The following is a 142,205-nucleotide window of genomic DNA, read 5'->3' on the forward strand; positions in this document are numbered from 1 at the left end:
TACAGCAGTGGAACTAATGAAGGCATGTTAATTCTGCCCCGGGGAGGTCTAAGCAGGCTTCACAGAGCAGATGACACTTAAACAAGGTCTGGAAGAAGTAGGAGCTTTTCAGGCCTCCATGTGGAAGTACATCCTAACAATGATAATTATTTATTATCAAACCAGTCAATCCTAAAGGAAATCAACCCTGAATATTTATTGGAAGGACTGATGCTGAAGCTGACTTTAGTTCAGTTCAGTCGCTCAGTCGTGTCCGACTCTTTGCGATCCCACGGACTGCAGCACGCCAGGCCTCCCTGTCCATCATTAACTCGTGGAGCTTATTCAAATTCATGTCCATCGAGTCAGTGATGCCATTCAACCATCTCATCCTCTGTCTTCCCCTTCTCCTCCCACCTTCAATCTTTCCCAGCATCAGGGTCTTTTCTAACGAGTCAGTTCTTTGCATTAGGTGGCCAAAGTATTGGAGTTTCAGCTTCAGCATCAGTCCTGCCAATGAAGAGCAGACTCACTGGAAGAGACCCTGAAGCTGGGAAAGAGTGAGAGCAGGAGAAGAAGGGGGCAGCAGAGGATGAGATGGTTGGATGGCATCATCGACTCAGTGGACATGGGGTTGAGCAAACTCCAGGAGATAGTGAAGAACAGGGAAGCCTGGCATGTTGCAGTTCATGGGGTCAAAAAAAGGTGGACATGACTGAGTGACAGAACAACAATTTATTTATTTGGCTGTGCTGGGTCTTTGCTGCTGCACGTGGGCCTTTTCTAGTTTCGACGAACAGGCTTCTCATTGCAGTGACTTTTTCCTGTTGCAGAGAGTGCAGGCTCAGTAGATGCAGCACACAGGCACATGGGGATATCCACTCAGGCCAGAGATGGAACTGGTGTCCCCTGCATTGCAAGGCGGACTACCAACTACTGAGCCACCAGGGAAACCCCAAAAAATATCATTTACTAAGTGTCAGGTAGTATTCTGGGGCTTCCCTGGTGCCTCAGATGGTAAAGAATCTGTCTGCAATGCGGGAGACCTGAGTTTGATCCCTGGGTTGGGAAGATCCCCTGGAGAGGGGCATGGCAACACATTCCAGTATTCTTGCCTGGACAGAGGAGCCTGGTGGGTTACAGTCCATCAGGTCGCAAAGAGTCAGACACTTTGAGAGACCAACACTTTCACTGTCTTGGTGATTCACATTCTTAGCTCACTTGACCTTGTTTTTGGGTTGTGCTGGGTCTTTGTTGTTGTGCTTGGACTCTCTCTGGTTGTGTCGAGCAGTCTTTTTACTGCAGCGGCTTCCCCTGTTGCAAAGCACAGGCTCTAGGTGCGTGGGCTCAATCATGACAACCTCATAGCCTTAGTTGCCCCGATGCATGTGAAATCTTTATCTTCATAAAAAAAAGAAACAAACAAACCTTGATACCACAATCCCTGTTTACAGATAAGGAAACTGAGGCACAAAGAAGCTAAAATAATTTGCCTATAGTCACGTAGTTTGTAAAAGGTACAGCAGTTTGGTCTGGAACTCACTTCATTAACCGCTCTATGACATCCTGGGGCAGCAAGTGCTCTCATAAACCTTGACTGTAGGGTAAAGGATTGGCAAGGAATCAGAGATCAGGGAGGCAGTGGCCAAAGCATACTGAGTGTCATCACTCACAGTAGCCTTTAGGTTAATGTTTTTTAATGCTTGAGTGCATGTAGGAATGATTGCTAATGATCATTTCTTTGCATGTGGTTACATTAAGCGAACATTATATTCAAATCCAAATCTACACAAACCACATTTCCAGTGGTGATTCACTGCCTCAACAGATTCCCACAGGATCCCTAAGCTACCAAGAGGAGCTAACCCCTGTCATTAGCTACAACATGCAAAAGCTCTAGAGATAATTCATCAGTGACAGAGTGGGTGGAAGCCCCAGTTACGGGGAGGCGCTATGGTTGGCTGGCCCCCCTACTCTCCTCGCTTCACACACAGGATCTCCACGTTCACAACGTGGCAGGACTTCCTTGGTGGTCCAGTGGCTGAGACTCCATGCTGCCGACACAGGGGGCCTGGCTTTGATCCCTAGTCAGGGAACTGGATCCCACATGCTGCAACTAAGAGTTCACATGTCGCAAGTAAAGATTGAAGGTCCTGCATGCCACAACTAAGACCGGTTGCAGCCAAATGAATAAATATTTTAAATGTGTGTGTATATGTATATGTATATATATGCGTGCTAAGTTACTTCAGTCATGTCTGACTCTGTGACTCTATGAACTGCAGCCCGCCAAGCTCCTCTGTCTGTGGGATTTCTCAGGCAAGATACTAGGGCAGGTTGCCATGCCCTCCTCCAGGGGATCTTCCCAACTCAGGGATCGAACCCAAATCTCTTATGTCTACTTCGCTGGCACATGGGTTCTTTACCACTAGCACCACCTGGGAAGCACATTTATATATATAATAAAAAATTAAAACAAAACAAACAACAAAAAACCCATGGCTTTCTCCTCTCTAAGAACTAAAAAGCAAACAGCAAGGCCCCTTTCTCGTTTTAGTCAAAGCACAATGGCCAAACAGGAAATTGATGCCCCCCACCCCCCACCACTTGCACACACATACCAATCCGGAAAGCCGAGCTTCCTTCTCCCAGCTGCCCCTGCAGCTGTCCAGGACTTTTTAGAGAGAGCTCTCTGAAACTCACCCAGGGAGACTTGAGTGACCTTAGTAATACTCTCTACACAGAAGACACCTTTGATTTGGGAGAGTGATACTTCTTCCTGATGCCTCATGTTATACAGAGCCACTTCATTCCTATTTTTTTTAAATAGTTACAATTACTTTATTATTATTAATTGTTTATTTCTTTGGCTGCACTGGGTCTTAAATGCAGCATGGGGGATTTAGCTCCCTGACCAGGGATCGAACCCCAGGGCTCCTGCATTGGAAGCGGGGAGTCTTAGCCATTGGACCACAGGGGGAGTCCCAGCGACACTTTGAAACCATAGTTTCTGATGTCTGTAGCCACTGAGTTGGTGGGCAGAAAGTCCCATTTCTTTAGCCCCTGACCTGATCTTGGGGAGGTGGGGTGGATGGGTCCCCCCTCAGCAAACCCAGATAGATCCTTTTGGGAGGTGGCACTGGGGAAGAGCTAGACATCCAGTGTGACCTGGGCACTAGCCTACCCAATATGCCCAGGGCCACTTCCTTTCCTGTCAGGGTCACAGGGAGACCTTCTCCTTCTACCCACCACTTCCTTCATTGGGGGATGGTCAAGGAGAGGAAAACTGGGTGAGATCATAGCTTTTGTTTTTCCTTGAATAGAGTTTTCCAAAATGGTGTCACCTTTGCTTCTGCTGGTAAACACTCTTGATTTGTACAGAAGTGACTTACTGAGGTTCAATTATATAATGACAGGCTTTCTTAGGACTGAGCATTTGGGTATCAGCTGAATCCACTTCCTGTTTTTACTAATTATTAGCATTTATTGCCCACTTACCATTTGTCATCCATTGTGCAAACAGCATTATCAACATGTACGATCTTGTATAATCTTTGAATGATGAAATGATTTTTATTCCCCATTTTACATGCCAGAAAAGTGAGGATAAAAATAGCTAACTAACTGGCCCAAGATCACACAGCCAGTGAGTGGATTAATTTGTGATTCAAAGTTGAGTGGATCTTGGACTTTCCTGGTGGTCCAGTGGCTAAGACTCTGTGCTCCCAATGCAGGGGGCCTGGGTTGGATCTCTGGTCAGGGAACTAAACATCACTTGCCAAAACTAAGAGTTTGAATGATCCTGCATGCCTCAACTAAGATCCAGTACAGCCAAATAAACAAACAAAACCCCTCAAAACCAAGCAAACAAAAAGTTAAATGGGCCTGACTTATACTCTATAAGATGTTTCCTTCAGGCAGGCCAGCAGGATATATGTAAAGAAAAATACCAGACATGCCATTGTGATTGATGGGGTCCAGAAGACTTATGTGTTGGAAAGATTGGCAGTCTGGTGAGCAGAGAAAATAGCAAGTCAGAGACCCGCATTTGGAAAAGTTCATTCCTGAGGCTTTACATCTTTATGTAGTGTGGTATCACCTGTCCTAAATATCTGAATTATTTTCATAAGAGGTACTGTTTCTGTCCCAACTCTGCAGGGAAGCCTCGTTAAGCCTTTCCAGATCCACCCAGTTTCTATTAATCTCTCCAGGTCCTCCTCCTTCCTAATGGATTCTTTTCATCCCAATTATTTCTTACTGAGCTTCCTTTTTATTCAAAATTGTAAACTCCCAAGGAATGAAAACTGGGAGTTACCCATCTCCCCACACCTAACCCTGTTTCTAACCTGTGCTGGACATTATGCTTCCTTTATTACAATACAAAGCTGACCTAGCTGTGGTCCAGCTTCCCTCAAGAATTTCCTTTGACTAAGGCCGTGCCTGAAAGAGTCTTTCTTCTATGAGTTTCAATAGCATGTATAGGCTAGCAGTTATATCTAGCTTGTTTCCTTTCATAATAGATACCTTTTTCTTTTTCTTCTTCTGCTGCAAAGGATACTGAAAACCCTTCAAGAACGAGGGCTATATCTTCTGGGTTTTTTTTGGCCATGCCATGTGACATGTGGGATCTAGCTCCCTGATCAGGGATGGAATCTGTGCCCCATGAAATGGAAGTTCAAGAGTATTTGGCATTTTTTTTAGCTTTTTTATTTTTTTAACTTTTTATTTTGTATTGGGATGTAGCTGATTAACAATGTTGTGATAGTTTCAGGTACACAGTGAAGGGATTCAGCCACACATATACAGAAGCATGGAGTCTTAACCACTGCACCACCAGGGAAGTTCCCTATATCTTCTGCTTTTTATTTCAATAAATCCACTTTCAGCCTTGAGCACACACTGTGAATCTGAGTGAGGGTAATCCTATTCTTAAAGTCATCCTTGATCCGTCTGTCTCTGGAAGGACTGGGCCTCCATTCATTCATTTGACAACCTTTCTTGTGTGTTTGTTTCACCTAAGAAGTTGGGAGTAAAAACATAAGTTTTAGAGCTCTTGCCCCCAGGAAACTCAGAGTCTGGTGAGAGCAACAGATACACAATGTGCAACTACACAATACAGAAATGATGGTAAGAATGCAAGTAGAAGTGCAGTGAAGGCTTCCCAGAGAAGGTGGTGAATGAGCTGAATCTGAAAGTCAAGGAGGAATAAAAAGTGCTGGGGTGGGCTTCCCTGGTGGTCTAGTGGTTAAAGAATCTGCTTGCCTAATGCAGGGGACACAGGTTTGATCCCTGTTCTGGGAAGATCCCACATGTCCCCAGAGCAACTAAATCCATGTGCCACAACCACTGAACCCCGGCTCTAGAGCCCATGCTCCTCAACAAGAGAAGGCACCACAATGAGAAGCCCTCTTACGGCAACTAGAGAGTAACCGCAAATCGATGCAACTAGAGAAGACCCAGCACAGCCAAAAAAAAAAAAAACTTAAAAAAGAAGTGCTGGGGTGAGATGGAGGAGGCCTCTCTTTTTAGGCAGAGGAGGCAACTTACGTGAAAGTGAGAGCATGTGGCATTCAGGGAACTACAGTCTCAAATGCAAGGGGAGGAAGAGGGAGGCAGGGGCCAGATCACAAAGCGTCTTTTGTAGCATGCTAAGGAATCTGACATATCCTGCGAGTCAGGAGGATCTACTGAAAGATTTTATGTAAGAAAGTAACATCACCAAGTTAATGGCTTGGACAAATCACTCTGGCTGCAGTGTGGAGGGTAGATTGGAGTAAGGTAAGACCTGGAGCAAGACTGCAGGTCGGAAGACAGATTAGGGCTTCACTGCAATAATCATCAGGATAAGTGAAAGTACCATGAACCAAGGTAGTCACAGTGGGAATGAAGAAAGTGGTCAAAGAGAGATATTAAGAATGTAGGGGACTTCTCTGGTGGTCCACGGGCTAAGACTCCAAGCTCCCATTGTAGGGGGCCCTGGTTCTAACCTCAGTCAGGGAACTAGATCTCACATGCCACAACTAAGACCCAGCACAGCCAAATAAATGAATTTCAGTGCAAAACCCAGGAAAATCAGGATAAGTTGGTTATCCTAGTCTAGATTCATTCTTTTCTCTCTTGGATCATTCACTCTGATAGAAGTTAGCTGCCATGTTGCAAGCTGCCCTAAAGAGAGGTCCACATGGCAAGAAACTGAAGGAGACCTATGGAAAATAGCCAAGTAAGAACTGAGGCTTCAATCCAACGGCCCAGGAATAACCAAGACCTACCAACAATTACATGAGTGAGCATGGAGCAGACCCTCCCTCATTTAAGCCTTCAGATGAGACAGCAGCCCCTCTGGATAGTTTGACTGTAACTTTTGGAGGGACTTTGAACCTAAACCACTGGTAGGTGAGGGTGGTCCCAAATTTCTGACCCACAAAAACAGAGATAATGTTTCTTGTTTTAAGTTGCTACGTTTGGGGGTGATTTGTTATACAGAAATAGATAACTAATTCATCAGATCAATGAAAATGAGGGGGAAAGGGTGTGATAGGTTTCCAGGACCTACCATGGTAGGATAACTTTCTCTAGCAGCCCTAGGCAACTCCAGACAATGTGTTTGTCTACTTTATATGCCATGGATATTATGCAATGTCCAACAGTATCTGTTTCTTTCAACAATATCTTTTGATAAAGGAATTTTGCCAAAATCTTATTTAGTTTTCTTACTGAGCTATTAATCATTAACACTGTGACTGACTTTAAAAGCTTTTTGGCAAAAATGTGACCTGTCACTGTTTTGGCTATAAAAGCACAGCTTCAAAGTATAGCTTTATAGTTTTGATCTTTAGCTAGAGATTTTATCAAAGTTATATTAGACAGTATTATTTTGTGGGTTTTTCTTCCTCTAGAAAAAATTTTTTTGGTTATCAAATTGGCCATTTAAAAAAAAAAGGACTAAAATCTCATAGACTTAGTTGAAACTGTTTTGATCAAATCCCATAAGCTATGGAATGAAACACACGTGATGCACTGGGAACCAGGGGCAAATAGACAACCAGTTTATCTAATTTATTTTTTAAACATTTTCATTAGAGTATTAAAAAAAATGTAAAAATTAGAGTATAGTTAATTTGCAATATTATGTTTGTTTTAGGTGTAAAGTGAACCCGTTATACATATATAACATACCTATATCTACTCTTTCTTAGATTCTTTTCTCATATAGTCATTAGAATATTAAGCAGAGTTCCCTGTGCTCTACAGTAGGTCCTTATTAGTTATCTATTTTATATATAGTGGTGTATAGATGGCAATCCACATCTCCAAATTTATCTCTCCTACTTTCTTTTCCCTGCTTGTAACCATACATTTGTTTTCTACTGCCAGTTTAATAAAACATACTTCTTAGAGGCTTATCATATGTCTACTGGCATCATTCTTTTTTAGCTGCTCATCATAATTCACTACACTTGTGGGTTACCCAGCTCCAGTGCAGTCAGACTCACCTAGTATATATATTTGCACTGGATTCCTGGGCAATGTTTCATTAACAACTTTTTTTCTGAGTTTGAACATATTCAGCATCCTGATTTAATTAACTTTCAACTAACTGATTTGAATTAATGATCCATTTTTGTTAGTTGAAAATAAAATGTAATACAGTGAAATTTCAAATTTAACACATAAATTAAATACTTATCATGAAACAATACATTAGAGTAACTGCATCCCACCAACTGAACATTAGCTGAGACAAACTATAGAGCAAACACAACCTAAAGAGTGAAATGACTATAGAGATGTAACATGATTTCTGAGAAAACCATAATTAGTCTGACATTTAAAGTTTATGAAGTAGAGTACTTTCCCAGTGGTCCAGTGGCCAAGACTCCATGCTCCCCATGCAGGGGGCCCAGGTGTGATCCCTGGTCAGGGAATTAGATCCCACATGCCATGGGACAAATAATCCCCTATATTACAACTACTGAGCCCTGGTACCCTTGAGCCCATGCTCCAAACCTACAGTAGCCCCTGCTGGCTGCAACTACACAAAGCCTGTGCCCAGCGACAAAGACACAGTGCAACCAAAAATACATTAAGTAAATAAATTTTTTTAAAAATCTATGGAGAAAGACAGGTACTGTTAAGAAGGCTGCGGAGAGATGAATGGATAAGAAAAGGTCCTTGCCTTCACAGAGCTTATGTCTATTTTCCTCCACAGGCCTTCCTAATTTTGAGAAATCAGGGATTCATATTTTGACTCAATAAGTGTGGTTTATCTGTGCACAATAGTTGGAGATACCCAACACACACACATTTTAAATTCAACAAATATTTGTTGGGTGCCCAATGTTTGTCAGGTTGGGCATTCGCCACTGGAAATTTAACAACAAACAAGAAGTCAATGATTCTTTTTTCTTTTTTGTAACAGCTTTATTGTGATATAATTCACATACAATGCAGCTCACCAATTTAAATTATACAATTCAGTGAGGACCTACTCCACATTCAAGGTCAGGAGGGGTGGCTGTGAGGAGATACCCCTCGTCCAAGGTAAGGGACAGTGGCTGCGCTTTGCTGGAGCAGCCGTGAAGAGATACCCCATGTCCAAGGTAAGAGAAACCCAAGTAAGATGGTACATGTTGCAAGAGGGCATCAGATGGCAGAGACTGAAACCATACTCACAGAAAACTAGCCAATCTGACCACATGGACCACAGCCTTGTCTAACTCAGTGAAACGAAGCCATGCCGTGTGGGGCCCCCCAAGACGGGCGGGTCATGGTGGAGAGGTCTGACAGAATGTGGTCCACTGGAGAAGGGAATGGCAAACCACTTCAGTATTCTTGCCTTGAGAACCCCATGAACAGTATGAAAAGGCAAAATGATAGGATACTGAAAGAGGAACTCCCCAGGTCAGTAGGCATCCAATATGCTACTGGAGATCAGTGGAGAAATAACTCTAGAAAGAATGAAGGGATGGAGCCAAAGCAAAAACAATACCCAGTTGTGGATGTGACTGGTGATAGAAGCAAGGTCTGATGCTGTAAAGAGCAATATTGCATAGGAACCTGGAATGTCAGGTCCATGAATCAGGGCAAATTGGAAGAGGTCAAACAGGAGATGGCAAGAGTGAACGTCGACATTCTAGGAATCAGTGAACTAAAATGGACTGAAATGGATGAATTTAACTTAGATGACCATTATATATACTACTGTGGGCAGGAATCCCTTAGAAGAAATGGAGTAGCCATCATGGTCAACAAAAAAGTCTGAAATGCAGTACCTGGATGCTATCTCAAAGACGACAAAAATGATCTCTGTTCGTTTCCAAGGCAAACCATTCAATATCACGGTAATCCAAGCCTATGCCCCAACTAGTAACTTCTTCAGCTAAAGAAGCTGAAGTTGAATGGTGCTATGAAGACCTAGAAGATCTTTTAGAACTAACACAAAAAAGCTGTTCTTTTGATTATAGGGAACTGGAATGCAAAAGTAGGAACAGGTGTAACAGGCAAATTTGGCCTTGGAGCACAGAATGAAGCAGGGCAAAGGCTAATAGAGTTTTGCCAAGAGAACGCACTGGTCATAGCAAACACCCTCTTCCATTAACACAAGAGAAGACTACACATGGACATCACCAGATGGTCAACACCGAAATCAGACTGATTATATTCTATGCAGCCAAAGATGGAGAAGCACTATATGGTCAGCAAAAACAAGACAGGAAGCTGACTGTGGCTCAGGTCATGAACTCCTTATTGCCAAATTCAGACTTAAATTGAAGAAAGTAGGGAAAACCACTAGACCATTCAGGTATGACCTAAATCAAATCCCTTATGATTATACAGTGGAAGTGAGAAATAGATTTAAGGGCCTAGATCTCATAGACAGAGTGCCTGATGAACTATGATGGAGGTTTGTGACATTGTACAGGAGACAGGGATCAAGACCATCCCCATGGAAAAGAAATGCAAAAAAATGGCTGTCTGAGGAGGCTTTAGAAATAGCTGTGAAAAGAAGAGAAGCAAAAAGCAAAGGAGAAAAAGAAAGATATAAGCATCTGAATGCAGAGTTCCAAAGAATAGCAAGAAGAGATAAGAAAGCCTTCTTCAGCAATCAATGCAAAGAAATAGTGGAAAACAACAGAATGGGAAAGAGTAGAGATCTCTTCAAGAAAATTAGAGATACCAAGGGAACCTTTCATGCAGCGATGGGCTCGATAAAGGACAGAAATGGAATGGACCTAACAGAAGCAGAAGATATTAAGAAGAGGTGGCAAGAATACACAGAACAACTGTACAAAACAGAGCTTCACAACCCAGATAATCATGATGGTGTGATCACTCACCTAGAGCCAGACATCCTGGAATGTGAAGTCAAGTGGGCCTTAGAAAGCATCACTATGAACAAAGCTAGTGGAGGTGATGGAATTCCAGTTGAGCTATTTCAAATCCTCAGAGATGATGCTGTGAAAGTGCTACACTCCATATGCCAGCACATTTGGAAAACTCAGCAGTGGCCACAGGACTGGAAAAGGTTAGTTTTCATTCCAATCCCAAAGAAAGGTAATGCCAAAGAACGATCAAACTACTGCACAATTGCACTCATCTCACACGCTAGTAATGTTTAAAATTCTCCGAGCCAGGCTTCAGCAATACGTGAACCGTGAACTTCCAGATGTTCAAGCTGGTTTTAAAAAAGGCAAAGGAACCAGAGATCAAATTGCCAACATCCGCTGGATCATCGAAAAAGCAAGAGAGTTCCAGAAAAACATCTATTTCTGCTTTATTGACTATGCCAAAGCCTTTGACTGTGGATCACAGCAAACTGTGGAAAATTCTGAAAGAGGTGGGAATACCAGACCACCTAACCTGCCTCTTGAGAAACCTATATGCAGGTCAGGAAGCAACAGTTAGAATCGGACATGGAACAACAGACTGGTTCCAAATAGGAAAAGGAGTATGTAAAGGCTGTATATTGTCACCCTGTTTATTTAACTTATATGGAAAGCACATCATGAGAAATGCTGGGCTTGAAGAAGCATAAGCTGGAATCAAGATTGCCAGGAGAAATATCAATAACCTCACATATGCAGATGACACCACCCTTATGGCAGAAAGTGAAGAGGAACTAAAAAGCCTCTTGATGAAAGTGAAAGTGGAGAGTGGAAAAGTTGGCTTAAAGCTCAACATTCAGAAAACGAAGATCATGGCATCTGGTCCCATCACTTCATGGGAAATAGATGGGGAAAAAGTAGAAAAAGTGTCAGACTTTATTTTGGGGGGGGTTCCAAAATCACTGCAGATGGTGACTGCAGCCATGGAATGAAAAGACGCTTATTCCTTGGAAGGAGTTATGACCAACCTAGATAGCATATTCAAAAGCAGAGACATTACTTTGTCAACAAAGGTCCATCTAGTCAAGGCTATGGTTTCTCCAGTAGTCATATATGGATGTGAGAGTTGGACTGTGAAGAAAGCTGAGCACCGAAGAATTGATGCTTTTGAACTGTGGTGTTGGAGAAGACTCTTGAAAGTCCCTTGGACTGCAAGGAGATCCAACCAGTCTATTCCTAAACAGATTAGTCCTGGGTGTTCATTGGAAGGTCTGATGCTAAAACTGAAACTCCAATACTTTGGCCACCTCATGCAAAGAGTTGACTCATTGGAAAAGACGGATGCTGGGAGAGATTGGGGGCAGGAGAAGGGGACGACAGAGGATGAGATGGCTGGATGGCATCACCGACTTGATGGACACGAGTTTGAGTGAACTCTAGGAGTTGGTGATGGACAGGGAGGCCTGGCTCCTGTGATTCATGGGGTCGCAAAGAGTCAGACACGACTGAGCAACTGAAGTGAACTGAACTCAACTGAGAGTTGTATAAGTATCACCACAATCAATTTTAGAACATTTTCAACACCACGCCCTAAAAAGAAACCCCATATCCACTAGCATCACCTCCCACTTGACCTAACCCTCCCAGCCCTCTGCAGCCACTGCTTTCTCTCTTTATGGATTTGGCTATTCTGGACGTTTTACATAAAATTCATGGTCTTTTGTGATTGGCTTCTTTCATTAAGAAGCAATGTTTTAAGAATCTAATTTTTTAAGGGTTCATGTGTGTCACAATATTTCTGTTTCTAAATAATATTCAATTGTATGGGTATACCACATTTGTTCATCCCTTCATCAGTTGATGAATCCATCCGTAATCCATCAGGTGCTCAGTAGTGTCTGACTCTTTGGGACCCCGTAGACTGTAGCTCGCCAGGGTCCTCTGTCCATGGGATTCTCTACGCAACACTGGAGTGGGTAGCCATTCCTTTCTCCAGGGGATCTTCCTGACCCAGGCATCAAACCCAGGTTTCCTGCATTGCAGGCAGATTCTTTACCATCTGAGCTACCAGGGAAGCCCCAGGGTTTGGCAGTTTTCTCCTCGTCTCCCTCTCACCTCTGAGTTTGGTAGTTTTCTAATCCTATCAGATTTTCTCTACAACTAAGAGCTTCTTAAACTCCTGAAAGCTTCAGGCAGTGCTCTGAAAGTCACAGCCTCCGCCCTAACCCAGCAGCACTTATGGAAATACCTCAGTCGTCAGTTTCCCGGAGCTCAGGACAAGTCCAGCGCCACACCCAGACTCGCGGCCCGGGCTTGAACTGAGGCGGGCCACTCAGGGACTGTTTCTGCCCGCAGAGACACGGTTCCCTATTGGCCAGCCGTGCGCTAGGTCCCGCCTTCCGGAGGTTGCAGGGCGGTCTCCTGTCTAACCCTGAGCGGCCGCCTCAGTGTGGTGCCACGAGGATGAGCGCGGGAAGTGGGCTTCAGTCCGCTCTCAGCAGACGAGCTCCAGGAGGTGCGATAGCATCCTTCAGCGAGGCCAGGCCAGGAGGCTGGACTAGGATGGTCGGGAGTCCCTTTGTCCCCTCATCGCGCCTAGGGGGCGGGGCCGCTCCGGTTCCACCCCGGAAGCGGAAGTGCGGGGACCGCGGGGTCCTGTCCAGTGTGCGCTTGGCTCGTGCGCCAGCCGTTCCTCCCGCCGGTCACATCGTGCCCTCTCTTCTTCCCGTGTCCCCTCGCCGGCCCCGCCATGCTGTCTCTAGATTTTTTGGACGATGTGCGGCGGATGAACAAGCGGCAGGTGAGCTTGGCCGCCCACCGTTCCCCTTGTACCTTCCACTGTTGCCCCGCGGACCTCTGGGCCCCAGTGTGAGGGCCTGAGCGGGTCTGACGCCTGGACTCTTCCATCTCTTTGTGGATTCTGTGTCCAGAGGTAGATTTATCCACTCGCTGTTTTAGCCCTTAGCTGAGACTGGGCCTTCTCAGGCGGAGCGGGAAGCCTGATCGTCACGTTCCATTGCCCACAATGAGGCAGGGAAGCAAGTCCAAACCGTAGGGCTCTTTGTAAGTTGGGGTTGCTTTGGAGTTGGGGTTGCTTATTGTGTTAGACTGGGTAAGGCGGCAAACTTCAATCGCAGTGACTTCCGTTGGATTCCGGCAACTGGGTTTAGCAGTTCACTGCTTCTCTGGCTTCTGGGATGCTCGGGGAGACGATTATAGGCCCCACAAAAGCCATTCTACTTTGAGCCCGTTGTACAGCTGGGCCCCAGCGGTCTGTACTGACTTCCTGGAACCACCTTCGAGTTCAGAGTTGAAGCAGTTACTCTGCTTGTCCTCGAGTCCACTTTAGCGTTAAGGTGTACCTCAGAATATCAGTGGTACAGGGAGCTTGAATCTTACATTTCCTGATTTTTGTCCTTAAACCTTACTCCATTCTGAACTTAGAGATCATATTCCGGATAGTACTGTTGCAATTATTTGTTGTTGTTGTTTAGTCGTTTCTGTCGTGTCCGACTCTTTTGCGACCCCATGGACAGTAGCCTGCCACTCACCTCTGTCCGTGGGGTTTCCCAGGCAAGAACACTGGAGTGGGTTGCCATTTCCTTCTCCAGGATATCTTCCTAGATCAGAGATGGAACCCGTGTCTCCCGCATTGGCAGGCAGATTCTTTACCACTGAGACACCTGGGAAGCCCTATAATTATTTAGTCACTGGAAAAAGTTGCTTCTTTTTGTCTTGGAGGTCAGGAGTGTCTGAAGAGCCTAGTTTTGCTTGCCTCGGACCTTTTTACAGTATTTTGCTGTTAAGAAGGATCCTGATGTCACTATTAAAGGTTTTCTCTTGGATGTCTATTTTGCAGTTTATAATTACCATTTAGGGAAGAAAATATGCACCCTTCCCTTACTCCCCTTCAGACCTCAGCTAGCTCATTGTTACCTCCTCTCAGACATGTTTCCTACTTCCTCCAGTCATAACTGATCTTTCCTTTTCAAATTGCACGACATTTATGTCTTTATAACATTTAAAATTCTCACTTGTATAGTGTTTTTTCATCCATATCTGAATTTCTAGGTGCCACAGACATTTCTCTGGAGAAATTCTTATTTGGGGCCTCTATTTTTCCCTGTGCTAGGTTCAGTGAGAAAAATGCAAAGATAAACTCTGACCTTCAAGGAGCATCAATATGTAGAAAATGACTAAGGCAGAACAGTAACTATTTTGAGCTCTTGCTATATGTGGAGTGCATTAGATACCTGTGAGGTAGGTCATTTTATGCCCATTATACAGGTGAAGAAAATGAGCAGCCTACCAGAGACTGTTAGGAGGAGATGGGAAGGATTGGATTGCATGGGGGTGGGGTGAGGAAAAGTTTGAAATGAGGTTTTATCTGCACATAGTATCTGAGGAAAAAATTGATGGTGATTGTAGGTACTGAGGGGTTTCCCTGGTGGCTCAGTAAAGAATCTGCCTGCAATACAGGAGACTAGGGTTCAATCCCTGGGTTGGGAAGATCCCCTGGAGGAGGGCATGCCTACCCACTCTAGTATACTTGCTTGGAGAATCCCATGGGCAGAGAAGCCTGATGGGCTACACAGTCCATAGGGTTGCAAAGAGTTGAACTCCACTCAAGTGACTGAGTAATGCATACGTTCCGAGAGCTTACTAGATGGAAAGAGGGAAACTAGAAGTTTCATCAAATGTTTGATTAATTTGAGTTGTAATTATTTTTTAATAGAGGAATACTTTAATATAGTAAACTCCATCCATTTAAAGTGTTTCAGTTGAGGGAATCCCCTGACAGTCCAGTGTTAGGACTCGGCATTATCACTGCTGATGGTCCAGGATCCATCCCTGGTCTGGAACTAAGATTTCAGATGCCGCCTGGCAAGGCCAAAAAAAAAAAAAAAAATGTATCAGTTGATAAGTTTCTACAGTTATATACATACATTACAGTCAAGATACAGAACATTTCTATCACCCACGAGATCCTTTGTAGTTCATCTCTCTAACACTTGGAAACCACTGATTTGCTTCTTGTCAGTATCAATGTGTTTTATAGAAGTGGAACCAGAGTATGTATTCTTTTGAGCTTTGAGTTTTAATTGATTTTTAACTTGTGTGTGCTAAATCGCTTCAGTCATGTCCAACTCTCTTCATCTCTATGAACTATAGCCCTCCAGGCCCCCCTGTTTGTTTACTGTATGTAATTTTTTTTTCTGTCTGCTTCACAATTTTCAGAATTAAAGTGTTTCACTACCTTCATGGCATCCAATAAGCTGTTGCCAGATTAATGTCTTCTCTCCTGTTCTCAAACTTCAGTAGATCCTATCGTAAGTTAAAGTCCCAAGCCCCTTAGAATGGCATTTGCAATAAGTCCTAGTCATTTTACAGTATGCTCTTTCTCTCTCTCTCTTGTAAACTGGGGTTTAATTTTCCTGCCTATTTCATTTCACTGTGTGTATGAACATGGTTCTATTCAAACTTTGGTACTTAACTGTCTTGAGAACTCCCCTTGTATTATTTCTGAGTCTTTGTATACTGCCCTAGACTATTCAGTTAGTTCAGTCACTCAGTCGTGTCCGACTCTTTGCAACCCCATGAATCACAGCACGCCAGGCCTCCCTGTCCATCACCAACTCCTGGAGTCTACCCAAACCCATGTCCATCGAGTTGGTGATGCCATCCAGCCATCTCATCCTCTGTCATCCCCTTCTCCTCCTGCCCCAAATCCTTCCCAGCAGTAGGGTCTTTTCCAATGAGTCAACTCTTTGCATGAGGTGGCCAGTGTTGGAGTTTCAGCTTCAACATCAGTCCTTCCAGTGAACACCCAGGACTGATCTCCTTTAGAATGGACTGGTTGGATCTTCTTGCAGTCCAGGGGACTCACAAGAGTCTTCTCCAGCACCACAGTTCAAAAGCATCAATTCTTCGGTGCTCAGCTTTCTTTATACTCCAACTCTCACATCCATACATGACTACTGGAAAAACCATAGCCTTGACTAGACGGACCTTTGTTGGCAAAGTAATGTCTTTGCTTTTAAATATGCTATCCAGGTTGGTCATAACTTTCCTTCCAAGGAGTAAGGATCACCTAGAATATTAGGTGATCTCTAGAGCCCTTTTAACTGTTATATACTGTTTTATTTGTCTTCTCCCCTTTACGTTGTGACTCTTTTACTGTAATATCAGAGCACAGCTTTTCTGAGGCTTTCCTTAATCCACAAAGCCCTGATTTGTAGTTTGTCCATTTCTGTGGTGTAAATACTTCCAACATGGCCAATTTCAAGCTGCTGACATGACATCACTGAATGTTGAATTAGGAAGAAATGTAGTAGGATGCAACTATAATTTCTACCTTACAAATAATATTTAAAAAATAATCGCAAGAACATAGATAATAGTAAAATGTAATAAAATAATTAGAAACTGATGAATTTAGATTATTTGTTAACTTTGTTTTTAAAGTCATTATACTAATTTTTGTAACACTATGTTTAACAATCAGCTTGCAAGATTCCTCAGAATTTAGCAAGTTGGTTCCATCACTCCTCTGGTTGTAGGTTAATTTCTCGATGCCCACTGAGATAGCCTTTGTGCACAGAAAAGCCTGTTTAGAATTCTTGTATTTAAAAGAAAAACACCTCAATTTATAACGGCTAAAATTTAAAAACTAAATCTTAGCCCATTGAAAGTCTAGCAGCTTTTTTTTTTGGCACACCATGAGGCCCGTGGGATCTTAGTTTCCCAACCAGGTATTGAACCTGGGCACTTGGCAGTGAAATCACAGGGCCCTGACCACTGGGGTTCCAGGGACTTCCCAGGTCTAGCAAATTTTAAGAATCACTTTTAAGGGCCTTTGAATATTTAGGCTAATTTGTAAACAGACATCTTAAAAACATTAAATTTGTTTATAAATTTAAAGAATTTCCTTTTTAAGAAGGTTGATTACTCAACAAACATCAGTGCATACTTATGTAATTTTTATAAATACGAAGCTTAAGTTCTCTCACATGTTTCAGCATTTGAATATAATATATAAATAGTAAGCTTTCTGATTAAAAATAAATCTATAACAATTGTACATTTTGAATTAAAATTGCAAACCTGACCTACTTTAATAGGTCAGATTCTCTTTAAATGTTACAAAAACTTAAGATTTCAAATAGGGTATTAACACAACATAATTTCCTTTAAGCATTTCTGTTCTTAATTGTAACTTTTCCTGGAGTGAAGAGATGATTATGTGCTAAATAAGTATGTTATGCCGAATAATTTTTATATTACTTTTATCTGTAATTATCTATTTGCTGAGAATTTTTTGTTTTTGTTTTTTGCTGAGAATTCTTAATGACCAGAAGACTTCGGCCAGCCTGATTGGATCCGTGTTTGAGCCCTGATGGACTAGTCTGACTGTCACAGAATTTCCTCTTTGTGTCTCCTTAGGTCTTTTCCTTTACTTGATTGAACTTGGCATTTCTTTGGATTTTAATTATCTGTATGCTTTCCTACCAAAATCTGAAGACTTTAAGACTTGGCACAGTCTTTTCTTTTGTTGTCTTTCTTTTTTAAAAAACAATATTTTGGCTGTGCCCATGAAGCATGTGGGATCTTTGACCAGGAGTCGAACCCCTGCCCCCTGCAGTGGGAGGCAGAGTCTTAACCACAGGACCACCAGCGAAGTCCCTCTTTCTATATCTGTCTTTTAGGATCACTTAACTCTTAATGGCTACTGTAGTGATTTCTGATTGAATTCCAGATATTTTTGGTAACTTTTTCTTTTTAATAAATTGGCCCTCTAGTGAAGCACACAGAAGCCTAGATTTTTCTTAGACTTGGACCTAATATGAGCAAGTGTACTGCAAATAGGACGTATATACAACACCGAGGACAGATCCATTAATTTTTTTGATTATTGAAAGCTAATCTGGTCTTGTTTAGGATCGGGAAAATCTTTATCACTGGCAGGGTGTTAAATACAGAGAGTTGTCAACTGGTAAAAGATGCTCATCCACTAAAATGGGTAAAAGAGGACTCTTAAGGGGTTCAGAAATGGTGTGTGCAGAGACCAGTAATTATGCCTTTTAGGATAAGGGCGTCAACAAAGAACTACCAGAACACCTTCCTCCAAGACTTCTTTGGAGAGGGTGTGGCTGCCACAGGGGCATGCAGTGACATTTGCCGGAGCAGTGAGCTGGGACTGGTCCATAGAAGCAGCCCACTGAGAGGCTGAGAAATCTGCCAGTGTGTGTGGGCAGGAGCCAGTCTGTGATGGTCTCTGAGGTGAGCACTTGCAGACCTCCTGTACTCAGATCTACTGGCTACCTGGTGAAATACAAACACCCCCTGGGAAGAGAAGCCCCTCCCACTTTCTGTCATCTTGCAGCGGCCCTACAGTGCCTTTGTTAAGAAAAACGTACATCCTTAAGGCTGTGGGAAGAGGTGCCCTTGTTTACAGAGCTCAGCCTAGTAACACAGAAGGATGGATTTGGCACCGAAAGACAATAAATTTATAATGCCTACTCTTCCACTGTTCTCTTAGGCCAGCCACTTAAGATGATGGAGGACACAGGACCAGTGAAATTCATGACTGTGTGCCCATGTGACTGTTGTGCTATAGTTACCTGTAAAATAAGTTTCCTGATCAGAAGCAGTGTTGTATGGAATATCACGATGAGTCATAAGGCATTCTGTAAGTTCATGGGTGGTGGTTTTGATGGAAATACTGAAGACAAGGAAGACAGATCTGTGGCTGTGGTGGTTTAATTGCTAAGTTGTGTTCAACTCTTTGTGACCTCATGAACTGTAGCCCATGAAGCTCTTCTGTCCATGGGGTTTCCCAAGCAAGAATACTGGAGTGGGTTGCCATTTCCTTCCTCAGGGGTTCTTCCTGACCCAGAGATCAAACCCAGGTCTCCTGCACTGCAGGGAGATTCTTTACTGCTGAGCCACTAGGGAAGCCCTCTGTATCCAGAGTCTATTCTAGAAAGAAAAAAGTACTGCCCCTTCCATGATGGAAGTGATCCAGTATCAGGAATGGTGGCATTGTTGGTCTTTGCAGTTGGCAGTCTAGGCACTCATCATTGGCTAGAACCAAGTTGGTCTTGGTGAGTGAAAGTCCACGTTGCTAACCTTCATCTTGGCTGCTATAGCCACTTGACCATGAGTCCATTGGTTAAGAGACATGGGTGGCTAGGGAAAGAGGCTGACTGACACTGTGATATACTGCATTACAAGTTAAATTATGGTTTGAATCTAGAGAATCACTTCAGTAAGACGAAAGGAGAGGACAGCAAGAGCCAAGCCAGATCGTGGAAGGCCCTCTGTACTTAGGGGTTCGGAATTTATCCTATAGTTGGTAAGAGAAGATTTTGAGAGGTGGTAAGAGAAGATTTTGAGCAGACAGCTCAGTAATTTTATTTTCACTTTATGAACAATAATTATATATTGATGGATGAATTAGAAAGATGTACTAGAGATAGAACTGTCGGATTGCTTCAGTAGTCTGGATAAGTGGAGATGAGATGTGAAGTAAGGCAGTAGTCATAGAAATAAAGCCAGTGGGTTGGATGTGAGAGATGCTGGGAAGGTAAAATTTAGAGGACTTACATGGATGGTGGGACTAACCACTAAGCTAGAGTATATGGAGGGAGGTAGAGGAAAAGGTGGAGAAGGCAATGGCACCCCACTCTAGTACTCTTGCCTGGAAAGTCCCATGGACGGAGGAGCCTGGTAGGCTGCAGTCCATGGGGTCGCTTGGAGTCGGACACAACTGAGCCACTTCACTTTCACTTTTCACTTTCATGCATTGGAGAAGGAAATGGCAACCCACTCCAGTGTTCTTGCCTGGAGAATCACAGGGACGGGGGAGCCTGGTGGGCTGCCGTCTCTGAGGTCGCACAGAGTTGGACACTACTGAAGCGACTTAGCAGCAGCAGCAGAGGAAAAGGATTGAAGTCAGCTCTGTATGTGTTGAATTTAAAATCTCTATGTAACACCTAGGTGATTTTCAGTAAATAACTGGATATACTTACCAATTGGATAGAATTGGTCTGGTCTGGAGAAGAGATTTGGGTGATATATGGTGATATGTGATGATTGAATCTATGAATAGATAAGACTGCAGAGTGGAAAAGAGAAAAGGGCAAAGGTTGGACTCTTAGAACACTTGTATTTAATGGGATGTCAGAGAAGAGCTCAGGTTCTGAGGTTGGTGACACAGAAACCAAGGGATCAGGGAGTGAGAAAAAGTTAATCAAGTGCCAAGTGTCTCAGAAAAACAAGGTAGTTAAAATAAGATCATGGACTCCCTCCTCCTGGTTTTTAATGAATAGTTTAAATAGTTAATGTATTTACATTGTTCTCCCGCACCCCCACAAAAAGTGAAAGTCACTTTTTCCTATAGTCTTGCCAGCATTGTGTTTTCAGACTTTTAGATTTTTTCCATTCTAATAAATGAAAAGTGGTATATCAGGACAGCTTACTTGTATTTTGCTCATTATGAGTTTGGTTGAGCATATTTTCATGTGATTTTGGAGTTTATATTTCATTTTCCACGAGCTAGCAGTTCATAACACTTGCCTATTTTCCTTTTGGATCATTGTTATTGATTCCTAGGATCTCTTTATAGGATGATTAGTCTTTTGTTTTATATATATATCGTAAATATTTTCTCCCAGTTTGTCATTTGTCTTTTGATTTAGCTTATAGTATAATTTGCCATGCATAGTTGTTGGATTTTTTTTTTTTTTTGGTTATTTGCTCTTTATATTGTTTTGGGTAGTCAAATTTACCATTTTTTCTTCATGGCTCCTGGATTTCAGGTCAATTTTAAAAATTTCCCTTACTCCAAGGCTTTTGTACTTTTTTTTTGGTGTGGACCATTTTTTAAATCTTTATTGAATTTTTTGCAGTATTGCTCTGTTTTATTTTTTGGCCACAAGTCATATGGGATCTTAGCTCCCCAAACAGGGATCGAACCCGTACCTACTGTGTTGAAAGGTGGTTAACCACTGTGTTAACCCCTTGTATTATTAACCACTGGACCTTCAGGGAAGTCCTGGCCTTTCCTACTTTGTTTTCTTCTGTTACTTTTGTAAATATGTGCCTTAAAAAAACCACTTTATTGGCATATAATGTATAAAATTCACCCATTTTAAGTGTATAGTTCATGGGTTTTAGTAAATTTATAGGGTTGTGCACCTGTCACCACAATCCATTTTTAGGATATTTTCATCATCCCAAAAGATCCTTTGTGTCCTTTTAGTCGATGCCTTTTCCCACTCCCAGCCGCAGACATCCACTAATCTACTTTGAATCTCTGTGATTTACCTTTACTAGATATTTTATTATTTTACTTAATTTTTTATCAACAATTGGGTTTTAGTAAATCAAAGCAGACATTTTATATAAGTGGAATCCTGTAAAATTCAACAAAATCCTTTTGTAGCTGGTTGTTTTCATTTCACATAATTTTGTAAAATTGTGGTGAAATACACTTAACAAAATTTTCTATCCTAACCATTTTTACTTTATTTTTTTTTAATTGAAATGTAGTCGATTAACAATGTTGTATTCGTTGCAGGTGTATAAGCAAAGAGATTCAGTTACACATATGTATATGTCTTCTTTTTCAGAGTCAAATTGGTTTGTTTTTCTTTACTGTTTTTCTGTTTTCTATTTCACTTATTTCTACTCCTAATTTTAGTATTTCTTTTCTGTGAGTTACTTTGGATTTCATTTGAGTTTTCCTAGTGTTTTAAGTTGGAAGCTTAATTTGGGAAATCTACAAATATTTGAAAATTAAACAGTGTATTTCCAAATAACTCACAGGTCAAAGGAGAATCACAGGGAAATTGCAAAATATTTTAAACTGAATATAAACCAAAACACAACTTATAATTTGAGACCTTTCTGTTTTTCTTAACATAGGATTTACTGCTATAAAATTCCCTCTACATACTATCAGTGCATCCCACAGATTTTGAAATGTTGCATTTTTATTCTCTTTTGATTTCTTCTACCATGGGTGATTTTAGAAGTATCTTATTTGATTTCTAAACATTTGGGGCAGTTTTTCAGGTATCTTTCTGTTACTGATTTCTATTTTCATGCCGTTGTGATTGGAGAATATTCTTTGCATAATTCAAATTCCTTTCTATTTATTGAGACTTGTTTTGTGGTTTTGAATATGGTCTGTCTTTCTGAACGGTCTGTGTGTATTTGAAAGGAATGTGTATCTGCTCTTGTTGGACAGAAGGTTCTGTAAATATCAGTTAGGTCAAATTGGTTGGTAGTGTTGTTCAAATCTTTTCTATGCTTATTGATTTTTTTTTATCTTCTTGCTGTATCAGTTATTGAGAGGGGATATTGACATTTTGGACTATAGTTTGTCTATTTCTTCTCCATTATGTTTTATCACAAGATATTGAATATAGTTCCCTGTGCTATACATTAGGACCTGGTTGTTTATCTATTCTGAACATAATGGTTTGCATCTACCAAACCCCAAACTTCCAGTCCATCCCTCTCTCTCCCTCTGCTTCTTGGGGGAGAGTGTGTTCTTTCTGTCTGTGAGTCAGTTTGTGTTTTAAATAGGTTCATTTGTGCCACATTTTAGATTCCACATATAAGTGATATCATTTGATATTTGTCTTTTTGACTTACTTGGTATGATAATCTCTAGCTGCATCTTGAAATAGTTTTTTATTACTATGACTTTAGCTTCACTAAACTTTCCTTTTGTGATGTCTAATCTGCTATTATTCCATTTTGTGTGATTATCAGGCAAGATTGGGCACACGCAAGGCGGTATGGCCATAGCCAGCCTGTGTGGTTTTAATTTCATACGTTTTCTATTTCATCTCTAGAGGTTTGAGTTGGGTCTTGGATATATTTTCTATCGTCCAAGTTTCTAATGTGCTTTCCCCTACCATCTTCTTTGTTTTTAATTCTGGCTGAGCCACACAGCTTGTGGGATCTTAGTTCCCCAACCGGGGATTGAACCTGGGCTGCGGCAGTGAAAGTGCTGAGTCCTAACCACTGGGCCACCAGGGAATTCCCGATTCAGGGCTTTTTAAAAAGGCTTTGTTAGGCAAGTCCATAGCAGCCTTTAGTCCAAGGTTAATTTTTCACCACAACTAAACAGTAACTTTCGAGTATGCTATCCAAAGCCCACGTGTTACGACCATTTCTACTCTGGCCAGTGGAAACAAATTATTCCTGCCCCATATGAACTTTCAGAATTGTTCTGTTGCTCCTTTTAGACGGTTCTTTAGATGATTCGCTTCCCTCGGATGCATGTGCTAACCCTTGCTGATCATCACTCAGCTGAAGACTTGAGAAGAGAGGCTGCATAGGTCTTTGTACAGTTCTCGTTTCTGTAACGCCTCACAGTCGAAGCTGCCTTCATCTCCCCAGACTCCCGTTCCTTGTCATCGAGTCAGGAGACTTACAGGTTCTGGCTGCATTTCCATTTTGCCCCGTGGCCTGGAAACCATCCAGTCTGTAAGTTGGGGCAATTATAGGGCTCACCTTGTTTCTCCTTTCATAGTCCTATGCTACCTGGACACAGTCACATGTCCAGTGTCTGAAAACCTTTGTTCCTATATTTTATCTAGTGTTTTAATTATTTTAGGCAGCAAGGTAAATTTGATCCCTTTTTCTCCAACTTGGCCTGAGTAACATGTTTGTTTGTTTGTTTTTTAACTTCTTAATTTTGTATTGGGGTATAGGTGATTAACAAACAATGTCGTGATAGTTTCAAGTGGATGGCAAAGGGACTCAACCATAAATATACATGTATCCATTCTCCCCTAAGCTCCCTTCCTATCCAGGCTGCCCCATAACATTAAGTAGAGTAAATAGCATATTTTTGAGATTTATCTATGTTGTGTGTTTCAATAGTTTATTCATTTCTATTCCTGAGTAGTTTTCCATCATTTGGAAATAATGTTGTAATTTTATTTATTCACCTGTCGATGGACATTTGGGTTTGTTTGTGTTTTTTTTTTTTTCCAATTTGAGCTATTATGAATGAAACTACTATACAACTGTTGTGTGGATAAGTTTATGTTTGTCAGGTTTTAAAGAAATTTAATGGATTTTTTAAAATGAAAGTCGTCTTTGTCGTTTAGACAAATCAGGAATTTTTGTTATTGTTGTTATCATTTAAGACCCTCACTGGGACTATCAGTGACTTTATATATTGGACCATAATAAGTGTCCATTCTGCATACGCTTCAGTTTTTCAGTGCCATAAGTTTTACTTGTAGCTGCTCTCAGTGTATCTGCTTCTAACACCTAGTTTCTAACTGCTACTTCTATGAATTAGAAACCAGGGGAATTGTGATTATGAATTAATAGGTCTCTTAAGTTTGAGGTCTCACAATAAGCGGCCTCTAAAAGCCAGCTGCTGTTCTGGGGCTCTCAGACACACTTTTGCTCCTATGGTTATGTTTGTCTCCCCTTGAGAGTACTAGAAGCCTGACTCCTATGAAAATACTCTATCTGTTGAACTTCAAGTATCTCTTCTGAGAACAGGAAATATAATGCTGTGTACCTAATAAGTGCAAGTGTCTAACTTCCAAATTTGTTGTTGTTTAGTCACTAAGTCATTTCTGAGTCTTTTGCAACCCCATGGACTGTACCCCCTAGGCCCCTTTGTCCGTGAGATTTCCCAGGCAAGAGTCCTAGAGGGGCTGCTCTTTCTCTCTCCAGGGATCTTCCTGACTCAGGACTTGAGCCTGCATATCCTGCACTGGCAGGTGGATTCTTTACCACTGAGCCTCCAGGGAAGCCCCGACTTCCATATTAGAACTTGCTAAATGATAAAATTTAAACTTACTGTCAGCTTTATTTTGCTGAATTTTCTGTTGTAGGTTTTTCTCAAATTCTTGTTATTTATTACTTACTGTGTATTTTAAATTATGTAGATTATTCTAGTCATGGAACTTTGGGGGGAAGTCTGTACACACTACTTCCTAAAAGTGCAAAAGAAAAATGGCACACATAAATAAATCCTTGTGCCCTGGCTACCAGGAGATGTCGCATAGAGCTTTGGCTGGCTCTTAATAACATTCTTTACCTTTGAACACTGAGGAACATAATGTTCCAGCCATTTCTTAGAAAAAATAATGGGGCTATTCAGTTCTGTGATTGTAACCCTACATATGTCACAATACCCTATTAATAGCCTGCTGTGGCCAAATGGTATGAGAGGTTAGGTAGCTGCCACCTTACTTCTGTCAGTTCCCAAAATACTGCTTTCTCTACATTCATTCTGTACATTCATTAGCATTCAGATACAGTGGTGAAGGAAGCAGGGGCTTTTGAGTAAAGATTTTTGTCATGAAAAAGGGGCGAAGAGAGTGAAAAATATGGTCCTTTCAAACTTTTGCTCAGGTAGAATATTTGTTTTCGCAGATGGTTTGCTTCTGTCTAGGCTTTGACAGTCAGTCACACACTGACTCAGAGGTGTACAAGCAGGCATCTTTTAAGGACCATTTATAGCTGTACATAGTGAGAGACTCAGCCTCTTTCTCTACTGTTGAGGTTGCTCTCGATGATTGGATACATGTCACAACAATGATTGTGTAGTGAAAATAGGATTACATGTCTGAGGAAAAAGAGAAGAGTAATTATAGTGACCTCCTTGCAGGGACAGAGAAAATCAAGATTTTTTAAATCTTTCATTTTTCTTTTAAAGAACAGCTACTTTAGGGACTTCTGTCATAGCCTAGTGGTTAAGAATCTGCCCTCAGTGGCAGGGAGCACAGGGTCCATCCCTGGGTGGGGAACTAAGATTCCACACGCTACAGGGTGCAGCCAAAAAAAAAACCCCAACCAGTTATTTTATTAGCTATCCCACACCTGTTCTGACAATGCTACATCTGTGCCCTTCTGAAAACGAAAAGCTTTTCCTCAGCAAAACAGATTTGAACTGACTGACATATAGCTATTTTTAGCTTTATTTATTTCAGTATGTTTTTTATGTTTTGCTGCAGAAATATTAATAGGCTTGATTATAGGATATTGCCTGCTCAGGGTGTTATGCACTATATAGTATGTTCGGGTATTAACTTTTCAAAATCTGGCCAATTCTGAATTATGAAGCCTTTCTGACCCCCAAGGGTTTTAAATAAGGAATCATGAAACTATGTTTTGTAGTTTTTATAGAATCCCACAGCCCTTCCTTCAGTGACTCTGGATTGGGGCCCTTAATCTTTTGCCCTAACCAATAGTGTATATAGGTGACTTTCTTAGCATGGGAGGTTTGGAAAATAGAGCTTCTAGCTGAATTCCTGACTACTGATCCACAAGCTGACCACAGTCACTTCTTAAAAGCTAGTTTGTCTATCCTTAGCCTCTTTGACTCTACTTCCTTAAATCTGTCTTTGGAATAAAAAGACTATTTTTTGTCTTTTCAAAAAATAATATAAAACAAGAGGTTTGGCTTTGACAAAGTCATTTCCTCTCTCTGAGACTAAGTTTCCTCCCCTATAAAATGAGGGTTCAGGTTAAATGTCATTGGATAGCCTGTAATTATCAAGGGCTATGTATTGTAGAAAAGTAAGTCCTAGAGGAGTTTAGAAGCACAGGTACATTGCTGTTGGCTGGTATGTGCCGTGAATGTGATGGAATTTAAGCTGAATGGTTGTGAAGCCCAAATGAAATAATTTATGTGAAAAGTTCTGAAAATGATGTTATCATATGAATGTAATGTGTTTTAGCAAACAAAGCAGAGCAGGAGGATTCTTTGGGTGGGTTGAGGGGCTGTACTAGGATGTGCTAATGGGGTAATTATTACACGGTTTGAAAGGCAGTCTCTGGGACTTCCCTGGGGTTCAGTGGCTAAGTCTCTGCGCTGCCAGTGTAGGGGACCTGGGTTCGATCCCTGGTAAAGGAACTAGATCACACATGCCACAACTAAGACCCAGTGCAGCCAAAAAAATAAATAAAATTTTAAAAGAACTCTCTGAACTTCAGGTGCCCTAATAGTACTACTTGACACTTTAGGATTGATACTACTCTCGGTTGCTTTCTCAGTCGGGCTAACTGTGGATCTGATGTCTTCTCTTGTTCTTACAGCTCTATTATCAAGTCCTAAATTTTGGAATGATTGTCTCCTCGGCACTAATGATCTGGAAGGGGTTAATGGTCATAACTGGAAGCGAAAGTCCAATTGTAGTGGTGCTCAGGTAACAATTTTTCTTTTCAAGGCATGGAGTTGCATGGCATAACTTAGGAGAGAAACTGAGATGTTGAATAACAGATATATCATTCCTTTAGACATTACTGTTTCCCAGAAGAGGGCCTGGAAGAAATTTTGTTTTTCTTTCTCAGTTGTGAGGAATTCTCAACTTTGTCAGGAGCTTTCCATTCAGATCCCAAAGGGCTCGTGACTTTTCCATGAAATGTTTACCATATGAGCTTTATTTTTGGCACATTTGTTAAGAAAGTGTTTCAGTATAGTTTATTTTCCCAAAATCCTTCTGTCTTCTCATGTTTTTTTACTTTAGTCTATCAGGGCTGATGGTGGTTTAGTCGCTCATTCGTGTCCGACTCTTTGTGACTCCATGGACTGTAGCCTGCCAGGCTCCTCTGTCCATGGGATTTTCCAGGCAGGAATACTGGAGTGAGTTGCCATTTTCTTCTCTAATCAAGGCTGATACTTAGTTGTTAATTTACAATATCATATATCATCTTCATAAATTAAGACTTCTTCTGCAGCATGTTCTCAGTGTCAGTACAGAAGCCTCACTAATTATTTCCATGTTTCATGCTGACCTTTAAATATCACTTCTAAATAGACTTCAGGAATTTTGAATATATTAATGCCATCTCTTAAAGTGACAAATAGTACTGATTTTTCCTTCCCTATCCTTGTACTCATATTCTTAATGATTTTAAAAACTTAATTTAGTAACTCATTTTTGGAGAATTAACACTTGGTTATTTAATTGAATCATTATAATTTGGTCTTACTTGAATCTTAATTATGTATACTGTCTCAGGTATTTTCTGGGGATAATAGAGTATAAATATAAAATAGATTGAATCATTAACATTACCTAGAGTCTAGATAATAGTACATTAGTCTTAACAAGAAAAATTTGACTCTGACTGTCTTACTAGGCTATACTTCCAGCAGTAAATGGTTGGAAGCACTGGGTCTCCAGTGTCTTCCTCCTCCCTTACTAACACTCATATGCACACCCTTGGTCTGTCTTTATTACTAATCAAATGCAATTGTGATTTTAAAGATCCAGTGAAATGTCTGGATTTTATTATCTGGGAAAGAAATTAATGTATTGTTCTAGGAGTATGGAGACTTGGGTCTTTAGCTCTTTCATTGTCTTTCGTACAACCTTGGGCAAGTCTCTTACAGACTGAATCATAGCTTCCTCATCTATAAAATGAAGGCTAGACCGAGATGTTCCAGGTCTAAACTTGTGTGGCCCTAAGTTCCTGGACAGTTTTGAATTCAGTGAGTGTTCAAACACTAATGGAAGGAGAAGCCACACTAATTGTCGCTGTGGGGAAAAGCTGTAGAGAGAAGGCCCAGGGAGGCTTCTTTTGGAGATTCTTCTGGGATTATTTCAGATTGAGTTTCATTCAGTGGAGATGCTTAAGGACAGTCTAATTACCTTTAAACTGGAATGATGGAGTGAATAGGGGATTGTACTAAACACCTGCTCCACCCTTTGGTGGTCCTGAAAATAGCAGCTGGGATTTTAAAGGGATGTTTGGATAAGTTTTTGGTAGCTAGGTTATTCATATATTAAACTTTTCTGATTGTCAACATGGAATAAAAAAAAAATAAAAAGAGACCAGGTCAAGAGAGCATCTGGTCAAGACTGGTGGGAGTAGTCATTAGAGAATAGGTAACCTACATGGTTTTATGAAACTTCAAGGAATAGAATTTTTACCTAGATCCAAATGTACCTCCAAGGACTCAGGCCATCTGAAAATCCACTTTAGGACTTCACTGAAACTATTGGGAATAAAGACAAATATTTATTATTTACTGAAGTTTCAGGGAACATTCAAAACTGATTTTTTTCCCCCCCTTTGTGACACTGAAGTCAGTTTTATTTTTATTTATACATAATTATGTTTATGCTGCATGGCCTTCAAGATCTTAGTTCCCTGACAGAGGATTGAACCTAGGCCCCCTACAGTGGAAGAGTCCTAACCATGGACCTCCAGGAAATTCCCCAGTTTAATTTATATAAATTATATATGACCTCTTACAAAATTGATTGATGATGTATTATATGTAAACGTATAGTTTGATCAGATAATAAATAGTAAGTCTACTAATTATTTAATTTTTTAAAAGTTTCTTTAATAATCCTTTTTACCACATGCTTTTTATCTGTTTTGAATTGCCATCTATATCTGGATTCTTAAATCTTTTTTTTTTCCTCATCCAACTTTATCCCCTGAATCTCCACTCTTGTTTTCATCCTACGCTAACATCTCTACCTAGATGTTGACCAGGCACTTGAAGCTCCACCAATAAAAGTGAAATTCATCTTCTTTTCCCCCAAACCTGTTCTTCTTCCTCCTAGTTCTGTGACTGTCACGACCCACCATCTGCTCAGCTGCCAGTGTTAAAAGCCTAGGAGTCGTTCTTGTTCCCCTTTCTGTTGTAATCCAATTGACCATCACATTTGTTGTTTTCCCTCCCTCTATTCTGCCCTTTTAGAGCTGTCCTCCCTGCTGTTGTTCTATTTCAGGCCCTCATCGTTTCCTGCTTGGGCTATTATAGTGACCTTTAAAAAAAATGCCTTTATAATAAAAATTTAAAAACACTTAATATATTTTCATTATAAGAAATTTTGAAAACACAAAAAATCTAGATGAAACTAAGTCACCTATAGTTCTGGGATATAATCACTATTAACATTTTAGTCTCTTTTTCATGTATATTATTTCTTACATAATTGAGGTAACTCTACATGTATTCTTTTTTCAGTCTTTTCCCCTTATCTTTTTCCAGTGTGCATGTTTTAATAACACTTAATAATTGCCAAGTATTCAGTTGTAGATAATACCCTAGACAAGTGGTCTCCCAATTTACCTTCTCATCTTTTGCATCTATTCATGAATCCGATAGATATTTGAATGTTTTCTGTAAACTCTGTAGCTTCTGAAGTGATTTTTTTTTTAAGTGCAAATGTGATCATGATAACTCCCCGCTTAAAGTTCTAGAGTATCTCAGAGGCAATTTAGCACAGTGAGAGTAGACTCCCTTGGTTTAATTCCCTCTTTTATAATTTCTTTTTTTTACTAATAACTCTAGGCCAGTCTAAGCCTCAGTCTCCTTATCTATAAAGTTAGGATAATTATAGTACCTACATCGTAGTTTGAAATAAAGAAACACCACTTAGAATTAGCACTTTACATATAAGTGCTCAATAAAGCTGAGTCATTGAACCAGAACAACTCAACTTTTATCTGTTTTATTTATATAATTTTCAAGCAAGATTTTATTTGAACCAAGGATGTCACTGATTTTTTAAAAAAAATCAACCAAAATAAAAACTTGAAAATTTCATGTCTAGAATACCTTCTATAATGTTTTCACCAAACACGTGTTTCATCTTTTGTCTGAACACCTTCTGAGAAAGGGAATTGATTGCCCCATGAGGAAGCTTAACAGAAGCTTTAAGAATAAACATTGTGCTGAAAAATCCATATTTCTAGTGAGCCCCCAAATTTGCTCATGTTTGAATCACCTGGGATCTTTACAGAATATTGGTTTGATGCCTACTTCTCATCCCCAGACATTCTGATTTAAGTGGTTTGAGACATGACCTGGGCATGGGGATTTTTGAGTTTCTCAGATGATTCTTATGTGCAACAGAGTTTGGGAGCCACTGCTATACTCCCTTAATATATACAGAGGACCAGAGTCTTCAAACAGAAGTGTTTGAATCTTGTCATTGTTCTTGTGTTGAATTTTATTCCTTGTCTATCCATTTTTTCCTTATTAAACTTATAGTTATTGAAAACTAGAGCTTGAGTTTCTGAAATACTGATGCACTATTTCATTATAGAAAGAAAAGTTTCATCAAGTAGTGCAAATATCTTAGGACTGTTGAAGGACTTGGTATAAGGTAGAACAGGTGAAAGGTAAGAAGACACTCTAGAAGTTTGTAACCACTAAGTACCATGAAATTGAATTTCTTTCCTCGTTTTTTAAATTCTTAGGCAAAAATCTCTGCTTTTGTCCTTGGTTTTCTTGTTTCTCTTTTAAATAAATCAGTTGATAGCACAAGCATTATCTCTGTAGCTGACTGTCCTTGACTTGATGAGCTGTTTTTCCTTCTTGTTGGATTGAAACCATAAGGTCATCTTGCTCTGTATCTTTATAAATGGCAGAAGAAGATGATCTGGTTCTCATTTGAATATTTGAATATCTTTAGTATTTTCAGATGGAGAATAAGGGCAGGGATTATAAAGTTCATTCTTTTATATTCTGTTTTGAAATTTTAAAAGGTTAAGGAATTAGTAACATTGCCCTTTTCAAAATTTAAGCTCTTTTGAATAGTAATGGTTGAAATGGAACTAGTTAACTAAAGGAAACCTTTAGTATAACTAATTAGAATAAAGAAACCTTTTTTGGAGGACAGTACACATGTATGTTGATACATTTGTTAAGGTATTAAGTATATTACAAAGGTGATAACTTTTGTTGAATATCTAACTTTGAAAATAAATTTAATCTCAGACACTCTTTTGTTGTTATATTCTTTTTTCCCTCCCAGTGGCAGCATGGAACCTGCATTTCATAGAGGAGATCTTCTCTTTCTAACAAATCGAGTTGAAGATCCCATACGAGTGGGAGAAATTGTTGTTTTTAGGATAGAAGGAAGAGAGATTCCTATAGTTCACCGAGTCTTGAAGATTCATGAAAAGTATGTGCAAACTATATCTTCTCTATTTTGAAATATGTTTATGTTTTAGTTTTTGCAGTATTTCATTTTGATAGCCCAAAGATTTAAGAAAGGGTGGGGAACCCTTAGGTCCTTCTTCCAGTCCGTTTTTATGAGATTCTTTTGGTGACATTTGGAAAACTAAATACTTATTAATTCATCTATTTCCCTGAGGGCTTTTCTGGAGATTTTCTTGGATCTCTTCTCCTTCCCAACCAGATCAGTGACCCTATATATCATCCCAGAAAAAAACATCACAAAAAGATTGATCCCAAACAAGGATCTTTTTATATAATGGATGAAGTGGCCCTGATCTTTCAAAAGTAAACCTTTAAGGCAATCTCACAGACATTTTAAGAATAAATTTATCAACTTTTTCAAAATTCCAAAGAAAACTTTTGAAATCTGAAATTATTTATTCTTATAAATATAGACTTGGATTTTAGAATTGAAAAGAACATGTGTAAGACCTTTAGAATTCACAGGAGGTGGAGGAGGGGTGTAACACTGAGCAAAAGCTGTCATGTCCCAGGTCTCAGTTTCCCTGTCTGTGATAGAAGTTCAAGAAGATGAGCTCTGGGTTCTTAGCCTATGCTGCCCGTGCAACTACGTATTCTCACCCCGTCCCTTCCAGATTTATAACATTCCTAGTTAGAAGGGAAGGAAGGGAAGAAATGGAGGAAAAGGGAGTGTCCTGGAGAACATATTAGAGGGAGGTAAAGTGGTGGGAGTGATGTAGGTTCTTGAGTATGAGGAAGCCCTAAATAAATCCTGCCTCATTCTTAAACCCTCTCAAGTAGTTTATATTCTCCACTTATAATAGAGGGAACCGTTGTCCCTTGTTGCTTTTTGAAGATCATTGTAAACATTCTAGCTTAGAAGAGTTCTTTCTTCATTGATGAAATAAAGATCTGACCGTTCTTCTTTTTCTATACCTCAGTATATTGAGAGATTATAATTTTTTGAAGATATTTTTATTTATTTGGCTACACTGGGCTTTAGTTGCAGCACGTGGGATCTAGTTCCCTAACCAGGGATGGAACCCAGATCCCCTGCATTGGGAACACGGAGTCTTAGCCCCTGGACCACCAGGGAAGTCCCAAGATTATAATTTTTAAATGGCATTCTATTAGTGACTTGGAAGGAATAACTTAGTTTTTTTTAAAGAATCATGAAGGTTTATTCAGTACAGGTAGTGTTTTCCAAATTCTCAGTGTATTTGTGTTTTTTGTTCTCAGCACTGCCTTTTGTGAACAGATCAGGACCAACTTTCCCCCAGATTTATCAGAGAAAATCAGACCCTGCTTTGGGTGGAGCAGAAGTTGTACATTTTTTATGTGATCCTTTGAAATGGAGTTTTTTATTTTAAAAAAGTTATCTTGGGTGGGAGGTTCAAGAGGGAGGGGGTATAGTATACCTACGGCTGATTCATGTTGATATATGGCAGAAACCAACACAAGGTTATAAAGCAGTTATCCTCCAATTAAACATAAATAAAAATTTTTAAAAAAGAACTAAGGGCATAAAGCATGTGGAAACCCTTCTTGATTAAGCAACTGAAGACATCCTGAGGAAACAAAGAGCTTAGAAATGCAAAAGTCATACGAAGATTAGGGATTACCATGGGATCTATAAAGGCTGTGTTAAACATTGTGGAAATTATGTTTCAGAATTAAAGTTGAGCATTAAAAAAAAAAACACACCAGAGATGTGCATGCAGGTAAGGTTGTATGTACTGTCATTTCAATTCAATCCAGTCGCTCAGCCCTGTTTAACTCTTTGTGACCCAATGGACTGCAGTACGCCAGGCTTCCTTGTCTATCTCCAACTCCTGGAGTTTGCTCAAACTCATGTCCATCCAGTCAGTGATGCCATCCAAACATCTCTGTCGACCCCTTCTCCTCCTGCCTTCAATCTTTCCCAGCATCAGGGTCTTTTCTAATGAGTCAGTTCTTTGCATCAGGTGGCCAAAGTATTGGAGTTTCAGCTTCAACATCAGTCCTTCCAATGAATATTCAGGACTGATTTCCTTTAGGATTGGCTGGTTGGATCTCCTTGCAGTCCCGGGGACTCTCAAGAGTCTTCTTCAACACTATAGTTCAAAAGCATCATTCTTCAGCATTCAGGTTTCTTTGTAGTCCAACTCACATCCATACATGACTACTAGGAAAACCATCGCTTTGACTAGTCAGACCTTTGTTGGCAAAGTAATGTCTCTGCGTTTTAATATGCTGGTAGGTTGGTCATAGCTTTTCTTCCAAGGAGCAAGCGTCTTTTAATTTCATGGCTCCAGTCACCATCTGCAGTGATTTTGAAGCCCCCCAAAATAAAGTCTCTCATTGTTTCTACTGTTTCCCATCTGTTTGCCATGAAGTGATGGGATGGGATGCCATGATCTTAGTTTTTTGAATGTTGAGTTTTAAGGCAACTTTTTCACTCTTCTTTTTCATTTTCATTAAGAGGCTCTTTAGTTCTTTTTCACTTTCTGCCATAAGGGTGGTAACATCAGTGTATCTGAGGTTATTGCTATTTCTCCTAGCAATCTTGATTTCCAGCTTGTGCCTCATCTAGCCCGGCATTTCACATGATGTACCCTGCATATAAGTTAAATAAGCAGGGTGACAATATACAGTCTTAACATACTTCTTTCCCAATTTGGAACCAGTCTGTTGTTCCATGTCCAGTTCTAACTGTTGCTTCTTGACCTGCATACAGATTTCTCAGAAGGCAGGTCAGGTGGTCTGGTATTCTCATCTCTTTCAGAATTTTCCACAATTTGTGACCCACACAGTCAAAGGCTTTGGTGGTGTTGATAAAGCAGAAGTAGATGTTTTTCTGAACTCTTGCTTTTTCGATGATCCAATGGATGTTGGCAATTTGATCTTTGCTTCCTCTGCCTTTTTTAAATCCATCTTGAACATCTGGAAATTCATGGTTCACGTACTGTCGAAGCCTGGCTTGGAGAATTTTGAGCATTACTTTGCTAGCGTTTGAGATGAGTGCAATTGTGCGATAGTTTGAACATTCTTTGGCCTTGCTTTTTTTTTGGGATTGGAATGAAAGCTGTGGCAATATGTACTGTGGCAAACAGCAAAAAACATCTTCCTTAAATCCTTCTCTTTCCCTCAGCTGTTTCTTGTTTTCTATTTTCTTCCAAAATGGATGCATTAGGAAAGAGGAGTGAATGGAGTTGGTTTTTTAATTTAAAAGGTGAAAGTGAAAGTGAAGTCGCTCAGTTGTGTCTGACTCTTTGCAACCCCATGGACTGTAGCACTAGGCTTCTCCGTCCATAGGATTCTCCAGGCAGGAATACTGGAGTGGGTTACCATTTCCTTCTCCAGGGGATCTTCTCGACCCAGGAATCTTCTCAACCTGAGTCTCCCGCATTGGAGGCAGATGCTTTAACCTCTGAGCCACCAGGGAAGCCTGGTGAAAGGTAGCTATTAAATGTTATCAGTTGACTGAATTCTCTTGGATAGCTCTTTTATTAGCCTGTGAGCAATTCTTAATACATTTTCCCCACTTATAAACTCTTTATCTTATTTTATAGCCTCTTGTAATATGTATTTAGTAAGTTCAGCCTGTAGGTAGTATTATAATTTGATGATATTGAATACTGGCACGTGATAAAGAGTTTAGAAGAATTTGCCATGGGGGTGACTTAGTCCTTACTCTGCATTTTCATGATGGTCTCTTGCAACTCACTATCCCTACCCCCCAACACACCTGTTTTCTTTTACCCTCCAGGATTTTTCAAACATTCTTTCACTTACTGAGTTGTCAGATACAGGTTATTTTTCTCTGTATATATTTGCATTTTTTCTAATTGGAATCTCATTTTTAATGATACTGTTTGCACTTGAATGTTTTTAGTGTCTGCAACACCTCCAATTTAGTTCTATCTGCTGATGATTTAGTGTCTAGTGAGCCAGTTTCTCCCTTAGAATCTAAGTAGGTATTAGTCTGTAGGAGCTGAAGCTATTTTTCTTCTTTCTAGTCAAATTGTTAACTCAAACTCATTTGAGTTAGTTTTAAGATAGTCTTTGTCAACTGTAAATTTCAGTTAATTTTGAGATTACTAGAAGCCACATGGTTCTTTAGTATCATTATTATTTAATTTATTTCATTTGTATGTATATGTGCTTAGTTGCTCAGTCATGTCCGACTCTGCGACACCATGGACTGCAGCCTGCCAAGCTCCTCTGTCCTTGGGGATCCTCCAGGCAAGGATACTAGAGTGGATTGCCATGCCCTCCTCCAGGGGATCTTCCCAACCAAGGAATCGAACCAAAGTCTCCCGCATTGCAGGCGGATTCTTTACCATCTGAGCCACCAGGGAAGCCTGGTTCTTATAGTATTTTTAAACTAATAATTGTCTAATCAAGTAAGGTGATGTTTATATAGACCCTGGCTTGTAAAAGTAGTATATATTTGTTGGAGAAAAAACTTAAAATCCCATAGATAGCTGCTGTTCACACCTTAGTCTATCATTTTAGACCTTGCTTAGTATTTTTCAATTTTTCTTTTAATATGAAGATTTCTAGCATTCACAAAAGTAGACAAAACAGTATAATGAACTTCCATGTACCAATCACCTAGTTCCAATAAGCTACAATTAGCAGCAGTTCAGGCAGTTCTGTTGCTCAGTCATGTCCGACTCTTTGCGACCTGATGGACTGCAGCACACCAGGCCTCCCTGTCTATCACCAACTCCTGGAGCCTACTCAGAACTCAAGTGCATCGCGTCAGTGATGCCATCCAAACATCTCATCCTCTGTCATCCCCTTTTCCTGCCTTCAATCTTTCCCAGCATCAGGGTCTTTTCCAGTGAGTTGGTTCTCTGTATCAGGTGGCCAAAGTATTGGAGTTTCAGCCTCAGCATCAGTCCTTCCAATGAATAGTCAAGACTGATTTCCTTTAGGATGGACTGGTTGGATCTTCTTGCAGTCCAGGGGACTCTCAGGAGTCTTCTCCAACACCACAGTTCTAAAGCTTCAATTCTTCAGTGCTCAGCTTTCTTTATAGTCCAACTCTCACATCCATACATGACTACTGGGAAAACCATAGCCTTGACTAGATGGACCTTTGTCGGCAAAGTAATGTCTCTGCTTTTGAATATGCTGTGTAGATTGGTCATAGCTTTTCTTCCAAGGAGCAAGTGTCCTTTAATTTCATGGCTGTAGTCACCATCTTCAGTGGATTTTGGAGCCCAAAGAAATAAAGTCTCTCACTGTTTCCGTTGTTTTCCCATCTATTTGCCATGAAGTATGGGATGGGATGCCATGATCTTAGTTTTCTGATTGTTGAGTTTTAAGCCAACTTTTTCACTCTCCTCTTTTACTTCCATCAAGAGGCTCCTTAGTTCTTCGCTTTCTGCCATAAGGGTGGTGTCATCTGCGTATCTGAAGTTATTGATATTTCTCCCGACAAGCTTGATTCCAGATAATTAACATGCTTACACCTAAAAAAATTAACAAATGTTTCTTTGTATTATTAAGTTTCCAATCTTTGTTCACATTTCCAATTGTGTCTTAACTGTTTTCAGCAGCTTGTTTGAAACCAGATTTAAAGGACGTCCTCAGTTGCATTTGGTTAATATAGCTTTATGTCTTTTATTTAATCTGTAAATTTCTTCTCCAACTTTCTTTGTTTCTTGCGATTTATCGGTTAAAGAAACTGGGTCATTCTGCATTTTCCCATTGTCTTCATTTTGCAGATTATATCCTGTAGGATAGTTTAATGTTTTCCTTTGCTGTTGGTATTTCCAGAAAGTTGGTGGTTTGTGTTTATTTTATTATAAAAATAAAAATATAAAAAATTATTCTGTACATGCTATTTTGTAATATTTTTTCACTTAATAAAATTTGTATGCTCTTCTAATGTCATTAAATGTTCTTCTATATCATTATCCTTAATGCTTGTATGGATTTCAACTCCTGTTAGCCTTTTAGCTTGTTTTCAGTTTTTTCCTGTTATGAACAACACAGCTGTGAACATCTTTTGGCTAAATAATTATTTTGATATTGGGAATGAAGATAAAATACCACAGTTCCATAGGAATTTTCAGTTATCATGAGCAAATTTTGTACTTTCAAATGGCATGAAGGTATTTGATGGCTTGGGTTTCCCTTACTCTTTTAAGGCAAAATGGACATATCAAGTTTTTAACCAAAGGAGATAATAATGCAGTTGATGACCGAGGCCTCTATAAACAAGGACAACATTGGTTAGAGAAAAAAGATGTCGTGGGAAGAGCAAGGGGGTAAGTAGAGAGGGGAGATTTTTGACACATTGGCTGTCTCGTTTGTATTGGCTGATCATACACAATTGAATATAATGGTTTGGTCCTGTTTTGGTCAAATCATCTTGTGTCTTTTGAAAACGTATGCTTCTTAAAACACATTTGTAACTTCTACTGCTCCAGAGGGGAGAATGTGGACTGCTGAAAAAGAACAGAATATTAGTGGTGAGGATGAATTAGAGTGATGGTTTAAAAAATTCATTTGTTTAATTCATTTATGAAATGTTTTTGTGCACCTCCCATGTACTCTGATGTCTATTCTGTGCTAGGCTCTAGGGATCCAGGGTGATATTAATCCTCCTTCTTAAAACTCATGTTTTGTAAGTATTTACTGAGTCAGCAACTCTAAGTGTTCATCTAGATTAATTTCATCACAATAATGTATTCCACACTGTTTTATTTCTAGTTGTGAAATTACTGAGGTCAAATGAAATTTTAAAGTTTTATTAAGCCTGTTTATTTCAGATTTTATCAGGAGAACAGATGAGTGGAGGACAGGAATTGTAAGTTATTGGTATGAGGAAGTATGGGATTATTACTACCTTCATGTTATTAATAGTATTAACAATAACTCACATTTACTAGGGCTTACTATGTGCCAGAGACTCATCCTAAGTGCTTTCTTGACACGAATTACCTCATTTTAACCTCAGAACAACCCTAATATTTCCATTCTACAGATGAGGAAACAGACGTGTGAGGTTGCTTATCTAAGATCACACTGGTACTAAAAGTGGCTAGCTGACTCCAGAACCCACTGTTTTAACCATCACCCCCAGATTACTGGTATGACTCTTGAGACGGGCCGCCCTTGTCCTCACTATTTAGATGCCTGTGGTACTCTGCTCCACTGTCTGGACATCGGCTCCTTCTAACCTAGAACAGACGCGGTGGATTCAGTGGTCACATGAGCCAACAGTGGAACTGATGAACCGTGTTCCTGTAAAGAAATAATTTCAAGTTGTTAAGTAGAAGTAACAGTGTAAGAGATGTTCTGTTTGGGGCTAAAGACAATGGGTCAGAAAACGCACCGATATGTTTTGTCTTCAGCAGAGCTGGATTTTGTGTACGCCTCAAGTTAAGGGAACTTGATTTCCTAGAATGGAGCCAAACATACTTTTGTGATTCAAATTAGATACATCAGGGCTTCGGAAAAGGCATAGTCCCCATTTCTTTCTATTCTCAAAGTGCTGGTAATATCAACTTCTTTGAGTCTTTTTGCTTTTCCTTTAATTGCAAATGTACAGATTCTTATAGAAACACAAAGAAATAACAGACATCAAAAAGCAAAGTCCCTTCTCTCCTTTTCACTCCCTCCATAAATATGTAAGTTTTTGGTTCATGTTCTTTTAATCTTTATGTATAAAGATGCAGATCTTAATATGTAAGTGTGTATACAGACATAAACACAGTTTGTGTATGGGGAAAGAATGGTCACACTGCTTATAACCTCTTTTTTTATCCCCCAATATTGCTAGTATCTACAAATCAAAAGACTTATTTCCATATCATCATTTTCATATCATCAAAGTCAAATGCTACTCCACTATGTGGAAAGACCACATTTTTATTTAGCCAACCTCCTATTTGTCGGATGCCTTCAATTGTTTTCTGTTTTAAAATTGTGAGCAATGTTAATGAGGAATATCCCTCTTACGTGTCTCAGTGGCTCTGCCCTTGCTTTTTTCACAGTAAATTTTTAGAAGTGGAGTAACCTGCTGAAACATGAGCATATTTTAAAGCTCTGGCTGTTGTGCTCTAGTTGTATTTATCCTCTTACCGGTATGGCAGAGTGTCCCTTATCTAGATCTTGAGTCTCAGGTGTTCATGCTGCTCTGTCTGCTCACTCTCACGTTTTTCACTTTGGGGTGAAAAAATGCATCATCCCATGAAAAGGTGGAGAAACCAGGCTTTCTTTTTCTCAAGTAGCTTGTCATTCTGAAGAATTTTTCTTTTTTTAATCCCTAACTGTATACAGTGTCATATCTAAAATCCCAACATTGAAAGTTACAGACCTTTTTCTTGCTTTTAATTTAAAAAATGTTACAGTGTGGAACTCTCTGGATTAAGTAACCTTCCCTGAAGGGTAAGCACCTGGCGCGTGAGCAGCAGGAGCACAGCCTCAAGTGTACAGATTCACTTTCTATTGATCCTGTCACCACTTAACCCTGACACATAGTGGGGCACATGGCCTCCTTTTGTGGAAACCGTGTTTATAAAACGCTAAACTACATTTCAGAGTCAGACCATACCCAACCTTGGAACTATTTTTTTTTTTTTCTCAAAGCAGCTGCACACTGAAGCCTAAGGCACTAAATAAAAACAAGTTTAAAACATTTTTTATTGAGCTATAATTCACATATATTGGGATATAAAATTTATCATTTTAAAGTGTACAGTACAGTGGGTCTTATTATATTCAGAAAGTTGTAAAACCATCACCACTATTTAATTCCAGAACATTTCCACACCCCAAAAAGAAAACTGGGTATTCATTTGCAGTCACTCCTTGTCCCCTTTTCCTCGCAGCCCCTGGCAGCCACTCATTTACTTTCTGTCTCTATGGAGTGCCTGTTCTGGACATGCTGTATAAACAGAATCTTACAATATATGTTTGTTTGTTTTTAAATATGTGGTCTTTTATGTCTGGCTTCTTTCACCTAGTGTAACGTTTTCAAGGTTCATTCATGTTGTAGCATGTAATAAAACAATTTTAGAAAGTGAAACTAATACTGAACCTACTAAGAATAGGGGTGATTCTTTCTAACTTCAGGTAGTTGGAAAACACAAGAGAAGCTGTTAGTTTCAGAAGGGTAGAAAGCAACAGAAAAGGAGAAAGCCCGGCAGAAGATCAGGAAATAGAAAAATACTGACAATGATAAAGAGAATAAAAATAAAGGAAGGAACAGAGTAAGTGAGCTCTCTTGACCGAAATCAGGTTTATAGAGGAGGCTTTCAAAATGTACTTTTTACTTAACTTGAAACAGATCATTCCGGGATGGAAACAGTGATCCTTCTTAAATCAGCTACTAGGGTCCAGACTTCCCAGGCATAGACCTCTCTTGACATTTGACAGATTATTTTCACCCAAAACATCAGCACATAGTTCTTTTTCCTTCTGAGGCTCCTTTCATAGCAGCACCTTTGATACCAAGAACTCCTGGGACTATGTATTTACCTATACTCTGCCTTCTAGATGTTAACTTGCCACACTGGCCGGTGTTGAAGTTGGCTTTGTGAGTGGCATTTTTTTTTTTAACTTATTTTAAACGTCCGCTTATTATCAACTCTGCTTCAGCAGAGTTTATCTGAGTTCAGTAGGAAAAAAGTGCAAATGATTTGAATTTAAGATGACTGATGATAGCAGCTCTTGTCTGTCCATGGAGGGAATCAGTGGTACAGATAACGAAATTTTCATTTGACTTTGGACTGCCTGTCATATTCTGGCAACCTTATATTTTGCTTCTGTTACTTTTAAAGATCAGGTTGCTTCTATTTCACTTATGATAAGCAAGGTAAAACCACCTTTAGGGGAAAAAAATATTTCCACCGGTAACCTATAAGTAGACTGTGTAATCACTGGTTCTTTGAGCATAGATATCATTGTATGGAGGTGACAGTGAAAGTCTCTACCCATGAGAATGGCTGCTGATTGCTCATCAGGCCAGAATTAGCAGCCTGATAATTGTTTTCATGGAAGTCATAGATGCTTTTATTACTTTTAATATTCATTTTATTGAAAGGCATTTGCCTTTATATTCTTAAATTAGATGATTTTTCTTCTGAAAGACTGGAAACTGTTCCTTATATGAAATATTATAAATGAGACAAAAGAAATAGAGTTGTTGCATTAAAAAGAAAAAATGTGTATTAAAAATATAAAAAACCTTTATCTACCCTCCTAGAGCTTTAGCAAGTCAATTCTGTAGTGACTGTTCAGTTCTTAGAGGTGCCAGGGGTCAAAACTAAAGCACGGGCCCTAAAAGAGGAAGTTATTGTCACTACACACCTGTTCCATACATCTCACTGGCTAAAGCTGTGCTTCTTGTACTTAAATGTGCAGAAGTGTCATTTGGGCCTGATCTTCCGGAGGTACACTGACTCAGTAAACCTGGGAAGACAGAGCATCATAACAAGCTGTCCAAGTGATTCTCACACAGAAGTGTAGGTTTTAAGAAGCATCAGCTTACAGGAATGGGCGTTTGGGGAGGAGGAGAGATGGGTCTAGATAGTGCTGCCAGGAGGGAGAGGGGTAGGATGGGGTGGGGACAGGAAACAGAAAGTAAGAGGAGCTCTCAGAAGGAAGCAAAATGCAGCCCAGACAAAGCTGCTGTTTCCCAAGACTGCCTGAGCCTTTGATGGTGGAGGTGTTACATAGGAGGTCATTTCTGTTTGTGCACCTTTGGTGTGTGCAACAGTTGTGAGTGCCCTGAATAAAAATACCTGAGATACTTTGAAGTGGGCAAAGATCAGCCTCCCTTCTCTAGGACAAGCTCTAGGGTGGTATCCCCAGTCCACTCTGGAATCCAACAGGAGCAGAAGAAGAAAAAGAAAGTTGTACATTTCTAACAGCTGTTTCCTCCCACATCTCTCTCGCCCCTAAATTTTTATGTTGAAGAGTCTTTTGTTTTGAGGGGAGAATTGAAGTCCTGGGAGGAGATGAGATTCCCCAGGGAAAGAGAAAAGACGAGGCCAGGACATCCCAACCTTCATTCTGGCAGTCTTTGCTGGAAGCCTACTGTGTGCCGTGTATATCATGTTTGGCCTTGAAGATACAGTGGGGAGCAGATTGGCACTGTTTTTGCCCCTGGAGAGCTTAGTGTCTAGTAGGGAAGACAGATAACTGCCCAGCTAGTTAGGCAACTAATTCTGTAATTAAACTCATGATGAAGATTTCTGAGAAAATATATGAGGTGCTATGAGATTATTTAATATGCGGTTTTTACCTAGTTTGAGGGCATAAACTTTAGGGATGACAGGAAAGCAAGAACTAGTGAAAAATTAAAAAACAGGTGTTGCAGCCGAGAGAGGTGGAGGTGGAGGAGGAGACTGGTGTGTTAACAGAAGCCAAGGAGAAAGGTTTCATGGGCAGGATTCTGGTCATCAAAAGTCAAACGCTGCAGAGATGAAAAGGAAGACAGGTGCTGAGACGGGTCTTGTGCAGACAGTGAAAGTGAAAGTTACTCAGTCATGTCCTGCTCTTTGCGACCCCATGGACTGTAGTCCATGGAATTCTCCAGGCCAGAATACCGGAGTGAGTAGTCGTATAGTTTCCCTTCTTCAGCGGATCTTCCCAACCCAGGGATCAAACCCAGGTCTCCCGCATTGCAGGCAGATTCTTTTCCAACTGAGCTACCGGGGATTTAGACCATTCCAAATGAAGTTTCAGGATTAAGAGAGCCCAGGCCAGATTACACATGGTTATAAAAGGAGAGAGTGGTGAAATCTTAAGTTCTATAATAGAGCTGTCACACTCACTTTGGGGACACTTACCATGAAGTGCCTTGTAAAGTTCTGGCTGTGTTTGCCTGGTCTCCCCAGCTAGACTGACAGCTTTCCCAAGGTTATAACAACAAGCCCAGCCCATGACACTGAATAAGCATGTGGCATTAGGGTCACCACCTAGAGGTCAGAAACCTCAGATCTGGTACTGGTTCTACCATGTACCTTGGGCACGAGCAACTGTTTCCTCATCTATAAAATGGTGATATCGCTAACTTCCCTATCACATGGGCTGTTGAAAGAGTCTAATAGAACAGTGTATACAAGTGGACTTTGTCAGCTGAAAGTCAGTATTCAATGGAAGATAGAACTGAGAATGTTCCATAAATGATAATAGCTACTTAGAAAGTTCTGTGATGCTCAATCTCTTGTGTGTTTGTTTGTTTAGATTTGTTCCTTATATTGGGATTGTGACGATCCTCATGAATGACTATCCTAAATTTAAGGTAAGATCTGATACTTTGCGTTTCATGAGTTTTGGAAACTACTAAATGGATTACAGTTAAAAGATGAAAGGCCAGTTGGATGATTTAGTGACTTATCATGGTCCCAAACTCCAGTTGGTTAACTGAGGCTTTGTGAGCTTTTCCAAGCTTCTCTGACTTGTGCTTCTGTGTTTGTTTTCTAGTATGCTGTGCTCTTTTTGCTGGGTTTATTTGTGCTGGTCCATCGTGAGTAAGAAGTCTGCCTTGCTGTCCTGGAAGATGCTGTACTCTCTGTTCCTGAATGTTGGGAGTAGCTGCCGATCTGCGGTTGGTGGAGTGGAGAGCACGTCGGCGCTTCCTGGCTGCGCTGGTTTGCATTCCTTTATGTTTCCACGCGAGTGCGTGTGGGCGGGTGTGCGCACCGCTGCGTGCACTCGAGGGGACTTTCCGTCACAGATTTTCACATGTTGTCACTGTCACACTTCGCATTTTTGTACATCAGTGAATTTTTTATATTAAAAGGTTGAGCCAAAGCCCCCAGTGTTTGTATTTTGAAGCCAAGCTTCACTTCTAAAGTGCCTACAGAATTCTGTAAATGAAAATACAGCTCTGCCCGAGTTTGAAACTGCCATCCCTCTTTCTAATGGGAATGGCATATACTGAGGTGGTCGTAGTCTTTAACTTTTCAAAATTTTAAATAAAAGACTTTGCATATCGAAACCCCTTATCCCTGACTTGTGTTTGTCGGGAAAGCGTTTGAAATTTGCTTTCCTTTGCTGGTTCTTAGCGCCCCTTGGGGAGGTAAAGGCTTTGCTGGGAACAGTTCTTCAGCCAAGAAGGTTGTCCTGATGCTGACAATTGGTTTTTGTATGCTTGTTTTTGTTTTTGTGAAGCAGAAGTAGGATCTCTTAGTCATAAAATTGACTCTTCACGAGGGTGTGGCTCAGATGTGTATTAGCCCAGCTGGTTGCTGAGAGGTTCAGTGACTCTCACTTTCCTGTAGACTTATAACCTGTTCTGTACTTGAGACGTTCTCAGCCCTTTCTACAGGGTGGCAGTGAGTTTTAGCATCTGGGGGAGGCATGAAGAAGGTGCTGGAGGGCAAGCGTGCTACTTGTTTTCTTTAGACTCTTAATTTGCCTGAATCTGTTCTCCTAAGTGCCTGGCTTTGCTTTTCTCTAATGCAGACTTAACAGAAGGCAAGGTTTAAAGTGATAAAGGCAAAACCCAGTTTTTTGTTTTTTGTTTTTTAATACTGAGACAGTAAAGGAAATAGGGAGTATGTGGTAACTGATGTGTTTTAAGCACAAAAGATTTAATCCTTTCTGTTCTCTCTGTATTAGTGTGAAATCTCAATACTTTGCAAAATAGTGGGCTAAATGAATGGTTTTTGTGATTTGTTCAACTGAGGTGGAAATCAGCCCATACTTTAATTCTAATGGAATGAGAACAGGGACATTAATCTTCTAATGTCATCCTAAATCAGCCATCTTAAATCCATTCTCTAGGCTTTAGCCTTCAAACTTTGCATACAGACGCTTAAAGATATCAACAGAGCATGAAACTTGGCAAATTACTGCTAACAGAGCTTCTTTGAACCTGTCTTTGAGGATTACATAGTATTTCTATTTTCTCATGAGCCAAGGAGAGTGCTGAAATGTCCCCCCACCTCCACGTGTGGTAGAAAATTGCTGCTTACTCCATTCTTCCTAAAGATGGTGGGGTTAACTGGTGAGCCAGTAGTAATTGGCTGTTTTTGTACCAGCCTTTCTGAGACTTCTCTGGGGAGAAGTGGTGTGTTCTGCTGGCAAAGGTTGGGATCTCAAAGTTCTTTGTGATCCTAGCTTGCCAGAGTGTAAACATGCTTGTACTTGTATCCTCCGTGATCCAGGTTCCTCCTCCTTTTACACTTACTGGGAGGGAAGTGTTTATATTTTCCTCACTTGCTTATTTTCATACCCAGTCTTATAAAATTACTGTTTCTCCTCTTTTACTGGATGCCATAGTTTGAAGCAACAGCTAAATTTCTCTGAAAAGTAATCAGATCATTTAAAAATATTGAACTCACTCTAGTAGCCAAAAATTAAAAAAAAAAAAAAAAAACATTATTTGTGGAATGAGGGACCATGTTCCCAGGTTTTATATTTTAGTGGTAAAACATAAGACTTAAAACTGGGAGATTTTATTAGTAAATATAATGTGGTTTTTTGGTCACACCACAAGGAATGTGGGATCCTGGTTCCTTGAACAGGGATCACACCCATGCCCCACGCATTGGAAGTGCAGTCTTAACCACTGGTCCACCAGGGAAATCTCAGTAGATGTATTTTTAAAAGCTCTTTGGAGATGTAAGAACTGCCAGAGGTGCTTGATTCATTATTTTCAGGGAAGTATAAGCTCTTTGAGATTTTACAGGGCTAGTGGGAAGGAAGGTGGATTTAACCATTGTGAGTGAAGAGAGTCGAAGAGGAGCTGAGAAAGCCCCAGCTGGGAGTGTGATGCTGGGCTTGTCTGCTGGCCACGCTCACCCACTCTCAGCAGTCTCCACGCGCGGGCTCCAGGCGCCTGGCCTCAGCTCCAGTCCTGTTCTTTCTGCTCCCACAGACTCTTCCAGCTGATTGTCCTGTCTAAACCGAAGCTCATGGTAATTCGTCCAAGCTTCCCCTTCACATTTCAACTTCTCTTCGAAGGCATATGTGCCTGGATTTGTCATTTTCTCATCATATTTAGTCATCTAAAAGCCGACATTTACCCGTGCCATCCCATTCTCATTGCCATGCCTTGACTCTAGAAACATAACTCATGACTTGCTTGCGTGACTTTACATCCAGTTTTCCTATAACGTGCTGGTCTGTGCCTGTTTTAGATAATTTCCACCTGTGAGTTCATTTTTGTACCCCTTTACCTTCAGGAAGCATCTCTTTTTAGACTGCAGATTTTGTGTTTACCCTCGTATTCCCTGCGTGTGAAGTTCAGACTTTGAATTGTGCTGACACGAAGCAACCTTGTGCTGTCCCACCGTGTTTTCACTTATTTCATACTCTCATTTCTGCTTATCCGAGTCTCACTTTTTTCACAGCGTAATTATCCTTCTCTGTCATTCAGTGTTTGCAGCCTTATACTATTTGTGTATCCTGGTAGCTGTGGACTCAAGTTTCCCTGTCAGATTGTAAGTTCCTCCAGTGCCAGAGCCCCGTTTTACAGACACTGCGCTCTGTCTTCCCAGTAGCATCCGGCAGCATATACCAAGTGTTCCGTATAATCACGCACTGGAACCAGAAGCAGTAACTAAAGGTAGCATCACTGTTGTGCTGTTATTCTGGATCGGAGCATATGAATCATGAAAGTGACTTGTATTTGCCTGATATTTAGTGAGTACATTGTCTTGATCTTGCCAAATTTAAATCTAAAAACTTTATCTCCCAACGGTTCTATTAAAAATGACATGTTCCCTTTCTAGAATATTTTATGTTAATCCTGTTTTCTTCATTTTGTTTGCGTGTTCTTGGTCTCTTCCTGTGTTCTCTTTCTCAGTGGGAGAAGTATTGGCTTTTGTCAGTTTTCTTAGGGAGTCACACGCTTCTCAAAGCACCTAGGCTTGGAATAAAGGCTCTGTTATCCCTGACTGTATTTCTTGGTCATTTGCATAAGGATGTTGCCAAATGCTAATAACCCCTCAGGTGTGGGAGCTCCCCCTGGTTCTGAAGGTACCTTTCTTATGACATTTTTCACTCTGTTGAGCTTCAGAAATTCTAGCTGGCTGAATGGATTGTCCACCTTCCTCGGGATGCTCCTCAGGTTGTTGTTCAGTTGCTCAGTCATATCCTACTTTTTACAACCCCATGGACTGCAGCACGCCAGGCTTCCCTGTCCTTCACAATCTCCCAGAGTTTGCTCAAACTCAAGTCCATTGAGTCAGTGATGCCATCCAACCATCTCATTATCTCTTATCCCCTTCTCCTCCTGCCTTCAATCTTTCCCAGCATCAGGATCTTTTCCAGTGAGTTGGCCCTTCACATCAGTTGGCCAGAGTATTGGAGCTTCAGCTTCAGCATCAGTCCTTCCAGTGAATATTCAAGACTAATTTCCTTTAGGATTGACTGGTTTGATCTCCTTGCAGTCCAAGGGACTCTCAGCAGTCTTCTCCAGCACCACAGTTAGAAAGCATCAATTCTTTAGCGCTTAGCCTTCTTTATGGTCCTGCTCTCATATCCATACGTGACTGCTGGAAAAACCATATCTTTGACTATATGGACCTTTGTCAGCTCCTCAGGCTGTTTCCTGGCCAGGCATATCTGTCCCTATTCTCCCTTATAACCTCAAGTAATACCAGAGAAGTTTCAGAAATAAAACAAATTTAATCCTTCACTCATAATTATGGTGAATCTGGATATAGAAAGAATTCTGTGTAACCAAAAAGTGTTAGGAACTAGAATATGCTGAGGTTATCAGAAACAGCAAGGATATTGCCTTCTAGGTCCTGTAGCATCCCAGGCCCGCAGGGTTTTTCTGACCTCAGCTCTTACCAGACCCCAGGTTCTCATAGCCTTGACATTGGTCTCACTGTATAGACATCCAGTCTTTGTTTATGCTGGGTCGCCCTGCCTGGAGTGCCTGCTCACTTCTCTACTTACTAAAAGCTTTCTTATTCAGGAGACATTTATTGAGCCAGCTTTGGGGCCAGGCTCTGGGGAGACAGAGATGAGTGAGGCAAGGTCCCTCCTCTGCCAGGAACTCAGTGCCTTAATTGGGGCAATGTGTAAACAGATCTTCCCACATAGGATCGTAAGTGCAACCTTAAGAGATGCACAGGCCGCTCACAGAGGGGTGTGTCTAGTTCGCCAAGCTCTCGGGTACACAGTGCTTCCTTCTCGGTGCTGTCTCCTCAGTACGTTGTGCGCTGTCCTCAGAGTGGTTTGTCCTGTGTATGTCCAGCTCTCCAGCTAGCTCTTTGAAGGCATGAAAACAACGCCAGCCTGTAATTCATTCTTGGATATCCCCTAGTCCCTGTCACAGCGTTTTTCACATTTTAGATTTATTTATACCCTCTTGTGTTCCAGAAAGGATCTGGAGCATAGTGGCTCATAAAGATACTTCCCTGTGTGATATGATACAAAACAGTTGAAGAATTTGGTATTGAAATAAGCATGAGAGGAGAAAAGGATAAAATGGGAGGTGAGGTTAGTACCTACAAGACATGTCAGAAGAGCCTGCTGTCTGCTGGAGGAGATCCATCGCTTTGGTTCTCAGCTTCTTAGCCGCTGATGTGAAGCGGGAAAGAATCATTTCTATGGTTCATGGAATGGATATAAAGTGGGAATTTTTTTTAAAACTTGTAATGACACTCAGAGATCTAGAAACTTCTCTTCTGAGACCTCACTGCAAGGACACTGTGTAGCATTATGCAATAATCTCAATATTAATTAGCCCAATAATTTTCATAGAGCTGTTCTGAGAATGTTCAGATATAGTTCGGCCCCTTCTGCAGAAAGCCACCTCGCAAAAAATCAGCTACCCATCTAATCAGCCAGAATCTTCCTTCAGTTAGTTTTCCTGTAAAGCAGTTTTCCTTAATCTTTAAAAACTCACAGTCTTTTTTTTTTTTTAATCACATCATGTGGCGTGCAGGATCTTCCTGATCAGGGATTGAACTCGTACCCCCTGCACTGGAAGGAAGTGCAGAGTTTTAAACACTAGACTGCCAGGGAAGTCTTTATAAACTCATGGTCTTTTTTAAGAAACAAAAATTTCATACCTCTTCTCCATTCTGATAAACCTCTTTCCAGGCCTGTTATATCCAGCCTCTTAATCCTTACCAGTCAAAAACATGTTATCTTGCTTCTTCTTAAGTTTGTATTATGAAAACAGTAGTTACTCATCTCTCATATACAGTTACATTCAATGCAACTTTCAAATTATAGATCCTTGTTCTGTTAATTTTAGGAGTTTCTGGAATGCCACCTATTCTCCATCAGGAATCATTTCTGTAAAACCCTTATTTTAACTGGCCAGTTTAACCCAGGTCTTCTGCACTGCAGGCAGATTCTTTACCAGTTGAGCCAAATTTGGAACCCTTTCAAGCTGGTTTCCAGCTTTAATTCAAGGAATCGAGTTAAAATAATTTGTACTCGGGACTTTGGGTAGGCAAGTAAGGAAATTTGCTCGCATGATGCTTTGATGAGTTGTCAACTTGACAACTTATTTAAGCAAGAAGAGAGAATGCCATATAGAACATGTTTCCTGGAATTGGTCAAAAGTTGAGGTAGGTACGCTAGCATTTGTTTATCAAACAAGTCACGATGTAATAGGCATTTTGCGGACTGTTGTGTCAATACCATGGTCTCACCCGCTACCCAGGGAGACTTTTTCCCCTGTAATGGGCTTCAAATGTAAGGCAGGCTTTGCTTTTCCTAGGATCCAGCTAATAATAGTGAGTATTTCGAATTCTCCAGTGCTCGGCCAAGTGCTTTTGAATTTATAACAGATTTGTTTTTTTTCTCCTTTAGTCCTCAAAATATACTCCATTTTACAAAAGAGAGAAACTGGAGGTGAAGAGATTTGCCCAGGATCTCCAAACCTGTGGGTAGCAGAGCCAGAACTTGAATTCTGGTTATGTTAACCAGGCCACAGTGTCATAACCCAGTTATTCTACCTTTATAAGCTCTTATGAGATTCATTTATCTGGAATAAACCCCACAATCACAAAGCCTTGGGTGTTCTTTCATAGAAGCCCCAGGTTGTTCTTCCATGGATTTCCTCAGTAAATCTCCTAGAAATAGTGAGAGTTTCAGGTAAACTTTCAAGTATTCAAACCTCTTTGGAGTTAAAAGAGTGTTTATTTCTGTTACTGAAATGCCCTCTGAAGTACCTATTACACCCAAATCATCTTACGAACGTGGGGCCTGGGGCTTCTCACTTGGTTAGGGTTGTTGTAACTTTCCTGAGCATCTGTGCCATTTAGCTGGGCAGCAGCTGCTTAGCTTTCTCAGCCATTCTTGGCATCCTCATCACTTTCTCATTAGATGTATCTTCTCTATTTTGTTTTTGAATATTGTCTTGAAAAATTTTTGTATTTTGGCAATTTCAGTTCCTGAAATAGTTCCTTATTAATGGTTAATATTTTGATGTTCTAGCTAGTTCCTATGTGTTTCCTCTGACTTTGTGAAATTGTATCAAATATCCCTGAAACCTTTTCTTCCTTTCTGAAAGATTATGCATTTCTCCTGACTCTACAGCCCCTTGCCCATTCTGAACCTAAAGAGCAGGGCCTGAGATGTCCCAAGGTGTTTGTCTTTCTCTCCACAACCCACGCATATGGGACCTGTGCTCAGAGGTTTGCCAGGAGAATGATTTTATACCATCTTATTCTGAGCATCTCTGCTTGTCACCCTTCCTTTTTCTCTAGGCTCATTTATGTCTCATTTAAATTTCTGCTTTTTATTTTCTCTTTTGTCCTCTACCTTTCATGTGTTTGAAGTCCACACTCAGGTTTTTTCCATTTGTTTAGCTTCTCTGCACCTAACTTGTGTTTACTTGAGTTAACTCATCTATAAAATGGACATAGTACTAGCCTTTACTGCATCAAAGTAGTGTTGGTGATCAAAGGAGTGTGCATGTAAGTGCTTTGGAAAACAATAACAAAAAAAGATTTGGCTGTGAAAAGAGGTTATTCGTAATTGATTCTAATTTAATGAAATGTAGCAATCAATAATAGATATGTTCTTTATTTTAAGCAATCTTTATTAAAAGCATGATGCAGTTTAAATATTTGGTTGGTGTTGGTTATCAGAGGATTTGCCATATATCTTTCACCCCTTACTCACCTTTTGGGTGTCCTTTGAATCTACTCTGCATTGTCTGAAATCTCGGAGGGTCAGAGTGAGCTCTGAAGAGCTTCCCCTGGCATTTCCATGAGTCATTGTCCATGTGATTCCCTGTCTGTCTTCCCCCAGTGAGAGGGGGCTTAGGATCACGCAGCGTGCAGGTGAGGGCCTCACTTTAAACTCAGCCCAGCACTGCTCCCCGAGGGATCTGACGTGGAAGTGCTGTCTTGGGCAAGTCCCCTCTCTGCTGTGCCTAACACTGCACATTCCTGGGACAGTGGTTTATAGCTGGCTGTGGAGCTGCTGCCCTGCTTCTTTCTCCAGGGTCCTTGGAGGCCCCTCTTCCTGTGCTCACCTGACAGATGAAATATTTCCCAGGGGCATCTGGGATCATTCTCGCAGGTGTGGTTGGAGCTGTGAACACAGGCTGTGTCAGAGGAGGTTTGCCTAACTATAAGTGAACCTGTCAGAGGAGAACCAAGGTGCCAGGGTCACCTGCAGAAGAGAGGTCAAACTCTCAGTCAGTCAGTGCCCGCTTCCTCGCCCCCTTGAGAAATACACACCAACCTGCTCTTTAACAGGATGGTACAGCGGGAGTGGGCATGGCTCAAAGAAGGCACCATCAGTTCCTGATGACTCTGGGGGCCTGAAGGAGTGCTCTGAACAGACCTGAAGTCTGATTCCAATGTGACATCTGGGCAAGTTTCCAGTCCAAGCCTGCTTGCAGCTATAAAATGAGGAGAGAGAAGCCTGCCAAATAAGATTCCTTCAAGCCTCTGAGTGAGGCAGCGCTCAGTGCCGCCTCCTAACTTCTGTGACCGAGGACTAGAGAAGACAGGAGGGGTGTGTGATGCAAGCGGCGAGGAGGGGTTTGAAAAGGGACAATTATAATGGGAGGGTGATGAGAGCTATATCTGTACACTATGGCTTAAGCAGTGACAAGAATACAGAGAGGTGTAAATGTCAGGGTGGGAGATGAGAAGCAGGGAGAGTGGGAAGAAAGCCTGGGCCCGAAACGGAGTGTCCTTGTCCTGCCTGTCATGCTTTCTGGGAGCTCAGCATGACAATCAGCTTCTTGTACACACTTTTCCTTCTAAGATGGTGATCCACAGAGCCTTGCTGAGCTAGATATGGCAAGAGTAATAATAGCAGGTACCGTTATTGAGCCAGTCTGGGGAGCAGGTTCTCTCACAGCCACACTGTGCAGTGTTTCTGAGAAGAGTCCAGAGCCCAGGGGTTGGTTGGTAACCTGTGCCTCCGTCATTAACTGCTTTTATACTCTGTCTCTCCAATGAGATGGTCAGCTATGGTGGAAGCAGATTGTTGTCTTTTGTCTCCCCTCCTGTCCTTAGCATGGTGCTCTGAATGTTAGTGTTTGGTAAACATTTAAGCAAAAATAAATGTATTATTCTGGAGCACAGCCTCTTCTGTTCATTAAGTGTTGCCACTGACCTAAATGTTCTTTCCAAGACAAGCATGGACGTCTCCTTGAGAGTGCTGACTTTGAGAGTCCTGTAGGACTGCTGCTTCCCGCCACAAAATAATTGGGCTAAAAAGATGTAAAATTATTAAAAATAGGGCAGTGGGGTTATTCCCATTTAACAGTTAAAGAAGGTGAGGGTCAAAGAGATCACACAGCTTGTATATGGACTCCGGGTCCAGTGCTCCTTTCACTCCCCTGACTCAAAGATCTGCCTCCTGGCCGACTGAGAAGCCAGGCTCTCACCGTCTGAGGTGGGTTGAGGAGGGCTCCCCTTCCATCCTGCGCTCCCATCCGGAGCATGTTCTGTGATTTCTGCTTGACCTGGTGAGTGCTGGCTGGGTGAGCAGGTCAGATGCTCCAAGAGGGAGGGGCCGACGGGCAAGCTCCTCTGGTGCCCGGCACTTTGCTGGGCACAGTAACGCCTGTGTTACCCAGGAAGGAGGCATCCTCGCCCCCTCTTCTACCCTGAAGCCATCCTTAAGCCGAAAGCTGTTGGGAGTGGCGAGGAGGGCCAGGGGAGCCGGCTTTTCCCCCATCCTCAGCTTGAAGTTGGTGGGCCTGGGCCCGGACACCCCGAGGAAGCCATGCCCACGTCGGGGCAGGAGGGCGGGCGTGGGGGCGGTCGAGGGGGTCTCCGACCCTGGCCCCAGCCGACTTGGGAGTCCGAGAAGGCGGGGCCGGGGCGGCAGCGATCGCGCCGGGGGCGGGCTCCTCGGGGCGGGCTCCGCCCCCAGCGGCGCGGGTTTAAAAGGAGGGAAGGCACGCGCCGGGGACTGGAGCCGGCGCCAAGTGCACCTGAACCGAGGCGTCGCCCGTGCCCAGCCATGACCCTGCGGGCGGGGGGTGCTCGGCTGCTCGGCGGCCTCCTGCTCTTCGCTCTGCTCGCGGCCGGCGCCGCCCCGCTCGGCTGGGATCTCCCGGAGCCCCGCAGCCGGGCCAGCAAGATCCGAGTGCACCCGCGGGGCAACCTCTGGGCCACCGGTGAGTCTTCGGGGTTCTGACGAGCGCTCCCCGCCCCTCCCACCTTCCTTCTCTGGCCTCTCCTCAACATGGACCCTAGTGTCCAGGCTAGTGGGGACCCTGGAACTCATCTAGTAAGATGGGGGAACTTGAGACCCAGACCCAGTGACTTGGTTTAAATCTTTCACTCAGCCGGTTTAAAGCAGAGCTGAGGCTGGACCCTAGAGCTACCTGCCAGCCTGTTCCTCTTCCCTTAGACAAGACTGCACTGAATCTTCCGACCTCTAGTGTGTCTTCTCTCTGCACCTCCACCTTACAGACACCTCTTGTCCTCACTTCCTTCTCTGCTGTTTCCCATCTCTCTTCTAAGCAGACAGCACAACTGGCAGAGTTTCTTCCTGGCCCTTGGGGCCTCCCACCGCCCCTTCCAGCTGTGCCATCCCTTCCACCCATCTCTACCTGCTCCGGAAAAGCTGAGGTGCAGGTTTTGCCACCACTGGGGGTTCTTTGTTGTTTCTGGTGACCAGGAGGAGAAAGGCTGTGTGTGTATCTTCCTGCAAGGAGAACTGAGAAGCGGGAGAGATGGGGACTTGCCCACTGGGATAGCATTCTTGCTCCCTGACTTCCCTGTGCCTTGGCACTTCCTTTCTAGGTCACTTCATGGGCAAGAAGAGCCTGGAGCCCCCCAGCCCATCCCTACTGGGGACAGCTCCCCACACCTCCCTGAGGGACCAGACACCACAGCTGAGTCATCATCTGCTCAGGGTCCTCCTGCAAAAGCAAGCTCTGGGCATTAGCCTCAGTGTCCCAGCACCTCACACCCAGGTGAGCCAGGAGAACTCTGCCAGGGCTCCCCCTGGATCCCGCATTGGGCTTAGGGTGTGAGTGCCCAGCCAGGGCAGGAGAGGCCCAGGAAAGCCAGGGATTCTAGGCTCTCCCTGTGATCCAGAGCTCAAAGTGGGAGGATTGCAAAGAAAGGGAGCTGACCTTCTCAGCAAACCCGAAGGGACAAAAAAAGTAGGGGAAGACGTTCCTCCTCACCCACTGCCCAGTCTAAAGGCGCAGCCCAGGCTTATCCAGCTTCTTCCAGCAGGACCTTCCCACCCCACCCTCACCCTCTGGTCTGTGCAGATTTGCCCCTCCCCTGCTGTCCACCTTTGCTGTGCCCTGTATGTGCTTATTGGGACCCTGGTGCCCACAGAAAGGATGAAGAGAGTGAGTCAGCAGCCAGGGCCAAGTCTGGACCTTGCTCGCTTTGACCAGTGCTCTTCCCAGTTTCTCGCCTGCCTCGGTGACCACTGGCAGGGTTTCTCAGCCCCAGCCCTCCTGCTCTTCTGGGAGGGACAGTCCTACACTGTGGGGGCTGTTCTGTGCATTGGAGGAAGCTTAGCAGCCTCCCTCTCCGCCCACAGTTATGACAACCAACAGTGCTCCCAGACACTGCCCGAGGTCCCCTGCTGAGGGGTTATGGGAGGGAGCCAAAATTACCCTTGGTTGTAAACCACTGACCTATGGGGTTTGGGCTAGGGGGCTTCCAGGTGGTGCCAGTGGTAAAGAACCTGCCTGCCAGTGCTGGAGATGTAAGAGATGTAGGTTCGAAGGTCCCGGAGGAGGGCATGGCAACCCACTCCAGTGTTCTTGCCTGGAGAATCCCATGGACAGAGGAGCCTGGCGGGGTCCATGGGGTCCCAGAGAGTCAGATACAACCGACGTGATTGAGCACGCACACACAGAGGGTTCAAGGCCCCAGAGCTGGAGCCAAGCCAGCCTTTGTCTCCAGCCTGGCGGAGGGGCAGCTCATCCATTCTCTGCTCCTGGCACCTCCCCATCCCACAGACCTTCCCTGGTACTTTGTTGCTCTGTGAAGAAGCTATAATAAGGTATAGTAGAATGTGGACTCTGGTGACAGCATGCTGGGCTCATAATCCAGCTACTTGGTAGCTGTGGGACCTTAGAAATGTCATGTAGCCTCTCTAAGCCTCATCTTCCTCAACCCTAAAATGGGAATAATAGTGTCCCACTTCCCTTAAATGAGACCATTTATGTCACATGCTGAGCGTGACGCCTAATGCATAGAAAACATTTAGTAAACAGAAGCTGTTACCAGTCTGTGAGCTCCCTGGCTGTGCTGGTGGCTGACTTAACCGTGTGTCTCCCACTGTGCCTAGCATATACTGTGTACATTTTGAAAGAAGGGAGGGACATTCCCTAAAGAAAGTTCATCCCCAGTCCCAGTCAACCTTGACCCTCCTGATGCACAGAACCACCAGCCTGGTACTCCTATGGCAGTCCAGTGGTTGAGACTCTTTGCTTCCCCTGCATGGGACATGAGTTTGATCCCTGGCTGGGAAGCTAAGACCTCACAGGCTGCGCAGCCCCTAAAGACCTCAGGTGTAAGGGCTACGTACTCAGGCTGGCTGGGTCTGAAGGAAGATGATGGCCCCTTGGTCCACTGATCTTGAAGGCCTGAAACATGAAGACCAACTCGAGAATCTCAGAGGCAGCAGTACCTAGCCCTGGGGGTTGGGACTTCAGAAGTGAGGTCTAGGGCAGAGCTGGAGGTTGGGGAGTCAGAACACTGTCTGGCCCAGGGTCAGGCCTGGTGCTTGGACTTTATTTCTAGGATCTCCATTGACGGTCATGACCACTCTGTGAGGTTGAGAAAACCACTGCCCTGACCCCTCCCAGGCCCTTCAGGGAGAAAGGTACTGGGTGGGGTGGGGAGGCTGCCCCTGCCGACCTCTGTGGGTGCCCTGCACTTAGGAATGGCAGGATGCCCCTATCATTTGTCCCACCCCCGCCCGGGGCCAATTCCTCTGTGTGTTCCCCTTCAGCACAGGAGGCTGCTGGTGCAAACGCTGCAGAAGTGATGCTATTAATCAGGAAGACACGACGACGACATGGCTGAAATTGTGCCTATCCAGGGAAGGTGCTGTATGGGACCCATCTGGATGTAAATCATGGGCTCACATTTCTGTCACTCCATTACCGTGATTTCTGGTTGGGCTGTCAGGAATATTGCCAGTGCAGATGCAAATGATGTCCTTGCCGTATTTCTTGCTTCCCTGTTGAAGTTGTGAATAAAACCCTGCTCTTTACGTAGACTGTCTGGTCCTCTCCTTCTACCTGTGCTGGAGGGGATGGGAGGGAAAGGAGACTGGAAGACCCAGTGTTCACTGAGATGCGGCTGGCCCCAAAGAGCCCAGAACACTCCGTGGCACCAGCCTGGAACTGATTCTGGGCTTCTGCTCATCCACTCATTCGCAAGCAGGTACTCATTCAGTGCCTGCTGGGATGCCAGGTCCCCTGCAGGCCGCTTTTCTACTCTCGCCGCTGCCACCTACTGGCAGAGGCAAGTCTCTCCTGTTTCCCACCTGTAAAAGGGAACTGCGTACACTAGGGGAGGGCTTTGCTTACCTGATTTTATCTACTCGCCATGGTTTGAGGGGAGTGCCCAGCGCTTACAAAGGAGAGAGCTGAGCTGGGATCCAGACCCCAGTGTCCCCTTACTCTCTTCTCTGGCCTTGTGGGACTGACTGTTAGCAAATAAACATACAGGACACTCTGTTATAGTCGAATTTCAGATAAACAATGAATAATATTTTCGTATAAAAAGATATCCTAAATATTGCGTGGACATAAATTTTTTTTTTTTTGGCTGCGCTATGGCACGCGGGATCTTAGATCCCAGACCAGGGATCAAACCCTTGCCCCTGCATTGGGAGCACGAAGTCAACCATTGCACTGCCAAGAAGTCCTTGCATGGACATACTTAAGTGAAAAAACTACTCGCTGTTTTACATACTATTCGAATTTAACAGGGAGGATTTTATTGGGCCTTTTCCTCTGATCTGCAAATACACGTTCATAAAACCAGCGTGTATTTGATCCCTCAGGCCCCGTCTGAAATTGACATCCTGGGAATCCCTGACTTGACGTCATTTTTCCAGGAGAGTTTATCCGGAGAATCTCAGGCCGAGCCTGGCAAAGGAACGGAAGGTCTGCGCCTGCGCTAGGGCATCTCTGGGCCCCGCCCCCATGTCAAAGCAGGCCGCGCCCACTCCTCGCGAGAAGGCCGCTCCTGCCCAGGAAGAGTCAGAGGCGGAAATAGGATACCGGAAGCGACTGTTGCCATGGAGCCCGCGGAGGACTGGCTGGTGGAGTCCTTGCGCTTGTAAATCGCGTGGGCTTGGGACGTGGAATTTGGGCGAGCGAACTGGCCTGGGGGCCGACGGGCGCGGGGTGGAGCATGCGGGGAACCCTGGTGTGGGGCGGGACCTATACGGAGGACTCCACCTGGACTTCGGCTCCCGCTTCTGGGAAATGGCACCTTTCTGTGTGTGCAGTTTGTGTGAAGTACTGGTAGGAGCCGTGCTTGTGGGGGATAAGGATAGCATAGTTTTTGTTTCATAGTGTTAGTTGCTCAGTTGTGTCCAACTCTGTACGACCCCATGGACTGTAGCCGGCCAGCCGCCTCTGTCCATGGGCTTAGCCAGGCAAGAATACTGGAGTGAGTTGCCATTTCCTTCTCCAGGGGATCTTCCCAACCCAGGGATCCAACCCAGGTCTCCTGCATTGTAGTCAGATTCTTTACCACCTGAGCCACCCGGGAAGCAAGTGACCATTTATTTTGCACCAGCCTCTGAGTTAAATCTTAAACAAAGATTGTCTCAATTCCGCACACCAAGCTTGTGAAGTCAGGGTACTCTGGGAGTTCCATTTTACACATGAGAACGAGGCTCAGGGAAATTGTGACTGGTCTGGTTACAGTCACACAGAGGGTAAAATATGTAACAAGATTTGATCCCACTTCTGCTTGATTCCAAAACTTGGGCCCCCAACCACCGAACCATGCTAACATCTCATCTTGAGCAGTCGTAAAAGTGCCATGCATCAATATGTGACATCGTCTCTGTCATTCAGGTACCAAGATTTCCATGCATTCGACCTTTCGGGAGCCACTCGAGTACTTGAATGGATTGGTGACAAAGGTGAGATGCCCTTCGTGATCCTGAAGGAGATGGAATCCCACTCCTGAAGCTGGGACTCAAGGAGCTCAGCCTAAAGGGACCCAACCATTTCTGAGAGCTTGAGGACCTCTTGGTCACTTACAGCAATTTCTTGTTCTGTCAGCATTATATTTCTATCTAGCTCTCTTCCAATCCCCCAGTGGCATACCAGTGGCAAAGGGGTTTATTTTTGCTTTGGGAGATATGGCAGAGTGTCTAGACCCAGCCACGGTTCACAATCTTTCTAGCAGTTTGTCCCAGCATATTCTGCTTCTTTTCCCAGGAATCTTGGTTGCTGGCTATGAAAGCCTGAAAAAGAATGAGATTCTTCATCTCATACTGCCTCTCAGACTTTCTGTAAAAGAAAACCAGGTAACTTGAAATATATGTGCTGAATGTATGTGTCTGTTTCTACTCATTTATTAAACCTTTGTGGAGCTCCTCTTGTCTACTAAATATTTTCCCGGGTACTAGAGAGAGAGAAACTGTAAGCACTGGGCCTGCCCTATAGTCTAATAAAGACAGACAGATATGCAGAGAGGTAAGTGCTACAGAAAGTCCTGTGATTTACAGAGGGCTCCTAGAGCAAGAAGTCAATTATACTTTATCAAAAATAGATTTAGGGGGAATTCCCTGGTGGTCCAGTTACAACTCTGTGCTTCCACTGCAGGGGGCCTGGGTTCAAACCCTTGTAGGGATAAGTAAGATCCTGTAGGTGTGAAAAAAAAGAAACAGATTTAGGGAGGTATTAAGAGTATGGAGGGTGGTTAAAACCTTAGAATGATTAATATCAGCTCAGATGAATGTGTAGTGTGTAAAGAGTAAGAAGAGATGATGGCTAAAGACAGAACCTCAGGGAGCACATTTGAAGAATGGGAAGAGGAAGCTGGACCCACAAAGAATACTGAGAATGAATAGTGTTCAGAGTAGAAGGCATCTCAGAAACGGCCAGCAATCCAGAAGCCAGGAGAAAAGAATGTGTGATGAAAAAAGCTGATAGTTGCCTAATGTCACTATGAAATCATTCAGACTCATCGGCTAGATCAGCTCAGCCTTTGCTGCCCTCGAGTAGATGTCTTCCTAGGGCTCTTGTTCTCCCTCGTCTCCACCCCTCAGGAGCCAGGACCACACCAAAATCAAGCCTTGATAAGAGACCTGATTTACCTCTCACCTCACCCCTGGCTTTTCCTCTTTTCTCTCTCTTTTTTAAAAAAATATTTGTTTATTTGGCCACATTGGGTCTTCGTTGTGGCACTTGGGATCTTTGTTGCGTTATGTGGAAATCCTGTAGCATGGGGGATCTTAGTTCCCCGACCAGGGATCAAACCCACATCCCCTGCATTTCAAGTCAGATTCTTAACCACTGGACCACCAGGCAAGTCCCTCCTCTTTTCTCTAGTGGCCACCTCCTTTTCCCCTCCTCTGGTTCCTCACATGGAGATAGTAGTCCAGCAGCTAAGAGCATGGACTTTGGTTAGACAGACTTGGGTTCACATGGGTAACATAACCCTTGTGTGACCTTAGAAAAGTTGCTTAAGCTCCCTGTACCCTAGCTCTGTCATTTTAGAATAGGGATAATTATAGTGTCCACGTCACAGGGTAGTTCTAAGAATTCAACGTGATAAAGCACTAAATAAGGTGGCCGGCACAGTGAATACTGGATGATTGACTGGTTGTATTTTTACTGCTGGAGGAACCCACCTAACTTCTGGTGGGAGGTGCCAGGAGGAACGGGGCTATGTTTGTCCACTGATACATTCCAGTTATTTCTCTGATATGCTGTTAAACCTCTGTGACTCCCCTAAGCAGGCTTGGAATATAATGCTTTCGCTATGGAGAAAGGTTAGAAGAAAGGCTTCGGATGTGCAGGAAAGAAAGCCATCTCTGTAGGCAGCTGAGACCAACACTTATTATACAAGTAACAGTGCCCAGAGGCCCTGCTCAAGAAGCATCGTTACCACCTGAGCGGCTTCCAGGGTTTCCTGCCAGGCTGGGATATGGCTCCTCACCTGGAGCTCCTCTGAAACACTCCTCTGGAGAGCAGCCCTCTCTGATCGGCCACCTCTTTGTATTTTAGGGCTTATTCCCTGAAAGAGATTTCAAGGTACAGCATGGAGGATTTTCAGACAGGTCTGTCTTTGATCTGAAGCACGTGCCAGACACCAGGTAAGGTCAGCTCTGTCTGTGACCTAGACCTTCCATTCCAGACAGAGTGGCTGCAAATGGCAGGGTGATCCTGCCTCTTTATCACCACCCGTCCCTCTCTGCCCTCAGCACAGGGGCACATGGATGGGCTGTGGGCACACACAGATCTGGAATACAGAGACACCAGCGCTCAGTGGTGTCTTGGTCCCTACAAACCCTCTGACTACTGTAACCCACCGATCAGTAGTATTGCTCCAGGGCATAAAGCAGAAGGGATGCTGTTAGTTTCTCAGAGAGCCGATGGTGGGTGGTTGGGGCTAACAGCTCAGTTGGCAGAGGCCGAAAGCCCGTGGGTGAGGGTTCTGTGTTCGGGCTCCCTGCTGGGTCCTCTTGGACACATCATGCCAAGTGGCAGCCAGGGCTCGGTCCCACAGCTGTCCCTGGAGGGGATCAAGCCTGCCCTTCATCTGTTAAATGAGGGTGACTGGTCTTGATGACCCTCCTTGCTGTAAGCTCTCCCAATCTGGGGAGTGTGGGATCCCACGCTGAGTGCGCTGGAGAGGGAGAGGCTGGGGGTATGTGGGTGAGCTCCCCACTGTCTGTACTGAGGTTCCCTGTCCATCCTAAATAGGTTGCTGGTGACCAGTGGCCCTCCCGGGTGTTACCTGCAGGTGTGGCAGCTCGCAGAGGACAGTGGTGAGTGACTGAATAGATGGGGGATGAGGTTGTAGGAAAGCCTGTTTCTCCCACACCCTCAGTCCCTAATCTGAGCTGGTTAAGAAGTAGACTCAGAGCCGACTGGGAATTAAATGGAGAATCTATAGACACTTCCCTGGTGATCTCAGACTCCATGCTTCCACCACAGGGGACACAGGTTTGATCCCTGGTCAAGGAGCTAAGATCCTGTATGCCTTGTGGTACCTAAAATTTATTTTTTAAATGCAGTATCTACTTTAACACAGCAGAGATGAATTAGCAGCCAGAGCAGTGCACACAAGCCCCTCCTGGAGCTTCCTGGAGCTTGCTTCAGGAATGGAGCTCACCAGCCCAGTCAGAGGCAAGGTGCCTGGTGAGTGCGGGCCTCTCCTGTGGGCAGGGGCAGTACGAGGGCAGCAGGGAGGTCGCCTCTCTCTCCAGCCATGCTGCTCTCAGGGAAGGGAGACAGCAAGAGGCCGGGCTGACCTACAGGAGACGGAGAGGCGCGGGAAGCATTTGTACTGTTCCTCTGGGAGTGGAGGAGGCTCCCTTGGTGCATCCCTTCCAGTGGCGGGTTTGTGGTTCCCGTCAGGCAGGCACCAGCCCCTTCCATCCCTCCTTGGGTGGGAGGATTGTAGGCCAGCATGGACTCGGGCCCAGAGGCACAGGCAGCCTCCCTGGGAACTGCCCCTTGGCTCATGTGGTCTCTGCCTGTGGTTCCCACACTGCCTCTCTTGGGTGCTTCCCAGAAACTGGCTGTTTGCTCCTCCCCCAGCTCCCCTGCTGCAGGAAGGCAGTTCTGGTCCTCATTTGGGTTTTGAGGTCACTGACCCTGTGGGCTTTCCTTTGTCATTTCTTCCTTGTCAGTTGTCTGATGCTATAGCTTCCAGGTGTCTGAATATACTTATTTATAATTATGATTATTTTTTCATAATGTTATTGAAATTCCCCCATTTTAAGTATACAATTCAGTGAATTTTTTTTTTTTTTTAGTAAATTTAACAAGTTGTGCAACTACCACTATAAGTCAGTTTTAGAGCATTTTTATGTCCTCAGTAAGATCTGTCATGCCAATTACTAGTAATCCCCTTGGCCCACACCCTGCTGTCTGTCTCTGTGACAGATTTGCCTTTTCTGGATGTTGCGTATCAGTGGACTCATACAGCACGTGGTCTCTCGTGGCTGGCTTCTTTCACGGAGCATGATCATAGTACTTTTGTGGTCTACCATGTCATACAGTGTCGTAACAGGTATCAGCAGCCTGTTCCTTTTTAAGGCTGAACAGTGTTCCTTCGTATGGATGTACCACGTTTGTCTAGCCGTTCACCAGTTGCTGGGTCTGATTTCTGGCTATTAGGAATAATGCTGCTGAGATCATTCATGTACAGGTGTGTGGACCACATTTTCATATGTCTTGGATAGACACTAGGAGTGAAATTGCTGGGTCATGTGGTGAATTTATGTTGGGTTTTTTAAGGAACTCCCAAACTCTTCCAGAATGGCTTCATCATTTACATTCCCACTAGCAGTGTATGAAGGTTCCTGTTGCTCCATGGTCTGCATCAACATTTGCTATTATTTGCCTTTTTTTATTAAAGCCATCGTAATGGATGTGAAATTATATATCACGTGGCTTTGTCTGCAGTTTCTTGATAACTAGTAGTGTTGAGCATCTTTTTAATGTGCTTACCAGCCATTCATGTATCTTCTATGGTAAAATACCTATTCAAATCTTCATGAGAGTGTTTTGTTATCCACTCCCCTCCAGCAGGCTGAGATAATATGCTGTCACAGGCCCTCTGATATTCTAATTCCATTGTACATTTTAATAGATACTTGTTCAAATTAATCAGCGATCTGTAAGACGTAACAGTAATATTAATGAGTATATATTATATTCCAGTCACTGTGCTGATTACTTTCCATGTGTGAACTCATTAAATTCTCCTGAGTCTGAGAACAAACTGTCCAGAGAGGCTCACTTGTTCAAAGTGAGCTACTGTCACAAAGATGGTAACAGAACCAAGACTTAACTCTAGTCTGATTTCAGAGTCTGCTTATAATCATGCCTGGTGGTAACTACTAATTGTTGTTGTTTAGTGGCGCAGTAGTGTCTGACCCTTTGTGACCCAACAGACTGGAGCCCAGCAGGCTCCTCTGTCCATGGGATTCTCCAGGCAAGAATACTGGAGTGGGCTGCCATTTCCTTCTCCAGGGGATCTGTCTGACCCAGGGATCAAACCCATGTTCCCCACATTAGCAGGCGGATTCTTTACCACTGAGCCACCAGGGAAACCTGCCCTTTTTTTTTTTTTTTTGGTTGGCTATTTTGTCTTTTTTGAGTTGTGAATGTTTTTGTACATTCTGGCTACAAGTTGTTTATCAGATGTATGTTTTGCTAATATTTTCTCCTTGTCTTTCATTTTCTTAATAGGGTCCCCTTAGGCATAAAATTTTAAATTTTAATGAGGTCCATTTTATTATTTTTCTTAAGAATGGTGCTTTTGGTGTCATAACTATCTTACCCATAGATTTCCCCCATGTTTTTTTTCCCCCAAAAGTTTTATTGCTTTAGCTCCAACATTTAAATCTCTTAGCGTTAACTTTGGTGTGTGGTGTGACTGAAGAGTCTAAGCTCATCTCTCTGCCTGTGAATGTCAGGTTTTCCCAGCACCATGGGTCAAGAAGCCTGACCTTTCTCCACTGATCTGCTTTGGTGCGTTTGTTGAAAATCAGTCAACCGTGAATGTAAGGATTTATTTCTGGACCCTCCATTCTGTTCCCGTGATCACTGTGTCCTTACACCAGTGACTGATAGTTGTTATGTTTCTCTAAAACTAGGCAGTGAGGGGCAGCGGTGGTTTAAAACTGGGGTGGGGCCACCTTTGGAGCTACCTCCTGTCCTGACACTGCCTGGGGTACCAGCTGCCACAGAGAACCTGCAGCCCCAGGCCCCGGGGAGCTCAGCCCAAGGAGACGTGCCCTGACACTCTCATATGCCAGTAGGAAATCAGATAATTATCTTCCCCTGGATATTAGTGCAGAATATTCCATAATCTTGGCAAGTCTAGCCAGCTGTTTTTGTAGATACGTAAAAGTGTATTTTCCAAGGTCCAGGTTTTGACCCACAGCTTTGGTGTCTCAGAAACCTGATTTTGTGAGCACACCCAGAGCAAATCTAATCTGTTGGTAGGGCTGGATGTAGTGACCAGACTTGGAGAAACACTGTATAAACCAGAATGCCCTTTTATTAGTTTATAATGAAAAAATAAGTATCCCTAAAGATGAAGTATTCCAGATCCTTAGTCTTTTCCTATAGAAGATCTAACCTAATCTCAGGCTGTGTGGTAAACATAAGCATAGCAAGAACCAACTCAGAGGCTTCCAAATGGCATGGCTATAAGCTGTCTGTGAAAGTGAAGTCGTTCCGTCAGGTCTGACTTTGCACTCCCCCCATCCATGGGATTCTCCAGGCAAGAATACTGGAGTGGGTTGCCATTTCCTTCTCCAGGGGATCTTCCTGACCCAGGGATCAAACCCAGGTCTCCCGCATTGTGGGCAGAGGCGTTACCGTCTGAGCCCCCAGGGAAGCCCGAGTTCTCCAAGTTCTCTCTGTATACAGAGCATAGACCTCGTGAAGGCACAGCTCCCGAGGCCTAGGTGCTGTCCAGGCCCCTGGAGGTAGGGTCTGTGGCTTCTCCTCTCAGCTCGGGGGCTGAGGAATCTGCTGAGGATGTCTTTAGATGAAGACATGTCTAACGGTGTCAGCCACCTGTCTCCTGAGGCCTCCACTAATTTAAAACCTTCAGTCTGAGCGGCTCTTCCCGCCCCTCCCCCCACAGGTTGCCCGGATTTCTGTGCTTTGGTGGCTGAACAGCGCCCTCTCATGGCCACGACTTTCCTTTCAATCCGGCAATACATTTGCTCAGTATCTCAGGTCTGGAGCCATTCTGACCCCTGAAGGAGGTTGCTTACAGCTGCTGTGACCTGTTCTACTGGTTTAACGTTCAGACACAACCTTCTTGCTTTCTTCTTTTCAAATAATATTTATTTATTTACTTTTGACTGCACTGGGTCTTAGTTGTGGCATGCTGCAGTGCCCAGGCTCAGTATTTTTGGTGCACGGGTTTAGTTGTCCTGCAGCAAGTGAGATCTTAGTTCCTTGCCTAGGGATTGAACCCACATCCCCTGCATTAGAAGGCAAAGTCTTAACCACTGGACTCCCAGGGAAGTCTCCACTTTTCTTTTATTGCCCAGTTCTTGGAGGTGCCTCACAGCATCTTTTGCTTTGACTTCATAGTAATTTTTCCTTTCATTTGGTTTGGTGAGGGTGCTGTGCTTTCGTAGAGGAGGTATTTTTCCCCGAGAGAGGGGAGGAGGAGGAACCTGCATTTCTTTCCTGTTGTTAACTGTGGAGTGACTGTCCAGTCAGCAGCTCCAAAGCTTTTGTCTTCCATTGCATCTTTGAAATTGGCCTTTGATGGCTTTCCCTTAGCTGCCTCCTTCCCTGCCATCAAGGGACAGATCCCACCTGAGAACCCCTGGCTCTGAGCAGGTCCTGGGGGATCCCTGCCAGGGTCCCTGGAGTCTGTGGAAGGGGAAGAAGGAGCCATCTAAGTGAGGCCCGGGAGAGTCAGGCGGGCTGGGCTGTTTGAATGTCGGCCTCACTGGTGCCCCTAGAGACACCCTGTGCCTGAGGCTCAGCTGTTGTGTCTGCTTTGAGCCCCACCCCCTGCAGTCCCTGGGGCAGCGCAGTTACGTTCTGCAAGCCTGCACCAAGGGCCTCTGCAGGCAGCCGGACCTGGCCACGCCCTTTGTGACCCGTGTGTGTGTGTGTGTGTGTGTGTGTGTGTGTGTGTGTGTGTGTGTGTGTGTGTGTGTGTGTGTGTGTGTGTGTGGCCATCCCTTCTTCATCTAGAGTGTAAAAATACAGATCTCCATTTTCTTCAGAGAACCTGGAAACCAAACAGTGAGCCCTCTCTAGGAGCAAGAAAATGGAAAATGGGTGTCTCCCTTTAAGTAACAATAGCGTGTACAGCAAACTGCTTGTTCTGAACTGTTATGCATGGAGGCAGAGGATGGGAACCTGCCTGCTGTCCAAGCAGGCTGAGGTGAACAGAGCTCGAGTCTGATTTAGCCTGAGGTCAAGTGTGTCGATGTTCAGTGTGAAAAAGACGTGGACTTTCTTGCCCTGTTTACATTTGAAGACATCTGTGTTGTAACCTTCACCTATTAGGCTTCAGTAAACAGCTTGAGGTCACGGGACATGTTTTTGAAGAAATAATGTTACTTCGTGAACTCTTCCTGTTATAAACGACAGTGCCAGTGTGTTCTTTTCTCTTCATTTGTTCTCCACAAAACTATAAAAAGCCAGAGCTGCTTGGCGGGTTTGGACGTGGCTGCTGTCATTCATTATCTCCAGTTTGCGAAATAGTCCATAAGACAGATCATAGAGAAATGGCAGTGCCCCTGACAGCTCCAGAAATGGAAACACAGTGCGGGGTTATTGCGTCTCCACATCTTCCCTCACCGACAGTGAGCTCCTTCTCTTCCCCTGACCTTCTGCCTGGCCCTTCCCATGCAATGTTGCAGACCTGCCTTAACATTCTGGACTTGAGCCTCTCCCACTTCCCGCCAGATGTCATCAGAGCTGTCAGCACCATTGACATGCACAAGAGCGAGGAGCCTCTTTGGCCCAGGGTGGCCGTTTTCCCATCGGTGGCACCCGGCATCCTCCACGGCACGAGGCTCAGCAGCCTGAAGGTGGTGGATCTGGACTCACAGAAGACCACGTACACCTCAGGTACCACAGTCCTTTCCAGCTCCTCCGCCCCCCAGCCCTGCTCAGCCATACTGGAATCCAAATTCAGCCCTGTGTGCCCGCTGCTGCAGAAGCGAGGTGAATGAGAGGCAAGGCCTGGCCTCAGGGGCTCCTGTTTTGGGTGTGGGGAGGTGGTCCTGAGAGCAGCACCCAGCTAGCTGAGTGCACCTGCGAGATGAGGGGCACCAGGGACATGGCTTGCTCAGCCTGGGGCTGCTGGGGAGCTTCCCTGAGGAAAGGACTGGCCACCCGTTGGCTGGGCCCACCAGCGCCATCTGATTGCAGCAGCTTTTCTCACTCGCCCCGTTCTCCAGGTGTCAGTGACGACGATGTGCTAAGTAGCCTGCAGGTCCTGGACACGGACACCTTCGCCTTCTGCTGCTCCTCAGGCCGCCTGGGGCTGGTTGACACCCGCCAGAAGTGGGCCCCGTCAGAGAACCTCGGCCCCAGCCCTGGGTCCGCTGGAAGGTGGTGGTGTGCAGAAGCTGGGGGCCGGGGCCCTGGGCCCAGCATTGCCCGCCTCGGCTCAGACGGGCAGCTCTGTCTTCTCGACCCCCGGGATCTCTGCCAGCCCGTGAGCTCAGTCCAGTGCCCTGTGTCCATGCCCAGCCCTGAGCCAGAGCTGCTGCGAGTGACTTGGGCCCCCAGCCTGGACAACTGCTTGGCCATTTCAGGTACTGCTGAGAGGACTCTGTCACTTTGTCTCTCTCCCAGGGGACTCTTAGGTGCTCGGGAGGGAGCCCACAGCCCCATAATAAATGTGGCCCCAGAAGGTACAGTTGTCACAGAGAAGCTCCTAGTTCTCCAGGTTCGTGAGGGATGGCCCTTCCTCATCTGGGCTACCAAACTTCATATGTGGGTAGCAGGCCTTTCCTGTCCCAGCAGGAATTTGGTTCTGAGGTTGGTCCAGAAGCCTGCAGGTGGGACAGCACCCGAACAGCCATGGGCTGAACCAGGGAGAGGTGACAGGATCTCGGGTGCCTCTCAGGCTACTCACTTTTAGAATTACAGCAAGCCAGGGAGGTCAGCAGACTCCTGGGTCTGACCTGGCAGCATCTAGCTGAACGAGGGTGTGCAGTGAGGTATCTTAAAGCCCACGGAAGAATCCTCTGAGCAGGGAGAGGCTGACAATCGTTGAGAGAGCAGGAGAGGCTCATTGATAACAACCGGCTCCAGAAAGGGCAGGAGACATGAGCCAGGCTGGGGTAATTCTCTCTGTAGGTGTCTCTGGGGTGTTTCTCTGTCTGTAGGCGTCTCTGTTTCCCCCATCAGGTAGGAGACAAGGCCATGTGCTGGTAGGGACCCACATGTGGAGAGGTTAGAATTGGGGGTTAGCAGAAAAGGTTTGAAAAGTCTCTTTACCCTCAGTTTCTTGGGGAAAATAATAGTACCTATTTCATGGGAACTTCCCTGGTAGTCCAGTGGCTAAGATTCCTTGCTCCCAATGTGGGCCTGGCTTCGATCCCTGGTCAAGGAACTGCATCCCACATGCTACAACTAAATACATAAACTTAAAAAAAAAAAAAATACTACCTACTTCATATAGTCATGAGGGGTAAAAGAGAGAATGCAGGGTTAGCCTCAGGCCTGGCCCATGATGGACAGACCACACATGCTCATGAGCACGTGCTCTGTGACGCCATCAGCCACTGTCGATGTGGCTGACCACGTGTCACGTGCCCTTCGGTTGGTCTTTAAGTACCTCGTTACTGTCTGATTCCTCACCCTCCAGCCTGTTTGGTTCCACAGAGCAAATTATAAAACCAGTTTCAGAGATAGAGCGTCATCCTCTCTTCTCGTTTTTCCTCAGGGTTCGATGGGATGGTCCAGGTCTATGATGTCACGTCTTGGGCTGGAGTGGGGCGCCAAGTAGAACCTCTCTTCACTCACAGAGGTCACATCTTCCTAGACGACAGTGGGATGGACCCTGCCCCGCTGGTCACCACCCACACCTGGCACCCCTACAAACCAAGGACTGTGTTATCAGCAGCCAGTGACGCCTCTCTGCATGTGTGGGACTGGGTGGACCCCTGTGCCTCTTGCTGACACCAGCATCTTTCAGCCCAGGCCCTGGGAAGCTGCTGGGGAGCAAGGAAACAGATTCAGGTGACCGCAGATGGCCCTGCTACCAGCTGAGTGGCTGAGAGCGAGTTAACCAGCCTGTCAGCCCACCCCAGTTTCTTTATTTGTAAAATGAGGCTGGTAATAACTATCTGGCAGGGCTGTTGGGAAAGTTAGAAGTAATACATTTTAAAATAACTGCTAGGATGCATGGTACAATAAATAATTGGTAACTGCTCTTAGCTCTGGGAGCCCCATTTCTCCCGAGTGCAGAATGGCAGTGTTTTACCCTGTCCGTATTCACAGTATAGAGAATCTGAAGAGCTAATAACTGTAAACAGGTTTTGTGAATTCTTTTACAGAACTGAAATGTATTGTGGTGGTGTGCTAGTTGCTCAGTTGTGTCTGTCTCTTTGTGACCCCATGAACTGTAGCCTCCAGGCTCCTCTATCCATGAAATTCTCCAGACAAGATACTGGAGTGGGTAGCCATGCCCTCCTCCAGGGCATCTTCCCTGATGCAGGGATTTAACCTGGGTTGCCTGCATTGCAGGCAGATTCTTTACTGTCTGAGCCATCAGGGAATAGTGGCAAATAAACATAAAAAATGTCAACCCCAGTAGCAATGAAGGAAATAGCAATTTAAAAGAAGATTTAAAAAAATAATACAAGGGAACAAAATAACAGAAGACTTTGTATTTCAATATAAATGCCATTCTTCCACCTAACGCGGTCATCAGACCCCTGCCTGTATGTTCAGTTCAGTCGCTCAGCTGTGTCCGACTCTTTGCAACCCCACGGACTGCAGCACGCCAGGTTTCCTTGTCCCTCACCAACTCTCTGCACTACTCATACTCATGTCCCTCAGGTCTGGATGTATGTGGTAGAATCAAGAACTGGGCAGCCAAGATTACAGACCCAGACGGGGGTGCTGCGTTTGTGACTCACACTCGAAAGTCGAGGACCTGGTTTTTCTGAATTGATGAAGAAACCCTTGAGGAAAGTTCTCCACAAAAGAATGTACTGTTTTCTCAAGTTTTATGCAGTAGTTGAATTTCTGGGACATTCAGGTATATTGATGCTAACCTTTCCTTGATGCAAAACTTTCCTTGTGTGTGTGTATAGAAAGTTAGGTTCTCAGCACACATAATTGTAAAAAGGCTTTCCCCTACATCAGTGATTCTCAAATCTTAACATGCATCAGAATCTCCTGGTTAAGACAGACTGCTGGGCTCTGTTCCCAGAGTTTCTGATCAGTAGGAGTGTTAGCCAGGCTTCCCAGGTGGTGCTAGTGGTAAAGAACCTGCCTGGCAATGCAGGAGACACAGGTTCGATCCCTGGGTCAGGAAGCTCCCCTGGAGGAGGTCATGGCAACCCACTCCAGTGTTCTTGCCTGGAGAACACCATGGACAGAGGAGCCTGTTGGGCTACAGTCCATGGGGTCACAAAGAATCAGACACGACCGAGCGACTTAGCCCTCACACTCAGGAGTGGTAGCCAGGGTGTAGTCAGAGAAGCAGACCAGTAGGAGTGACTTCCACAGTACTTGTGGGAGCTGGGCCCACGGTCTCTGTGAGGCTGCTGTCTTTCCATTTATCCGCTGCTGGAGCCTGGGGCCCACAGGGCAGACAAGAAGGGGAGGCCAAGGACCAGCTGGAACCTGTAAGTTCTCGATGTGGTCATCTGGAGAAGCGGGTACACTCTAGCACTGAGCTAACACACCCCTGGCCCAGGGTTGGGAGAAGCTTAAGGAGGATCTTGGGAAGATGGAGTCGCTGCAGGCAGCTAACCAGCCATGTGCGTGAGTCACACCGCTGCACCTGTCCCATCTGAGCATGGAGCCAGGATACCTGCGACTTCCCTTCTACCCACCACGTCTCACTCAGAAAAATCTTCAGTGGCCTACTGTACCTGGAAACACAGGGGTGAACTCTGGGGCATGTGGTTCTGCCCAGACAAGTCACCACATTAAAAAGTCAACTTGGGCTTCCCTGGTGGTCCAGTGGTTAAGAATCCTTCTTGTAATGACACTGATTCGATCCCTGGTGCAGGAAGATTCCACTTGCCACAAGGCAATGAGTTTGTGCTCTGCAACAAGAGAAGCCACTGCAATGAGAAGCCTGCACACTGCTGCTGGAGAGTAGCCTTCATCCAGCAGTGAAGACCCAGCATAGCCAAAAAGAAAAAGGAACCTCAAGTTTGAGGGTGGGCTTGAGAATTTGCAGTTCATTTAAGCTCCCAGCTGATGCTCAGGGTAAACATCTGTGGACCCGCCTGAGGAGCGCTGCCCTCCACGCATGCCCAGCACTACTTTTGTACAGGATGCCCTCAGCAATCACATCGCATCTACCTGACACCCCATCCCCACCACACACTGGGTGTGCCCCCGATTTTTATGACAACTGCAAATCCCCACCTCCAGTTTCCTAAATTGCTTCTTTAAGAGCTAACACATTTCAAGGGAAGGAAGTCCTGGGGTTCTCTCAGTAATTATAGGAAGGTGCCCCAGAGAAGCCCTTAAAGGACCCAAAGGAAATCAGCGATTCACACATCAGCACAGGACCCAATCCAGTAAAACCACAGGCATCAGGAGAGGAGCCTCAGCAGTGTGGGGTATCCCAGGCAGAGGGAACAGCACAGAAAAGACAGAAGTGGGAGAAGGTGCAGCCCCAGCCTGGGGAGCAAAGGAAGTTGGAAATAAAGCTGGGAACCTGGGCTGCAGCTGATCCGCAGTGGCCCCACGTGCTGTGCCGAGTTGAGCAGGGAGTTCCCCAAGGGTTCAAGTGGCCGTGGGATATGTGGGTGAGGGCCGCCTCCACACAGGAAGAGCAGGGGCAGGTGATCCGACGCTCACACCCAGGACAGCCCATCTTTACGGTTCATTTTGGTGTAACCAGTCAATAAGTGGATCAGATTTTCTCTGCCCAGTGTCACTCTTAGACTTGGGCAAAATGGATGCCATGAACTAAGCCAGACACAAAAGGAGAGATACGAGTTTCCACTTACATGGGGAACCTAAAACAGACCAATTCATAGACACAGAAAAAACAGAATGGTGACCGCCAAGGGTGGGGCTGGGGGGAGGCGGGAATGGGGAGTTACTGTTTAATGGGTAGAATTTCAGATTGGGATAAGTTTTGGATTTGGATAGTGGTGATGGTTGCACTTAATGCTCCTGAACTGTACACTTAAAAATGGTTAAAGCGGTAAATACTATGTTATGTATATGTGTCCGTGCATGCTAAGTTGCTTCAGTTGTGTCTGACTCTCTTTCAACCTTATGGACTGTAGCGTGCCAGGCTCCTCTGTCCATGGGATTCTCCAGGCAAGAATACTGGAGTGGGTAGCCATGCCCTTCTCTAGGGGATCTTCCTGACCCAGAAATCAAACCTGTGTCTCTTAAGTCTCCTGCACTGGCAGGCAGTTTCTTTACCACTAGCGCCAGATGTTAAAGAAATATCATGAGGGCAAGATCTAAATAGAGAAAGAAGGAAGTGACTATTACTTTTAAGACAAACTATCAATCTTAGTGTCAAGGAAAACAGTGCTATTAATACCTCAGCTATGGCCTGCCTTAAGGAAGGAGGTTTGGGTAATATTTTGCAGGCTGATGACATTTTTAAAATATTTATGTTTATTTATTTATTTGGCTATGCCAGATCATAGTTGCAGCATGCTAACTCTTAGTTGCGGCTGGTGGGATCTAGTTCTCTGGCCAGGGATTGAACACGGGCTCCTTGCATTAGGAACACAGAGACTTAGCCACTGGACCACCAGGGAAGTCCCTGTTCTTCAGTTTTGACAGCACATGGGAATCATCTGAATTGGTCTGGGGATATGTACCTGTTTTGAGAATTAGTCCACAATAGTTTAACCCTACCTTGTGCCTTTCCTACCAACCAGGCCTAAAATCGGTACCCACACCTTACCTGCTGGGACCAGTGATGTCTCACTCATGTAAGGAGCAGTGTCACAGGCTTTGCTGTGGAGTTTTACAAAATCTGCCAACCAAGGTGCTTCTTCCCTTTGAAGGTGCCTGCTGAGGATCCCACAGATTCCTGTGCTCAGCTTCAGTTTATATGCCACACCCTCCCAGGGAAAGGAGCTGTACCCTTTTATCCCACTTCCTGTAATCACGGGGGTTTCACACCCACCCACAGAAGGGTCCCTTCTCCCTCCCTCCCTCCACTGCTGCTGCTTACCGCTTGCTCTTGTGGGAGGCTCCCAGTTCTACTATAGGGCTGCAATTCATTTGGTCTTCTGGTCTGGCTGTGACATCATCACCATGACCTGGAACAGATACACGGATTCTATGCTTGCTTCAGATGGATGTTTAGGGAACCCAGTACTGATCCTGAGGATTCCTTCTCTGAATCCCTGTTCAAGGACTGGAGAAGGTAAAAAATTCTGTAGGCACTAAAAATCATCCCAAGACATAAAGAAGCAAAGAGGCAGGAAGGCTTTCCTGATGGTCTAGTGGTTAAGAATTCATGTCAATGAAGGGAACATGAGTTTGATCCCTGGTCTGGGAGGATTCCATACGTCACATAGAAACTAAGCATGTGTGCCAAAACTACTGAGCCAGCACTCTAGAGCCCAAGAGCCGCAACTACCAAGCCCCTGTGCCCAGAGCCCATGCTCTGCAAAAAGAGGAAGCCTGCACACAGCAACGAAGACCCAGTGCAAACAAAACTAAATGAATTTTTTAAAAATATTTTTTAAAAAAGGCAGAGGGGGAGCTCAGTCTTACGTAGATCACTGCAGAGGCAGTGAGGAGGGTGGGTGTGGAAGACACCAGAGAGAGAATATCTGGAACCCAGGCCCACTGCAGTCTGTCCACTCAGCTTTCCTGGGGCTGCTTCTGCTCACTTCTAGGCAAAACTGACAATGTAGAGACGGCCAGCAGCAAAAAAAGCCATTTTGCAACAGGAACCAAAGGTTCAGTGAAGTTAGTAAAGCCCGGTGAAGCCCCTTGCTTCAGGCTGGCTCCTGCTGAGTGAGAGCTATTCTCCAAAGAGAAAATAGCTTATGCATGCTCCTCCTAGATCAGAGAGGCACTCACTCTATTTTAAGCAATTTTCTTATTTAACGGCAGGGACTGACACTCAAGAGTACCCAATATTGTGCATTCTCTGAAGAGTCAGTCTGAAAGGGACTTCCCCAGTGGTCCAGTGCTAAGATGCCATGCTCCCAATGCAGGAGGCCTGGGGTTCAATCCTTGGTTGGGGAACTAGATCCTACATGCCTCAACTAAGAGTCTGCATGCCGCAACTAAGACCCACCACAGCCAAGTTAATTAATTTAAAAATGTTTATGGGAAAAGAGTCAGTCTGAAAATGGAAGGGAAGCTGTAGCTACCAGTCCCAGGGAATGAGCAAATTCCACATTGATACCAAGAAAAAAGTTTATGCATCATCCATATATTGCTGACAACCCAAGGTAGCTTTCTCACATTCCTCTACTTTAACTACTCAGAACTAAGTTCCCATATCTCACCTGCAGCTGCTGTCTTCCAGGTTCTCTTTGCAAATCTTCCACCAGGGCCACTGCCTCCTGTCCACTGTGTGGATGCTTCTGTCTAACCCAGATCTGGATCTCCTGGGGAAGATCAGCCAGGAATGGTTCCAGGACTAGCAACTCTAGGAACTGCTCTTTCGTCTATCTCTCTGGTCTCAATCACTGATGACCAAGCTTCCAGAGTTGGATGAGGGACTCCTGGAGTCCTGCTGCTTCTCAATAGCAGAAATGCCAAAAGCACTGGCAGGCGATCTCTGGTTCAGGGACATTCCCTAGAAGGAAAATTTCCTGTTCCCTGTGGGAATCTTCTTCCAGCTTCATTATTCAAAGTCCTTCCTGTACTCGAGTGTGGATTTGTTTGTCCACAGCTACAGCCATTGTTCAGATCAGAGAGAAACCCTGCGGCTGTGCTCTGAACTTCAAACCTCTTCCTTCACTTTCTTGAGAAGCCACTTTCAGATAGGAATTGAAGTAGAACTTGAAATTCTAGAGCCAGAGACATATATTACAGAGTGAACTCTAGTGAAAACCACAAGGTTAGCCCAGTAAGACTGAGGTGATGAAAATAGTCGTCCTGTTCCTCCCCACACCCCACCTTGCCTGTGCCATGTCCTGATGCCCCGAGCAGTCTGGCCCTCTGTCACTGGCTTCCCCTCTGGGGAGGCAGCTCCAGAAGTTTGACAGGAGGGGTCAAGGGCTGGTGATCTGGTTGGAAAGTAGGGGAGTGTGAAGCTGTTTTTGCATAGCAATTTACTTTACACCAAGAAAATGCCAGTTATCCACACTGAAGAATGAGGATGGGCGGATGGCGAAAATAGGAACGAAAAACTGCCCACCCTCCCAAGCCACTGGTCTTCAAAGTGTTGCCAAGTACGTGCGGTCCGAGAGCCAGACGGGCACCCAAGGTGGCAGCACCTTGGAGAGCAGCGCCTGACTGGAGCCCGCTCTAAGCTTCGGAGGTTCGATGGTTCCAGCCCTCAGCTGTCCTTCCCACCGGCTGGGTTCTCAGATTGGGGCGGGGGGGCCCTCTGGGGATTCCTTGGTCCCGGCATCATAACTCTCCCAAACAAGGAGAATTACCCTGGTTATTAAGGTTACAAGGTGTGAGAGCAAGATAATGTGATCAGACTCAAAGGATGTTACAGTTGGAAGGAAAGTTGAGATACTCAGGCTTCCACTCCCTCAAAGCTCCCAGTCGTGGCTCAGAGACCCCCAGGACCTTGCCGGAGGACACAAAGTTGGCCGGAGATGGGCAGTCTGGGGACGGCGGAGGGGGTGTCTGACCCGCAAGAGCGTGACTTTCACCGGAAGGCTACTCTGCTCCGCGGGCGACCTTCTCTGGAAGCTCTATGGGGTAAACGCAGGCCCTGCGGACGGAGCTGCCTCGTCGGCTACGGAACTAGAGTCGTCCCCGCCAGGCCTGGTGGACAGCGAGAAGGAGAGCGCCGCCAGCATGAGGGGCGCATCCTCCCCCGCGGTCCGGACCAAACGGTCGGACCCCAGGTCTTCGCCTGGTCACGCCCAGCCCATGTGGAGAGCCCAGACCGGAGGTGAGAACCGCTCCCGTCCGCCGAAGCCCTGTGACCACCACCGGGGGCCTGACTCCGCGGCACCTTCTCTGTGGCCACACAGTCCCTACACGACACTGCCACCCCGAGAAAGGACCGCAAGATACCACATTTAGGACAGCGACTAAACGCCGGAAGCGGAAATGCAAGTTCCGAAGGAGTCGGGCTGGCTGAACTACATTTCCCATAGGCCTCCGCCAGCGTCTGCCGACTGACAGCAGCATTAACCAATAATCTTTCGGAGTGGCTTGGGCGCCGTTTATCGATGCGAATCATCGATGACGGGTGGGACTTTCCTACACGGAGATTCGGGTTGCTGAGCCACAGCTGTAGTCCACGCAAGTTGGGAGGTTGCGGTCCTGCGTCGTTTCTCCCATCCCCGTGGGAATTTGGGGAGGTGGCGGCTTCTGGTCTTACTTCGCCTTGGGAGGGGGGGGGGGTTACTGATACAGAGGGACCTTGGCAAAGCATTTCCCTTACAGCTGAAAGCGGGTGTTTATCCCTATCTAATCCTATTATACAGGTGAATAAACCCTGGCAGCTTGGATCCAGTTCTCAGGGTGGCGCCGAGACCCCAATTCAGATGTTTTGCCATTTAAACAAAGTGCTTTTCTGGCTGCCCACTGTAGTAATGCTTCACCACTAGCCTCCCCTTTGCCCCCCTCTCCCCATGGTCCTCATTTCCCCAGGGCACAGTCCTGGGTGATTCAAGATGACTATCATTGAGCTTATTCATTTAACAGTCCATTGTAGAGCATATCCTTTGGGCCAAGAAAAACACTTCTTCCTCTTGAGTGCAAACTGGCAGACGGTGCACTTTCTAAAGTGGAATGGTGAACAATCCAAGGTACTCCAAAGCAGTAAGATTAAGTGCTAAATGGAGTAGCTTTCAAAGTAAATGACTGGAAGGAAGTACTAGAGAGCAGCTGGGAGAGCCCTGGAGGAAAGAAGGTGCACCCTCAGGGAAGAGGGTTGGGAATCTATACTTTATAGCTTTGCTATTTCTGGCTGTTCTGCATGGCATGTGGGATCTTAGTTTCCTGACCAGGGATCGAACTGGTGCCCTCTGCACTGGAAGCATAGAGTCTTAACTATTGAGCCACCAGGGAAGTCCCTCTCAGCATATTTTATCTGATTTGGTGCGGACAACAAATTTTGTGTAGTAGGTCTCACTCCCTTTAACACATAAAGGGTCTTAAATTCAATGGAAGGTGGGTGAAGATATGATTTCCCCCTCGGGAGGGGCAGCCTGTGGTGGGGTACAGGACAAGAGGGGCCCTATCTGTAGAGTCCTAAATCCAGCTGCAAGTCTGGCTCATGGAGATTTCTTCTAGCCTCTTGGATCTTAGGAACAAGAGTTCCAAGAGGGCTAATGTGGAAAACTCAGCCCAGTGCTATCAGGGTGCACACACCTAGCTTTCCAACCAGCCCAGCCTAGAAGTTCCACAGAGCTGCCTCAGGGACCAGCAAAGAGGGGCAAAGACCCAGCCCAGGAGAGAGCTTTGGTTCCCACCATGCAGTCATCAGAGCATCTCTGCTTTTACCTGTTCTTTTTTAAAAATAACCTTAAAAATTAATTGAATTTTGGCTGTGCTGGGTCTTCGTGGCGGCACTCGGTATTGTGCAGCACTCTCTAGTTGCTGCACAAGGCTTCTCATTTCGGCAGCTGCACGTGCAGGCCTCTAGTTGTGGCTTGTGGGCTTAGTTGCCCAAAGGCTGCAGCTCCCTGGTTCCCCACTAGGCTCTGAAATCTTCTATCTCAAAACCTGAGCATCATCCATGCAATTCTACTTCCACTTCCTCTATGGCCATGTGCTATGTTATCAAGAGGGTGAGAGAAAGCAAAGACTTTAATATCTACCAACAGATTTGAAATAGCTTCACAAGGTCAGACAACAGGGAGGTTATAATGGCCCGACATTTGAAAAAAAAAAACTCCATGTCTGTCTTTGAGAGACTGTGGGAGGGGGGCAAGCCCAGCACACGGGGCCCCTGCCCAACTCTCTGGTTATGAGACAGACCTCCCATCAGGTATAGAGGGTTGAGGAGGGTGACCCCCAGTGATGGGCAAGAAAGGGTCAGTTACAGCAGTGGATCACCTTGACGCCGGGGAAGAAGACTGGAACGAGTACCCACTATGCCGATGTTAATGTTTCCTTGTTCTTTCCATTTGTTCTTCTGGGATTTCTTTCAGCTTTAATAATGCAGTGGGGGGACTTCGCTGGTGGTCCAGTGGTTAAGACTCTGTGCTTACAAGGCAGGGGCTCTGGTTCAATCCCTAGTTGGGGAACTAAGATCCCACCTGCCACGTGGCATGGCAAAAAAACCTTTTTTTTTTTTTTTAATGCAGTGGGGTTATTTGACTTCAGTAGAGTGGTTAAACGACAAGTGCTGGGCAAGTTCGGAGAAGGCAATGGCACCCCACTCCAGTACTCTTGCCTGGAAAATCCCATGGATGGAGGAGCCTGGTAGGCTACGGTCCATGGGGTCGCCAAGAGTCGGACACGACTGAGCGACTTCACTTTCACTTTTCACCTTCATGCATTGGAGAAGGAAATGGCAACCCACTCCAGTGTTCTTGCCTGGAGAATCCCAGGGACAGGGGAGCCTGGTGGGCTGCCATCTATGGGGTTGCACAGAGTCAGACAAGACTGAAGCGACTTAGCAGCAGCAGCAGCAGGAACGGCAGCAGCAGCTGGGCAAGTTAGAAACTGAACCTCTCCTCTGGGTCTCCAGGTCCTCATCTGTAAACTGGGGATAACTGACTACCTCACAGGGTGGTTGTCAGGACTCAGACCTGCATGTAGAGCTGATCAGCATGCTGCCTGTGCAGAGTAATCTTGCCATAGACACTGCAACTCTCAGCTTTACGGGTTACTGCAAACCAGAAATGCAACTCACAGGGAAGGAGAAATCCATGGGAAACAAGAGGAAGTCTCATGATGACCTGCCTCAAGTTGTAAAATCTCTAATAATAAGAGTGAGGGTGTGTGGTTAGTGGCACGAGTGTGCCCAGAGCCGGGTCAGTCCTGCTCTCGACACCCCATAGGCGCTTATATTCCCAAATGGCTAAGAATTCTGTAGGGCCTGGTTCCCGAATGGCTCTAAGGGATTGAAAGGAGGAAGTCTTGGGTGACTCCGAGGTTTCCGGGTTGGGTGAGACATAGTGGATGGCGGTGCTACTCACAAAAAGGAAATTCACCTGTCACCAGCACGCTGGTCACAGGAGATCAAGGGAGGCAGGTGGGGGCGTGAATTCTGGACTCACGAGTCTGAGGCTCTAGGAACACTAGAGGGAAGTTGCAGGAAGGAGCCAGTAGAAAGGGAGAGACTAGAAATCGAGGGAGAAAACCGCAGAAGAGCAAGGTCCTGAGCTCTGCAGGGAGGTGGAGGCGAGCGGCAGGTGGACGACCGAAAGTCCATCTCCAGGCTGAGTCCTGAGGCGCGGAAGTGGCAAGGTTCAGAGAAGTTTGCTGGTTTGGGGGCGGGACGCTGAGGGAGGCCACACCAGGCAGGCTGAAGGTTCTCAGAGGTGAGCAGAGGCCTGGGGGCTGGCATGGGCCAGAGGGTACAGGGTGGTCGTTGTGGGGCCACGCTGAGGGCAAAGCAAATAAACCATTTATTGTAGGTTTTTAATCATCCCACGGCTGTCCTCATGAACTTAGAAACAAACTGGTAACAAAAAACTTGGTCCCTAAATATATGTACCTTGAAGGGGAGATGGTCTGTTAGAGACATGTCTGGCAGAGGGAGATCTGCCCAGGGGGTGGGGGCTTCTCGATGTTTTTTAGGGCAACAAACTGTGTCCTTCCATCCAACACACCTGCCACACAGACCCCTCTCTGCCTCTGCAGACTCCCTCTAGCTGCAAGCAGGACAGGAAGCCAGGGGCTCTCAACCTTTCTAGAAAACCACCATCTGTCATTTTCCCAACCTGGTTCCTGCCTGATTGATTCTGCAATTCTAGCTAATCTTGTTTGCTTTTTATTCCCAGGGTATTTTGTGTCTCTACCAGGTAGGGAGGAATAAAGAAGGAAATTTACTTAGATTTAAAAAGCTTAGTATCAATTGTTTTCTCAAGGTGAGACTTGAAGAGAGCCACCATCTTCTACAACCCAAATTCCAGGGCGTCACCAAGGAAACCCTCCCGGTCCCCCTCCCTTACAGGCAGGGCAGATCTTGTCTGTTCCCAGACGGACGGGAATCCTTCTCCCAATCAAGCGGCATGACGACGCGCAGCAGAACTGCTTGTTCACGGCCTCTCCCCAGCACCCCGCACGGCGACGGTACACACCCCCTCGGTACAGGTTTTCTCAGTAAGTGAAAGAATGGAGCCAGCGATGGGGATCTCACAGCCTAGTGGTTTGGTGTAACAGCTGCTGCTGCCTAAAGCTTCCTGTGTCTAACCTAGTCGATTCCGAATGGAGATGATACCTCCTTGGGAGGCCATCTGGCACAGGAACCAAAGCTGGGGCTCCAGGCGTCGGTTGACAGGCCAGATGCAGCGTTGGCAAAGGGCAAGTGGAGAGGTGTGCACACTGGTCGAACACATGGCACCAGGTTTGCCTTAAAGCTGCGCTCTTTGAAGCAAGTGACCCTTTTCCCTCTAAAGGTCTTGGACCACTTCTGGTCTGAGGCAGGATGTGAGCGGGTGGGTGGGGTGGGGAACTGAGACGTGGGTTTTCTAACACTCAAGGTTGGATTTTTAACACGTGAAAAGACAAGACTTGGGCAAAGAATGGGACTTGACTTTATTAGGTGATTTGGAGCAGCCACCCTGTAAAAACCAAGGTGCGTTCTGAGTGCAGACCCCATGCGTAGGAGAAAAAAACCTGTTTTTACCATCCTCTTCCCTCCTAACAAACCCCTTCACCTGCTATCATCCTGTCTTGACTGTTTCACGGCCAAGAACAAAGCCCTGGGAGCATCTCAAGATTAAGGGAGACACCTTCTCTTGATTCAAGCCCAGATTTCTCCAGGCAACAGACGATGAGGCCTCAAAATCAACACTGCCTTAAAAAGAATGCTCTCTGTACACAAACGCTACCAGATGGAATTCCAGACCTGCATACATAAGACAGAAACAAGTGCACAGAGTGATGATTACGGGGCCACGGATCTGGTGGGTAAAGAGGCAAGGCCACCCTGCAGAGTGCAGGACGATTACCCTGAAGGAGACAGAAACACCATCCGCCAGGGGGAGGCAGCTGGGGGCTCTGATGACACCTCACACTCAAAAACTGAAACCCTGCAAGAGTAAGTGCGCCCCTCAACCCCACAGCCGACTTACCCCAGGACAGTGAGCAGAGACGAAAGTAAACACATCACTTCTCCGTTATGCCTTCCCTGGCAGCCCTGGGAAACCTATCAATGGAAAGGTTCCCGGCTAGACTCCCTCGTGTCTCCGTGTTCCTGATACTTTCTAGGAAAGGACTTTACCTTCAGGCGGATGACTCAGAACAGGAGAAGCCCTCCGCCTTGACCCGAAATCCAAACCCAGGACCCAGAGGCACGAAGAGCTGGTTCTGCCAAGGCAGGGGGCCTGGGATGCTCGCAGCTCGGGTGAAGGGACCTCAGCCCAGCAGTGGCAGCAGAAGGGCCAGGTCTGGGGCCTCTCTCTGAAATGAGGGCCGCGCTGCCTTCCGCTGCACATGGAGAACTATCCCCCCCCCCGTTCTATCAAGGGGAAACTGAGGCACAGAGGTTCAGGAGAGACAGAGCCAACAGAGTCGAGAAGTGTCACGGGAAAAAGACCGAACTTCCCGAGCTTCCCTTCCTATGCTCGGTTCTTGGCGTCTGACCGCTAATGTGAGGGGATCCTAGGAGTGAGGGTGAGCAGGGGTTAAGATCCTGGCAACAAGCCTTCAGGAGGAACGGCTCCTCTAAAGACACATCCCTGCGTGGGGGCAGGGCGGCTGGTCCCTTTCCCGGGCCCCCCGCCCCTCATGCTGCCTCCCTCTGGCCTTTCAGTAGAGCTTCTCCTTCAGGTGAGTTCGCTGATGGGTGATGAAGTTGGAACTGTTGCTGAAGCCCTTGCCGCACTCGGGGCACTTGTAGGGCCTCTCACCCGTGTGGATCCGCTGGTGGATGATGAGCACCGAATTCCAGCTGAAGCCCTTGCCGCACTCGGGACAGCGGTAGGGCTTGTCCCCCAGGTGGGCTCTCTGGTGCATGACCAGGATGGAGCCCCGGCTGAAGCTCTTGCCGCACATGAGGCACTTGTAGGGCTTCTCGCCCGTGTGGGTCCGCTGGTGCACCACCAGCTGGGAGCGCTGGCTGAAGCCCTTCCCACACTCCCCGCACTTGTAGGGCTTCTCGCCTGTGTGGATCCGCTGGTGCTTCAGGAGGTTGGAGCTCCAGCTGAAGCTCTCGCCGCACGTCCGGCACTCGTAGGGCTTCTCGCCCGTGTGCGTGCCCTGGTGGGCGATGAGGCTGGAGCTCTGGCTGAAGCTTTTGCCGCACTCCCCACACTTGTAGGGCTTCTCCACCAGGTGGGTCCGGCGGTGCGTGGCCAGGTTGGAGCTGCGGCTGAAGCTCTTGCCGCACTCGCCGCACTGGTAGGGCTTCTCGCCCGTGTGGGTCCTCCGGTGGGTGATGAGGGCCGAGCTCTGGCTGAACCTCTGGCCGCAGTCGGGACACTTGTAGGGCTTCTCGCCCGTGTGGATCCGCTGGTGCCTGATGAGGTTGGAGTTGTAGCTGAAGCTCTCGCCGCACTCCTTGCACTCGTAGGGCTTCTCGCCTGTGTGGATTCCCTGGTGCGTGTTCAGGCTGGACCGGTTGCCGAAGCTCTTGCCACACTGGGGGCACGAGTAGGGCTTCTCGCCCGTGTGGGTCCGCTGGTGCGCGATGAGGTTGGGGCTCCGGCTGAAGCTCTTGCCACACTCGGCGCACCGGAAGGGCTTCTCGCCCGTATGGATCCGCTGGTGGGTGATGAGGTTGGCGCTCCGGCTGAAGCTTTTGCCACAGTCCCGGCACTTGTAGGGCTTCTCCCCGGTATGCGTGGTCTGGTGCCTGCTGAAGTTGGAGCCGTCGCTGAAGCTCTTGCCGCACTCGTCGCATTTGTAGTATTTCTCGCCCGTGTGGGTCCGCTCGTGGGTGATGAGGTGGGACTTTCGGCTGAAGGTTTTCCCACACTGGGGACACTCGTAGGGCTTCTCACCCAGGTAGGTGCCCTGGAGGCCGATGAGCTGGCCAGCTTCCCTGCCCGGGGCGGGTACCACCCCGTGGTCCTTCCTGGGGGTGTTTCTCTGGGGCCCCTGGGGGTTGCAGTCTCTCTCCACGTCACTTTCCCAGTCGGACTGAGGGATGCCTTCCCCTTCCTGCACGTCTGAGAACATCTCATGGGACTCGACGTCCTCGAATATGTCCTGGTTAGAGCTCTCCCCATTTTCACTCTGGATCTCAAAATCTGAAACAATGAGGAAAAATGTGCAATTTGTACTTAATTTCCTGTAATGATGAGAAAAGAAAACCAAAGGGGAGGGGCTTCCCTGGTGGCTCAGCGGTGAAGAAATCCCCTGCCAAAGCGGGAGACACGGGTTCAATCCCGGATCCAGGAAGACGCTATAACTATTGAGCCTGTGCTCCAGAGCCCCGAGAGCTGCAACTGCTGAAGCTCTCAAGCTCGGGAGCCTGTGCTCCGCAACAAGAGAAGCCACTGCAGTGAGAAGCCCACGCGCCACAACCAGAGAGCAGCCCCCATGAGCGGCAACTAGAGAAAAAGCCTGCGCAGCAATGAAGACCCTACACAGCCAAAAATAAACACAAATAAAACATACTACTTACTAGAAGAATTCTGGAATCAGTTTCAAAGGAAGTCAGTGCTCAAAAAGGCAGAGAATTCTAAACACGATTCAGTTTTGTGTTTTTTTGACATGGGACTATTTTTTAAGTCTTTATTGAATGTGTTACAATATTGCTTCTGTTGTATATTTTGGCCTTTTGCCCTTAAGGCATGTGGAATATCTCCGTTCCGAGACCAGGGATCAAACCTGCACTCCACTCATTGGAAGGCGAAGTCCTAACCACTGGGCCACCAGGGAAGTCCCACTATTCCATTCTGATGGTCTCACAGGCTACAGAATAGCATCTCGATTTAATGGGTATTTCCCTGGTAATCTGTAAAACGGAACATCTTTTCTTATGGATATAATTCGTTTTTATTCATTTCTAAATTGCCAGGTCATATCTTTTACCTGTTATTCCACTGGGTTGATTTGGCACAGGAGGGCCTAGAGGAGCCATCCCATGTTGAAGGTCAGGAAGGGCGGCGGTGAGGAGATACCCCTCATCCAAGGTAAGGAGCAGCAGCTGCGCTTTGCTGGAGCACCGTGAAGAGACACCCCATGCCCAAGGTAAAAGAAACCCAAGTAAGACGGTAGGTGTTGCAAGAGGGCATCAGAGGGCAGACACACTGAAACCATACTCAAGACCAGGAGCTGACTGTGGCTCAGATCATGAACTCCTTATTACCAAATTCAGACTGAAATTGAAGAAAGTAGGGAAAACCGTTAGACCATTCAGGTATGACCTAAATCAAATCCCTTATGATTATACAGTGGAAGTGAGAAATAGATTTAAGGGCCTAGATCTGATAGATACAGTGCCTGATGAACTATGGAATCAGGTTCATGACATTGTACAGGAGACAGGGATCAAGACCATCCCCATGGAAAAGAAATGCAAAAAAGCAAAATGGCTGTCTGGGGAGGCCTTACAAGTAGCTGTGAAAAGAAGAGAAGCGAAAAGCAAAGGAGAAAAGGAAAGATACAAGCATCTGAATGCAGAGTTCCAAAGAATAGCAAGAAGAGATAAGAAAGCCTTCTTCAGCGATCAATGCAAAGAAATAGAGGAAAAGAACAGAATGGGAAAGACTAGAGATCTCTTCAAGAAAATTAGAGATACCAAGGGAACATTTCATGCAAAGATGGGCTCGATAAAGGACAGAAATGGAATGGACCTAACAGAAGCAGAAGATATTAAGAAGAGGTGGCAAGAATACACAGAAGAACTGTACAAAAAAGATCTTCACAACCCAGTCACGATGGTGTGATCACTCATCTAGAGCCAGACATCCTGGAATGTGAAGTCAAGTGGGCCTTAGAAAGCATCACTACGAACAAAGCTAGTGGAGGTGATGGAATTCCAGTTCAGCTATTGCAAATCCTCAGAGATGATGCTGTGAAAGTGCTGCATTCAATATGCCAGCAAATTTGGAAAACTGAGCAGTGGCCACAGGACTGGAAAAGGTTAGTTTTCATTCCAATCCCAAAGAAAGGCAATGCCAAAGAATGCTCAAACTACTGCACAATTGCACTTATCTCACATGCTAGTAAAGTAATGCTCAAAATTCTCCAAGCCAGGCTTCAGCAATACGTGAACCGTGAACTTCCTGATGTTCAAGCTGGTTTTAGAAAAGGCAGAGGAACCAGAGATCAAATTGCCAACATCCGCTGGATCATGGAAAAAGGAAGAGAATTCCAGAAAAACATCTATTTCTGTTTTATTGACTATGCCAAAGCCTTTGACTGTGTGGATCACAATAAACTGTGGAAAATTCTGAGAGAGATGGGAATACCAGACCACGTGACCTGCCTCTTGAGAAATCTGTATGCAGGCCAGGAAGCAACAGTTAGAATTGGACATGGAAAAACAGACTGGTTCCAAATAGGAAAAAAGAGTACGTCAAGGCTGTATATTGTCACCCTGCTTATTTAACTTATATGCAGAGTACATCATGAGAAACGCTGGACTGGAAGAAACACAAGCTGGAATCAAGATTGCCAGGAGAAATATCAATAACCTCACATATGCAGATGACACCACCCTTATGGCAGAAAGTGAAGAGGAACTAAAAAGCCTCTTGATGAAAGTGAAAGAGGAGAGTGAAAAACTTGGCTTAAAGCTCAACATTCAGAAAACGAAGATCATGGCATCTGGTCCCATCACTTCATGGCAAATAGATGGGGAAACAGTGGAAACAATGTCAGACTTCATTTTTTGGGGCTCCAAAATCAATGCAGATGGTGACTGCAGCCATGAAATTAAAAGACGCTTACTCCTTGGATGAAAAGTTATGACCAACCTAGATAGCATATTCAAAAGCAGAGACATTACTTTGCTGACTAAGGTCCGTCTAGTCAAGGGTATGGTTTTTCCTGTAGTCATGTATGGATGTGAGAGTTGGACTGTGAAGAAGGCTGAGTGCTGAAGAATTGATGCTTTTGAACTGTGGTGTAGGAGAAGACTCTTGAGAGTCCCTTGGACTGCAAGGAGATCCAACCAGTACATTCTGAAGGAAATCAGCCCTGGGATCTCTTTGGAAGGAATGATGCTAAAGCTGAAACTCCAGTACTTTAGCCACCTGATGCGAAGAGTTGACTCATTGGAAAAGACTCTGATGCTAGGAGGGATTGGGGGCAGGAAGAGAAGGGGATGACAGAGGATGAGATGGCTGGATGGCATCACCAACTCGATGGACACAAGTCTGAGTGAACTCCAGGAGTTGGTGATGGACAGGGAGGCCTGGCGTGCTGCGATTCATGGGGTCGCAAAGAGTCAGACACGACTGAGCGACTGAACTGAACTGAACTGAGATGCTCGTATAGAGCAAGATTTCAACTCTTAGCTGCTACACTGCAGGCTTTGTTGCAAATATTTCCTCCCAGTCTCTGCCCTGGCTTTGAACTTTCTTCACAATATCTTTTTAATATAAAGGACTTTTGTTTCCATGAGTCCAATCTAGCTTTGATGACTTGTTTTAAGATTAAGAAGTCCTACCCCACTGCAAGATTCCAAAAATACTCTCCTATAGGTGACTTCAGATGGTTTACAGTATAGATCTGTAATTCACCCGAATTTACTTCTGTGTAACTTGTGAAGCAGGGCTCTATTTCTGTGTAGGTTACGAAGCAGAGATCCACTTCTAGATTTTTCAAAAGGGTCGGACCACTGTCCAAATACTACTGAATTGCCAAAGGACCCTTATTGGTTAGCAGACAATTACAACACATCCTAAACCAACGGTTCTTGCATTTTCCTACCCTGACCCAGGCTCTAGGCTCACATGGAATTCAGAGGGCCACATGTGTCCCCCTGCCCAGCCAGACGCCTCTGCTTTCTCTCCCATACTAGAAAGCATATCAGAATAGAGTAAGTGTGGAGAAATTTGCTGTCAATATGGGGATGAGTGTGCATGTGCTGTAAGTGAACAATGAGATCACTGGTCACAGACATCAGTGCTTTAGCGTGTTAGGCTCACAATTCTTGTAAGGTCCCTCCCACCTGACTGTGACATACCGCTGGGTCTCAATACCACGGTCAGAGCCACTGGTTTGAAATGCAGAAGTGGGTCTCTAATTCTCATACAGCTGATGCCCCAGTGGGATTCTCTCCATCAGGGTGCTGCCTTGGCGAGCCTGGTGGGAACCCAATAGCACCTAAGTGGCTTGGACCATTGTTCCCCCTGAACTCTGACTGCTTGAAAGACGAAGTGCTGGTAAAAACAGCAAGGAGCTGTTATCAGTTTAAATGAATGACTGCCAAATAGTTTAGTAATAACGTTACATCTCAAGAGTTCTGTGTGGTATACATTTCAAGTAATTTAAGTGAATTAAAAGTGATGTTGTTCTGAACCTGAGAATTGTGGCTTTAAGAAGACATACACCTTTATAACCCTACACTGCTCTCTACTCTTCTTATTGACAAGAGAGTGTATGGGCTCCCTACTGGATCAGTGGTAAAAAGTCCACCAACCAATGCAGGGGACATGGGTTCAATCCCTGGCTGGGGAAAATTCCATGTGCTGTGGGGCAACTAAGCTCATGTACCGCAACTACCGAGCCCATGCTCTAGAGCCTGGGAGCCACCACTACTGAGGCCAAGTGCCTAGAGCCCATGCTCTGCAACAAGAGAAGCCACTGCAATGGGAAGCCCTCGAACCGCAACTAGAGGAAGCCTGCACAGCAACAGGGACCCAGCACAGCCCTAAATAAAATTATAAAAATGTATTTAACAACAGCGTAAAAGATGATAATACCCATTGAGTTTGCTAAATATAAACAAAGAATTAATACACAGCTTCCAAGAGTGAAAACCTAAGAGCAGGTGCTTTCGGGGCTTCCCTGGTGGCCACTCCCAATGCAGGGGGCCTGGGTTCGATCCCTGGTCAGGGTACTAGATCCCACATGCCACAACTCAAGAGTTTTCATGCAACTAAAGATCCCGTGTGCTGCAACCAAAACTGGGTACAGTCAAATAAATACCTAAATATTAAAAAAAAAAAAAAAGGCATAGGTCCTCTCTTGCTGTACTAAGCTGCCTGGCCTGACTTGCCTCCCAGCCTGCGAATTCTCCCAGTCTTACCCAGTCTCCCTTTTGAGATTTTGGAATGTTCTGCTAACTTTGGGCTTGACCCCCATTATGTTTTAAAACACAAGTTTAGCTTGGCTTTCTCAAGAGAAAGGCAGATAAGCCCGGAATGATGAAGCTATCCATCTGCCTCCTTCATTGACCCAGCAGTTGTTTCTCCACACAGGAAATATTCATTTTTCTCACTCCGACAATAATGAGTCTCCACTATGTGTAGGGCACTGTACTGCATACTGTTGTTTTTTTTTTTAATGGAAAAGACAGGTTCCTCGACTTTGGGGGATTTTATAAGCGCCTAGAAAAAATAAGATGAGGACCGATACAAACAGAAAACAAGAGACTTCTCTGATGGTTCAGTGGTTAAGACTTCACCCTCCAATACAGGGGGTGTGGGTTCCATCCCTGGTCAAGGAACTAAGATCCCACCTGCCCTGCAGCCAAAAATTCAAAACATAAAACAGAAATAATATTGTAACAAGTTCCATAAAGACTTTAAAAATGGTCTACATCAAAGAAAAAAAAAATCTTAAAATAATACATGATACAAAGCCAAAAGAGAAGGAGAATCTGAATGTTCCAGGGGCGATGACTTCAAGCAGAGGTGACAGAGAGGCCCTTAGGTCGTGGATCTAGGGACGGGGAAGAGAGGCCGGAAGTAAGCACGGCTTTATGGAGCAGGTAGGTGTCCAAAGGTGTGTACTCAGAGGATGACCATCACACTCAGATGGAACAAGGCCATTCCAAGTCACGATTCAGCAGCACAGGTGAAAGCTACAAGCACAGGCTATGTTCAAGGAACAGCATGATCTGAATGCAGTGAGGGGATCAGGGGAGGACCAGCCAGGGGCCACCTGGGCCAGGCCACAAAGGGCCATGAGTGCGAGCAAAACAAAAAGGTCATGCTTGATCTGGAGACACCAGGGGACTAGAGAGGATGTGCAAGCAGAAGTGCCCCATCGCTCAGGTAGGACTGCAGCAGCTGCCATGCAGGCGGGAGAGGCTGAAGGCACGTTCCCTCTGGACGCTCCTGCCAGTCTGGTGAAACAGCAAAAGCCTGAATGAGGGCTGGGAATGGAGTTCACAGCAACCCACTCCAGTATTCTTGCCTGGAGAATTCCATGGACAGAGGTGTCTGGAGGGCTGCAGTCCATGGGGTCGCAGAGTCGGACACAACAGAGCAACTGAACATGCATGCACAGGGATCAAAAACGTCCTTGGGAAACGCAAAGAGAGATGAGCTTCACCTCATAAACCATTAATATAAGGGACTTCCCTGATGGCCCAGTAATTAAGGATCTGCCTTGCAACACAGGGGACTCGGATTCAAGCCCTGGTTGGGGACCTAGGATACCACACGCAGGGGGGCAACTAAGCTGGAGAGCCGTAACGACTGAGCCCAAGTGCTCTGGAGCCCACGTGCCACAACTAGAAAGTCTGTGCACCGCAAGGAAGATCCCGTGTGCTGCAACTAAGACCCAATGCAGCCAAGTTAATTAATTAGTTAAAAAAAAGAAAACATCTGTTTGTGAGCCAGATAGCAGGTTCTCACCAGATCTGATGGCACTTGGATCTTGAACTTAAGAGCCTCCAGAACTGTGGGAAATAAATTTCAAAACTATTAACACAGGTCCAGTCTCAACTGAAACGACAAGATATTTGATCTGGGAACACCCAGAGGTGCCTGCTAGTCAAATATTAAACAACATGGTCTAACCAGGTCTTAAAAACATGCTGGGTAAAAAATGTGACCAAAGGTCCCAGGCTGGACAAACAGACTAGAGGTCAAGTGGTCTTATCCTGAGGACGTGCTTGACAAGGGATGGAGATCACTGCAGAGGTTCCTCTGAGCAATCACCAGGCAGGTCAGGAACACTTGTTGAAGAAATGAAAACCAATGAAAATGACCTCAAAGGCAGAAATCAGAGCACTGACAAGCTGCTCAGTCTGGACATTCTCCATCTGGGACGTCCCGTGAAAGATGAAACAAAGCCCCTCCAACAAGCCAAGTGGGGAAGGCGGTCACCATGGGGGCCAGTCATTGCGTCAGAGATGCCTGGTGAGGCGTGACCCCCTGCTGTGTGACTCCAACTGCACAACAGCCCAGGGGCTTCTCCTCAGCCCTCTGGCCTCTCTTTAGCGTCTGACTCAAGAGCCTGACATTCATCACAGACTTGTTACATCCGTCAGAAAAGTAAACAAGGTTTTTAAAAAGGATGAGAGGCTTTTGCTTTTTTTAAACAGGAAGAGTAAAACTAAAAGTTATTTTTCAGGGTCAAAGACCATCTGGGACTTTGCTTCAAATAAAACCTGGGGTAGGGACTTCCCTGGTGGTCCACTGGCTAAGACTCCATGGCTTCCCAATGAAGGGGGCCCAGGTTCTGTCCCTGGTCAGGGAACTAGATCTCGTACACCCCAAGTAAGAGTCTGCAAGCCACATCTAAGAGCCAGTGCACCCAAATAAATGAATAAATAAAAATAAATATTTAAAAAAACCCTCTGAGATCCCCCCAAACACATGTGGAAGCAAACAGACTGGAGTTTGAATCCTGGTTCCACCATGAACCAGCTCTCAAAGAAGAGCTTGACTTTGCTGAATGTCCATGTCCCCTCATCTGTTAAATGATGGTCCCACACACTTCACGGGATTATTAGTGAGATGGAGGTGTAAGGTGCTCAGTGCAGGCCTAGGCTCACAGTGGAACCTCCATGACCACCCTCTTCTCCAAAGTACAGCTTTATTCACACCTCCCAAGTCTCTGGGCATTGTTACAACTCCGCCTCTAAACCATCTTCCCTTCCCAGTCTTCTGAATCCTCTAGACTAGATGCTACTGAATTAGTCACCTCTGTCTTAAAAAAAGGTTTTTTGGGTCATGTCTCACAGCATGTAGGAGAAGGAAATGGCAACTCACTCCAGTATTCTTGCCTGGAGAATTCTGTGGACACAGGAGCCTGGTGGGCTCCAGTCCATGGGGTCGCAAAGAGTCAGACACGACTGAGCGACTATCACTCACTCACAGAATGTAAGATCTAGTTCCCTGACCAAGGACTGAACCCGTGGCCCCTGCATTTAAAGCAAAGAGACTCAAACAATGGACTACCAGGCAAGTCCCTAGTCACTCAGTGACCCTACAGATGAGTCACCTACAGTCCTCATCTGTAGCCCCTCTTTCCAATACCCTACCAAGAACTAGGACTTTGCATCTCATTTGTGATGAAATGATTAAGAACATGAGCCACGTCCTCAGACCCCTGAGCTGGCATTCTTGTTCAGCCTCATACTGGGGGCATGATCTTAATGGAGTCACTTATCTTCCCCGGTGATGACAATCCTGCTGATCTCTCAAGGTGGTGAAATCTATGTGAGTTTTGCATATAAGATGCTAGGCACACTGCTTGGCCCACAAAGAGGACCCATCAGTGCTGGCTGGTGTCACCATGAGCTCTTTCTCACACGGCCCATCTCCTCCCCTTCCCTTGCTGTCCCCACCCCGTCACTGCACACCTAGCGTCCAGGCGGCTTCCCAGGTGCTCTCCCACCTCTAGCATAAAACCTGAACCCTGTCGTTGAGCTCAGCTTCCTCCCCTGCCCCTGGGGCCCTGGTTAAAACCTGCTGAGGCCAAAGCCTCACCCACCCTTCCCCCAAACCCTGCTTCCCACCACTTTCTAAAAACACACTTTCCACTCCAATCCGCCAGTCTTCCTCACGGTCAGTCACCGGAATGGTCACCCGAATGATCTCACGGGTCCACTCTTCCAGGCCTCTGCTTAGCACAGCTCCTGGAATGCCACACCCTCCCTACCCCCACACCTTTCCAAACCCCCCACCAGCTCAACCCCTGCTCAAGGGTCACGTCATTCAACAAAGCCTTCACTGACCTTGCCTCTCCTCTCTCCTCCAACCCTTTTCCCTGAACCCCTGCAGTTCTCATCAGCACAAAGGTAGCCACCGTTTCCCTCGGGTCCTGAAACAGTCCTTGGGTTACAGGTGGCAGTTGTTGTTCAGTTGCTAAGTCATGTCTGACTCTTGCGACACCATGGACTGTAGCCCACCGGGCTCCTCTGCCCATGGGATTTCCTAGGCAAGAATACTGGAGTGGGTTGCCACTTCCTTCTTCAGGAGATCTTCCCGACCCAGCGATCATGTCTCCTGTACTGGCAGGCAGATTTTTTACCACTGAGCACCTGGGAAGCCCAGGGGCACAGGCAGATCTGCAGTACACATTTGGTAATCAAGGCAGCCCAGTTTACAGCTGAAGACCAGAAAGGAGGCAGGGTGGTTGAATGGCATGCATGGGTCCCACAGTGCAATAATAAAACCAAAGACAAATATATTAAGTTGCAAAAAGCTCCAGTTTGGAATTACTCTTCTAAGAGCCCAAGATGACTTTATACCAGAGACTAAGTCCCTAGTTATTAGCTGGCTTACTCGTCATTTATCATGATTTCACAAAAAATAATCACTTAAAAAAAATAGGATTTGGTTTATCTAATTGCTAGAACTGAAAATATCTGGAAGTGTACTGCACAACAGGGTGAAAGTGCCAAGAGCTGGTTTATGGGGTCTTCAGTCCCTTTCCTCATCACCTCCATCAGCTTCCCAACCATCCCAACTACAACACAAACAACAACGGTGCTAACTATGTAACTGTAGCTCCAACGGTAGTCCTGTGCTTCCCTGGTGGCTCAATGGCAAAGAATCCACCTGCCAATGCAGGGGATATGGGTTTGATCCCTGATCGGGAACATTCCACACGCTATGGAGCAACTAAGCCCATGTGCCGCAACTACCAAAGCTCTTGTGCCCTGGAGCCCAGGCTCCGCAACAAGAGACGCCACCACAATGAGAAGCCGGTGCACCGCCACCAGAGAAACGCCCCCGCTCGCTGCAACTACAGACAAGCCTGAGCAGCAACGGAGACCCAGGACAGCCAAGTAGGGAAAAAAAAAACAGTCCTCTAAGCCCTAAAAACTACTCTTATTACTTAAAAGAGTGATTTCTTATGCTGAAATTCTGGAACTGTCACTGCACACAACCAGGGCATTTGGGGTGACAGCGTGTTGATCACCTGCACACAGACTGGAGGGATGGGCTGACGGGGACTCAGTTCCTGGGTGCCACCTTTTCCTCCTCCACAAACACCACAACCCCTCCCACCCCCTCCCTATGAGGCTCTCCCTCTCACCACTGTCCCGAAGGGTCTGGGTCAAGTCCTCCACCAGGGCCACCGCCTCCTCGCCACTCTCAGGCCGATGCTCCTGCAGCCAGGCTTGAATTTCCCGGGGCAGCACGGTCAGCATTTGCTCCTTGGTGTGCATCTCTGGCCTCAGCCAGCGCCGGCAGAGCTCTCGAAGGCGGCCGAGTGCCCCCTGCGGCCCTCCGGCCACATCCTCGTGGGGGCTGCCCTTGCCAGCACCCTGGGGAAAGGGCTCGGACTCAGGTCCATCTTCCTGCAGCACAGCTTCCTGTACCCAGGAGTCATCCTCCAGAATCACTGTGGCCACCTCCTCCTCCTGGCTGTCTTCCTCCCGAGGGAGGCGGACTACAGGACTCCGCGGAGCGGTTACTCTCGGCCCCTCTGAGGCCATCATCCACGTCCTTGGGTTGGAATCACTCAGGCTTCTGATCTTGACCTTCGGTCTTCTCCAGGCAGGCTCCCTGAGAAGACAGCACCCTTCTCCAGTTTCAACAAGTGGTCTGGCTAAAAATGAGAGAGAGAACTAGGATCAATAACTAAAAGGTCCTAAAACAATTTAACTCACAACAGCCCAGGTCAGGCCACCAAGTGATTCTTACATCCACAAATCAGAAGTTTCCTGTCCCTCTTAAAGAAAAAATGGCTTATTCCTAAAAGCATCTCTGTGGCAAGAGAAGAATCACAAGCACAAAATACAGTGTTTTTCTTCCCAAAAGACCAAAGCATGAGTATGAGAAATTCAAAGCCCTCGAAAGAACCCAGGACAGAGCTATCCTGCTCTAAGTCAGTTCAGGTTTGCTGCAGAGTAAGTGACCTTGACCTAACATACAACTCAGTCACACAATCTCACAGACTAAATAAACAGATAAGAACACCCATCCTACTAATCTGAAAGGAACGTCTTAAGAATTTACAAAGGATCAGATGTCAAGGCACTGTGAGCCTCAGTGAAAGGAAGGAAATATCTCAACTGCATTATTATATTTTAAAACATGATGTTTTAAAATGTTCATATTCTTAGATCCAGCCATGGCCCCTCAGGAATTTATTTTTTTAAATAACCATTTTTGCTAAATTTACTAAATATTTGCAAGGACAGACAACCGTTTCTAATTGCAAAAAAAATTGACACCTTAAAATCCAGCAGCAGGAGAATGGCTAATTATGGCACATCCATACAGTAAAATGTACTAAAAACTACACTGATGATGTAATAATGGCTACGTTTGGGGGGGGTGGGGGTGAAGTGGGGGTGGGGGGTGGGGGTGGAGGGATGTTACTGAAAAGGGGCCCAAAGGAGCTGCAAATGTTTTATGTCTTGATTTGGCAATGGTTGCATAAGAGCATACATATGAAATTTAAGATTGTGTGCTCCGATGTATGTATTTTTAAATATAAAAAATTATGCTGGCAATAATTATTAATCACTAATGATTTAAGATAATCCTCATAATTATGAAAACTAATGAATAAAAACAAAACCAGCAAGATAAACCACAGACACAGTATGACCCCATTTCCTTTTAAAAATGAACACATACACAAGAAAAAAAAAAAACCTGGATAGAAATTCTACAAAATGTTGAGAGCAGTTATTTAAAACAAAGACTAAAAGGCAATGAAGAATTTTTAAAAATCATCACTACAGCATAAAGACTCAGAAACACTCCCGGGAAAACTTTTTAAAAAGAAGAAAAAAGAAAAGCCAGTGGAAACACTAAAGCTCTCAAACTGTATTCACCAAATGGCTAGAAGAAACAGCTATAACACAATTCTTAACTTAGGGGGTGGGGGGGGCAGAAAAACCGTTCCCAGACAATTTAAGCGTTGTCCCACTTGGGGCCAGACACGCCCCCTCAGAAGCTCAGTTTCCCCATTTTTAAAATGAGCTGCGCGGGATGTCGTCCACTGTGCCTTTCAGTCTAAAGCCTGTGCCCCTGGCAGGATGTACAAGGAGCTCGCCGCTAGGGAGAAGAGTTCAGGTCGGCTCCCTGAGCCCGACCGGGCGCCTAAGCTCGGACAGCCCGGAGCCCGCAGGACACGAACACGGCCCCCGACGCCCCTCCCCCAGCAGGGCTGCCCGCCCTGGCTCCAGGCCCGTTATCCCCTGGCTTCGGGCTGCTCCCCCGGCCAGCGCGGCTCCGGCTCTCTGTCTCCGGGCTCACCTCTCCAGAGACCGGATGCCGCTTCCTCAGTCGCTCCACGCGCTAAAGCGCCACCGGGCACGGTCCAGCCCCTCCGGAGTCGCAGCGGCTCAAGCCCGAGGGGCACCGAGAACAATGGACGGGAGAAGCCCGCCCCCCCACCGCGCTCATTGGCCACCGAGAACGGTCCCTGGAAACTCTGCTTTCCCATTGGCGAATACGGACCCAGCCTGGCGGCGGGAGGGAGGCTAGGCCGAAGGCATTGTGGGAGATGTAGTCCTCAAGAGCCGACGGCGACCTCGGGCCAGGGAGCAGAGTTTGGGGATTTGATAACCTGCGCAGTGCGGAAGGAACCGAGGTGGGAAAATCCACCGACTGGCAGTCAGGGCCCCAGACCTGTGACCTGGGACAGATCACTCCACTTCTTTATGTCCTCCAAATAGTGGTCTATAAAAAGGGAAAGTTGGATGAAAGCTTCCTTTCAGCTGTAAACTGTGTGGCAGATAATTTTGTTAGGCCCTTCGATAGCCGAAAGCGGCCCCTGAATAGGAAAAGAATCTGCACGGAGAAGTCCCTTCCCGCCCAGCCCGGCGCCCCTCCCACAGCCGGCCCCCCGGCTCGCACCTGGCTTCTGGACACCCTTTTGTTTACGCACGTGGTGTTCCTGGGTCAGGAGGAGAGCTTTGTCCCGCCTCTTCTGCCGCGGACCTCCCATTCTTTCCTCTGTTTCCTCCTGTATGGAACCTGCCTCATCATACCGTCCTAGGCGGAGTCACCGCCCCCAGCACACCTGCTCCATGTCTCCTTGTTATTAATAGTTATCCCAGCCTTACTTATTATCAATCTCGGCACTGGGGGGCTGAGAGTGACAGATTGGCCTCTCTTATGGGGTTTCAGTGGCTGGCACTGTCCACTTAAAAATTAGTCGCAACCTGAAAGTAGAGAATGTTTTGTTCAGTTGGGAATGTTCAGGACTCCAAGCCCGGGAGACAATATCTCAGCCCTAAGAAATAGCTCCCAGGAGGCGGGAGAGGGAGTCAGGCTATATAAAAGTTTGTAAGGAAGGGAGCAGGTAGTCTGCACGACAAAGATTATTGTTCAGTAAGAAAAACCAGATATCAAGTTAAGGAATTTAGTGCTCTTCTATGTATGGGAAGGTGCGAGAGTTTGGGATTACTGAAGTCATTTCTTTCGTATGCATCTCAGCTATCTGGGGCCAGCATCCGGCATTTTCCCTTAGGGCTGACATTGGAGGGCTGGCTGCAGTCCATGGGGTCAAGAGTTGGACACGACAGAGCAACTAAGCACAGCACAGTCACTGATGACTGTGACTTCCTTAAGTTCCTCACGTAGGGAGTGGTGCTGCTTATTGGCATAGCTCCGAAATTCTCGTCTGGAGAGAGAAAATCGCAGATAGCTATGACGCTTGGCAAGAAACGTTTCATTTCACAGTGCTCTTAAAGAAATGCCTGTCATATCAGTGTATGACAGCAGGTGGATAACTGCCTGGAAATTCAAGGGGGAAATACAAGGCCGGAGAGAAAGACACTCCTAACATTACTGACTAGGTGACTTTTGCAGAAACTAACACTGATTTGTTATGTTAGTGAATATTGAACTGTGTCTGATCAATAACGTTTGGGTAACAAGAGTGGTATTAATACGTCTGGTCAATAATTAATGGTCTGTGATAGAACAATGGTATATTTTTGTACAAGGCAATTATTGGGAGCATGCATAATCAAATGACTACATTTGTTTTTTTTATTTAAATTTCATTTTCATGAAAATTTAATTTTCATTTCATGAGTTTTTGAGAATTGTTTCATGATTATTGGTGATTTTAATCTCGTTTTCTATGAACTGATTTTTCATATCTTCTTCCCATTTTTAAAGTTGAATTTACTTGTAAAAGCTCTTTGGGCTTCCCAAGTGGATCTAGTGTTAAAGAAGCCACCTTTCAATGCAGGAGAGATAAGAGACTCTGATCCCTGGACGGAAAAAGCTCTTAGCTTGTTAAGAAAATGATTCCTTTGTCACAGAAGTCTCTGCTGGTTTTCTCGTTATGCGGTTCAATTTTTGCTGTTTTGTTTTTTATTTAGAAATTTGACATGTTTATGCTGTCAAGTTTGCCAGTCTTGTCTTTTTATAGCTTCTGCATTTTATGTCACTCTTGGAAAGCTGTCTGCACCACTCCAAAGATTATTTGAATTTCACTCATTTTTCACTAATTAACCTCTTTACGTATAAAGATGCAAAGAGAGGTGGTTCAGTTATTGAATGCTGTGTCCCTGGTACGGTAGCATCTTAAGTTATTAGTCCAAAGTGACCACATACAAACAGCACCACTCCAGGTGGGCCTGAGAAATCGGCACTAAGTGCCTGCAGGCATAATTCCCAGTCACCACATCTACAGTGGTCAGAATTCTTAAAAAGCAAGATCTCCAAAATGACTGAAGATGATAATTCTGGACTTGATATTGTATTAACAAAGCTTGTATCTCCACTTTTTCATCTCCATGAAGAGTGGAAATTTACAACAAAAGGGAAGATATTTGTTTGGTTGAGGCAGGGGTTTGGGGAGGTGGGATACAGCTGAAACTTCCCAGTAGTCTAAGGGTTCATTTCCCTCTGCTTCTCTCCCAAGACAACCCATGAGGTCAAGAAACTGGCACTGTCTTGTCACAGGAGAATCTAGGACCATCTCTGTGCCATGCCTGATTCTTTGAGAAGTTGGTCCTGGCCAGTGTGAACTTACCCCACATTTAGATGGAGAGCAAGTCACACTTAAGTCCAGTTTGGGGCAAAATGGTCCTGGTACCCACGCTAGTGCCCCTAAGACCAGCCTGGACAGTGAGAAAGCCCAGAACAAGTCCAGTACAGTGAGCAGGGTTGCTTCTCCCAGTGATTCCTTTTCTCCATCCTACAAACCACAGGGATGCCAGAGGCTCAGTTCTACTAGTGAGCGCTCTTGGTTAGAAGCTTCAAAGGATGACTCTTGGCTAACTTAAAAGGGACTTATTGAAAGAATATAAGGGAACTTACAGAGTAAATGGGAACTGAAGTATCAGGCTTGAAAATAGTCAGGAACCAAAAAAAAGGGAGTCAAGTCCCCCAAACCACAGCAACAATCTCTTAGCAAAAACAACCCAGGCTGCCCACTCCATGAGCTCTGGTGATGCTCTAGCCATATCTGTTTACCTGCCTTCCTCTCAAGGTTCCAAGACCAGAAAAAGAGTATTTGGTTGTTTGAGTCTGAATCACATGGCTGGGACTTCCCTCATGGTCCAGTGGCTAAAATTCTTCTCTCCTAGTGCAGGGGGCCCAGGTTCAATCCCTGGTTAGGGAACTAGATATCTCACAAGCTGCAACTAAGAGTTCACATGCCACAATTAAAGATCCTGAATGCCACAACTAAGACCTGGCACAGCCAAATTAAAAAATAATAATAATAAATAAATCACATAGCCACTCCAGATATCCACCAGTGGAGAGGTGATTGGCTCTAGATTTCCTTACTAATACACCCCACAAAGGTGAGTTATCCAGTCTGGAGATTGAAGGCCTCTAGGACAGGAAGAAACTACACATGTCACTACTTGTCTTTAGATGTTGAGCAAGAAGGAAACTCACCCCGAGCAATGCTCAGCCTAAGGCCTAGGGAGAGCTCCCAGCTCATCTCAAGTGGATGGAGGTGATAGAGATGGGGTGGGCAGATCCTGCTTTCTATAACACTTAGTGACAATCAGAGCCAATGACACCTGAGCAGGTGAGCTCCAGGCATTGAGGCAGAGGGGCCTGTGGGCCTTGAGGGTCCAGGAAGTAACGCCTACTCAAGACTCCCAGCATTGCTTACTCCAACCTACTTCCTTGATGACAGAGTAAGAAAGGAGACTGCTCTGGTTATGCAGAAGGCATGTCACCTTTCTGCTAGCTATGCCACAGAATCCTGCCAAGTGTGCCTGGGAAAAGATAATTTAAACATTTTTTGATGTGAACCATTTTTAGAATCTTTATTGAATTTGTTACAGTATTGCTTCTGTTTTAAGTTTTTTTGGCCTCAAGGCATGAGGGATCTAAGGTCCCTGACCACGGATCGAACCCATATTCCCTGCATTGGAAGGTGAAGTCGTCACTCCTGGACCACCAAGGAAGTCCCAGGAAAAGATAATTTAAAGGGACAGTGAGTGTTGTAGGATGCTGCAAGACTGGCCTATAGAGAAGGAAAGGCCGAAAGAGGGGATCAACATAGGAACGCTCAGACAGGAAGAGAAACTAGCAAATGGAATCAGGGAAACATTTATTTTATAGACAGAAGGGTTAAATCCAGTTCAAGGAAGTGTCACTGAAAAACTGTGAAATTAAGTATCACTTGACACTTACTCATGTAAAAAGAGCTAGAGCAGGATTTAAACAAATTTTTTTAGAGTGAAAATTTTTTTTAATCCTCCAAGACTAGTATCTTTTCCTGTTTTTTTTTTTTTTTTTTTTTTTTTTAAATGAGTGGTTTGCATTTAGTGTGGCAGAAGGAGGCCCTTTGCTCTGGACCTTGAGTTGCCTCTCCGGGAATGTTGGCTTTTCTCTTTTTCAGCTGTTCTGTGCCGGCCTGGGCTTCTCTAGCCCCTTCAGGCCAAGGGGAAAAATGGATTTACAGCCTCTGGCCAGTTCCCATGCCCTGTGCTGAACTGCTCTATTCAAGGACATTTCTGGGAAGACACAAGGGTGCTCTGGGCTGGACTGAATGACTCGGGAGGCGGCCTGGGTGTGGGGTGATGCTTGCCAAGACACAGAGGCACGAGTGGTGGTGGAGGTGGCTTGAGGGGTATTTTAGAGGAGATCTGGCTCCAGAATCCTCAGTGTCCTCCAAGCTTTTACAGGCAAAGACGAATTACCAAAATAGGGTGAAAAAAAGGAAAAAAAATTAAATACATACACTTTCATGCACAGGGAAACACACCCAGACACCCCACACACTACACACACTAGTGTATCCCTAGCCTGCTTAGTTCATAAGAAGAAAATTTTCACCAGAATAGTTATGTGACCATTGAAAAAAGAAAAAAAGAATTTTGGGGGGAGACATTTAGTAAAAGCTTCCAAGACACTTGGCAGGCAAAAGAAACGTCAGAGCCTGGCTGCTTGTCCGAGCCTGGCTGCCCCTGAGATTTGCTGTTGTTTATATGTCCAGCTCTTACATCCCCATAGACTGTATCCCACCAGGCTCCTCTGTCCTTGGGGATTCTCCTGGCAAGAATACTGGAGTAGGTAGCAGTTCCCTTCTCCAGGGGATCTTCCCCACCCAGGGATTGAACCCATGTCTCCTGCGTTTCAGGCAGATTCTTTACCATCTGAGCCACAAGCAGAGTCCTTGCCCCTGAGATACTCCTTTACAAAATTACTGAAGCCACTGACTATGTTATTTACTGAGTCACATGGCCTGGGAGGTAGAGACTTCCGAAAGGAATGGTTTGGTGCCATAAACTTTCTGATAATGGGCTTTTACTATTGCGTGTTTGATATGCTTTATGCATATACACACACATATGCAAGCAACTTGAATTTTCTAAATTTTAAAACTAAGGCACTCAGAAATCAGGAAGAAAAATAAATTTGAAAACACAAAAACATCTACAAATCATTATAGTCCATAAATGAATTCAGAAAGAAATGACAAAATGGGGGAGGTATTTGTAACAAATCGAGGGTTAATTTCTGATGTACTATGAACTTATGTAGATGCGTATGAAAAGAACCAAGAACTCAATGGGAAAATGGATAAAAGATAAGAATAAGCAGCTCACAGAGAGAGACAGGGGCAGTGGGGCAGGGAGTGAGTGCTCAACCCCACTTTTTAAAAATTTATAATAATTTTAAAATGCAAATCAAAACAAATATAGACGCCATTTTTTCACCTATTATTTGTTGTTGTTCAGTCGCTCAGTTGTGTCCGACTCTTTTCAACCCCATGGGCTGCAGCACCCCTGGCTACCCTGTCCTTCACCATCTCCTGGAGCTTGCTCAAACTCATGTCCATTGAGTCAGTGATGTCATCCAACCATCTCATTCTCTACATCATCCCCTTCTCCTCCTGCTTTCAACCTTTGGCAATTTAAACAATTTTTTTTTCTTGTGATAAGAACTTTTTTTTTTTTGCCATATCTTGCATCATTCTAGTTACCCAACCAGGGATCAGACTTGTGCCCCCTGCGTTGGAAACAGTCTTAACCACTGGCCCTCCAGGGAAGTCTCAGCAAAAAAGTTTTAAGTGTGATAATACACAGTACATTGACAATGAGGAAGATAATTCACCCTCCTACTGTTGATGGTAGCTCAGACGGTAAAGCGTCTGCCTACAATGTGGGAGACCCAGGTTCGATTCCTGGGTCAGGAAGATCCCCTGGAGAAGGAAATGACAACCCAGTCCAGTACTCTTGCCTGGAAAATCCCATGGACTGAGGAGCCTGTTAGGTTACAGTCCATGGGGTTGCAAAGAGTCAGACACGACTGAGCAACTTCACTGTTGATGCAGTCATTTTTAGAAGGAGAACCAGCAATTCTGTTGCTAGGAGTATATTGTATAAATATAATAATAAAAATATGTCAAGATAGGTATAAGAATGCTTATTACTGAAGTATTTATAGCAAAAAAATGAAATAATTTAAATGTTTATAGATAGAGGCCTCCCCTGGAGGAGGGCATGGCAACGCACTCCAGTATTCTTGCCTGCAGAAGTCCATAGATAGAGGAGCCTGATGGGCTACCGTCCATAGGGTTGCAAAGAGTCAGATACGACTGAAGCGACTTAGCAGGGCACACACAGAGGCCTAGATAAATTGTGTTTGGAGTATCTTTCCTTGGAATTCTATTGCCTTATAAAAAATGAGGTTGATCTCTATATGGTAATGTAGAAAGACCTCCAGGTGGTGTAAGATGCTGTGCACATAGTATGATACATTTTGTAAAAAAAAAAAAGTAAAGAAACAATTACTATATTTGCTGAGAGATACCTAACACATTTTCCTTGTTGCATACACAAGGAAGTGTGAACAGTGATAAACTCTATCAACAGGTACTAGAAAACAGGAGGGAGACTTTTTTACTTTTAATTTCATAGTTTCCTAAAATACATGACACTTTACCACGTGTGTACATTTATTTATTTTTTCAATACTAATAATGTTGAGGAATTTTGTGTTATTTCCTCTTCAAACTTTTTCTATTAAATGTACTGGGACTTCTCTGGTGGTCCAGTGGTTAAGACTCCGCCTTCTAATGCAGGGGGTGCAGGTTCAATCCCTGGGCAGGAAACTAAGACCCCACATGCCACATGGCCAAAAGATATAAAAAAATAAAAGAGTGTTGATGAGGATGTGGAGCAAAATAGTACAGTTACTTTGGACGATAGTTGGGTAGTTTCTTATAAAACTAAACATATTTGCTTTACAGTGCTGTTAGTTTCTGCAGTACAACGAAGTGAATCAGTTATGCGTATACATATATCCCTCTTTTTTGGATTTCTTTCCCATTTAGGTCACCACAGAGCACTGAGTCGAGTTCCCAGTGCTGTACAGCAGGTTCTCATCAGCTATCTGTTTCACACATAGCAGTGCATACATGCCAGTCCCAGTCCCCCACTTCGTCCCACCCCCCTTGGTAACTGTAAGGGTTTTTGTCTACATCTGTGACTCTATTTCTGCTTTGCAAATGACTTCATCTGAACCATCTTCTAGAGTCCACATATGAGCAGTATTATACGGCACTTGTTTCTCACTTTCTGACTTACTTCACTGTGTGTGACAACATCTAGGTCCATCCACTGGACCTTCCTTTTAATCTTGCTATGAACTTAAAACTGTTCAAAGGAATTCCCTGGCAGTCCAGTAGTTAGGACTCTGGGCTTTCCCTTCCAAGGTCTTGGGTTCAACCTCTGGTTGGGAAACTATGACCCCACAAGCTGCACAACAATGCAAAAAAGAAAACACAAAAACAAGACAAATGAAAAACTATTCTAAAAAATTGCCTTCAAAAATAAAAATAACTAAAAATTGAAAAATCACAGTAGTATACCATGTACACCATTTATGAGAAAAATAAATATTTCTGTCAAAACAAAACAGCAAACTGATATATACTTATTGTTGAAATTTGGGAACATACAGAAACTTTAAAAAGATAATAAAAAATGTGTTCAATCTCAACCCAAATATAAGCTGTTACCATTTTAGTGGATTTTCTTTCATTCTTTTTTTTTCTATGCATATGAATGTGGACAATCTGGATGTCTTTAAACATTTTCCAAGGCAAATGAAACTAAAACTAACTCTAGCCTCGAAACTAATATTTTGGCCACTTGGTGCGAAGAGCTGACTCATTGGAAAAGCCCCTGATGCTGGGAAAGATTGAAGGCAGGATGAGGAGACAACAGAGGATGAGATGGTTGGATGGCATCACTGACTCAGAGGACATGAATCTGAGCAGACTCTGGGAGACAGTGAAGGACAAGGAAACCCGGCCTGCTGCAGTCCATGGGGTCACAAAGTCAGACACGATTTAGCGACTGAACAACAAGAAGCCTCTAACCACTAAATTAGCCAATTACCTCCTTGTTGGGGCTCTCCCTCTTCCTGGACTGCTCAGAGCCCTGGGATTTACATAACTCACAAAGAAGTCCTGTGGACGCTGACACGGGTAGGAGAAAAGCCCAGACCTCCCAAACCCTGGACAGTGGCTGTTCCTGCAGTTCCTCATCACTACCACAAGGTGTCACTATTTGATGCTCCTGCGCATTCCCACCAAGGTGACGCTGCCGGCCAGTCCTTCAGACACAGGCCTGTTAGGTGATTCGACTCCCTCGGCGCCAGGAGTCTTTGACCAGCTCCCAAGGCTTCATTTTTAGTTCTCAATCCTTTCAGCCCCCTCCCCTCAAGTCTCAGCATATTAATGAGCTTTTAATTTTATTAATAATGTTTTTAATGTTCACAAGTTTTGTCAGTTTAGAGCTTTTTAAGATTAAAAATATTTTTAACTGAGATAAAATTTATATACACAATGAAGTGCACAGATCTTAAGTACACATATCAAAGAATTTCAACAAATATATATTTTGCTGTGATGTACACATTTACATTTTTTATTTACTTAGATTTTTTGATCTTCGCCTCCCATGGTCACTGTTAGGAAAAAGTGAAAGGCTGAAATGAACCAAAAAAAAAAAAAAAATGTTACTGGCTGCCTTATCTAAGGTACTCTTCCGTATTATCTCTGCTTTTTATTGTCTTTGGTCTATTTTACAATTCTGTAAGTTGTAGAAAACCTTTATTAATAAAAATGATTCTTGTCCATAGAAATTCAAATTTTAGTTGTGTTTGGTAGAAAGCAATTGTTGATTGCCCTGTGGATAGATATACATTTGCATCTATTTATAAATTAATTTTAGCATTCCCTTTCTGCCTCTGTGTTCGTGTGTGTTCTTTGACTTCTCTTGTGAATTAGTTGTAACATCTTACTGGTTCCCTGGTTAATTAATGAGTTAAATTAAAATCCTGGACATGTGTTCATTTTTAATCTGTGTGAGAGTCATGATAATGTCCTCTTCAAAAGATTATCTTTATTGACATATATATGCTGCTGCTGCTGCTAAGTCACATCAGTCGTGTCCAACTCTGTGCAACCCCATATGTACGCTGCTTGTGTGAAACATACAGCTGGTGGGGAGCTGCCTTATGGCACAAGGAGCTCAGCCTGGCGCTCGGTGATGACCCAGAGGAGTGGGATGGTGGGGGGAGGTGAGAGATATATGCACATACAGCTGATTTACTTCATTGTACAGCAGAGAGTAAGACAGCAGTGTAAAGCAATTATATTCCGATAAAAATTATCTTTAAACATCACTCATATTCAAAGCATGAGTTAATAAGTTACAGTCTGGATTCATTCTGGAACCAGTTTATTTTCAAGGTCAAACGGAGTTTACATAAAAAGGGTAGGCCAAGACCTAACAGTTCTTTAACTATGAATCATCAAGGAAAGCTAGAATTCCTTCCTGCGTTTAGAAGACATTAAGAAATATATTCACGAGGATTTCTCCAGGCAAGAATACTGGAATGGATAACCATTCCCTTCTTCAGGGGATCTTTCTGACCTAGAGACTGAACTCAGGTCTCCTGCATTGCAGGGAGATTCTTTACCATCTGAGCCTCCAGGGACGCCCAGAAAACATAAAGACATATATTTGTGTACATTTCTAAATTTTCAGTAAAATAGGGTGGAGTCCATACATTGTAGTCTTTCTGTATTTTTTGTTGTTGTTGTTGCTTGTTTTTCACTCCAGCGTCTTGTTAAGGTCTTAAAACTCCAGTGAACTTCGGAGGAGTTCCTGGAGGCAAGCGCTATTTGCATTCATGTCTAGTAATAAGCTGATTCAAAACATTTGTGAAATTAAGCAATTTTCCTAATGATGTGAAAGTTTTTATACAAATGTAAGGGTAAGTAAAGAATCTGCTTGCCAGTGCAGGAGACATGAGACGTGGGTTCGATCGCCGGGTTGGGAAGATCCCCTGGAGGAGGGCATGACAACTCACTCCAGTATCTTTGCCTGGAGAATCCCATGGACAGAGGAGCCTGGTGGGCTACAGTCCATAGAGTAGCAGAGATTGACATGACTAAAATGATTTAATACACACAGAAGGGAATCATACAGGCCTCACGGAGGAATAAGACAGAAGACGCCCCCTCAGCCACCCACCCAGGCGGGCAACCCAGAACACTGAGGCCCTGACATTTATGCCCCTCCCTTGCTCCCCGTCTCTTTCCCGCTCTGCAGGCCAGTCACGTGGCAGAACGCAGGACTGCAGGAAGAAAAAGACTGACAGCTGGAACTGGGGTGGGAGGACAAGCCTCTCTAGCTAGGCAGTGTGGCGGCCACTTCTGCCAGACCTGGAGCTACACAAGTACAGGATAGGAAACCCCCCGGAAGTGGGTGGATGAGAAAGTCGAAGAACAGGAATTCCAGGGCACTAGCAAGAACATGATTAAAAAGCCTACCACAGGGTCTAGACTGAGTAGGAGGCTGAAAAGAAACAACAAGCAAGGAAGCGAAAGAGGCAGTGGTGAGGATAAAGGGCAGATTTGGTTATCATAAGGGGCAGGGAGAGGTGGAATAAGGAGAGAGGGGCTGAGGTCCTGAAGTGGAAGCAGTTTGCGACATGGCCAGGCCTTCGGAGGTTGATTAGATGGGGGTGGAAGGCGCTGGAGCAGAGGAGGTGAAGGGACCATGAGCACGGGTGATGGACATGGGATCAGTGTTGCTTCTGAAGTCACTGAGGGCAAGGGCCAGACACAGGAATGAGAGGAGCTGGGGAGCCAGGTCCCAAAGCCATCAATCAGAAAAGGTTACAGCATGGCCAGGAAAAGAGGTTCCCAGCTAAGCTGTGGCACCCATGGGTGGTGTGGTCATTTTGAGGCAGGAGAGAGATGGGCCCCAGGTTGAGTAGCTGGAATTTCTCCTCTGGACAGATGCGCCAAAATAGCAGGAGTGAGAGAGGAGCTGAGTCCTGCCGAGATAAGAGATAAAAGACCACATATTCCTCATTCTTAAGGGTATCTTACCGACTACACGTGTACAGAAAGGCTCCTTGAAGGTCAAAAAGGGAGGGGGTACATGTCTCTCTTTGCTAGAATCCATCTTGGCTAAGAGATGCAGGTGCACACATGGGAGGGTGCTGAGAGGCACCAAATACGGACTCAGAACCAGGCAGAGCGAGAAGGAAGCCCAGAGTTGCTCCATGTAAGTTGATTCAGACTGCCACGAGGGCATGACTCTCTTAAGTCCGTTTATGTGCCTATACACACCTACTCTTTTTCCTTTTAATAAACACTCGGCTTGTTTCACTCATTTCCATCTCGAGGTGGAAATTCACTGCTACACAGCTGGCAGCACAGGGCCTTGTCACTGGCCACTGCTCCCTGGAGGTCTAGTGGCTAGGATTCAGCACTCTCGCCGCCTCGGCCTGACTTCAGTCTCTGGCTGGAAACCTGAATCCTGCTTCGCACTGCTGCAGGCTGAGGCCACCCGAGATCAATTTCTTTTTAAAGTGAAGTCGCTCAGTCATGTCTGACTCTTGGAAACCCCGTAGACTGTAGCCTACCAGGCTCCTCTGTCCATGGGATTTTCCAGGCAATAGTCCTAGAGTGGATTGCCATTTCCTTCTCCAGGGGATCTTCCCAACCCAGGGCTTGAACCCGGGTCTCCCGCATTGTAGACAGACGCTTTACCATCTGAGCCACTAGGGAGTCCTTGTTTTAATTTAATTTCTTTATTTTTGACTGCTCTGGGGCTTCACTGCTGTGTGGACTTTCCTAGTTGTGGTGAGCAGGGGCTAGCTATTCTCTCGTGTGGTGCACGGGCTTCTCATTGTTGTGGAACATGGGCTCTAGGGTGTGTGGGCTCAATAGTTGCAGGCACAGGCTTAATTGCTCCAAGGCATGTGGAATCTTCCCAGACCAGGGATCGAACCCGTGTCCCCTGCATTGGCAGGTGGATTCTTAACCATTGTACTACCTGGGAAGTCCTGCCCAAGACCAATCTGGGAGGGATGTTGGGGCAGCATGGTCAGCATCAGGAGCTGTGGTTCAGCTGCATCACGCCACCCTCCGTGAACAGCTGCAACACCAAATCTACAAGGCAGTGCTCGGCAGGGCAGAGATTGGCGGGTGAAACTGGGGAGGCCGTGTGGTTGTTCTGCTGGTATGTCACTATTGCTGGAGTTTGGGGGTGGTCAGTAAACAATGCCCCTCTTACCCTCCCCTGAGTTTAGCATTAATTGAGAGATGGATTCAGGTGGAATTCATGCAAATAGATTACTCTCATTCAGCAAATATTTATTGAGTTTTATTTGTATGTGTCAGACTCAATGGACTTGAACTTGGGAAGACTCCAGGAGATGGTGAAGGACAGGTAAGCCTGGTGTGCTGCAGTCCATGGGGCTGCAAAGAGTCGGACATGACTGAGTGCCTGAACAACAATGAAGGATGAGCCAATGACTGAGCAATGGATAAAATTGCAAAATCCCTACCCTCATTGAGCTAACATTCTGGTTGAAAGAGATGGACAATAAATTTTTTAAAAATTTTTAAAAATAAGTAAAGCACATGATATGCCTGTGTGTTCAGTTGCTCAGTCATGTCCAACTCTTTGCGACGCCGTGGACTGTAGCCCACCAGGCTGCTCTGTCTATGGAATTTCCCAGGCAAGAATAATGGAGTGGGTGGCCATTTCCTTCTCCATGGGCTCTTCTGTACTCAGGGACTGAGCCTGAGTCTCTTGCATCTTCTGCATTGTCACATGGTAGGTGAGAATAACGGGGAAGGCGATGGAAGTTCATGGGGTCGCAAAGAGTCAGACACGACTAAGTGACTTCCCTTTCACTTTTCACTTTCATGCATTGGAGAAGGAAATAGCAACCCACTCCAGTGTTCTTGCCTGGAGAATCCCAGGGACGGGGGAGCCTGGTGGGCTGCCATCTATGGGGTCACAGAGTCGGACACGACTGAAGTGACTTAGCAGCAGCAGCAGCAGGTAAGAATAAACTAAAGCAGAGAAAACACATGGAGAGTGCTGGAGGTATAATTGTGAACAAGATGGTCACAAAAAGCCTTGCTGATAAGATGAGAAATAGAGAAAGACTGGAAGAATAAAACAGTTCGAACTGGACATGGAACAACAGACTGGTTCCAAATAGGAAAAGGAGTACGTCAAGGCTGTATATTGTCACTCTGCTTATTTAACTTATATGCAGAGTACATCATGAGAAACGCTGGGCTGGAAGAAGCACAAGCTGGAATCAAGATTGCCGGGAGAAATATCAATAACCTCACATATGCAGATGACACCACCCTTATGGCAGAAAGTGAAGAGGAACTAAAAAGCCTCTTGATGAAAGTGAAAGAGGAGAGTGAAAAAGTTGGCTTAAAGCTCAACATTCAGAAAACGAAGATCATGGCATCTGGTCCCATCACTTCATGGGAAATAGATGTGGAAACAGTGGAAACAGTGTCAGACTTTATTTTGGGGGGCTCCAAAATCACTGCAGATGGTGACTGCAGCCATGAAATTAAAAGATGCTTACATCTTGAAGGAAAGTTATGACCAACCTAGACAGCATGTTGAAAAGCAGAGACATTACTTTGCCAACAAAGGTCCATCTAGTCAAGACTATGGTTTTTCCAGTGGTCACGTATGGATGTGAGAGTTGGACTGTGAAGAAAGCTGAGCGCTGAAGAATTGATGTTTTTGAACTGTGGTGTTGGAGAAGACTCTTGCGAGTTCCTTGGACTTCAAGGAGATCCAACCAATCCATTCTGAAGGAGATCAGCTCTGGGATCTCTTTGGAAGGAATGATGCTAAAGCTGAAACTCCAGTACTTTGGCCACCTGATGCGAAGAGTTGACTCATTGGAAAAGACTCTGATGCTGGGAGGGATTGGGGGCAGGAGGAGAAGGGGACGACAGAGGATGAGATGGCTGGATGGCATCACTGACTCGATGGACGTGAGTCTGAGTGAACTCTGGGAGTTGGTGATGGACAGGGAGGCCTGGCGTGCTGCGATTCATGGGGTCGCAAAGAGTCGGACACGACTGAGTGACTGAACTGAACTGATGCCTTACTGATACCTCAGGGAAGAGCATTCTAGGCAGAAGACTATAAGTGTAAGGGCCTGGGGGCAGGATTGGAAGGCCTATTCTGAGACTCTAAGCTAATCATCCAGCATGCTTGGCTGGAGAATCCCATGAACAGAGAAACATGGCGGGATACAGTCTGTGGGGTCACAAAGAGTCAGACATGACTGAGCGACTAACACTTTCGCTTTCTTTTGGGAGCTTCCCTGGTGGCTCAGACAGTAAAGAATCTGCCTGCAATGCAGGAGATCCAGGTTTGATCCCTGGGTTGAGAAGATCCCCTGGAGAAGGGAATGGCTACCCATTCCAGTATTCTTACCTGGAGAATTCCATGGACAGAGGAGCCTGGAGGGCTACAGTCCATGAAGTTGAGAAGAGTCAGACACAACTGAGCGACTTTGACTTCATTTCACTATAAGCTAATCTTGCTGATCCTGTTTTCCTTCCCAGTGACTGGTTTAAAGGGTGAACAGTGAGTTCTGACCTGTGAGATGAGAAAGATAATCTGCATGAGGGCTCCTGGGAACGGTTTCCATACTCTGAAGAGACAGTCCCATTGTTCCTATGGATTTTTCCAGGCTGATGTGGTGTCTGCCACTGTTGCAGTCATGCCATGGCAAGAGTAGGAGGCAGCCTTAGAGGGCAGAGCAGAAAAACAGAAAGAACCTAGGCTTTGGATGACGTCAGGAAGCCACTGACAGTGCTCAACCTAGAGCTTCCTTAAGACCCATGCAATATAAATGGAATTTAAAAAGATGATAACGTCCCTCTCAGAGAGAACCTTATTTGTCATTATAGCATTTTAGATCATACATTATACATAAAAATAGTCATGTTCTTATAAAACCTGAATTGTAATCAATAAAATAAGAGAAAATTTCAAAAAAAAAAAAAAAGATGGTAACGATGACCCCATATACAAGACAGCAAAAGAAACATGATGTAAAGAACAGTCTTTTGGACTCTGTGGGAGAAGGCGAGGGTGGGGTCATTTGAGAGAATAGCATTCAAACATGTATATTATCATATGTGAAATAGATCACCAGTCCAGGTTCTATGCATGAGACAAGGTGCTCAGGGCTGGTGAGCTGGGATGACCCTGAGGGATGGGATGGGGAGGGAGATGGGGGGGAGGTTCAGGATGGGGAACACGTGTACACCCATGGCTGATTCATGTGAATGTATGGCAAAACCCACTACAATATTATAAAGTAATTAGCTTCCCATTAAAATAAATAAATTAAAAAAAAGAGACCCATGCAAGGCCGTGTCACCCTGAGTAACTAGGTGTGTGGGTCAATGAATATGTAGACTTACTATTAATATAATGTTTGCAATGTCAGCATCGGGGAAACACTGACCGAAACTGCCAAGCCTGGCCAGGCAAGATCACAGTCACTTACATGAATTATCTTAACAATACGAGGTCCTGGAACTAACAAGCTACCACCAGCTGGAAGAATTCAGGAAAGGTCAAGAGGAGAGAGGCAACACCAGTTTATATGTCCTACCAATCTCCGAGAATCCTGTTTGCTGGAATCCATGTTGGCTGAGTGACTCGTGTGCCACTGTGACTGACCCTGAGTCAGAATGATTGTCCAGAGACAACCTGGAAACTAACCCACCACCATAAAACCTGAGACTGTGAGTCACCTGATAGAGCAGTCCTCCTGGGTCCCCTTACCTGCTGCTCTCCACCCGGGTGCCCCTTCCCCATAAAGTCTCTTGCTTTGTCAGCATATGTGTCTCCTTGGTCCGTTCATTTCTGAGCATTGGACAAAAGCCCACTCTCAGGCCCTGGAAGGAGTCCCCCTTCCTGCAACATAAGAAAATTATATGAGAATCCAGACATTATATTCTTCAAGTAAAACCTTTTGAATTGGTCACTAAACATACGAAAAATATGTGCAAATTCCCCAATAATCCAAATATACACATTAAAATCTGATATCATTGTATGACAATCACTTTGGGAAAATTTTTTTAGAAGTTGCTAATACCCAGTCTGATGAAGAGCCAGAAAAACAAGCACTTTCATAGACTTTTGGCAGAAGTATAAATGGAGAGAGCCTCTGAAATATGATTTAGCAGTATCTATCAATATTTTAAATAGGCAGGCCCTTTCAAACAGTTTTGGACTTCTAAGTATCATAGAAAAATATTCATGCATATAGAGACATGTACAAACTGGATATAATATAAAAGAACTGAAATTCACCTAAACATTGCTTAATAATGGAGTGCTTCAGTTGATTATGATAGAGGCATTTGTTTAATTCTAAATACCATTGACTTGTCATTATTTATAGTATTAAAAAAAAGAGAACATAGGCCCAAAATAGAGTTGATACTGTGTGATATCCCTTTTATGTGGAATCTAAAAAGAAATGATACAAATAAACTTACTTATGAAACAGAAACAGATTCACAGACTTGGAGAAGGAACTTAGGGTTGCCGGGTTGGAAGGGAAAGATGGGGGATGCATACGTACACACTGCTCTATTTAAAAAGGATAACCAAGAAGGTCCTACTGTATAGCACAGGGAACTCTATTCAATGTTATTTAGCAGCCTGGATGGGAGGGGAGTTTAGGGGAGAATCAGTTCAGTTCATTCGCTCAGTCTTGTCCGACTGTTTGTGACCCCATGGACTGCAGCACACCAGGCTTCCCTGTCCATCACCAACTCCCAGCATCTACTCAAACTCATGTCCATCACATTGGTGATATCATCCAACCATCTCATCCTCTGTCATCCCCTTCTCCTCCTGCCTTCAATCTTTCCCAGCATCAGGGTCTTTTCCAATGAGTCCGTTCTTCGCATCAGATGGCCAAAGTATTGGAGTTTCAGCTTCAGCATCAGTCCTTCCAATGAATATTCAGGACTGATTTCCTTTAGGATGGACTGGTTGGATTTCCTTGCAGTCCAAGGGACTCTCAAGAGTCTTCTCCAGTACCACAGTTCAAAAGCATCCATTCTTCAGCGCTGAGCTTTCTTTCAGAGAAGGAGATGGCACCCCACTCCAGTGCTCTTGCCTGGAAAATCCCATGGACAGAGGAGCCTGGTAGGCTGCAGTCCATGGGGTCGCCAAGAGTCAGACACAACTGAGCCATTTCACTTTCATGCATTGGAGAAGGAAATGGCAACCCACTCCAGTGTTCTTGCCTGGAGAATCCCAGGGACGGAGGAGCCTGGGAGGCTGCCGTCTATGGGGTCGCACAGAGTCAGACACGACTGCAGCGACTTACAGCAGCAGCAGCAGCTTTCCTTATAGTCTTTAGGGGAGAATGGATCCACGTGGACGCATGACTGAGTCTGCTGTGCACCTGAAATTATCACAATGTTGTTAGTCGGCTCTACTCCAAAATAAAATAAAAAGTTTAAAAAAATTCTGAATCCTCAGATATGTAATGCTAATAATTAACAATTAAATAAAAAAAGAACATGGGCCCAAAATGAAGTTACTTTTTCTAAGCCCATGTCACCAAGCCAAAACTTAGTACCCAACCTAATTGCAGTTTCAGTCTCCTGCAGGAATGTCATCTTAACCAGTCTTTTTTTTTTTAATATTTTATTTATTTATTTGGCTGCGCTTGGTCTTTGTTGCTGGGTGGGCTTTTCCCTAGGCTGTGGCAGGCAGGGGCCAGCTACTCTCTGGTTGTGGTGCACCGGCTTCTCTTGCTGTGGAACATGGCCTCTAGGGCGCTCCGGACTGAGTAGCTGCAGCATGTAGGCTCAGCTGCTCCGAGGCATGTGGGGTCTCCCTGGACCAGGGAGTGAACCCGTGTCTCCTGCATTGCGTGCAGATCACTTGCCATCTGAGCCACCGAGGAAGCCCTTGACCAGTCAATCTTAAGAATTTGATGAATTCTTGGAATTTCTTGGTCAACAGTACTGTGGTACTCTGCCTAGTAGATTCCTCTGACCCCCCAGAGTCATCCACTTTTTTCCTGGTCACTGCCCCTTTTGTCTATAACAGCCTTGCTCTCTCTGCAGCTCTCTGGAGCTCCTTTCTGGCTTCTAGATGGAATGCCACTTGATTCATTCATCGTTGAATAAAGCCAGTTTGATTTTTAAATTTATTCACTTGAATTTTGTTTCTTAACATCATCATGTTCTATAAAGCCACTGAAAACACTGAATTAGCAAATACAGGACCATTGCTCTTACCAGAAATAGGTTAGGTTCCTTGGGGCCTCTAACCACATTTTCATCAATCCATCAATTATATATGGCCTTCTAGGTGGTGCTAATGGTAAAGAACCTATCTGCCAATGCAGGAGACGTAAAGAGACGCAGGTTCAATTCCCTGGGTCAGAAAGATTCCCTGGAGGAGGACATGGAAACCCATCCAGTATTCTTGCCTGGAGAATCCCATGGACAAAGAAGCCTGGTGGGTTATGTTCCACAGGGTCACAAAGAGTCAGACATGAATGAAGGGACTTAGCATGTATGTAGGCATCAACATATAACCTTGTTTTGTGTGTGTTTCTATTTAAACTCACCTTATTTAATATATATTTCTTACAAATAATTGAATGCATGGTCTTTCAATGATTTAAAGGCAAGACTTTTGGAGGCCAGTTGTGTTATGTGGGTTCATTTGCCAACATCCATGTAAAACAATTTAATTTCATCAGCATTGTAAACTTACTCTTCCATATAACCCTTTTCCTGTATAACATTTAGCGGGTTTTAAAAAAAAATTCTACCATAGCCTCCTGATCTGCAGAGCCAGCCTTGCCTGAAAATTTAATACTTTTCATGCCCTTACTGCCTTTTGAAATATTTGACCCAGCCAGCACTTGCTGAAAAGATTTAATATTTTCCTGAGTCAATGTGACTATAAATTTCTTTATCTTTCAAACCTCACAACGGTGCTGTCAACTGAGCTATTTTATTGCTCGTCATCTCATGAATCTATAAATTTAGTCCATCTTTTCTGTAACTTTATCACACACTATAAATGTTACTTTAGCACTTTTTGGAGCAGCCTCATATACAGGTCAGCTAAGTTTCTCTTCCTTGTTTTCAGGTGTAAGGTATTGTTGATTCATTAGCATGGAACTCACAACCAAGAACACTGTGATTCATGCCTGAAGGAAGCTTACCTAACACACACATTTTCTCCATAAGACACATTCCAGCCTTCTGGATCCTAGAAACACTACACAGCACTTCAACACACTTCGTTAAAAAGCGAAGTCAGGAGACTGTCTCAAAATGGCAGAGCAGAAGGACAAGCACTCATCTCCTCCTGCAAGAGCACCAAAATCGCAACTAGCTACTGAACAACCGTTGACAGGAGGACGCAGGAACCCACCAAAAAAATATACTCCACATCCAAAGACAAAGAAGAAGCCCCAGTGAGATGGCAGGAGGGGTGCAATCACGATAAAATCAATCCCATACCTGCCAGGTGGGTGACCCACAAAACCCGAGAATAAGCCAAAGAAGTCCTCCCACTGTTGTGAAGGTTCTGAACCCGATGTCAGTCTTCCCAGCCTAGGGATCTGGTGAAGGGAAATCAACAACAAAAAGCACAAGAATACAACAACAAAAAAAGTGGCATTAAATGAAACACACAAAGGATATTCGTTTGCAGTATGAGAGCTGAAGCTGGAGGCAGAGCATGGTCTTGTTCAACCTCAGCTGGAACACACTCGTCAAATGACTCAAATTTTTTGCAGCTCTGCTTCTGCTGCTGCTGCTGCTAAGTCGCTTCAGTCGTGTCCGACTCTGTGCGACCCCATAGACGGCAGCCCCCAGGCTCCCCCGTCCCTGGGATTCTCCAGGCAAGAACACTGGAGTGGGTTGCCATTTCCTTCTCCAATGCATGAAAGTGAAAAGTGAAAGTGAAGTTGCTCAGTCGTGTCTCATGTCTGCAATGACCCTAGAAGGGTGATAAGCATTGATGTTGGAGTTACAAATAATTTTCGAGAGTAGGTAAATTTTCAAATATGGAATCCATGAGAATGAGAATGGATTGTACCTAGTACAAACAGTAAGATCAGACTTCCCTGGTAGCTCAGTGAATAAGAATCCACCTACCAATGCAGGGGATAGGGGCTTGATCCCTGGTCCAGAAAGATTCCACGTGCCATGGAGCAGCTTATCCTATGTTTCATAACTGCTGAGCCCGTACTCTTGAGCCTGGGAACCACAACAAGAGAAGCTACCACAATGAGAAGCCCACATGCCGCAACAAAGAGTGCAGCTAGAGAAACGCCCAAGCACAGCAAGAAGACCCAGCTCAGCCAGAAATAAATACATACATAAAAAAAAAAAAAGGATAAGATATATCAGTATGTATTTGCATAGCAGGATGCCCCTGGGATGTTTTTAAGTGAAAGAGTTACAGAACAATATGTATAAAGGTTAAAAAAAAAAAGTGACTGCTTATACGGGCCATGCAGGTAACATAAACAGTGGAGTGAACTAAAGGAGGACATCTGGGAAGAGCAGGGGCTAGGAAGAGGAGCGCTCACCCCACCTGCAGGGGGCAGGCCACTGCTCAGCAATAGTCAATTGTTTTCAGGCAGAAGTCGGCAGCCAGTGATGACTTATCTTCCAGGTTTTTAAGATTTTCATGAACTATCCCAATTTAAAATGTTGATGACTATTTCCAGTTTTCTTTTTTAAAAATATTTATATTATTTATTTATCTGGCTGCACTGGGTTTTATTTGCAGCTTGTGGGATCTAGTTCCCTGACCAGGTATCAAATCCAGGCCCCCTGCACTGGAAGTGCAGAGTCTTAGCCAATGGACCACCAGGGAAGTCCTCTATTTCAAATTAAAAAAAAATTCTGTGTGAGTCAAACAAAACCCATTATAGGTTATATTTGGCCTACAAGACTGTGTTCCCCAGTGTGGGTACTATGTATAAGAAAAGTACACATATAAATAGGAGAAAAAAGGTCTCATTCACTAGACCATTCACAATGGTTACCTTGGAGTAGAGAAAAAAAATAGCATTGTTGAAGGCATGGAGTAGGTAGGTATTCAGTTTTTCTATATTGTTTGAGACCTTGGCCATGGAAGTATAGTAATGTATTATCTACTGGAAAAGGAAGAAAGGAGTCCTGTGAACTAAAGGCCAAGGAGTATTAATCCACGGTCACTGAGATTGGACAATATCAGTGTTCTCTGCCTTGGACTGCAAAGATTTTATTTCTAACTTGCTTTTTTGGGGGCCATGCTGTGTGGCATGTGGGATCTTAGTTCCCAAACCAGGGATCAAACCTGCACCCCTGCACTGTCTTAATAGTCACTGGATCACCAGGGAGTTCCCTCTGACTTGCTTTTTCAGCTATCATTGTTTTACTTATTAGGGAATGTCTGTTTTCAAGGAATGGAAACCCACTCAAAATAGCTCTAGAATGGGACTTCCCTGGTGGTCCAGAGGTTAATACTCTGTGCTTCTAATGCAGGGAGGTAGCAGCAGGGCAAGTGCAGGACTTGTAATGGCACAGGATCTGAGTCCGGTACAGATGAAAACACCATGTTTCACTCACTCTGGAATGCACACCTATTACCTTTTAGTATCACTGATATCAGGATACATTTTAGAGTTGACAACATATCAGAGTGTAACTGGCAGTTTTATTCCCTTTCTCAGTAGTACGTAAGTGGCAGGTTAGATGAAATATGTTACTTTCTTTAGGTTGATATATATCAATACGTCCCTTGGTACCTTGGGCTCAGAAATGTTCTCACAGAAGAGGCACTCCTATCGCCTATGGGAAATACCTGTAACAAGGAAAAGGGATTAGTGAACTCATAAATCAGGGAGGTCAAATCTTCATTGTCGATAATAAACTTTCCTTATGGTTAATATGGGGCTTCCCCAATGGATCAGCTGGTAAAGAACCCGCCTGTCAATGCAGGAGCCACAGGAGATGCGGGTTCGATCTCTGGGTGGGGAAGATTTCCTGGAGGAGGGCATGGCAACCCACTCCAGCATTCTTGCCTAGAGAATCCCAGGGACGGAGAAGTCTGGTGGGCTACACAGTCCATGGGGTCACAAAGAGTCGGACACAGCTGAAGCCAGTTAGCATGTATTCACACATGGTTAATATGAACATTCATTGCTTGTAGGCATCGGTACTGCAAATGTTTGTTAAGGACAAATGCAAGATGTGAAACAAAAGTTCTTTCATGTGTTCATGATGAGTAATAGCTTTAATGAAGGCAAAACTCCATGCTAAAGATTAAGAAATACCTCATCAGCTTTGATGAAAGAATTGTAACAGCATGATTCAACTCTTTTTTTTTAAAGTGTGTATGAGAATGTTTAACCAGTATGTTTCAGGTGCGTGTTTATATTAATATCCCAAATTGTGATTTTCTAAAGTGTAGTCTTGATTTCTAAATCCTCACTACTCAAAGTGAAGTCCTTGAACCAGCAATAGGGGACAACACTTGGGGGTCTGCCAGAAATGCAGAACCTCAGGCCCTACTGAATCCGAATATATATTTAAAACACAAGCTCCAGGACTTCCCTGGTGGGCCAGTGGCTAAGACCCCACACTTCCAATGCAGGGGGCCTGGGTTTGATCCCTGGTCAGGGAACTAGATACCACATGCCACAAATAAGACTTGATGCAGCCAAATAAATAAATATTTTTTGAAAAATGAAAAATAAAATGTAAGCTTCCATATCAACTGCTGAGTGGATAAACAAAATGTGGTGTATCTGTGGTATGCATGTGTGTGTGTTAGTCGCTCAGTCTTGTCCAACTCTTTGAGACCCCATGGATTATAGCCTGCCAGGCTCCTCTGCCCATGGAATTCTCCAGGCAAGAATACTGGAGTAGGTTGCTATTCCTTTCTCCAGGGGATCTTCCCAACCCAGGGATCAAACCTGGGTCTCCCGCATTGCAGGCAGATTGTTTACCATCTGAGCCTCCAGGGAAGCCCTGGTACAACCATACCATGGGTTATTATTCAGCCATAGAAAGAAATGACATTTTGATACATGTTACAACATGGATAAGCCTTGAAAATGTTAAGTGAAAGAAGCCAGGCAAAAAAGGCCACATATTGTGTGATTCCCTTCATATGAGATGTCCAGGATAGGCAAATCCATAAGACAGAAAGTAGATTAGAGTTTGCATGGGGAATGGAAGAAGGGAGGCATTGGAAGTCCCTGCTAATGAGCAAGGGTTTTTTGGGGGGATGATGGAAATATTTTCGAATTAGGTAGTGGTGATGGTTGCCCAACATTGTGAATATACTAGACCCCACTGGGTTGTACACTGAAATTTTTGGAATGTTATATTACATAAATTTTTATCTCCCCAAAGTTTTAAAAGTGAAGCCACATCACCTGCAACCTTTTAAAAAAATCATGTAAATAAATAAATAAATAAATAAATAAATAAATCATGTGTTGTTGCTTCCTTTTGTTCCCACAGGATAGGAAAATAAAATGCTGCTTAAATCATTGTATTAGAAAGAAATGCCATCTGATATTTCTTGTTCCCCAAGTAGTACAGCTTAAAAATCTTTGGGATTTATTTTGTATCATCCATGTAAGTGAATGTAAAGTAAAAATTCCCCTATAAATAGAGTGCTGTCGTTAATGTCCTTGAAGGAAAAACAATCAAAATAATAAGGTGTTTAAAAGTAAAATTTTAAAAAGCTGTCTCCCCAGATGATTCATATATATGTTCAAGTTTGAGAGCATTGCTCTAAATCCTGTCTCCTAGACTACAAGACCTCAGAGTCCTCCCCTACCCTCACCCAGGAAATTCTTCCCTTTTTTCCATAATCCTCAGATATGGCACTATTTCTCTTGTTTTGCGCATCCCACATCCTCCTGCTCACCCTGGCTTGTCTGCAACAGCCTTGATTCAGACAGCTGCTCCACCAGGCAGCATCACCATCGCGCATGGATTAAGAGAGGGTCCGCCCAGTGATAAAGAATCCACCTGCCAACGCAAGAGACGCACAGGAGAGGGCTTGAGCCCTGCATCAGGAAGATCCCCTGAAGGAGGGCATGGCAACCCACTGCAGCACTCTTGCCTGAAAAGCCCCCATGGACAGAGGAGCCTGGCGAGCTGCAGTCCACGGAGTGCCAAAGAGCCGAGCATGACTGGGTGACTGAGCACACACACATGCAGCCTGGCTCCAAGTCCGGGCTGCATCGCTTCACCTGTGCCCCGAAGAGAACTGCCACTGGCCAAGGTCAAGGTCAGCCTCTGCGGAACACAGTTCTCTCCTTTTCTTGGCCTACTGTAATGGAAGAAGAAATAAAGCAGACACCACACTATTCCTTAAATTGTCTTCCTCGCTGCTTCTCCTCCCCAGGCAACTCTGCGTCAAAAATCTCCTCTGAATAAAAAAAGAAAAGACACCTGATGCCCACACACGTAAGAGAAAATGCAGTAAGGAAAGAAAGGAAGGAGCCTCCTACTCTCCCCTGAGATATCCCAACTCTAACTTCTGCCCAGCCAAAATTTCCTATCAAACACACATAAATACACACACACACACACACACACACACACACACCGCCTGATAGGCAGTAAGATATCAACAATGGTTTTTTTCATGGGTGATAGGATTTCTCTCTTCTTTTTATTGAGCTACATTTCTAGTGTTTCAAATAGTTTTTCATATTACTTACATACTAATACAAATAAATAAAAGTCCTTTGTTAGAGGAAATAAGAAACTCCCCATGGTGATGGAATATGTGATTTCAACATGCATTTTTAAATAGAGAGTTTCTGTCTTGCAGAAGTTAGCCTCTGAGGGTCACAAAGCCCTTCTCAGAAGGTTCACAGTGCACAGAAAAGTCTTTTTATAAGGGCTGTCGGGTTACCAGAGACAGGAAATGAAGTTGGTTCCCAGATCTTGGCAGGGGGTGTGTGGGGAGGCCCTCTAGAAATCTTGGGCTTCCCTTCAAATGAGGACACACTGAACTCCATCTTCAGTAAAGAGGGGGTTCTTAAGAAAACTACCCCATTACTATATACCAGCTGGTGATAATCCCTACCTGATTATTTTTATCACGTAGACCTAGGCATTAGATTCTTTCTTTTGAATTTCTACCAGGGAGCTGAATTGGTTAATTATCCTGGAAGTGATTCGGCTTAAAAGGGTTTAACTTGTGGTTTTTTTTTTTCTGGTTTTTTTTTTTTTTTTACTATTTTTTATTATTGGATGAAACTCGCTCATTTGGTTTCTAATTTTATTCCCTTTTATGTGAGTTATCTGAACCTTTTTTGCTTAAATGGCTCATTGTAAAACATGGCATTAAAAATTAATGTATTCATTGAGGAATATTTAAGACACAGATGAGCAAATGTTTATGTGTATATACATGTGTGTTTGTGTGTCTACACATGCTTGGATATTTTTAAAAATAGAAATGGTGCATTAGTGGGGAACTTTAAAATTTCGAGTGCCTAGGGGCCTTCCCTGGGGGTCCAGTGGTTAAGACTCTTTATTTCCTATGCAGGGAGTGAGGGTTCCATATGTGGTGTGGCCAAAGCAAAATTTCTTTAAAATAATGATTAAAAAAAGAGTCGGGGTCAGGTGGGAGGGAGGCTCACGAGGGAGGGGATGCACATATACTCATAACTGATTCCTGTTGTTATACAGCAGAACCAACCAAACATTGTAAAATAGTTATCCTCCAATTAAAAATTTAAAATAAGAATGAAAACCATCAGAGAAGACAAAAAAAAAAAAAAATTCGAGGGCCTGAACTTTACCATTCAAACTAGCTTAGTCAAGAAAGGACTATTTACTGACTCATGAAAGAAACCTTCAGGGTTATTTCTGGCCTCAGTAACCAGAGACTCAAATATTCTCAGGACTGCCTCTGGGCTTCTGCTCTTGGCTTTCCTCTCTCCGCGTTCACCTCCTTCTCTCAGAATGCAGTTGGGCTGGTGAGAGACGCCACTGCCCTGCAAACTCACATCTTCTCATTTTCAATTCCAAAGAGGGAAAGGTCTTTTCCTTTTGGTTTTAACTTAAAAAGTCCCAGGGAAGGTCCCTCATAGGCTTAGCTTGGGTTACTCACATGTTCCCTGACAAATTGTCATGTGAAAAGTGACCCAGTGCTGTGATTGCCTCAGGGCTGGTCAAGTGCCACCTCTAATCCAAACCCAGAGACAGAGGTGGCCTAATAAGGTGGCAGTTCCCATCTGAACCACTAGGTGCTGTTTTCTAAAGAAGGATTGGGATTCAGGTGGTAAAGAACCCACCCGCAATGCAGGAGACCCCGTTTCTATCCCTGGGTCGGGGAGATCCCCTGGAGAAGTGATAGGCTACCCACTCCAGTATCCTTGCCTGGAGAATCCCATGGACAGAGGAGCCTGGAGGGCTACATTCCATGGGGTCGCCAAGAGTCGGACACAACTGAGGGACTTTCACTCCCTTGTGGTCCAGTGGCTAAGACTCTGAGCTCCTAATTCAGGGGGTACAGGTCTGATCCTTGATCTGGGAACTAGATCCCACATGTCATGACTAAAAGGATCCCACGTGCTGTAACTAAGACCCAGTGCAGCCAAATAAATAAATTTTTAAAAAAGAAAGAAAGAAAGATCAGATGCCATTGCCCATGGAAGACAAATGACAAATACTACAAACAAATGGGATTATTTTTCAATAACTGTGTTACCACTCGTAAAAAAAAAAATTCAATGATAACAGCATTTAATGACAGAATGGTATTCTATTCTATTCTGGAATGTAAACATGATGACTGGAAGTGACCATGAGGACAAGAGCCACACACTAAATTTGGCAGAGCAGGAAGACAGAAGATGCCAGGATCCTTTGTTTTTTTAAGTGTTTGGCCTCACCGTGCGGCACATGGGATCTCAGTTCCCCAACTAGGGATCAAACTCGTGCCCCCTACATTGGAAGTGTGGAGTCCCAACCACTGGGCCGCCAGGGAAATCCATGCCTGGGTCCTTGATGTCATCCCAGACTTCCTGCACCAGCCCTGTACTTCTTGATACATGAGAAAAATAACCCCTGATTTGGCTATACCACAGTGGTCAGGTTCCTCTTACCCATGGCCAAGTGCAGTTCCTTTTAAACAGACTTCCAGGCAGCCACTAAAAGTAGGCCAGGGAATTTATTTTGAGTGATGGGGGAGGGAAATAAGAACCCCAGAGAGGTTGAAAGGGAAGCTGAAACATGGAAAGTACAGCCTATTTATTTTTTGAACTATTAAAGGAAATTGACTCATAGAGCATCCACGAGGCAGTTACAATAGGTGGAAATGGCAGCCACAGGTGAATTGAGCAGAAAGAGGGTTAGACGTAGCACTCAAGGCTTCTCCGATGCTATGAAGCATGAAGGGTTTCAGAAGTCCCTACGAGCTCCCCGTGAGGGGACTGAGGTAGCTAAAGCTAGGAAGCATCCCAAGGGACCAAGACTCCTGGGTAGCAGCTGAAGAAGGCAGCAGAGAAAACAGAGCTTCAGGCTTGAATGGGTCAGGCGGGGGTGTGACCAGTACAGAGGCCACCTCCACAATGTGGAGGTGAGCTGCACCTCATCGGAGTGAGCAGGAGCCAGGGGAGAAGGTCAGCTGGAGAACCAGGGTCCTTTCCCGTTGCACTGAAATAACATCTTTGGAAGAAGAAGTGGAAGGAAGAACTTTGGAGGAGACAGTTTCAGAGGGAGTTTGAATTTCAAATTGACTAAGATTTACCCCAAACTGGCTTTGTTTAAACCCAGAAGAGACTATTAGCTGGTAAGCTGAAGAAATGAGAAATCTAAGTTTAATTAGGTGGAAGAAAGCCTCTTGATGAAAATGAAAGAGGAGAGAGAAAAAGTTGGCTTAAAGCTCAACATTTGGAAAACGAAGATCATGGCATCTGGTCCCATCACTTCATGGGAAATAGATGGGGAAACAGTGGAAACAGTGTCAGACTTTATTTTGGGGGGCTCCAAAATCACTGCAGGTGGTGACTGCAGCCATGAAATTAAAAGACGCTTACTCCTTGGAAGGAAAGTTATGACCAACCTAGATAGTATATTCAAAAGCAGAGATATTACTTTGCCACAAAGGTCTGTCCTGTCAAGGCTATGGTTTTTCCAGTGGTCATGTATGGATGTGAGAGTTGGACTGTAAAGAAAGCTGAGTGCTGAAGAATTGATGTTTTCGAACTGTGGTGTTGGAGAAGGCTCTTGAGAGTCCCTTGGACTGCAAGGAGATCCAACTAGTCCATCCTAAAGGAGACCAGTCCTGGATGTTCATTGGAAGGACTGATGCTGAGGCTGAAACTCCAATACTTTGGCCACCTCATGCGAAGAGTTGACTCATTGGAAAAGACTCTGATGCTGGGAGGGATTGGGGGCAGGAGGAGAAGGGGACGACAGAGGATGAGATGGCTGGATGGCATCACTGACTCAATGGATGTGAGTCTGAGTGAACTCTGGGAGTTGATGATGGACAGGGAGGCCTGGTGTGCTGTGATTCATGGGGTTGAAGAGTCAGACACGACTGAGGGACTGAACTGAACTGAGTGAAAGTGTTAATCCCTCAGTCGAGTCCAACGCTTTGCGATCCCATGGACTGTAGCCTGCCAGGCTCGTCTGTCTATGGAATTCTCAGGGCAAGAATACTGGAGTGGGTTGCCATTCCCTTCTCCAGGGGATCTTCCCGACCCAGGGATCGAACCTGGGTCTCCTCCATTGTGGTGGATTCTTTACCATCTGAGCCATCACAGAGATACTTAAAAAAAAATTGTACATCTCACTCATAATGTGAGCACTGTGACCACACCACACCCCTAATTTCCCCATACATATAGATCTCTACTATAAGTTTCCAAAAGGGGTGTCACAGGACTTTGAGATTAGTCATGACGAAAATGTCTTAATATCGGTTTTAGACTTGTGACAGCCACAGTGATTCCTCCCCGCTACCCCCACCCACCTTTGGCTGTGCTGGGTCTTAACTGCAGCATGCGAGATCTAGTTCCGTGACCAGGGATTGAACCCCAGTTCCCTGGATTGGGAGCGTGGACTCTTAACTACTGGCCCACCAGGGAAGATCCTCAATGATTCTTGCCTCCTGGTGTTTATGTGCTTGCGTAGTCCTCTCCCACACTGCACCAGGGGTGGTATATCGCTTCCAAGATCAGGTTAGCTCCTCTTCCTGCCTCTCTTAGATCACTCACTCTGGGGAAACCAGCTGCCATGTGATGAAGACAGGCCTGTCTGAGGAAACCGCTGGATGAGTGATCTTGGAAGCAGGTTCAGCCCTAGTCAAAACTTCAGATAACGGCAGCTCCAACCAACATCTAGACAGCTGCCTCATGAGAGACCCTCAGCCAGTGACACTCAGCTAAGGTCTTCTAGATTCCCGACTCACAGGAACTGTAAGATACTAAATGTTTGCTGTTTTGGGGACTTCCCTAGTGGCTCAGTGGTTAAGAATCTGCCTTCCAACGCAGGGGATGTGGGTTCCATCCCTGGTTGGGGAACTAAGATCCCACATTACCAGGCAACTAAGCCTGAGCCACACTCAAAACCTGACGCTGCCAAATAAGTAAATATCAATAAATGTTGTTTTAAACTACAAAGTTTGGGGGTAGTTTGTTATGCAGCCATAGATAACAAATATACTCCCTCTCTTAAAAATTTGTTATAGCACCTGCCGAAATCTTTCTCCGCAAGATGCTTTCACAGTTTCCCTCCCCTCCTCTCAGCCACATTCAAGCACCCAGATCCCACCAGGCCACGGTCCTCTCTCCAAGTGGTCTCGTATCCTGCAGCACATGGTCTCGTTTCCTTTACTGACTGCTCCTGTGGACACCGAGTTTCCCTGCTTGCCCAATCCTGTCTTCGCTTTTCCCCCACATATCTGATGATGGCAACTAAAAGACTTCAGCACAGGGCTTGCCTGGTGGCTCAGTGGTAAAGAATCCGCCTGTCAATGCAGGAGACATGGGTTTGATCTCTGGTCTAGGAGGATCCCACATATCTTAGAGCAACTAAGCCTGTGTGCCACAACTGTTGAGCCTGTGCTCTAGAGCCTGGGAGCTGCAGCTACTGAAGTCTGAGCACCCTAAAGCCCCTGCTCTTCAGTAAGAGAAGTCACTGCAATGAGAAGCCCACGCACTGCAGTTAGAGAGTAGACCTTGCTCGCTGCAACTAGAGAAAGCCTGCATGGAGCAACAAAGATCCAGTGCAGCCAAAAATAACAAGTAAATAAATTATTTTTTAAAAAAGACTGGGGCAAAAGAGACAAGTCAGAGAGAGAGAGAGAAAGAAGAGGCAGGGGATAAGCATCAGCCAGATTCTATGAGTCTTCCCTCATCTTCCCTTCACACTCCCTACTGATTGGAGAGCTAAGGAATCTCCCCCCATCAATGGCAGAATACCAGAAAGACGCCTGAGAGGTCGGGAGGTGCCTTTGATTCTCTAGGGTCTGAACTGTGCTCCAGCCCCATGAGTCCTAGAAACCTCTAGGTATCCTGGATGTTCCCTGCTGTTGCTGAAAAGTAAGCCTAGACATTTGGTTTATAGTGAACAGAAAGCTCTAAACTGCTATTGTGGTCACTTTGCAGATGACTACAATTATGTTGCAGATACTAACTGAATCCCTCTGTTTAAATGAAACAAAGAAGAAAAGACAGAATATAAACTTTGTATTTTAGTGTCTTACTTGGCTTATTTGCCGTCCAGGCCATGAGTTTCATGAGAGCAAGGACCACGTGTGATTCCTGTGGGTAACCACAGTGTTCTTGAGCATAGAACACTCCCAGTGAATATTTGTTAGAAGACGCATCATGCCGGAGAATGGTTGAATTAGCATCAAAAGTGTCTTCTGCGGTTAGCTCATGGGCTGGTAATTCTCAGCTTTTTACAGTCCATCACAAAATGTACTTTTCCTTTTTTTCCTATCCATTGCTTTATTTATCTTTTTATCATTACTATTTTTAAAGCTGAAGTATAGTTGATTTACAATGTTGTGCCAATCTCTGCTTTACAGCAGTGAGTCAGTTATATACCTTTACACATTTTTTATACCTATATATATTCCTAAATGGGCTTCCCTGGTGGCTAAGACAGTAAAGAATATGCCTGCCATGCAGGAGACCGGGGCTTAATCCCTACGTTTGGAAGATCCCCTGGAGAATAGAATGGCAACCCACTCCAGTGTCTTGTCTGGAGAATTCCAGAGGAGCCTGGCGGGCTATAGTCCATGGGTCACAAAGAGTTAGACATGACTGGGCGACTAAAACTTTCACTTTCACATATTCCTATATATATATTTGTTATATCTAATATACCTAAATAGTCTTTTCCATAATGGTTTATCACAGGATAGTGAATACAGTTCCTTGCACTACACAGTAGGACCTTGTTGTATATTCATTCTAAATGTAATGTTAGTAGTTTTCGTCTGACAACCCCAAACTCTCCCTTGTTTGGACTCCCAAGTCCATCCCTCTCCCTTTCCACCACCCCTTAGCAACCACCAGTCTGCTGTCTATGTCTGTGAATCTATTTCTGCTTCAGGGATAGGTTCATTTGTGTTATATTTTAGGTTCCACATTTAAGTGACATCACGTGGTATTTGTCTTTCTGACTTACTTCACTTAGCATGAGAATCTCTAGATCCATCCACGTTGCTGCAAATGGCACTGTTTTGTTCTTTTTAATGGCCGAGTAGTATGCCATTGCATATACAGAACACACCTTTAGCCACTTATCTGTCTGTGGACACTCAGGTTGTTTCCATGTCTTGGCTATTGCGAACAGTGCTGCTATCAACATAGGGGTGCATGAAGCTTTTTGAATTACAGTTTTATCCAGGTATAGTCCCAGAACTGGATTGTTGGATCACATGGTAATTCTGTTTTCAGTTTTCTGCCAATGTACTTTCTTTTTTTAAAATTGCAGTGAAACAACAGAGTAGATAGGCATACCTTTTCATTGTAAGGAAAGGCTTTCGTTATTTTTTAAGTAGACCCCGTCTCCCCCACACCCCCTCTACACTGGCCCCCAAGTGAACACTGGTTCTCAGGTAAGATCCAGGAGTCTCCACAGTTTGGAACCCAATACCTCATTTCCTAAAATACTTGACGCTCTCGCAGGCTTCCTCTGGCTATAACGGAAAGGAGATTAGCCTTAGAATTGTGCTGCTAATAGAGGAAAGCAGAAAGTCTGTTTTCCACTTAACGGCTCCTGATTGGGGTCTGTTACGTCCAGTCTGAGTTGGCCCGGAACTTGGCGTCGGGACACACCATTCAGGCTCTGGCCGCCTCGGGTTAGGGCGGGGACCCGGCAGAGGAGGCTGCATCCTAAGATCGTAGCGCCGAGGTGCTCCTCTCTCTGGAAGGCTAGGTGGCAGAGCGCGGGAGATGCCGTGTTTGGTACAGGGCTGCTCTGCGCCAGTCAGGCGAGGCCCGGAGGTTCGCATCTTCAGATCCCTCTCTGATTATAGTCCTTGGATCCCCTTCTCAGCTCCGAAGAGGCGGTCCTAGCGACCAGGTAGCTCGGGAACCAGGTTTAGTATACTTGTCACCGCTGGGAACCCGGCTTTCCGGGACTCCCAAGCCTTTGAGGTCTCTCTCTCAGAACTACATTTCCCAAAAGGCTCCGCGGTGATTGATAGCTCTCTCAGCCTATGGACGGGGAAGACTTCTGGACCTAAAACCTGAGAGGTCAATGGCAAGAGGACGGGGGCGGTATTTTCCGGCTGCTAGCTGCCTTGCCGGGCATCCCACCTGTGTCCCCACAGCCCTGTCACGAATCCCGGTCGGGTTCTGGGCAGGACCGCCACGGCGTAGTGGGCCGGCTGCGGCTCGGCGGTGGAGGACCCTCGCTCGGTGTTCGATCCGGGGCTGGGCCAGGGGGCGGTGAGTGATCCGGGGAAGGAGACGGCGGTTGCAGCCTCGGAGCTGCTGAGGGGCGTGGATGGGGCTCGCCCAGCGCCCCGAGGTTGTCCCTGCCGGGTTCCCTGCGCTCGCTTTTCAGAGCCCACGAGTCTTGCTGAGGAGTGGGGAGAGGTGACTGCACTTTTCTCTGCCGGCGTCGGGATAGCTCATCCTCTTAATCTTTTTTTTTTTTTTTTTCTTTCTTTCTTTTTTTTTTGCTCTTCGGTGATGGTCTTCTGATTTCAGTTTAGCTTTGCGACCCTCTGATCGCTGCACCTAGATTAGGGCCTGCAGCACCGCGAGGGAAGAAAGTGGGTCTCGGTCCTAGCCATACGGTCATGTTCCTATTAATAAACCCAGTGCTTCTCTCAATGGCACTTAGTCACAGCACCACAGCCTCTAGGGCCTTTGAGGTCACCTGTTCAGGGGGCAACAGACTGGGTGGGAAACAGTGTCTAACCCTAAGAGTCCTCATGCGAAGAGTTGACTCAATGGAAAAGACTGATGCTGGGACAGATTGGGGGCAGGAGGAGAAGGGGTCGACAGAGGATGAGATGGCTGGATGGCATCATTGACTCGATGGACGTGAGTCTGAGTGAACTCCCGGAGTTGGTGATGGACAGGGAGGCCTGGTGTGCTGCAATTCATGGAGTCGCAAAGAGTCAGACACGACTGAGTGACTGAACTGAACTGAACTGAACTGAAGAGTTCTCCATCCCGCTGTCTCTTGCAGGGGGGCCCTGCTGTGGGTTTGTAATGGATGTAGAAATAAAATGTTTTTGCTCAGACTCATTACAGTGTTTGCATCCTAATGACATTTTTTTATTAAGGTTTTAAACCAGAGAGATGATATGTATTCCCAGTACATACATTCTAAGTGGCCAATAGCAATGTCTGTAAATGCATTAGTGTTCCCAGGAAAAGTGTTTGTGTATTCTAGTAGTACCAGGTGCTTTGACAGGTAAGATGAAAAAGAGTCAAACTTCCTTACCCCAGTCTAATCCATTCTCCACTGAAACGCAGAATTCTTTGCAGCAGATTCAGCTTGCTAGCTTGTATTTGTTTCTATTGGAAACTCTTTAAGTGGAAAAATGAACAAAAAACCCAACATTATCTTATATATTTTTTGTGACTCCTACTGCCTTACAGCATACTGATTACTGAATGACTTAATGATTCATCTAGTAACCTGACCATCTCCCCCCAAACAATTTCTTCATGATACTGATGTTGATATTATTAATGTCTTAATGATTGTTTTCAGCCCCCCAAATTTTGTTTTATGCTTATCCCCATTAAATTTCACCCAATTTTACAGTTTATCCATGTTGGTTTTTTCAATCCATGTCTTTTGAGTCCCACTTCTGACTGCATTAAACCTTGAAATAGAATGATACCTAGGACAGTTCCCTTTGGGCTTCTGCACAGTTTAGCCCTTGAAATTAACACTAAATCTACAAGATAAGAAAAGTCAGCCTTTCTCATAACTAATCTGAGTCTAATTAAGTCCGAAATCTCCTACTTAGCTGAGGAAAATGTCGTTGGAGAGAATCCAGTGCTTTTCCAGAAATCGAGTTATACCCACACACTCTCCTCTGTTTTTCTTGTCCATTGTGGACAATTTCTTCCTCAAAACAGTCATGGCTTCAAAAGAGTGAGGGTTCTACAGATGTGGTTGGAGGCCCAGTCCTCACTTTGTGATGAGAAATTTGGCCAAAGGAATGATTATGTAAAAACAGAAAAGAAGAGCATCTGTTGTTGACAGCATTATTGTTGTTGTTCAGTCTCTAGGTCGTGCCCAGCTCTTTGCAACCCCATGGACTGTAGCATGCCAAGCCTCCCTGACCTCCAGTATCTGAATTTGCTCAGATTCATGTCCATTGAGTTGTTGACGCTATCTAACCATCTCATGCTCCGCTGGCCTCTTCTCCTCCTGCCTTCAATCTTTCCCAGCATCAGACTCTTTTCCAATGAGTCGGCTCTTTGCATCAGGTGGTCAAAATATTAGAGCTTTAGCTTCAACATTAGTCCTTCCAGTGAATATTCAGGGTTGATTTCCTTTAGGATTGACTGGTGTGATCTCCTTGCAGTCCAAAGGACTCTAAAGAGTCTTCTCCAGCACCATAATTTGAAATCATCAATTCTTCAGCACTCAGCCCCTTTAGGGTCCAACTCTCACAACCATACGTGACTATTGGAAAAACCATAGCTTTTACTTTACGGACTTTTTTCAGCATTTACCTCAAAGCTATTCTGGTTGAGGGGGTTTTGTTTGGGTGTGGTGGTGGCTGTCTTTTGGTTTTGGGATAATGGTGAAAATGTCTAGAGAACTCTTGATGCATACTGAGATCTCTTGCTTTAGTAACTGATGACCCTCAGTGATGTGGCTGGGGACTTCAGGGACAAGTGGGTTATCTGGACACTGTTTAGAGAGTCCTCTTCAGGGATACCGAACAGCACAGATACAAGAATGGGCTCTCAAAGGGTAAGGATGCAATTTTCCTTCATCTTAGCTTTATTAATATAATTTTTAAATTTTTTGGTTGTGCCAAGTGGCTTGTGGGATTTTAGTTCCCTGACCAGCAATTGAACCCATGCCCGCATACAATGGATCTTGGAGTCCTAACCGCAGGACCACCAGGGAAGTCCCTTTATCTTAGACACTTTGAGAGGGCCCAGATCTGAGTGGTCTCTGGGGATGTTGGTCTCTTAGAGCTCTAGCTCTCTGTGAGAGTAATCACCTCCCTGGCAGAAAAAGAATGACTTCTATTTTTATGGCACTTAGTGGTTTTCAGATTTCTTTGATATTTTTCTGTCTGATTCATATCTTACCATAGCCCTTTGATATATGTATTTTCATTCCCCTTTTCCAGCTGAGGACCCTGAGACTTAAAGTTAAGTGGCAAAAGTGAGCCCAACCCAGGTCTTTGTGGAAAAGGGAAGGTGCTCTCCCCAGAGTTTTTTTCCTGTCACTTAAACAAACAAACTGACCCCTCCAGTGCTCTCTCTAAAATACCATGGCAACTCTGCCTTTTTTTTGGCTGTACCATGAGGCACACAGGATCTTAAATCTCTGACCAGGAATTGAATTCATGTCCCTTGTGGTGGAAGCACGGATTCTTAACCACTGGATCACCTTCTTTCTGGGATGTCTCTCCTTTCTGCTTTATTTCATATCTATTACACAAGTACTATATATTCACTAAAGGAAAAGATAAGCAAAATGAAAATAAAAGTCATCTATGAAGAGTTGTGATCCTTCTAGCCATTTTCCTAAGCATATATACAATTAAAAAAAAAAAAAGAAAAGAAAAATAATTGGGATCATACTGAATATTCATTGGTATATCTTACTTTCTTACACAATGTACTGTGAATATATTTTGACAATAATAAATATCTGTACATTACTTAAAGTAACTACTTAGTATTTTATTGTATGGAATACAGTAATTACATTAAATTGAACCATACATGTGACCATTTTTGGACTACTTTTAACCTATAAACTGGCAATTTCAGATGGCTCTCCTGCTGCTGCTGCTAAGTTGCTTCAGTCGTGTCCGACTCTGTGCAACCCCATAGACGGCAGCCCACCGGGCTGTGCCATCCCTGGGATTCTCCAGGCAAGAACACTGGAGTGGGTTGCCATTTCCTTCTCCAATGCATGAAAGTGAAAAGTGAAAGTGAAGTCGCTCAGTCGTGTCCGACTCTTCGAGACTCCATCATGGACTGCAGCCCACCAGGCTCCTCCATCCATGGGATTTTCCAAGCAAAAGTACTGGAGTGGGTTGCGACTGTCTTCTCAAATGAAATTATTTCTTTGTTGGGATCTATTTGGGTCATTTTAAGTTTTCACCAGTATTGTGATGATGCTGTCTTAACTAATTGTCTTTTTAAAAGTCTTGTTTATTGAAATAATTAGTTAACAGTTAGCTAATATATATATTTTTTGCACAATGTCCTTTTTTTGTTTGTTTACTTTTGTTCACTTCTTTAGACTCTCTACAAATTTCTGGGTTTGAGAATAGATACATTTCTAAGATATTTGGTATTTTTGCCAAGTGTCTTCCAAAAAGACTGAATCAGTTTATTTATTCCTGTTAGCATTATATGAAGTATCTATTTCTTCATATTCTATCTATCATGGGCGGTATCATAATCTAAGAGTGTAGGTAAAATAATAGTGATAGCTAACATTTGTTGAGGGCTTAATCATTTAATCCTCATGACAACTCTGTAAGGTAGGTCTTTTTAATTACATTTATTAATTTATTTTTGGCTGTGCTGGGTCTTTGTTGCTGCACAGACTATTTTCTAGTTGCAGTGCCAGGGCGTCTCATTGTAGTGGCTTCTCTTGTTGCAGAGCACAAGCTCTAGACACGCAGGCTGCAGTAATTATGGCACATGGACTCTAGAGCACTCCCGGGCCCTAGAGTACACGCTCAGTAATTGTGGGCTTAGTTGCCCCTCGGCATGTGAGATCTTCCCCTAAACCAGGAACTGAACCTGTGTTCCCTGTATTAGTGACTTTAGGGACATAGTAGTTCCATAGCATGTGGGATCCTCCCAGACCGGGGATTCAAACTCACGTCTCCTGCATTGACAGTCAGATTCTTTACCACTGAGTCACCAGGGAAGCCCTAAGGTGGGTTTATAGATGAAGACACAGAGACACAGAGACACAGGGAGTTTGAGTAACTTTCCTAAGGTCACACATCTAGTCAGAGACATAGTTAGGATTCAAATTCAGACAATAAGACTCTTGAGTTTACATCTCTTTACCTATATACTGTATTCCCTGTGTGTCATTGTTTTAATTTGAATTTCTTTGGCTAATGATGAGTTAAAATTTTTTCACATATTTATAGGCTGCTTTATTTTCTTTTGTGAATTGCCCATTCATGTCCTTTGTCCCTTTTTTTTCCCCTCTATAAGTGTTTGTCTTTTTCTCATGGTTATATTGACTGCTGCCCTTCTGGGAAAATTTAAAAACCAAACGTTATAGTTAACTTCCTTGATTCTTTCTAAGGGTGAGGTCATGGCAGCTTTGTTTTGATAAAGTTATCTCTCCACATGAGTTTAGCCTTGTGCCTTGAGGGATGAGTTATTGTGCTTATTCTAGAGTTTCTCTCACCCAAGTCTGATTTTTCTTTTTTTAATGGGAAGCAAAGAGCTTTTCTTCCTCAGCCTCTTGGGGAGATGACCCTGTTTTATCATGACATCATGGCTGCCCTTTTCACTTTTATTTATTTTTGGCTGCACTGGGTCTCTGTTGCTGCACACAGGCTTCCTCTAGTTCAGTGCAGTTTCCTCATCACAGTGGCTTCTCACTGCAGAGCACAGGCTCTAGAGCCAAGGCTTGGTAGTTCTGGTGCACTGGCTTAGTTGTCCCTCAGCATGTGGAATGTTCCCCAAACAGACCAAGGATCTAACCTGTGTCCCCTGTATTGGCAGGTAGATTTGTAACCACTGGACCACCAAACATACATTAGAATTTCCTGGGGTGGTCTCCTGTACCTGAGGAAGAAGAGGGGTTTGCATTTTCTCAAGCCTTATGTGATGGTTCAAATTAACATCCTGTGTTCACCTTCCTTATAGGATTTCAAAACCAAGTGTAACCTCCCAGCTGGAGCAGAAAGAAGAGGCGTGGGTCCTACCACTGCAAAATTTTGAGGCAAGGAAGATCCTGAGGGAAAGTCACACAGGTGAGGTGTGTTACCTGGTGGGTGGAAGTCTAACATTTCAGCCCTTGTTTAGTTAAGGAATTTGGAATGCTGCCCTAGACTTTTTAAAAATTTAAATTTATTTTTGGCTGTGCTGGGTCTTCATTGCTTTATGCGGGCTTTCTCTAGTTGTGGCGAGCAGGGGTTACTCTCAACTTGCGGTGCATGGGCTTCTCATTGCAGTGGCTTCTCTTGTTACAATGTACAGGCTTTAGAGCTCCTGAGCTCAGTAGTTGTGGTTCACAGGCTTCCTTGTCCTGCAAAATGTGGGCTCTTCCCTGACCAGGGATTGAACCTGCATCCCCTGCATTGACAGGCGGATTCTTCACCACTGAGCCAGCAGGGAAACCCTGCCCTAGACTTTGTTCTTGCTATTAGAAGTTTAACTTTGACTTCCTGGACCATCAGTCATTGACCAAATAAAGTCTTCATTTAAATTAAACATTTCACTTTTGTCTAGACTCTAACGTCATTGAAAAAAGTTGTCCAGTTCTGACAATATGTGCTTTACTCTTGATATCAAGGTCACCTCAAGGTTCACTGGACCATCTTAAAATAAAAAGGGCTTGGGAATTCCTTCTGTCATGAATGGGAAGCTCAGTGATCTTTAGTAAACTCTTCAGGAATCAAAATGAGAGTAGTCATACTAAATGTGGTCTGTTGCAAAAACACTCATTTTAATCTTCTTGCTGCTTTCTGCTGATCTTTCCTGATCGATGTTTAGTCGCTAAGTCGTGTCTGACTCTTTGGGACCCCATGGACTGTAGCCTGCCAGGCTCCTCTGTCCATGGAATTCTCTAGGCAAGAAAACTGGAGTGGGTTGCCATATCCTCCTCTAGGGGATCTTCCTGACCCAGGGATTGATCCTGAATCTCCTGAATTGACAGGTGGATTCTTTACCACTGAGGCACCAGGGATATACTCTTCAGGAATCAGAATGAGAGTGGTCAGATTAAATGTGGTCTGTAGCAAAAATACTAATTTTACTCTTTCTTGCTGCTTTCTGATGATCTTTCCTGATAAGTAATAACTTCATCCTGTGTTACTTCTGTTAACTTTTCAGAATTTAAGCATCAGGTGGTACAACTTGATCAGGACGTTTCCGAAACGGCAGAACCATGTGGAACATCCTCAGAAGGGGCCAATAAAGATATTTCTCCTCCTCCTAGTTGGGGAGGGAACTGGGAGAAGGGTCTTGAGGTAGCAGGGCAGCGTGGAACCCTCCTGGGAGAGGACCAGCAGGGACCCTTTTCACGGGAGAAGGAATTAAACGAGCTCCTGGAAGGATATGTAGGAAAGAAGCTGGTGTGTGCGGAATGTGGGAAAAGCTTTAACCAGAGCTCCTATCTCATAAGGCACCAAAGAACCCATACTGGCGAGAGGCCCTATAAGTGCATGGCGTGCGGGAAAGGCTTCAAACAGAGTTCAGACCTCGTCACCCACCGCAGAACACACACAGGAGAGAAACCCTACCAGTGCCACAGGTGTGAGAAAAAATTCAGCGACAGCTCGACCCTCATCAAACATCAGAGAACCCACACCGGCGAGAGACCCCACCAGTGCCCCGAGTGTGGGAAGACTTTTGCACGGAAACCGCACCTCACAGTGCACCAAAGAACCCACACGGGGGAGAAACCCTACATGTGCCTCCAGTGCCACAAGAGCTTCAGTCGCAGCTCCAATCTCATCACGCACCAGAGGACCCACACGGGAGTGAAGCCCTACGGGTGTCGCGACTGCGGGGAGCGTTTTGGCCAGAGCTCAGATCTGATTAAGCACCAGCGAACCCACACGGGAGAGCGGCCCTTCAAGTGCCCCGAGTGCGGGAAGGGCTTCCGAGATAGCTCTCATTTTGTGGCCCACATGAGCACTCACTCGGGAGAAAGGCCCTTCAGCTGTCCTTACTGCCACAAGAGTTTCAGTCAGAGCTCGCACCTGGTCACGCACCAGAGGACACACACGGGCGAGAGGCCTTTTAAGTGCGACGGCTGTGGGAAGGGCTTTGCCGACAGCTCTGCCCTGGTCAAGCACCAGCGGATCCACACCGGAGAAAGACCCTATAAATGTGGCGAGTGCGGCAGGAGCTTCAACCAGAGCTCCCACTTCATCACCCACCAGCGGATCCACTTGGGAGACAGACCCTATCGCTGCCCTGAGTGTGGCAAAACCTTCAATCAGCGTTCCCATTTCCTCACACACCAGAGAACGCACACAGGAGAGAAACCCTTTCACTGCAGTGAATGCGACAAGAGCTTCCGGCAGAAAGCACACCTTTTGTGCCATCAGAACACTCACCTGATGTAGGAAAAGTCTTTCATGCTTCTTTTTCTCCCTTCCAAATTTCCATCGCTCTTATCTTTGTTTCTGTTTTTTCTTGGCTGTGCTGCAAGGCATGTGGAACCTTAATTCCCTCTGTGCATGCTCAGGCGCTCAGTCATGTCCAACTCTTTGCAACTCCATGGACTGTAGCCCGCCAGCTCTTCTGTCCATGGGATTTTCCAGGCAAGAATACTGGAATGGACTGCCATTTCCTTCTCCAGAGGATCTTCCCGACCCAGGGATGGAGACCAGAGGTCAAACCTTACATTAGAAGTTCGGAGTTTCAACCACTGGACCTCCAGGGAAATCCCACTGCTGTTATCTCAAAGTGCTCCAAACAGAGAAAAGCTGAGCATTGGTAGCTCATGTGAGGCCCTAATCTGTTCTCTTTTTCTGTTTTTTCATGGCAAGGATAAACCTAGAGGGTCCAAACAGTGTTCTAAACACAAAAGGCATTGCTTCAGTGTTTTTGACTGACTCATAGAGAAATGTGAGTTTCGTGGTTGATGCCTGTTTACTAAAAGAGAAGTGAGATAAATGTAGTCATTTTATCATTGCGTGGGTGCTAAGTCCCTTTGGTCCTGTCCAGCTCTGCTCGACCCCATGGGACTGTAGGCCACCAGGCTCCTCTGTCCGTGGGATTCTCCAGGCAAGAATACTGGAGTGGGTTGCCACTTCCTCCTCCATGGGGTCTTTCTGACCCAGGGATCCATCCCAGGTTGCTTGCATTGCCGGCAGGTTCTTTACCGCTGAGCCACCAGGGAAGCCCTAAATGACTCATTATGGGTCGTGTGATTAACTCACAGAAAAGCCAGAAGCTGTCTGCAGGTCTCCTCTTCCACAACATGGAACAGACCAGCTCTGGGATTTGTCAGAGCATCTCCGGGGCACCACAGGACTGAAGGAACCATATTCTGTCCATCAAACCACTCTGAAATTGGAGATGATTCAGGGAGGTAGGCTAAGTTCCCAACAGTTTACAGGGTCCCATGCTGGGCTCCTTGATCCTCATGGCATATATAAGTGGGTAAGGAGGAAGTTGGGTGTTGAACACTTTGGAGAGAAAGGTGGGAGACTGAAGGTTTTTCTTCCAAGCTTTCCTATGTCAATACAGACTAATACATCAGCCTTGGAACACTAGTCCTCTTCCATTAAATGGAGTGCCATCTGAGTGCTGTAACAGGGGATAGAACTCAGCTGACAACCTGTACGCTTTCTTTAATAGATAATTGATCAGAGGGACTTCCCTGGTGGTCCAGTGGCTGAGACTCTGTGCTTCCAATGCAGGGGGCCCAGGTTTTGTCCTTGGTCAGGGAACTAGATCCCACCTGCAGAAACTAAGCATTCAAATGCCACAACTAAAGATTCTGCATACCTCAATGAAGAGCTGGTGCAGCCAAATAAATAAAAAGTATTAAAAATTTTCTGTCCTTTATTGTGCCCATCCTGCATGAAATGTTCCCTTGGTATCTCCAGTTTTCTTGAAGAGATCTCTAGTCTTTCCCATTCTTTTGTTTTCCTCTGTTTCTTTGCATTGATCATGGAGGAAGGCTTTCTTATCTCTCCTTGCTATTCTTCGGAACTCTGCAAAAAACCAGTCAATCCTCAGGGAAATCAGTCGAATATTCTTTGAAAGTACTGATGCTGAAGCTAAAACTCCAATTTGGCCACCTGATGCGAAGAACTGACTCATTGGAAAAGACCCCAATGCTGGGAAAGATTGAAGACAGGAGGAGAAGGGGACAACAGAGGATAAGAAAGTTGGATGGTATCACTGACTCAATGGACATGAGTTTGAGCAAACTGTGGGAGTTGGTGGTGGATAGGGAAGCCTGGTGTGCTGCAGTTCATGGGGTTGCAAAGAATCAGACACGACTGAGTGACTAAAATGAAATGGAAATATTAAAAAATAGATAATTGAATGGGAAAAAAAATTGGTTAATTCAGAGCTGTAAGTTCCTAAAATGTGATCCTTGACCAGCAGCATTATCATCATCTGGGAACTTGTTAGAAATGCAAGTCCCCATCCCAGACTTACTGAATTGGAAGCTAGGGGTGGGACCTAATAATATGTGTTTTATTTTTAAAAATTTTTTCAAAGATTTTTTTAATGTGGACCATTTTTTAAAAAGTCTTTATTGGATTTGTTACAATGTTGCTTCTTCTTCTTCTTTTTTTTTTTTAATTCTGGTTTTCTTGTCCCAAGGCCAGTGGTATCTTTGCTCCCTGTCCACGTATCCAACCTGTGTTTCCTGCATTGGAAGGCAAAGTCTTAACCACTGGACTACAAAGAAAGGCCTACAGTATGTGTTTTAATAAGCCCTCCAGGTATTATTATGCAAGCCCAAGTTTGGGAACCACAGCTTTAAAAGATGGCTCTTTTACTAAAGGCAGCCACAGTACTATTATTGTTCCTACAAAAATTTAACAGGCTTTTGTAATACTCCAAATACTAACTCAAATACTGCCATCAGTGTTCATGTTTCCCTAATTATCTTATGTTTTTCTATTTTTAATTTACATGCCTTTTGGTCGTGCTGCATGGTTTTCAGGATCTTAGTTCCCTGACCAGGGATTGAACCCGGGGAAAAATCCTAACCCCTGGACTGGTAGGGAAGTCCCTGTTTTTATTTTTCAGTTTGTTTGAATCAAAATCCAGATAAGATCTTTGCCTTCAGTTGGTTGATATGTTCCTTACAGAAGCCCTCCCTCTTCTCTCTCTCCTTTCCTCATATTTCATTTGTTGGGGGAAAAAAAAATTGTCCTTTAAGTGTCTACAGTTGTATATTTTGCTAATTCCAACCTATGGGATCCTTTAATACGCTCCTCATCCTCTGCTCTCCTAATGTTGGTAGCTGGATCTGTAAACATGATCAGATTCAGATTTAGGGAAGGGGAGGGCAAGAATGGGCTTCCCCAGTAGCTTAGTGGTAAACAATCTGCCTGCCAATGCAGGAGATTCGAGATCAATCCCTGGGTTGTTAAGATCCCCTGGAGAAGGAAATGGCAACCCTCTCCAGTATTGTTGCCTGGGAAATAAAAAGATCCTGATGCTGGGAAAGATTGAAGGCAAAAGGAGAAGGGGGAGGCAGAGGATGAGATGGTTGGATCTCATCACCAACTCAATGGACGTGAATTTGAGCAAATATTGGGAGATAATGGAAAACAGAAGAATCTGGCGGGCTCTAGTCCATGGGGTTGCAAAGAGTAGAACATGACTAAGTGAATAAACAACAATAATATGGGCAATAATACTCCATAGTGATCTTATGCACTTCTGTCAGGAGGCACCTGGTACCTCGTTTAGTCTCATGAAGTTGGCAACTATTGATAAGCTGTTATTTCACTTGGGTTTGCCAA

General features: G+C 44.8%; 5 protein-coding genes and 1 long non-coding RNA gene across 10 annotated transcripts; 4 read left to right on the plus strand and 2 right to left on the minus strand.

Annotated features, from left to right (window-relative positions):
* The first annotated feature begins 12,703 nt into the window (after positions 1-12,703).
* SEC11A (SEC11 homolog A, signal peptidase complex subunit) lies at positions 12,704-45,200 on the plus strand. Of its 2 annotated transcripts, none has more exons than XM_040257539.1 (6): positions 12,704-12,819; positions 27,390-27,499; positions 32,078-32,227; positions 38,388-38,507; positions 44,437-44,494; positions 44,677-45,200. In XM_040257539.1, the coding sequence occupies exons 2-6, from the start codon at positions 27,417-27,419 to the stop codon at positions 44,725-44,727; spliced, it is 462 nt and encodes a 153-aa protein (XP_040113473.1). In that variant the 5' UTR covers positions 12,704-12,819; positions 27,390-27,416; the 3' UTR covers positions 44,728-45,200. The 2 variants fall into 2 exon arrangements, with proteins under 2 accessions (XP_040113473.1, XP_040113472.1); XM_040257538.1 differs by having other exon boundaries at positions 12,720-13,104.
* A 9,299-nt stretch (positions 45,201-54,499) lies between these two features.
* On the plus strand, positions 54,500-57,841 carry NMB (neuromedin B). 2 transcript variants are annotated; one of them, XM_040257546.1, is made up of 3 exons: positions 54,500-54,760; positions 55,392-55,564; positions 57,574-57,841. In XM_040257546.1, the coding sequence occupies exons 1-3, from the start codon at positions 54,604-54,606 to the stop codon at positions 57,607-57,609; spliced, it is 366 nt and encodes a 121-aa protein (XP_040113480.1). In that variant the 5' UTR covers positions 54,500-54,603; the 3' UTR covers positions 57,610-57,841. The 2 variants fall into 2 exon arrangements, with proteins under 2 accessions (XP_040113480.1, XP_040113479.1); XM_040257545.1 differs by having other exon boundaries at positions 54,561-54,760; positions 57,579-57,841.
* An 85-nt stretch (positions 57,842-57,926) lies between these two features.
* Positions 57,927-70,866, plus strand: WDR73 (WD repeat domain 73). The gene is made up of 8 exons (XM_040257531.1): positions 57,927-58,913; positions 59,663-59,730; positions 60,032-60,120; positions 61,826-61,914; positions 62,525-62,589; positions 68,228-68,392; positions 68,725-69,084; positions 70,221-70,866. The coding sequence occupies exons 1-8, from the start codon at positions 58,873-58,875 to the stop codon at positions 70,454-70,456; spliced, it is 1,113 nt and encodes a 370-aa protein (XP_040113465.1). The 5' UTR covers positions 57,927-58,872; the 3' UTR covers positions 70,457-70,866.
* A 3,266-nt stretch (positions 70,867-74,132) lies between these two features.
* On the minus strand, positions 74,133-77,682 carry LOC120875619. Of its 2 annotated transcripts, XR_005723999.1 has the most exons (4): positions 77,533-77,682; positions 75,967-76,473; positions 74,673-74,760; positions 74,133-74,506 (listed from the first exon to the last, which is right to left on the minus strand). It is a non-coding gene; the product is annotated as an uncharacterized LOC120875619 (long non-coding RNA). The 2 variants fall into 2 exon arrangements; XR_005723998.1 differs by having other exon boundaries at positions 75,967-77,682.
* A 4,600-nt stretch (positions 77,683-82,282) lies between these two features.
* Positions 82,283-97,408, minus strand: ZSCAN2 (zinc finger and SCAN domain containing 2). Its single transcript, XM_040257515.1, has 3 exons — positions 97,288-97,408; positions 95,111-95,626; positions 82,283-84,963 (listed from the first exon to the last, which is right to left on the minus strand). The coding sequence occupies exons 2-3, from the start codon at positions 95,514-95,516 to the stop codon at positions 83,522-83,524; spliced, it is 1,848 nt and encodes a 615-aa protein (XP_040113449.1). The 5' UTR covers positions 95,517-95,626; positions 97,288-97,408; the 3' UTR covers positions 82,283-83,521.
* A 33,223-nt stretch (positions 97,409-130,631) lies between these two features.
* Positions 130,632-140,154, plus strand: ZNF774 (zinc finger protein 774). 2 transcript variants are annotated; one of them, XM_040257524.1, is made up of 4 exons: positions 130,632-130,782; positions 133,163-133,285; positions 136,402-136,508; positions 137,590-140,154. In XM_040257524.1, exons 2-4 carry the CDS (start codon positions 133,182-133,184, stop codon positions 138,828-138,830), a joined length of 1,452 nt encoding a protein of 483 aa, XP_040113458.1. In that variant the 5' UTR covers positions 130,632-130,782; positions 133,163-133,181; the 3' UTR covers positions 138,831-140,154. The 2 variants fall into 2 exon arrangements, with proteins under 2 accessions (XP_040113458.1, XP_040113459.1); XM_040257525.1 differs by lacking the exon at positions 130,632-130,782 and having other exon boundaries at positions 132,952-133,285.
* The last annotated feature ends 2,051 nt before the right edge of the window (positions 140,155-142,205 follow it).

Source organism: Oryx dammah, unplaced genomic scaffold (assembly GCF_014754425.2).
Source record: "Oryx dammah isolate SB20612 unplaced genomic scaffold, SCBI_Odam_1.1 HiC_scaffold_16, whole genome shotgun sequence".
NCBI lineage: Eukaryota > Metazoa > Chordata > Mammalia > Artiodactyla > Bovidae > Oryx > Oryx dammah.

Bases quoted from the DNA above. Each gene is read 5' to 3' on its own strand.
- SEC11A (XM_040257538.1), top strand. From the start codon at position 13,054: ATGCTGTCTCTAGATTTTTTGGACGATGTGCGGCGGATGAACAAGCGG. The intron at 32,228-38,387 runs GTATGTGCAAAC...TACTCTTTTAAG, and splicing joins GTCTTGAAGATTCATGAAAA to GCAAAATGGACATATCAAGT. The intron at 38,508-44,436 runs GTAAGTAGAGAG...TTGTTTGTTTAG, and splicing joins GTCGTGGGAAGAGCAAGGGG to ATTTGTTCCTTATATTGGGA.
- NMB (XM_040257545.1), top strand. From the start codon at position 54,604: ATGACCCTGCGGGCGGGGGGTGCTCGGCTGCTCGGCGGCCTCCTGCTC. The intron at 54,761-55,391 runs GTGAGTCTTCGG...CTTCCTTTCTAG, and splicing joins GGGCAACCTCTGGGCCACCG to GTCACTTCATGGGCAAGAAG. The intron at 55,565-57,578 runs GTGAGCCAGGAG...CCTTCAGCACAG, and splicing joins TCCCAGCACCTCACACCCAG to GAGGCTGCTGGTGCAAACGC.
- WDR73 (XM_040257531.1), top strand. From the start codon at position 58,873: ATGGAGCCCGCGGAGGACTGGCTGGTGGAGTCCTTGCGCTT. The intron at 59,731-60,031 runs GTGAGATGCCCT...TTCTTTTCCCAG, and splicing joins TGAATGGATTGGTGACAAAG to GAATCTTGGTTGCTGGCTAT. The intron at 69,085-70,220 runs GTACTGCTGAGA...GTTTTTCCTCAG, and splicing joins CAACTGCTTGGCCATTTCAG to GGTTCGATGGGATGGTCCAG.
- ZSCAN2 (XM_040257515.1), bottom strand. From the start codon at position 95,516: ATGATGGCCTCAGAGGGGCCGAGAGTAACCGCTCCGCGGAGTCCTGTA. The intron at 84,964-95,110 runs GTGAGAGGGAGA...TCATTGTTTCAG, and splicing joins CCAGACCCTTCGGGACAGTG to ATTTTGAGATCCAGAGTGAA.
- ZNF774 (XM_040257524.1), top strand. From the start codon at position 133,182: ATGTGGCTGGGGACTTCAGGGACAAGTGGGTTATCTGGACACTGTTTA. The intron at 133,286-136,401 runs GTAAGGATGCAA...CCTTCCTTATAG, and splicing joins CAAGAATGGGCTCTCAAAGG to GATTTCAAAACCAAGTGTAA. The intron at 136,509-137,589 runs GTGAGGTGTGTT...TTAACTTTTCAG, and splicing joins CCTGAGGGAAAGTCACACAG to AATTTAAGCATCAGGTGGTA.